Source organism: Pinus tabuliformis, chromosome X (assembly GCF_031772625.1).
Source record: "Pinus tabuliformis cultivar Carrire ecotype Pingquan chromosome X, CPIR1, whole genome shotgun sequence".
Classification (NCBI taxonomy): Eukaryota; Viridiplantae; Streptophyta; class Pinopsida; order Pinales; family Pinaceae; genus Pinus; species Pinus tabuliformis.
In genome coordinates this window covers 577,177,540-577,321,718 of record NC_142308.1, presented here as the reverse complement: position 1 = coordinate 577,321,718, position 144,179 = coordinate 577,177,540, and the positions used below count along the sequence as shown (strand labels likewise).

The 144,179-nt window shown below is 38.0% G+C and overlaps 1 protein-coding gene across 1 annotated transcript; it reads left to right on the top strand.

Moving 5' to 3' along the window:
• Positions 1-46,648: 46,648 nt before the first annotated feature.
• LOC149141326 (putative mitochondrial saccharopine dehydrogenase-like oxidoreductase At5g39410) lies at positions 46,649-107,158 on the top strand. Its single transcript, XM_089448452.1, has 2 exons — positions 46,649-47,376; positions 106,115-107,158. Exons 1-2 carry the CDS (start codon positions 46,717-46,719, stop codon positions 106,799-106,801), a joined length of 1,347 nt encoding a protein of 448 aa, XP_089304578.1. The 5' UTR covers positions 46,649-46,716; the 3' UTR covers positions 106,802-107,158.
• Positions 107,159-144,179: the final 37,021 nt, after the last annotated feature.

Below are 144,179 nucleotides of genomic sequence, written 5' to 3'. Positions count from 1 at the left end.
GAGCAGCCATTCTGGGCAAGGTGGGAGGGAGAGAAACTTCCTGTAATCCCTCAATTTTTTTTTACGAATTTGGAACTCGAAGGGCGAGCTCCCTGAGGCAGTAATGAATTTATCAGTGCCGAGAAAGCTTGATGTTGAGCTGCCTCCTCCGGAGGGGCCATCCGAGCATATGAGGACCAATCCAATGAATGGTGCAGGCGTCAAAGGTTAGGCTCGCGCACGCAAGGATCTTCGCAGGTTGTAGGCGGCGGCGGCTGCAACAGAAAATACGATATAACTTTACTAATGTCTAAGGAGTGATAAAAAAGATTGGTCAATGGGACTAAAAAGTACAATCCGTTGTAGGAACATGTAGGAGTTTTCTATCTAACTGATATTTTAGCCTAAATTGTGATGGACCTCTTGACTTTGCCTTCCTTAATTACACTATTGTTAACTGAACCAGGTGACAAAAATACTATAGCCATTCAACAACATTGCAAAGTGTAACTAAGAAAACTAGTTAGGGCTTTTGGTTATATTCTTTCCTAAACAAACCAGAGCTTGTATAGACACTGATAATTTAGCAAAAATATTGTCTTTTAAGATCTGTAGCCTGTGCATTATAGGTGAAAACATAAAGGAACTAATTCTAATTCTGTATCATGTGCCTTGTCTTTCTAAATGATTTTATATTGTGACAAAATGTTATTTATGCTCTTTATGTAATTGAGTTTTGCTATCAAGAAAAGGACAGAGGACACCTCAATTCTGACTTCCAACCAGTTCATGCTCTTGCTGTCATATATATAGGAAGAATTAGATTCTTTTCATGCCACATAAGGACAAATTTATTTACAAATGAGGCACAACAGTATGCATGGAAAAAAATTGTAAGTATCCTCTGTATGGAGAAATACTGCAAAGAAGTATGCTTTGTTGTTGCTTCTACAGTTTCCCTCACTACTAGCTTTAGTCATATTAAAAGCCTCAGTTCTTCATAGATCCCGAATAAGGTGCATAAGGTTTATATATGCGTTCTTCCAATAAAAAAATATAAGTAAGCCCTAATGTATCCTGTGATTTAGATAAGCAAATACGAATCTCCAGAATTTCTTGTGTTATGGTGTATCTTGAGCACAGGATTATAAGACCTTCATGCATGGATGAACTTTGCTCTTATAAAGACTGAATTCATTGTTGGTTTGCTTCTCTTCAAACATTTGATGCCATACCCATTTGTCCATGCTAAAGGTACTTTCCTCATTGCGCCTGAACAAATGGCAAACAAAATCATGTGCCCAACACCTCAATAAGCACAGATCAGGTTTCTTTCGATCCCAGCAGTGGCTCCAAGTGTCTTCTCCATTTGATCACTAAAGATATGGGAATGTTACAACCACTTCTTATTGATAGCAACAAATTTCTGATGCAAGCATGTGTGTTGCTGCCTTACAGACCCTGACTCTACATCTGGAGATTCAAAACTAGAACACTTACTCTAAAGCATGACTGGAAAATCCTCTAGAAAGGCTCTCTCAACATAACACTCTTGTTGTAATAGGAAAATATCTCCAAACTCAACAGACAATTTACGTAGTACCCTAGACTGGACATCAAAGTTTCCTGCAAACTTTCCAACGCTAGTCACCAATCATGGCCTTGGGTAGTATGTTGACATTTGTTTCTTATATCTTTATGTTGAACCTCTGAGCTTCTCTTCCTCTCAAAGCCTATAAAATAAGAAGCTTAGTTCTCCTATTGTTCTAGACTCAACTGTAACTCAAATCGTAAAGAAAAAGAAGCCAAGACCCCTATATCGATGGATCATTAGTAAGGCTCTAGAGCATTAATGCATATGTACATCATACAGTGACATGGTGTATAGTTCTTATATTAGTTGAGCTGAATTTTGGAGATTTTAAGACTTACAGTAGCTATAGGCATCAAGCAATGAAATCATTCGATATTTATAACACAGTTAACCCTCTTTTAGTTTTTCTACACTAAGCCTTAAGTAGCAGAGTAGAGCTTCTGCTGAGGACATGTTTGTAAGAAAAGATCTTAGATCATTCGAAAGGATTCATGCTCCTAGAAGTTTGAAGACCTGAAGCTATCATAGAACCCTATACAGTGAAGATTGTTGGTTACCTCACAATAATATGTGGCATCAATTCTGCTATGTGTGACACTTCTCTACAACTCAGCATCATCTATGATCTCTTTTCAAGTCTAGTATTATGCATGGTATTACTACAGTCCAGTAGCCATAATGATATGTTGTAGCCCTAGTAAATTGATGATTGTTTTATAGCCTTGTTCACAATCAAATTTGTGAACAAGACATATGGAAACATTTGATAGCTTATCTTTTGAAGAAGCTACAGGGATCTTCCTGTAAAAGAAATTGCAGCACCTTAGATTTTGAAAAGGGGTGCAACACTCTTGAAACCTTTTTTTTAAAGAACAACTAAGTGAAGAAGTGCACGGGACTTTGGAGAAGATCTCTATAACAACCCTTATCAACATGAAAGCTGAGGTTCCTTGAAGAAAGTGCATGAAAGATTCTATACGAGCACGATAAGCAGATGAGGTGTTGATTTTGACATCTGTCACCTAGCGATGGAGGATAATTCAGATATTTTGAAATAATCTCATGGGAGAATTTCTTCTCCCTGATTGAAGAAGAACCATGACAATTCTTCAAAATTTTCCTCTTTGACCTGGAGCTTCCTTGAAGTTTACTGTTGCAGTTGCCTCATGAAAAGTCTCATCCCTTTCTTGAGAAGCTCATAATTGAAAGCTAGATGATCACATGAAACAAGTCTTCAGAGGGAGCTATAGAATCCTTGGAAGTATGACTTGATGACTCTTCTTGCCAAATGTTTATTGATAAGGGAAATAACTCAGATATATCCCTGTTATTTGAAAGACTGCATGAAAATTGCATGATCATGACTTTGGTTATATTTTGGCAAGGTCACTTTTCTATATATATCCAGAGTAAGTTACAGTCGAGCCATAAAGGTGAAGATATTGATGATATCTGATTGATGACCCTCTCAAAGTAAGAGGGAGCTGACCTAGCCTTGATAATCTATTTCATGCACTTAAGATCTGATGAAGAAGTTGTTGGTCTGCATATTCATATCTAGTGGGATCCCCGGTGTCCTAGATAAATGCCTTGCTATGAAGACTCTATCTATATATTGATAGCTACTTAGTAAGATATCTCAGTGACTCTATTGTCTATAATTTGAGGTACACTGATGAAATCCAAGATTGCATGAATATTTTGATGCTGGATTGGTTGGCAGTATGATGGATGGAAAGAGAACATCTAGTACTATATCTCTTGATTTGGTTGCTCTGAAAGCACTATTGAGGCTGATTGTATAAAGAAGCAAGCATGGCTTATTACGAAGCCATTTCGGTTGAAGAAGTTATTTAGTGAGCCATTTGAGCATGTGTTATATTGTGATATTCTTTAGAGAATCCATACTCCACATATATTCACTACAACAAAACATGCAATTTGCTCCAGATTTAGCACCGGATTTTAGTGCATTTTTTTTCTAGTTAGGATGAGCATCCTGGCACTAAAACTTGCTCTATTGTACAAATTTTAAAGCATCTTTTTTTGCGCCATATTTTGCATCCTTTTTTACACCATATCTTGCATCCACTTTTACATCATATTTTGTCTCAGGATTTGCATAGTTTTATGACAAGTTTTGCTTCTAGTTTCGTGCCATTTTTTGAAAATGTTTTTTCATCGTTTTTTGCTTCCTAAATTGTGCCATTGTTTGCTTCCAGTTTTATGCCATCATTTTCATCAAGTTTTGCACCATATTTTGCATGCAATTGCCTTTTTTGCATCTACTTTGTGCCAATTTTTGCTTCTAATTTTGTATCTATTTTTTCATCTGGTTTTGCACCATTTTTTGTGCCTATTTTTGCACTATTTTTTGCATCCTTTTTGGTGTCTAATTCTGCATCCTTTCCAACATCCAAATTTTCATCGTTTTTTCTTCCTCATTTTGTGTCCACATTTGCATCTCATTTTGCACCTAGGTTTGAGTCTAAATTTTCATCTAGTTATGCATCATTTTTGGCATCCAATATGGTGTCCTTGGTTTCACCATTTTTTTAGCTCAATTTTGCATCCCAATTTTACACCATTCTTTGCATCCTCATTTGGCATCTAAATTTGCATCCTTTTTTGTTTCTTTTTAGCACCCAACTTGGCATCCCCTTTTGCATTCAATTTTATGTCTAGTTGTGTTTCATTTTTTGCATCTAGCTAGTCCATTTTTGCGTCCTTGTTTGCACCCTAGTATCCTTTTTTATGCCATGTTTTGTTCCCTTCTATGTCTAGTGTTGCACCTTTTTTTACTTCTAGTTTAAAATCCTCTTTTTTTCCTTGTTTTCTTCTTGTCTTGACGCATAGTTTAAAATCCAATTCTACTTACATTTTTACATCCATGATTACATCCACATTTGGCTTCTTGTTTAGAGTGTACTTTTCTTTCCATTTATGACCCCCTTTATGGGTTCATTTTACTGATTTCAATTACATAGTGAGATATATTACAATTTCTAAATATCATTAAATAAGATATCACAATTAAAATTGATAACATAATGTTTGTAAGTAAATTTGAAGGAAATTGAAAACATCCATCCAAGAAATAACAGTATCATCATATATAATAATTCTCCATCAAAAAATCATTGACAATTTTCAATAAACATATATGACTACCAAATCAACACCTATTACAGATATCATTATTCTAAGGTAAATTTACAACATCTATCCATAAATAGTAACATCATTATATATAATAATTCTCCATAAAAAACATTGACAATTTTCAACACATATATAAAGTAACAAGATAATACTAATAATATCATCGTCATCTTTAATCAAATCAGCTAAAATTCAAATGTGTGATTACCATATCAAAATCTTTCATGAATATCATTATTCTAAGGTAAATTCAAAACATCCATCCAAAGATAATAGTATAATCATACATAATAGTTCTCCATCAAAATAATGTTGATAATTTTCAAATTGTGCATCGGCATTGTTGTAGCCAGCAACAACCCCCCTTCTCATTTAGTGTTATTCGTAATACTAAATGTGTGGGGACCCTTAGTTATAAAATCCAGGAAAATCAAAGTAGTGCTTAAATTTCCTTTCCGCAAATAAAGTTACCATCATAAGCTTAGGAAGCTCCTTGGAAACTCTTAAAATCTAAGTTTATGATAAGGTAAAAATCTTTAATTAGGAAAATCGCATTGCAAAAAGATAGCAGGATGCCACCTTACAAGCACAATTCCAACATTTGCGAGATCGCGATAATGAACAAATATCGCGTCGCATTCAGCATAACTTACATGAAACACTTCAAAATCTGCCGATATGCGATGACGCCGATCACAAGATCGCATCTCGCAAGAAACAGGTTAACAAAATTTGTCATACATAACACTCCTGCGATCTGCGATATTGCGATATCACGATTTCGCGATAAAGCGATGTTGCGACGTCATGCCAGATCAACGTTGCGATGTTGTGTTTTTGCGATTCTGCGATTTTGCGATGTTGCGATCTGCGATGTTGCGAAGCAAATCGCAAAATCGCTCCATCGCAGATCTTTTGGGCACGTTATTCAAGAAAAGTATTTTCCATAAGCTGACACATGGTTATGCGCTTTAAATGCTAATAAAGGAGTTAGTTTTCAGTTATTAATGGAATATGAGTGCGTGCTTTTCAAAGAATCATTTCACGTAAGGTGGTGTATTTGGTATGTCTGCGGCATTTAAAACTCTCCCATCACCCTTCCTTATCATTCATTTCTACTTCACTTGTGAATTGCAGGAACGAAGAACAGAGGACGATACAAAGCAATACGCATGTTGAAATGGGAAAGAAAAGCAAAGCCCGAGCTCCGAAGAAAAGGAAATGGTGCTTTTGTATACAAACACGGCTTGTAACAGAGACGCAGGAATAGCTACGTGGGAAGGCATGTATAATCTGCTCGAAGAGGAGAATCCCAGAGTAATGGAAGTTACTGCTATTGCAGGCTCACAGAGTCCTTCTGAAGCATCCCTAACAGAGCTAGCTTGCTCATTCTTACATCGGATAGCAGCAAGGCCAAAAATCCTCCCATACACGGACATGGTCAAGTGGATACTGGATAGCACAGAAATCAGAAATAGACAGTTCAAAATTCATGGTCAAGGACTCATCGGTTCATTCGCTACGCAGGATTTAAAGCTCATGTATCATCTGCCGGAGCCACAGGCAACTTATAACAAGCAATTTATGGAGAAATTTGTAAAGGAAAATCAGGACCTGGCAGAAACCACCAAAGACTGGTCTAGGAGAGACGAACCGCTGAAGAAAGATAAACACGGTATGTACAGTACTGGTTCCCTTACCTCCCCATATTGCTTTGCTGCTGCCATGCTCTGTAGAATATTTGGAATGCCAGATATCAACAAATTTTCATCCGAATGGCTACCATTATTGGATGCTGCCACAAATGCCACTATTGTAGATTGGGCCAAAATTTTATCTGATAACCTAGTCACGGCCATTGTCAGTTACCGGTCCAAAAGAGCTGCGGCTCAGAGAATTTATCCTCCTTTTTACCTATCTGCATATATAATGGATTCAATATGTTATGTTTCTAAGTTTCCTGTTATGGGTTGGAAGTGGACAACTCAAGACCCCTTACCCATCCATGTCTATCATAAAGAGTTGTGGGACTCTCAGTTCACTCCATACTTCTACCAGATTTGTCATGGAATTATGCTGCCCTTGTACAGAATGTTGTATGATAAAGACCCCCTGAGGTGCTCACCTGAAGCAGAGGTAGACATCCTCCCTGTCGCAAGATGGTTCGGGGAGGAATTGTTTACTTATGTCAGGGTATTTGGAAGTTCTGCACCCCCTCATGTCCTACCTTTGTATATCCCTGATAAACTCTTAGCTCGAGAGATTGCCTATCAAACCTGTGGGGAAGGTGGTCTAACTAAAGATTTAAAGGACAAAAAGAAGGCTATATGGCCACAGTTTCCTGTAGCCTGTGGGGCCTTTTCGCTATTTGATGTAGGCCACGCATTCACAGAAGTAAAGAATATGACGTGTTTACAGCTATTCAAATTTTCAGGAAGACCATTTGACCCTAATGAGGTTGCCCAGAATTTCACAACTGCAGTCAAGATAAAGGTGTTCTCTGGAGAAAAGGATTTATTTGATGATATATTCCAACAGAAAAGCACACTTGAAGAAATTCTGCACGCAGCCCAATTGCAATTATCTCCAGAAGAATTCCAAAAGTTCAAAATATACAGAGAAAGAAGGTTAGCCAGTATTCCTCTAGAGAAACTACGCCTACCCTCAAGAGAACCAACTCCAAGTGTTAGTCTTAGTGGGAGTTCAAGCACTAACGGATCTAAATCCAAGTCTGAAAAAGAAATGTCTGAACACTCTAAAAGATCCGGAAATGAACAGGATAAGAGCGAAGGGTCAGTAAAGGATACTGCCCAGTCAATGGAACTTCTACATCAGCAGGTTATTGCCTCCCCGCAAAGAGATCCTCCCCCTCTCATCATTCAAGCACCGCCAGTCATAACCGAATTAGACAAAGAATGGGAAACCTTCAACGACTTGATCAATCTTGAAGGACAAGCCATAAAAACACCTGTGAGCAATGCACAGGTAGCAAAAGAAGTAGTCACAAGAACAGTCAGCGATGTCTCAGATATGGAGCATATTCCTGTTGCCCCATCCTCTGAGCTTATACTCAAAATAGAAGAAATCCCCCCTCTGGATATATTTTATAGCCCACAGCACAAAGCAGTGGTAAGAAGACAGAGGAAGAAAAGGAAATTGGAAAACACGCTCTCTCAAGACGCAGAACAATTAGACGTCTTGTGGAAAGATCCCACTAGCAATCCTACTGAAAATCTCACCAAACTATCTCAGATCGCAGGAGCATACGCCTCTGCGACTATTGATAAAGCATCTGAGGTACAACAGTTGTTAAAAGAAATGGAAGACCAGATACAAGTACTGCAACAACAGTTGCAACAAGCTAACACCAATAATGAAGCACAGAAACAACTTGGGAGGTTGCAGTAGGACTTCCAGCAAATGCAAATAGGATATCTGAAAAGTTTGGATGAGAAAGGAAAGCAGTTACAGGATTTACAGGAGATGCACAAAGACAACCCTAAGCTTACAGAATTTATTACGGAGTCCATTTCCTTGAATGAATAATTACTACAACAACAAGAAGTGTTGGGCCAAAAGATATCACAGTGGAGTTATTATTGTGAAATTAGTGATAAAACCACTAATCAAGTGGTAGATTTATGAAGTGACTATGATCTAATTGATAAACGGGTGACTAAATATTTGGCTTGGCAAGAAAAAGACGAGGGAAAAAGAGCAGGTGCACCAAGGATAAATGAAAACCATAAAGAAATGCTCTTTAACAAATGGGACGAGCAAATCAGGGAGGCAGAACAAGCGGCAGAAGGAGCAGCCACGGCAGCAAGCAGTCTTATTGATTGTGTAAATGAAAATTTTCACAGGGCAAATTTGATCGCAGAGACCACTCCAGGATATTTACCGAACGCACAGCAACTAGAGGCAGATTGGAAACAGAGAGCGCAAGAAAAGGCAAAAGCAATTCAAGGGCTAAGCAAGTTAAACTGGGATTATTACTGGGCATACTTGGTGAAGCCACATAGCTAGTGGATGACTGTTAAGTGTATCATAAATGCGGCCAAAAAAATGGCACCAACTCTTGTCGATTCTATTTTCTCAGCTCAGCTAAAGGCAGAAGTCAGTCAGCCAACTCTCCTTAAACAGATGCTGCATACGTGCAATTTCAAAGACCAAATACAGAAGTAGTTTAATTTTAGGTTCAATTTTAGCTTTAATTTTGTTTTATTTTCCTAAAAAGAAGACGGTCATTTAAACCGCATCCTATATTTTTGTAATAAATTATTTTTAAAATTAGTTAGTAGTATTTAAACCATTCTCATGCATTTAGAGAAGGGGTCCAGAAATTTGTCAAAAACTTGTCCTCAGAACATGCACTTTTGCACCCTCCGAGGAGGTTTTGATGAATGAATGGAACAGGATTTGTTGATGTTTGCATTTAATATCTACTACTGATGTTGCACTTCTGTACTCTTAGTGGATGTTAGATCAAGGAGAGATAAATCATTGTCGCTTGAAGCTCATGAGTAGGACTAGTTATAAATGGTACTTTTATCTCTTAACCATTTCTGCTTATGTGTTAAAGTGATATACAGTTTTTAATTGTTTATATATTATTGCATGAATGCCTGAGTTATCATTTGGCACTTTTGTACGGTGATAACTATTTATTTATGCTTAATGTATGAATAGCTCATTATGCGATATGTTTTTCACAACTGTTTCGTCTAACTTTTTATACGAAGTGGTTCATCCTTATTGATTTCTTTTCTCATAATAGCTGAATGATATTTATTACCAGGTGTTATTTGAAATCATTTTAGATCGCATAATAGAAGAATTACACCCCGGGTTAGTATAGACTTAGATGTTGCTGCTTATTAGAATACAATAGCATAGCATTAGATTAAAGTTAGAATTAGAATATCTTAATTAGGAACTGTTAGATCAGGAACATCAAATTCTACACACACACACTCATTTAACATATCAGGAACTGTTAGATCAGGAACATATTTGGCGCTAGAAGGAGGGCCTGAAACATGTTGTCTGTTGGGGTTTGTTTTCAATTTTAACATTTGAATTACGATGGCCTCTCTTAAACTTCCAATTTGGAGTTGCATCCATGTACGTGCATCTTCCAACACTCCACCCGAAGTGGTAAGACTCTTGTCTCAGGTAAAATTCAATGGTAAGAGAAATTCTTCTGCTTTTAATCATGCCCTTCAATTTATTCAAAATGTTTCAAATTCTAATTTTCAAGGAATTGATGAAGGCATTTTATGCAGAATTTTTACTCTCACATTTGTAGCAGAAGCTAGAAACTGGTGTAGAACCCTTCCGGTTGCCTCAATTCACAGCTGGGATCAATTTGTCACGGTTTTCATTTGTAAATTTGACTGCTATGATTATGATCAGGTATATGATGAAATTGAGTATCTACGAAAAGAAGATGAGTCTGTTAGAGATTTTAATATTCGATTTCATCTGAATTATTTGAAATTTGATGTTGAAAATGAACCCATAAGTGAAGAATCAATAGATTGTGTTGATCATAATTATTATCTGCCTCCTATTCCTGATCCATATGAAATTAGTCCAAGCTTTGTTCAATTCCCTTCTAACATAAATGAGAAATCCAATTTGGATGTGCAAATAAATTGTGATGAAGAAGTTTCCCAAAGCTTAGAGGATATTTCTGATCAAATACAAGAAGACAAAAGCAGCAATTTTGGAAGAAAGGTCGCCTTGGAATCTGAAAGCAACTTTGAGGCAAATTCAGAAAATATGATCGCAACTCAACAAATGCAAATGCCAAGGTTAGAACAGCAAAGTAATCTTCTTCCAAAAAACATGAGCACACAAAGGTATGATCTAAAACCTGAAATCTACGATGAACATAATGCACAAGAATTCTCAAAAAGAGATATTTTTAAATGCATTATTTCAGAGTCACATTTTTCTCTTTATCCTGATATTTTTAATGATGGTAATTTTTCCCCTCTCAGTATTAATGATATTTCAGAAAATACAGAGGCTGATCTAAATGAATCACCATTAAGTTTTTTTCAAGATAGAGAAGCAATTATAGAACATTCTTTTGCCATTAACGAACATGAAAGGCTTGTCCCTCCTTGTTTGAATATACTGGATGAAACTGAAGGGAAATCTAGAGAATCTTGTGAAGTCATTTATGATAATTACTTTGACATTGAAGATGTTGATTTATCTCGAGAGAATCATCAGAAACTTCAAATAACATCTGAGAATGAGAGGTATTTTAATTCAGAAATCATTTCAACCGATCCTCATTCTAAAGCAGCAAATCATCTGCATGATTTCACTATCCAAGAAAGTATTCCAGTCTATGATTCATATCATGATCAAGCTTTCACGCCTGTTCATAATCATAATTTGCTTTCTAATTCACAAGATGGAATTCGAAATTACTCGAATTCCATAATTCTGGCCAATCCTTGTGAAAGAGAAAATATTTCAAAACGATCCCAATTGTGCTATAACACTAGTTGTACAGATAGTCATTTCATTCTATTCCGTTTGCACCCATTTTGTATAAAATCATATTTAGTTTTAGATTTTAATTTTCAGACTTTTGATATATTACGCTGGCATACTGAGCACCTTACTATCAGACATTCAAGTGATGTATTACCCTGTTGGAAAGTTGAAGTTTTTCAAAAGAATGTAGAGTTGTTTCAATTTCAATTTCAATCAATGTCAATGTTTTATCAAAAGCTTCTATCCTATCCAAGACAATATCAACAAAAGGATGTATTTTTAGAAATCTGCCAGCAATTCAATTTAATTGATAATTTTCCTTTGAAAGATTTCCATCCATTCTTCATTGATCCATTCAAAGAAATATATTTGGAAACTTTTCTTTCACCAAAAATTGTCAAAAGCTTAACTTTCACACATAACATTAATAATATGTTACAGGCTGTTAAATCCAAAAATTCATATCTTCAATCTGGCCTGTCATCTCTTTCCTTGAACGTTTATCAATCCGTAATAGAAATCCATCCAGATTTCTATGATCCAATAGGTATTCAATTGGAAAGAAAATTTCATAAGAAGGAGATTTCAAGTAAAATTCTAACAATAGTTGTACATTCTAATTCCACATTTAATGTTCTCAGTTCAGCAAGAACTTTATTTCTAGTACTAATATTTGAAATGTATATATGTGCAGGAATAAAAATGAGAGAATGGTTACACTGGAAATATGACTATACCTAGTCAATTTCATGTATATAGTTAAAATAGGAGTAGAATTAATTTAGTTAGTTTGTTATGTTGATAGTTTATTTTTAACAGTCTGCAGGTAAAAATAAAGGAAGTAATTAGCCCTCTTCATATCATATAAATATCCAAGGGAATAGTTACCTCTCATCTTCTTTAAATATATCTTCCATAATAAAATCTGTTGTCGTTAGTTACATTAGGCATTTACAAATGAGATACCAATTCTCTTTCAGATTTTGATTTTTCGCTTGTATAAATAGCAAATATTTTGGAAAATTGATCTTTATTATTGAAAGATATAGTTAAAAACTCTAGCCTAGATATGATACTAGTTTCAACTTCATAAAGTTTGATGAAAACAACCTTTAGTGAAGAAATTGTTTTATGTCAGTACAATGAAAGGTATCAATAACAAAATAAAGATTCTCTGTAGAACAACTATTTCCAAAAACTCTACTATTGTCGTCCAGAGCCATTTTAAGGAAACAATGACTTCCTCCCTGCTAAGGAAATCACAACTTTCAGAGGAACAACCCAAGGATACACTTCATCTTGAAGAATAAGAGGTCTCATCACGAGCCGGCTTATCATAATCACAGATATTATAACTTGCTGACTTTGCCAAATACTGCACACCACAATAGGGCAATGACTCAAGATTGTTGCAATCAAAAGGCAAGGGGTCTCATCACGAGCCAGCTTGTTCAGCAAAGTTATAAATCAAGTGAATGACTGTGTCATAAATTGGCTATCAAACCAAGACATTGTTCTTTAAGAGTAAAAAGAAAATCAAAGCAATAAGTGTGGATGTGGATTCTTCTTTGAGAGTTGTAGGTTGCTTTAAGTAGGATACAAGATCATTGTTGGGTAACAGGTAACCCTGTCGAGGCTATAAATGCCTGCTGGCAGCAGAGGCTCTACCTACGACAAATGAGCATATTTAAAACTGGTTTATAGAGAAGACTTTGTTTTATCTTTACAGACCAAGTAATGACTAATGTAAATACAAGGACTAGCTTGAGGGAGCAAATAATCAAAGTTGAAAATAGTTGAAACAAAATGTCATTGATAGGTTAGAGCATAATGTACTTTATCTTTCCATAATAAAGTTTAACTTTCTGGAAAATTTTCTGTTTTGGAAGTTTAGAAAATTCAATAGAAAAACAGAGATAACTGGTTCTTCCAAGTGAATCGCCAATTGTTGTAGCCAGCAACAACCCCCCTTCTCATTTAGTGTTATTCGTAATACTAAATGTGTGGGGACCCTTAGTTATAAAATCCAGGAAAATCAAAGTAGTGCTTAAATTTCCTTTCCGCAAATAAAGTTACCATCATAAGCTTAGGAAGCTCCTTGGAAACTCTTAAAATCTAAGTTTATGATAAGGTAAAAATATTTAATTAGGAAAATCGCATCGCAAAAAGATAGCGGGATGCCACCTTAAAAGCACAATTCCAACATTTGTGAATCGCGATAACGAACAAATATCGCATCACATTCAGCATAACTTAAATGAAACACTTCAAAATCTGCCGATATGCGATGATGTCGATCGCAAGAAACAGGTTAACGAAATTTGTCATACATAACACTCCTGCGATCTGCGATATTGCGATATCACGATTTCGCGATAAAGCGATGTTGCGACGTCATGCCAGATCAACGCTGCGATGTTGTGTTTTTGCGATTCTGCGATTTTGCGATGTTGCGAAGCAAATCGCAAAATCGCTCCATCGCAGATCTTTCGGGCACGTTATTCAAGAAAAGTATTTTCCATAAGCTGACACATGGTTATGCGCTTTAAATGCTAATAAAGGAGTTAGTTGTCAGTTATTAATGGAATATGAGTGCGTGCTTTTCAAAGAATCATTTCACGTAAGGTGGTGTATTTGGTATGTCTGCGGCATTTAAAACTCTCCCATCACCCTTCCTTGTCATTCATTTCTACTTCACTTGTGAATTGCAGGAACGGAGAACAGAGGACGATACAAAGCAATACGCAGGTTGAAATGGGAAAGAAAAGCAAAGCCCCGAGCTCCGAAGAAAAGGAAATGGCGCCTTTGTATACAGACACGGCTTGTAACAGAGACACGGGAATAGCTACGTGGGAAGGCATGTATAATCTGCTCGAAGAGGAGAATCCCAGAGTAATGGAAGTTACTGCTATTGCAGGCTCACAGAGTCCTTCTGAAGCATCCCTAACAGAGCTAGCTTGCTCATTCTTACATCGGATAGCAGCAAGGCCAAAAATCCTCCCATACACGGACATGGTCAAGTGGATACTGGATAGCGCAGAAATCAGAAATAGACAGTTCAAAATTCATGGTCAAGGACTCATCGGTTCATTCGCTGCGCAGGATTTAAAGCTCATGTATCATCTACCGGAGCCACAGGCAACTTATAACAAGCAATTTATGGAGAAATTTCTAAAGGAAAATCAGGACCTGGCATAAACCACCAAATACTCGTCCAGAGAGAGACGAACCGCTGAAGAAAGATAAACACGGTATGTATAGTACTGGTTCCCTTACCTCCCCATATTGCTTTGCTGCTGCCATGCTCTGTAGAATATTTGGAATGCCAGCTATCAACAAATTTTCATCCGAATGGCTACCATTATTGGATGTTGCCACAAATGCCACTATTGTAGATTGGGCCAAAATTTTATCTGATAACCTAGTCACGGCCATTGTCAGTTACCGGTCCAAAAGAGCTACGGCTCAGAGAATTTATCCTCCTTTTTACCTATCTGCATATATAATGGATTCAATATGTTATGTTTCTAAGTTTCCTATTATGGGTTGGAAGTGGACAACTCAAGACCCCTTACCCATCCATGTCTATCATAAAGAGTTGTGGGACTCTCAGTTCACTCCATACTTCTACCAGATTTGTCATGGAATTATGCTGCCCTTGTACAGAATGTTGTATGATAAAGACCCCCCGAGGTGCTCGCCTGAAGCAGAGGTAGACATCCTCCCTATCGCAAGATGGTTCGGGGAGGAATTGTTTACTTATGTCAGGGTATTTGGAAGTTCTGCACCCCCTCATGTCCTACCTTTGTATATCCCTGATAAACTCTTAGCTCGAGAGATTGCCTATCAAACCTGTGGGGAAAGTGGTCTAACTAAATATTTAAAGGACAAAAAGAAGGCTATATGGCCACAGTTTCTTGTAGCCTGTGGGGCCCTTTCACTATTTGATGTAGGCTACGCATTCACAGAAGTAAAGAATATGACGTGTTTACAGCTATTCAAATTTTCAGGAAGACCATTTGACCCTAATGAGGTTGCCCAGAATTTCACAACTGCAATCAAGATAAAGGTGTTCTCTGGAGAAAAGGATTTATTTGATGATATATTCCAACAGAAAAGCACACTTGAAGAAATTCTGCACGTAGCCCAATTGCAATTATCTCCAGAAAAATTCCGAAAGTTCAAAATATACAGAGAAATAAGGTTAGCGAGTATTCCTCTAGAGAAACTACGCCTACCCTCAAGAGAACCAACTCCAAGTGTTAGTCTTCGTGGGAGTTCAAGCACTAACGGATCTAAATCCAAGTCTGAAAAAGAAATGTCTGAACACTCTAAAAGATCCGGAAATGAACAGGATAAGAGCGAAGGGTCAGTAAAGGATATTGCCCAATCAATGGAACTTCTACATCAGCAGGTTATTGCCTCCGCGCAAAGAGATCCTCCCCATCTCATCATTCAAGCACCGCCAGTCATAACCAAATTAGACAAATAATGGGAAACCTCCAACGACTTGATCAATCTCGAAGGACAAGCCATAAAAACACCTGTGAGCAATGCACAGGTAGCAAAAGAAGTAGTCACAAGAACAATCAGCAATGTCTCAGATATGGAGCATATTCCTGTTGCCCCATCGTCTGAGCTTATACTCAAAATAGAAGAAATCCCCCTTCTGGATATATTTTATAGCCCACAACACAAAGAAGTGGTAAGAAGACAGAGGAAGAAAAGGAAATTGGAAAACACGCTCTCTCAAGACGCAGAACAATTAGACGTCTTGTGGAAAGATCCCACTAGCAATCCTACTGAAAATCTCACCAAACTATCTCAGATCGCAGGAGCATACGCCTCTGCAACTATTGATAAAGCATCTGAGGTACAGCAGTTGTTAAAAGAAAGGGAAGACCAGATACAAGTACTGCAACAACAGTTGCAACAAGCTAACACCAATAATGAAGCACAAAAACAGCTTGAGAGGTTGCAGCAGGACTTCCAGCAAATGCAGATAGGATATCAGAAAAGTTTGGATGAGAAAGGAAAGCAGTTACAGGATTTACAGGAGATGCACAAAGACAACCCTAAGCTTACAGAATTTATTACGGAGTCCATTTCCTTGAATGAACAATTACTACAACAGCAAGAAGCGTTGGGCCAAAAGATATCACAGTGGAGTTATTATTGTGAAATTAGTGATAAAACCACTAATCAAGTGGTAGATTTACGAAGTGACTATGATCTAATTGATAAACGGGTGACTGAATATTTGGCTTGGTAAGAAAAAGATGATGGAAAAAGAGTAGGTGCACCAAGGATAAATGAAAACCATAAAGAAATGCTCTTTAACAAATGGGACGAGCAAATCAGGGAGGTAGAACAAGCGGCAGAAGGAGCAGCCACGGCAGCAAGCAGTCTTATTGATTGTGTAAATGAAAATTTGCACAGGGAAAATTTGATCGCAGAGACCACTCTAGGATATTTACCGAACGCACAGCAACTAGAGGCAGATTGGAAACAGAGAGCGCAAGAAAAGGCAAAAGCAATTCAAGGGCTAAGCAAGTTAAACTGGGATTATTACTGGGCATACTTGGTGAAGCCACATAGCCAATGGATGACTGTTAAGTGTATCATAAATGCGGCCGAAAAAATGGCACCAGCTCTTGTTGATTCTATTTTCTCAACTCAGCTAAAAGCGGAAGTCAGCCAGCCGACTCTCCTTAAACAGATGCTGCATACGTGCGATTTCAAAGACCAAATACAAAAGTAGTTTAATTTTAGGTTCAATTTTAGCTTTAATTTTGTTTTATTTTCCTGAAAAGAGGACGGTCATTTAAACCGCATCCTATATTTTTGTAATAAATTATTTTTAAAACTAGTTAGTAGTATTTAAACCCTTCTCATGCATTTAGAGAAGGGGTCCAGAAATTTGTCAAAAACTTGTCCTCAGAACATGCACTTTTGCACCCTCCGAGGAGGTTTTGATGAATGAATGGAACAAGATTTGTTGATGTTTGCATTTAATATCTGCTACTGATGTTGCACTTCTGTACTCTTAGTGGATGTTAGATCAAGGAGAGATAAATCATTGTCGCTTGAAGCTCATGAGTAGGACTAGTTATAAATGGTACTTTTATCTCTTAACCATTTATGCTTATGTGTTAAAGTGATATACAATTTTTAGTTGTTTATATATTATTGCATGAATGCCTGAGTTATCATTTGGCACTTTTGTACGGTGATAGCTATTTATTTATGCTTAATGTATGAATAGCTCATTATGCGATATGTTTTTCACAACTGTTTCGTCTAACTTTTTATACGAAGTGGTTCATCCTTATTGATTTCTTTTCTCATAATAGCTTAATGATCTTTATTACCAGTTGTTATTTGAAATCTTTTTAGATCGCATAATAGAATAATTACACCCCGGGTTAGTATGGACTTAGATGTTGCTGCTTATTAGAATACAATAGCATAGCATTAGATTAAAGTTAGAATTAGAATATCTTAATTAGGAACTGTTAGCTCAGGAACATCAAATTCTACACACACACACACTCATAAATTGGGAAACTGGTCCCATATCCCCAGTCGGACCCGCTATACCAAACGGATAAGGAGCTGCCATCCAAGGTCCGGACCGAGCAGGTATCCCCCTTGTTGTAGACCCGATTTTCAGGCCTTCAACAGGCATATAAAATTTAATCTTATAATGTAGTGATATGTGGTGAGCAAAGTAGTGAGGCTATGAGCCTTGATCACACCATTATTCAACAAATGAAATGTTGAACATACAAGTGGGAGTATCATATTCATAAATTTTGTAACCAAACGTCGTTGGTATCATATACATCAATTTTGTAACCAAACATTGTTGGTATCATATACATAAGGTTAGCGACCTTGTAAAATAGTTGAGATATGGAGAAAAGTCCAAAGGTTGCCATATGCTTTAGACAATATCATATACATAAGGTTAGAGGTCTTTTAAAATAGCTAAGATATGGAGAAGAGTTCAAAGGTTGCCATATGCTTTAGATGGTCCATGCCTGATGTTTGACCTTTCAAAAGTACAACTTGGCAGCAGAGAGTGGTTGCAGCTGCTATGGATGTTTCTACTATTTCCAGTGGTGGTGATGCCTCAGGCATAGGATCCGAGGTTGTTTCTACTACTGCCATTGGTATTGAAGCCTCAAATACAGGAGCCGAAGGAGAGGAAACAGGCAAGGTAACCAATGGAGCAGAAAACAATGTAGTAGAAGTGACACATGGAATATATTGGGGGTATGAACACGATGTATGCTAGATATATGGAGGGGGTGGGATATGGAAAGGCCTCAACATGCACATATCCTTGCGCAATAGAGGCCACTCGCAAATTGTAATGATGCATCTTTGAATAGTAGAAATGTAAAAGCAAAACATTAAAAATATGCATGCATTTCCCCTCCACTATGAATCTATTTTTCTCACATTTGAATCCATTGGATGGACCTACATTATTAAAACACTTGTATTAGTTGTTATGTTGGGTCCCTATAATACTAGTGATTACCCCATTACTATTGTAGTTATACCCCTTATTTATGTTGTTGTGCCCCTATTACCCCCATATTGTTATTTCTGTGCCCCATAAAATCCCTCTATTGTTATTTTTGTGGCTTTATATTATTATTGTTAGGTCGGCTGGATTATATTGTGACTCCTTAGACTCCTATATATAGAAAGGAGGTTTTGTCATTTGTATCATCCAAGAATTGTTCATTTATGTAATGTAAAGGAGGTTGCCCCCTCGAAGAGGCTGAATTCTAAGGCGTTGATCTATCTTTTCTATCTTTTCTTGAGCTGGTTTCATAACATTTGGTATCAGAGCTTTGGATTCTAGGGTTTCGCTGCTCCAAACAGGTCATCGTGGCATTTTTGCTATAACTTTTTTTCTGTGACGTTTCAGAAGTCACAAAAAAAACCCATTTGAGAAGAAATCGCACTGAACCTTGCGTCCAAATTTCAGAGCATTTCGCGCGATATTTGTGGAGATACGATCTGAGGAAGTTGGTCTTTTTGCAGACTCCTTAATTACATTCAAAACAGTTGACCTGGGGAAAATCGTCATAACTTTCTCTCTGGGGATTGGATTGAACTTTCATAAGAAGGTACAAAAATAGTACGGACTGTAGTTTCTTTTGTGTGCCGTTTAGATTCAAAGGTTGAAACAGTGACTCGTGGCACGTCGTACAAGTTCGCTCTACTGAACGAGTCTAAAAGCAAGTCACTGTGGGAGATTTCACATAACTCTTCCTTGGAGAATCCAATTTGGATAAGACTTGTGGCATTGGAAAGAGGACACAGAAGGCTACTACAGGTAGCAATTTCAGAACTAGATGATCAGCAATTACAGAGATACATCAGATTCAATATCATGCTTCTATAAAGTGAAAAAAGGTGTGTAGTTTTTTTTTTAAATTTTGTGTAAGCTTGGTTTAACGGAATTCAAAGGGCATAGTAAAGCATTATTATCGGTAATTGATGCCCCGAGGAAAGAAAATGCAAACACCTAGTAAGGAACCTGAAAGCTCTAGCATGACTCATGAAGAAGAGGAAGAAATGCTACATGATATATCAAAATTACAAGAACAAGTGCAACAAATGTCACGCTCACAAAAGCTAACAGAAGCTAAGATAAGTGGCGTGGAATCTAAGATAAATGGCGTGGAATCTAAGATAAAGGGCATGGAAGCTAAGATGGATGATTCGAAGACAGATTTGAAGAGAGACATGGCAGATTTGAAGATAGATTTGAAGACAGACATGGAAGAATTGAAGAAGTTGCTACAAGAAAGGGTCACTAATGGTGAAAAGGTAGTAAAGGAAACTCATGATGAGAACAAAAGAAATGTTAATCATGATTCCATAGACGCTAATGTTGGATCGAAGAATCACCATATTCCAAAAATCGATATGAGGAAGTTTGATGGCAAGGATCCCGCCACATGGATATTACAGATGGAGCAATTCTTCGATCTCAATAATGTGCAAAACGCACAAAAGGTACGTATGGCAACTGTATATTTGGAACCAAATCAGTTTGTATGGTATCAATGGCTTTGCTCTCGTAAACAATTTATCACTTGGGCAATTTTTACGGAAGAATTGATAGCACATTATGAAGATACAAAAAGCAACACTTTTTTTAGCCAATTGATAAGTCTCAAACAAAAGGGTTCAGTAATGGAGCACATTGAGGAGTTCCAAAAATTGAACATAAGGGTAAAAGATATTCCAGAGGAGCATAGGATTGATGTGTTCATAGGGTCTTTAAAGGATAATATCCAACATGATGTTCGCCTTTGGGAACCTGATTCATTAGAGAAGGCATTCAGGTTAGCAAGAAAAATGGAAAGCAAAATTATGGCAACCAGGAAGCATACCACTCACAACTATAAAGACGGAAGTGTTGTTGCCCCTAGTCTTCCACAACCTATAAGGTTGACACCACAAAAATTGGAAGAAAAAAGAGCAAAAGGGCTTTGTTACAGTTGTGATAGCAAATACACTAAAGGTCATAAGTGTGCTGAGAAGAAATTATTCTACATAGATTGTGAAGAGGAAGAAGAAAAGGAGCAAGAAAGGTCAAAAGAAGAAGATATACTCCAGGAACAAAGCCTAGATGAAGAACAAATAAATCCGACCATATCTTGTAATGCATTGGCGGGAATTACCACTCCTCAAACCATCAAGATAGAAGGACAAATCAAGAAGAAAAAGGTAATAGTGTTGATTGATTCAGGAAGCACCCACAATTTTATTCATTGTAGGGTAGCAAAAGAATTGAATTGCTTCCTATATCCAGCACCAGAGTGTCAAGTGATGATTGCAAATGGAGGAACAATAAATTGCTCTGGAAAGTGCCATAATATCAAGCTATCCATGGGAGAATATGTATTGACTAGCCCAATGCTTTCCATTCCAATGGGAGGTGCTGATGTTGTACTAGGAGTCCAATGGCTACAATCCTTGGGTACAATAGCTTTTAATTTTCAAGAACTTTTCATCAAATTTTCTACGGAAGGAAAGGAAGTTGAATTAAGGGGTATTGCAGGGAAACCAGGAAAGATAATCAGCTCTAATGGCATGACAAAGCTTCTAAAAAAGGAGCAAAGAGGTGTAATTGCACAATTATGTTCGCTAGATGTTTCCACATTGGAATCATCTATTTCTCCAGATCTCCAAAAAGTCTTGGACAATCATTCCAAGGTATTTGAGACTCCCAAAGGTCTCCCACCTATGCGTGATCATGATCATGCTATTCATCTGATTCCAGGAAGTGTTCCTCCAAACATCAGGCCGTACAGATATCCCTATGTCCAAAAAAGTGAAATTGAACGTATGGTTGCAGAAATGCTAGAGGCTGGTATAATTCAACCAAGTCAAAGTTCTTTCTCAGCTCCAGTAGTATTGGTGCACAAGAAGGATGGATCATGGCGCATGTGTCCGGATTATAGGGAGCTCAACAAGCTCACTATTAAAGATAAGTTCCCCATTCCTGTTATTGATGAATTACTGGATGAATTGCATGGATCAATTTACTTCACCAAGTTGGATCTTCGTTCGGGATATCATCAAATCAGAATGAAGATTGAAGACATTCCGAAAACGGCATTTAGAACTCATGAGGGTCATTATGAATTTTTGGTCATGCCTTTTGGCCTTACCAATGCACCTTCAACATTTCAAGGTTTGATGAATTCAATTTTCAAACCATTCCTTAGAAAATTTGTGTTAGTATTTTTTGATGATATACTAATCTACAACAAGTCTTGGAAGGATCATGTTGAACATGTTGACAGGGTGCTACAACTATTGGAGGAGAAACAATTATATGCAAAAAGATCCAAATGTTTCTTTGGAGTCCAGGAGGTGGAATATTTGGGTCATATTGTATCTCATGAAGGAGTTAAGGTAGACCCTAGCAAAATTAAAGCCATTAAGGAATGGAAAATCCCCACATCCATAAAGCATCTGCGAGGATTTCTTGGGTTGACAGGGTATTATCGCAAGTTTGTTAAGAATTATGGGAGAATAGCAGCACCTCTAACAACATTATTGAAGAAAGATTCATTTTCATGGACTCCGGAAGCAACAAAGGCCTTTGAACATCTTAAAGAGGCAATGTGCCAAGCACCGGTCTTAGCTACACCGGACTTCACAAAAACCTTTATTGTGGAATGTGATGCTTCAGGAAATGGAATTGGTGTTGTTCTAATGCAAGATGAAAGACCCATTGCTTTTGAAAGTCGTCCAATCAAGGGAAAGTTTTTAAGCAAAGCTATTTATGAGAAGGAAATGTTGGCAATACTCCATGCACTTAAGAAATGGCGACCCTACCTAATGGGAAGACACTTCAAGGTAAAAACGGATCATGATAGCCTTAAATACTTTTTAGAACAAAGATTATCCTCTGAAGAGCAACAAAAGTGGGTCACAAAGATGTTGGGTTATGACTTTGAAATCATCTACAAAAAAGGGAAGCAAAATGTGGTGGCAGATGCACTCTCAAGAAAGGATGAGGATGTGGAAGCATTGTTGTGTGCCATTTCTATTATCCAACCAGATTGGATAAACGAAGCAAGGGAGGAATGGAAGAATGACGAAGAAGTGTGGGCACTTATTCGAAAGCTACAACAAGATTCCAGTACTTCTGATACATTTAGCTGGCAAAATGATTCGTTATGGTACAAAGATCGCTTATACCTCTGTAAGAATTCCCAGCTAAAACAAAAGATTCTTATGGAATTGCACACTTCTCCCTTAGGAGGGCACTCAGGATTTTTAAAAACTTACCACAGGGTTAAGAAGGAATTTTTTTGGGATGGCCTTAAATCAGATATTCAAAAGTTTGTGGCGGAATGTTTGGTTTGCCAGCAAAATAAAGTTGAAACAATTAAGACACCAGGTCTATTACAACCTTTATCCATTCCAAGCCAACGTTGGGAGGAGGTTTCAATGGATTTTATCACAGGTTTACCCAAGTCTGAGGGAAAGAGTGTCATCATGGTGGTAGTTGACAGACTTACCAAGTATGCACACTTTTGTGCATTATCACATCCATTTAAAGCCAGTACAGTTTCTACTGCATTTATGGAAACAATTCAAAAGCTACATGGAAACCCAAAGATTATTGTAAGTGACAGAGATCCCATTTTCACTGGAAATTTTTGGACAGAATTATTTTCTTGTCTTGGTACTCAGTTAGCTCATAGCTCATCTTATCATCCTCAATCTGATGGGCAAACTGAGATAGTAAACAAATGTTTGGAAGGATATCTTCGTTGCTTTGTATCTGATAAACAGACACAATGGGTCAAATGGTTGCCTCTGGCTGAATGGTGGTATAACACTTCCTTCCATACAGCAACAAAAATGACCCCATTTATGGCACTTTATGGGTATCAACCACCATCCATCACATCATATTTAAGAGAAAATTCTAAGGTTCAGGCAGTGGAACATCACATCGAACATCAACAACAAGTCCTCCAACTCTTAAAGGATAACCTCGTGTTGGCACAAAATAGAATGAAACAACAGGCAGATCAACATCGCAGTGAAAGAAGTTTTGATGTAGGTGATTGGGTATTCCTACGGCTACAACCATATAAGCAAATGTCCCTAAAGCAAGCTAAGAAGGATAATAAATTATCACCAAAGTATTATGGTCCGTACAAGGTGTTGCAAAAGATTGGTACTATGGCATACAAATTGGAGCTTCCTGCAGCTTCTCGATTGCACCCAGTTTTCCATGTTTCATGTTTAAAGAAGGTTATAGGTGACAAGCTCCCAATTCAAACAATATTGCCAGAACTTGACGAGGAAGGAAAAATTATATTGAAACCGGAAGCAGTCACAGAAACAAGAACTCGACAGCTACGAAATCGATCAATTTCAGAGTATCTTATCAAGTGGAAGAACTTATCCGCTGAAGATTCCACATGGGAGGATGAGAATTTTATGCAGAAGTATCCAGAACTACTCAAGCGTTGAGGACAACACTTTTTTGAAGGAGAGGGGCATGTTGGGTCCCTATAATACTAGTGATTACCCCATTACTATTGTAGTTATACCCCTTATTTATATTGTTGTGCCCCTATTACCCCCATATTGTTATTTCTGTGCCCCATAAAATCCCTCTATTGTTATTTTTGTGGCTTTATATTATTATTGTTAGGTCGGCTGGATTATATTGTGACTCCTTAGACTCCTATATATAGAAAGGAGGTTTTGTCATTTGTATCATCCAAGAATTGTTCATTTATGTAATGTAAAGGAGGTTGCCCCCTCGAAGAGGCTGAATTCTAAGGCGTTGATCTATCTTTTCTATCTTTTCTTGAGCTGGTTTCATAACATGTTAGGTCAAAATTATTATGGATTACCACATACCATGGTGATAGTTTTAATAACAGATATCTAACCATTCAATATAGTTGTGATGATTCTATAACTACTATGGACATATACATTTCACAACAATAAAAACCCTTTATTCTTGGAATTAACTGGAGTAAGTGAATAAAAATTGGTGCTCAAACCTTAATGCTTCTTTTTCTTTTGAGTTATGGAGCTCTTATCGTTGTTAGACCTACATTATCAAAACCCATGCATCAGAGCTGTAGATCTAGCTATGGATATATGAATATCGCGGCAATAAAATATTTTTATCAAAACCCATGTAGTATTGCTGGTATACCTGCATTATCAAAACTTGTGTATTAGGGAAATAGATCTAGCTATGGATATATGCATTCCAGAACAATAAAAATCCTCTATCTAAAACCCTTGTGTTAGCTATGGATATATGCATTCCAAAGCAATAAAAATCATCTATCTAAAGCCCCTATGTCAATGAATTAGCTATAGAAATCACTTGTATCGTCGAATTAGATCTAGCAAACACCTGTATCAATGAACTGGATCTAGCAAACCCCCGTATCAGCAAAACTAGATCTAGCAAACCCTTGTATCAATGAACTGGATCTAGCAAACCCCTATATCAACAAAACTAGATCTAGCAAACACATGTATATGTGAACTAGATCTTAGCAAACCCTTCTAGCAAATATCTGTATTAGCAAACTGGATCTATCAAACCCTGCATGAGTGAACTAGATGTAGCAAATATCTATATGAGTGAACTAGATTTAGCAAATGGATATATGCATTCCACAAAAATAAAAACCCATATATATATTGACAGAGTCTATAGATATATAGGAAGGGAAAAAACAGAGTAAGAAGGAAATTTAACAAATGAGGAAAAAACCATAACTAAGGAAATTCAAAAATAGATAAATAAATTAGGGAAAAAATAATCTGGAGAAGATTTAATTATTAATTATTTAATTAAAAAAATAGTTTTTTCTATTTTAATACATAATATCTAATTTAAAACCATTTTATTTCCAATTTAGTTATATATTAGCCCCACTATTTAGCCTTATTTATTGAACTATTAATAACCTTATTTTCATTCAATTTAAAAAATGCTTTTGTTTTTAATAATTATATATATATATATATATTATTTTTATTTGTTTAAATAATTTATTGTTTTATTAGGTTTTTGACTGATTAAAGTTAACTTTTATATATATATATATATATATATATATATATTATTTTTATTTATTTAAATAATTTATTGTTTTATTAGTTTTTTGACTAATTAAAGTTAACTTTTCTTTTTACTTTTTGTATACATAATATCTAATTTAATACCATTAACCCCACAATTTAGCCTTATTTATATGACTTTTCATAACTTATTTTCATTCAAATTAAAAAAGAATGTTCTTGCTTTTAATAATAACTTCTAATAATATACTTTTAATATATTCTGTCTTTATAAGTATTTATATTTTCAATACTTATATTTTTCCTTATGTTATTTTATTATTATTTTTATGTTTATATATGTTTAAATAATTTTATTTTATTTTATTGGTTTTTGACTAATTAATGTTGACTTTCTTTTTTATTTGATTTTTCCATTGAATTCAAGCATTTTTGCATTATTTATTTCCTCCATCTATGTCATGATGATGAGTTTGGAACATTGACCCCAAAAATATTGTTGTGATTAATTCGAAGAAGTCATTCTCTTAAAAAATATTCTGGATTATATTAATATTTAATTTCGATATTAGCATGATTTTTCATTCTTAGATTAATTTAGGTTGAAGGTACATTCTCATTCTCTAAAATACAAAAATCTATATTAATTTAGGTTGAAGATATATTCTATTTTTCTAAATTATAAAAGTTATTCTATATTTGTGAAATACAAAAGGAGATTGTATTGATTAAAATATTTGTCTTTACTCTAAATCTACCAAGCATAGAGAAGGATTGAACTTCTAGTGATGTAAACCTCTTTTTGAGTGCAAAACTTAAGAAAAGATTTGCACCTTGAGAGATTTGATCCCTCTCGACACTTGATAGATTTGGAATTAAGATATATATTTGTTGGTTTTATCAAATGCCGAGAGGGATCAAATCTCTTGAGATGCAAACTCATTTTGAGTGAAAATTTTGAGAAAATGTCAAAAAATGTGATCCCTCTCGATACTTAATAGATTTGTAATTAAGATGGACATATGTTTGTTCTTTATAATACTATTTATATTATATATAAATTTCACATCTCTATCTATAAAAATTCTTATTATTAATTTTATTATAATCCTTATAATACATATAACTACATACATGTAAAGGGAATTTTTTAGACATGTTTTATTACTATTTTTATTTAATTTTTTAATGTAATATGCATAGCATAAAGTATATATAAAGAGGGAGTGTGCACATGCTTAGAAAAAGAGTTTATTGTAAGTATTAGGTTATTATATGTTTATTAACTAAATTTAAATTTAAAGTTTTGAAATGTCATACTTACAAATATGAATCTCCCCTCTATGGAATGACTAAGACATGCCAAGTCAGAGAGTGCATGGTCATCATCCCATCAAGCACTCACATATGAGGATGTGGCCATGCACCCTCCCTAATGTCATTAACAAGCCATCATGAAGTTTCTTGGAGGATCGTTTGACATCACTCCAATTTGGTGTCAGATCCCTCTGGAACTAGTATTGGTTTAATGGTTGCAACTGAGTTGAAATTAATATTAGTTATGTTATTGGGGTATGTATTTCTAGAGCCATCATTGGTTTCATTATCAACCTACAAGCCTCTGCAGAACACTCATAATTTGTAGGTGTGGCCATTTTCTCCAAGAACTAGTCATAATTTGCACAAGGTAGATGTTAATTCAAGCTACAAGGCCTTGTAATGTATTCAATTATTAGCATTCAAGGGCTATTGTTCGTCAACTATAATAATGCCATAGGAGGTTTTCTCTAGGGATACTACTTTAACTCTGTATAGTGGATAATTTGCTACCCTTTTTTGTTTCCTTTATTTATATTGTTCTCTCCCAATGCATCCCTCGAGCATCAGTTACATTGTTTTCTCTTTTCTTTTTTGTCGTGTCAACTTTAAACCCCTCACTTAGACTATTATAGTCAGGTTTGGCTAGGTTTCTCCTTCACTTTGGATATATTTTTCAAGTAAGGAACAATCCTTCTCCTTTAAGTTCTTCTCTGAATCCATCCTTGAGAAAATCCCTCATCTCCCAAGTTCCTCTCCTCCTTGGCTTCCACTACCCTTCACTTCCATCTCTTAAGCAAACATTCATATTTTAGTAAGTTTGTGTTATCATTGATTCAAGCTTACAATGCATTGTCGATGCACTCAAAGCCTATGTGGAGTGGCCCACTACATAAAACAAGGCTTTTGAGCCCAATAGAAAGTTTAAACTTCAACACCTTTGTATTGCACCCACACTCACTGAATATTCATGACAAAATAATGGCAGTGAAACATGACATTATAGGAAAGCACAAATGTTTGATAGATATCGAAGTGGCTAGAGAGGTATCATATTGGGTGCTTAACACAACACACACCAGAGGAAGATACAACTAATACATGTATATTGTTGATATCTACTAGCATTTGAAAATTTTATTGGGTATTGTATTGCTAGATCAAAATGAGGCCAAGGAGGAATTTTTCCTCATGTTCCATGAGTTACAACTTTCCATGAAGAACCTAAAGAAGCACTTGAATCAAATTGAAGATTGTTTGGGCCTTCCTCCATATCCAGGTTATGCGCAAGGCAGTAGCAAAGAGTTAATCACAGTGGAAGAACCAAACTCTTCTAATTTTGAATAATGGGTTATATTCAATTGGTTGGGAGGTTAAACTAGTTAGTTATTTCTCATATTCCTGCATTGACTGCACGTACAACCAAGACAACTAAAACTTATGCCCAAACAACCACCATTAACTTGGTTCAATCCATAGGACTAGGTAGACCACAATAACCAAGCGATAAAAAGAAGAAGAATAAGAAAACTATTTTGAATGAGCAGAAAGAACCATAAGCTCCAAATGACAATGTCGGGGGAAAGAAAGAGTGAAAGCTAAAGTTCCCATGTAAGATTTGTGTTAGGGGCCATATGAAACATCATTTTCCACATTTGGATGAGGTCAATGAGAACAATACTTAGTGAAATCCCGCCACACAACCTATTATGTTGAACAATCCTTTCCCACCTCAGCAACAATGCCAAATCATGATTGTTGCAAATATTGCACCTCCACAAGGGGGAAATGTAGGGCATTCTCCTAGTGGGGATGCACCTGTGACCATTATGTTATGTGAAGAAATGGTAAACTTGACCATGAGAAGAAAAATAGATGAAATAGTCATGCAAACTTGGATGCAAATGCGGATTCAAAAGTGGAAGTAAATATGGGAGCAATAATAGGTGAAAAACTTGGTGCAAATTGTGGTGAAACAAAAGTGGATGCAACAATGGACACAAACTTCGATGCAAAAAGGATGCAAACTTGGATGCATAATAAGATGTAAAAATGAATGTAAACATGGACACAAGCATGGGTGAAATAGTGGACACAAAATTAGATGCAAAAGTAGGTGCAACATGAGATGCAAAACATGACGTAAAAGTCAATGCAAAAGGGTACACAAAAATATACACAATATTCGATGAAAAACTTGGACATAAAGTAGATTCAAATGTGGATGCAAAAGTACAAGAAAATGTGGGTGCAATGATATATGTAAAACATGGAAGAAATTGTGGCTCAAAAAATATGGATGCAAAAGTGGATACAACAAAAGAAACAAATGAAGATGAAAACTTCGATGAAAAACAAGATGCAACAAGGGATGCAAAAGTGGACGCAAACATGGGTGCAGTAGTGGACAAAAAATTGGATGCAACAAAAGTAGATTCAAAAGTGGATACAAAACAAGATATAAAGCCCCATGCATAAACTTGACACAAAAGTGGATGCAAAATAGGAAACAATTGATGCAAATTTAGATGCAAACGTCGACGCAAAAGTAGAAGAAAACACAACTTCAATAGTAGGTACAAAACATGGCATAAATTATGGCGGAACAAAAGTGGATGCAATGATAGATGTAAAAAAAGAAGCAAACATTGGTAAAAAATAAAATAAAATAAATGTAAAAATGGATACAAAAGTAGATGTAAACATGGCCGCAACATTGGAAGAAAAAGTGGATGCAATAGAAGTTGATGCAAAAGTAGATGCAAAATGAGACTTAAAACCCGATGCAAAACTTGACGCAAAAGTGGATAAAAAAGGGATGAAAAAATAGATGCAAAATTTGATGCAAACATAGATGCAAATGAGGATGCAAACATGGATGCAAAATTAGAAGAAAAAGTGGGTGCAAAGGTAGGTGCCAAACTAGGTGCAAATTGTGGCACAACAAAAGTGGATGCAATAGTGGACACAATAATGGATGCAAAACAAGATGCAAAATTGGATGCAACAAAAGCAGATTGAAAACTAGACACAAACCTTGACACGAAATTTTAGCAAAAGGGGATGCAAAAGAGGATGCAAAAAATGATGCAAAAGTTGATGCACGTGTAACAAAATGTGGATGCAATAGAGGATGCAAAAGTAGGTGAAACAAAAATTAGGTGCCAAACTTGATGCAAAACCTAGCACAAAACCTAGTGCAAAGGATGGTGCAGGACTTGGTGCAAAACCTCATGCAAGACCTAGTGCAACACTTGGTGCTAAACTTGGTGCAAGGCTTGGTGTAAAAACTGGTGCAAATTTTGCACCATATTTGATAAATGGATGCAAATAGCACCAAAAATGGTCTCTAGATGCAAAAAAGGAAGCAAAAAGGGATGCTAATCACAGGGTTTTGTTGTAGTGATTGGGTACCGCTTTATGGTGCATTGGAAAGCTACCTAGATTCATCATTGTTGAATGAGAATATTACTTTCTTCAAAGAGAGGTTGGGAGTTGTGGATAGACCTTACTAGGAGGGTCCGGTTGAACATTGATCTCTGGGAGCTCCTGGGGGCCTGGGGTACTTCTTGAGAGCTATGAGCAACAATAGGGTGAGTGGTTCACCTTCCCCTATGATACCCCATGATGGTTGACATGTGTGTAGGGTGAGTGGTTCACCTTCCCCTACAATTGATGAGATATGCAAAGGATGAGTGGTTCACCTTCTCCTATGGCATATGAGCAGGATGAGTGGTTCACCTTGTTAAAATTGGAAACTAGGGCCAAACTCCATGTGGGTCATCTTATTAATGGCAGCTGATATTTTTCTTGGATCCCTCTCATCGAGAGGTGTAGGATTGATCTAAAGATCATCCGATTCCGATAAGTATTCATCGAGATATGAATTTATTTGTGTTATGGGACAATTCATCAAGGTCGGCTAGCAACCAAATAAACCCCACAAGTGCTCAACGTTTTAGTATAAAAGGAGATGACTTGAGAGTCATTTTAGACACACACTTCTCCTAAGATCTCTCTCCACTCATCTGGGTTTGGTGGTTAAAGAGATCAAGAGGGAGAAGCCCTAGACGCAACAAATCAAGGTGCCCTAGACACAGTTGAAGAGAGGAACACCTAGCCGCAGTTGAAGGGGATCTAGTCATGCCCTAGCCGCAACAAAAGAAGGTCTAATACAGTCATATATTTGTCGTTGAAGGAAGGCTCCTATATGCTATATAGAGGAGGCCTATTCGAGATCTTAAGAATACCTAACTGTTGTCATATCAAGCCCTAGACGCAACAGCCTAGAAGAGAACAGGAGGAGTTCCTAGAAGAGAACAGGAGGAGTTTAGGAGTGTGGACAGCGTGGAAGAAGGGGATCCAAAGTTCATCCAGTCATGAGTAATACACCTTTGAAATAGCTGAATTTACTAAGGGAGAAGGAGAAGCTTGTAGGAGATTGTTTTGGGTTAATTTGTCCCTTACAAGGCCTCAGATTTCAACAGCAGGAGGCCGCAGCCATGTAGGGTAGTTTTGGGTGGTGGATAAGCCTTCTCCTTGTGGTATCTTCCTCCCACAAGTGAGCCGCAGCTAGGAGGAGCTGCTACAGCTCAGCCGCAAGCCTAAAAGGCACTGTTCAAGAGGCAGAAAGACACAGGCAGGTTGTTGTGTGAACAGGAGGCTGTAGGGCAGCATTTGGAGGCCTAGAAGGTGGACTTAACAACGGCATAGGAGAAGATATATGTGTGGGAGAAGGCCGCACTATTTGGGAGGTCTCGAAGTCAAGAAAAGTGGGTTGTAGCAGGCAACAAGGAAGCCCTAACCAGTGACCTAAGTGCAGAGAATAATCACCAACCCTTGAAGAAGCAGAGGTATGTATTTATGTTGATTTGGGTGCTAGAGGATCAGTCCTAGTGTGGACAGAATTATTGCAGCCCCTAAGTGCCATGTATTGAGGTCAACGTGAGCAGTTGGAGATACACCAGTTTTCCTTGCAGCCTGTTGGAGCCAATTGGAAGCACATTGGTACAACAGCATGCAAGGGACAACAAACTAACATTGTGACAGTTGTATGGTACTTAGCAGCAAGTACACCTAGCATGCAAAGGTACAACATGTCTAAATGGTAAAGCATGGACAGCTGCAAGCATGGTGATGCATGGAGCAACAATGAAGTTTGATGGAGCTAGTAAATGGGACAGCTAGTACAAGGTGCAACAGTCATAAGGTCCAACATTGTAATGATGGGTGCAACATGGTGCAACACGGTGAGGTGCAGCATGATGACGAGATGTAACACAATGATAGGTGAAGGAGTCACCTTGGAGAATCAATTGAAGCAGCATGTCTTCAACTGATCTCATGTAGAGATGATCTATTCTCTTATCTAGAAAGTCTAAGTGTTGACTTCTGTTGTAAATGTACTCTCTCTCTCTCTCTGCTGAACTATTGAAGAACATATAAGAAGAATTGATCAAGGGTTTCCCCACATTGGGGTTTGTCCCTGGCTAGCGCCACATCTTGTGTCCTCTTGTCTTGGATTTTCTTCTGCGATTTATGTTTATGTTCTATCTGCAGTTTACTTTAATGCTAATGTGATTGCTAATCTGGAAAAGATATTGAGCTAACTATGAAAATTGAATTAAATTTCTCTAAGCATAGAACATACCTAAAATTAACACACCTTCTCCTGTAGATACCCCAGGTGAGAGATGCATTCAGGCATCTACTTGTGGACATGTTGGTGGGACGTGGTTCATCCTTTCCCCACATGTAGGATGCTCATTCCCTACGATTGATGGTTGACATGTCGGTGGGACATGGTTCACCCTTTCCCCACGTGTAGGATCCTTCCTACGATTATTGATTGGCATGCATGTAGGACATGGTTTATCCTTTCCCTACTCTTGGTTTGCATGCGTGTAGGATGTGGTTTCTCCTTTCCCTACGTATGGTTTTGACATGTGTTTGTAGGATGTAGTTTCTCCTTTCCCTACATATGGTTGTGACATGTGTTTGTAGGATGTGGTTCTCCTTTCCCTACATGTGGTTGTGAGCAAGATGTGATATATTTTTTCCCTGCTAGTGTTCCTACATCATCCTACCCATGTAGTCTGGGACACATGGGAAGTACCTACCATCTAGCCAATGAGTTTGGAAAAGTGGTTTGGGACCATAGCACTACTGATGGACGCATTGTGTACTGTCGTACTCCCTATGTCTAGGATGAATGATGTTCAACAAACTTGATTACTTGGGACCAAGTCTGATTACGGTTTTACATCTGGTTATATGGATTGACTTTTGTCGGTGGAGAGTGGTAAGGTATTGTGACTCACTCTCAATCAATTCTTCTTCATTATTCTTATCAGTGTTCAGCAGAGCAGAGAAGAGAAAAGATACAAAGATGGCACGTGACGTTAGGATAGTTGATGATGACTAGATGGCATGATAGACTGCCAGATGGAATTCTCCCTAGTTGAGAGGAAGTGTTAAAATTGGAAACTAGGGCCAAATTCCACCATTGGACAACTCATCTATTGGAGATGATTATTGCATTGAACTCCTCTTTTCGAGAGGACCAAAAACAACCTAAAGATCATCAAATTTGGACAAGCATGAGTGTGTTTTTGAATTTATGTCCACTCATGTGCAAATTGTCAAGGTCGGCCTCATCATCATAAAGCCCAATGGTCATGTCTTTTGACCCTCAACAATTTGTATATATAGAGGTGCCTTCAACCTCATTTGATACATCAAAGGGATCCAATTTATATCTAAGGTAGCTGAGCTCTTGAGGAGGACAAAGGGTTGTTTGTTTTGGGTTTCTTCCTCAGCAACTAGGGTCAATATTCCTCAGATAAACAGCCACAGGATGATGAAATTTCAGGGCAACTTGTATGGGTAATCTTGTCATTATAGGTCTGAATTCAACCTCAAAAAGTCAGGTCATGTTTGGGTATTGACTTTGAGTTGATCTATGGTCAATTTAAGGAAGAATTTCTCCCTTTCTGTGTCCGCACTTCAAAGCCATTACTTTAGGTAGGTCTGCAGGCATGCACCAGATTAGACAGAGGGGTTGAGAAGCCTATCTTGGGTTCAGATCAGTTCTAAGGGCCAGCGATGGAAAACCTCTTTCTTGCCAAGGAAAGCCGCAGTTGAAAGGAGGGTTTCTTGATCAATTGAATGGAACAATAGTGGACTGTAAGAAACCCTAACCAAATCTTAGCTGAATACTATTGACAAAATGATGATATTGCAGTTTTGGGCTATTCACTTGTCCAAGGGAAATCATATTGGATCTTCAAATTGGCAAGTCATTTTGACTTTAAATTATTGTACTTTCTCTCTCTGTTGAACATTTGATATTATTAATAAGATAAAGTACTGATCAAGGGTTTTCCCCGTCTTGGGGTTTTTCCCTAGCTTGTGCCATATCCTTGTGTACTCTTGTCTTGGCTTGTCTTTTGCATCTTTCATCTATGTTCTTCCTTCAGTTATTGTCATTATAATGATGTCTTATGTGATTTCTAATGGAAAATTGGGCTAATATGGATCTCTGAAGTAATTTTCCTAAGAAAAGAACATGTTAACCTAAAATTAACAAGATCTAACCAGTGTTGGTTTGACCCGTTCTGGTTTGAAACCTGTAGGTTTTAACCCCGTACAGAAATTACCTGCAAACGAATTCTAGAACACAGAAAATAAACAATGCGAGAGCATAACACATAAAACACATATACACAGAGATTTTCCCCTGGATCCCAAAACCGGGACTACCAGCTTGATTTTTCATTATGTTCCATTCAATGTTATAATACATATTTATACATGCAAAAGCATCCAATACCATGGACCAAAAACCATCGCGTCCAAAACCATGGACCAAAAACCATCGTGTCCAAAAACATGTGTGAAAATCATGCACAAAACCATAGGTGGGTCCGCCCAACCTAACATAGGGTCCAAAACCAAAAATTTTCGGGGCCCTGCCCCGGAACCCATAGAGTGGGGTTACCTGCAACCCTCAAACCCCCTTTGACTCTCCCTGCTACGCAATCGACACAACAAAGGGGGGGATCTGCCCCCCTTCTAACCCCCCAGTTAACTACGTGGGCTAGTCGTGGAAAGAATATAACACAACCCAACATTCTCCCACTTGTTATTTTCTTTCCACAGGGGGCCACAAGAGAGCTTAGTCATTTATCCAGCTCTGCAATGCCCATTGTTTCTCTACACTAAGAGAACTTCTCAGATCTCACAGATTTTTTCAATGCATCTGCAGTATTCTTCAAAGTGTCCACCTTTACCAGCAACACCCTTTTGTCTTCTATCATATCCCTCACAAAGTGATATTGAACATTAATTTGCTTTGTCTTTGAATGATATGCAGGGTTCTTTGCCAAGAAAATTGCACTTTGGTTGTCACAGTATATCCTTATAGCTCCCTGTACTAACCCCATATTTGAACACAATCTCTGCAACCAAACTGCTTCCTTACTTGCATGAGTGGCTACCATGCATTATGCCTCTATAGTTGATAGTGCCACTACACATTGTTTCTTACTCATCCAACTGACTGCACCTCCAAATAGGTTAAACACATACCCACTTGTAGATCTTCTCTGATCTAGATCTCCAGCCCAGTCTGCATAAACAAAGCCACGAATATCCAACACTTTGTCCAATCCTAGTCTTCCTTGGTAGCACAAACCATAATCACTAGTGCCACGCAAATACCTGAAAACCCGCTTCACTGTTGTCTAATGCTCCTTCCCTGGTTTTGACATAAACCTGCTCAATACTCCCACTGCATGTGCAATGTCTGGTCTAGTACAGACCATCGCATACATCAGGCTACCAATTGCACTTGCATATGGAACACGGGACATGTCCTCTTCCTCTTCTTGTGTCTTGGGACACTGTTAAGCAAATAACTTTACACCTACAAGAATAGGAATCTTCACTGGCTTACTATCCTGCATATTAAACCTATGCAATATTGTCTCGACATACTTCCTCTGGTTTAACCAGAGCTTCCTCTTTGTTCGATCTCTTTTAATTTCCATGCCCAAATATAGTTTGCAACACCAAGATCTTTCATGTCGAATTTGGAGGACAAATGGGTCTTCAAATCCTGGATAATTTCTTTGTCATTTCCAACTAGCAACATATCATCCACATAAGAGACCAGATAAATAACACGGTCACCAATTAATTTGAAATACACACAGTGATCTGCTTTGCGTTTGGTGAAGCCAAGTCCCCGTATAAATGTATCAAATTTCTGATACCACATCCTTCGTGATTGTTTTAACCCATACAGAGACTTCTTTAACTTGCATACCAATTCTTTCTTACCCTTCATCGCAAAGCCTTTAGGTTGCTTCATGTAGATCTCCTCTTCCAGATCCTCGTGAAGAAATGTTGTCTTCACATCCATCTGTTCTACCTCAAAATCAAAGGTAGCAGCAACAGATAAAAGTAATCTAATAGAAGTTACCTTGTCAACAGGAGAAAAAATATCACCAAAATCAATTCCCGACACCTGGGAATAACCTTTTGCTACCAACCGAGCTTTGTATTTCTCCACCTTCCTTCTGCATTTGTCTTCTTCTTGAACACCCATTTGCTGCCAATGGGTTTCCTTCCAGCCGGCAACTCCACCACATCCCAAGCCTCATTTTTGTGCAAAGATTCCATTTCATCAACCATGGCCTCTTTCCAGAGTTTTCCATCCTCTGAATCTACTGCTTCCTTCACAGTTCTGGGATCATCATCAGTAATAGATAAAGCAAAATTTGAACAGAAAGCATATGGACTATACCTTTCTAGCTACCTTCTTTCTCGAACTGATATTCTCACACCCGGAGTTTGTGACTCTTCATCTTCTGGTTCCTCCTCTGTTGTAGAGTCTGATTCTTCGTCCTTAAGCTGAAACTCTATCTTCTCAAGTTCCTTTGGTTGGACTTCATGTTTAATAACATATTTCACCTCTCTGAACACCACATCTCGGCTGTACACAACCTTCTTTGTTACTGGGTTCCAAAGCTTATAACCCTTTAAACCATCCTTATACCCAATAAATATGCACTTTTCAGATTTACTATCCAACTTGGTCCGTTTCTCCTTTGGAACATGTACATATGCATCACATCCAAATACCCTCAGATTTGAAAGAGAGGGTTTCTTACCAATCCATACCTCTTGTGGAGACTTATCCTTCAACGTTGATGAAGGTGATCTATTGGCCAGGTAACATGCTGTCTCCACTGCCTCTGCCCAGAATTCTCGTCCTAACCCGGCACCACTGAGCATGTTTCTTGCCCTTTCCATCAACGTCTTGTTCATTCTTTCTGCAAATCCATTTTGCTGAGGTGTATATGGAGTAGTCTTCTGCCGTGCTATACCAAAGTTCTTACAAAATTCTTCAAATTCCTTACTGCAAAACTCTCCATCGTTATCCGTCCTCAGCACCTTTATCTTCTTCTCTATCTTGTTTTCCACCAGAGCCTTAAATTCTTTAAACCTGTCAAAGACTTTAAATTTCTTCTTAAGGAAATATATCCATGTATTCCTTGAGAAGTCATCTATAAATGATACATAGTACACAGACTTACCCAGTGATGAAACCTTCACAGGTCCAAACACATCATTGTGCACAAGCTCTAATATATGTTTTTCCCTCTTACCAACAGAGGGGAAGCTCACCCAATTTTGTTTCCCATATACACAATTTTCACAGAAATCAAAATCCAGAGAGCTATTACTCATACCTTCTGCCATACCTTTACCATGAAGTATTCGAAGGCCCTTCTCTCCAATATGTCCAAGCCTTTGATGCCACAACATGGTCTTCTCTCTAGAGACCACTAGATTTTCTGCTCCACTTTCAGGAACCACAGAACTATTGCACCCATCAACAACAATGCTACCTTGCAGCTTGTACAAAGTTCCAATCCAAACTCCCTGCATCAATACCAGTGCTCCCTAAACCATCTTGTAGGTATCCGTCTCGAACACTGTTTTACACCAGCATCATCTAGCTTGCTTACAAAAATCAGATTTCTGGCCAATGCAGGGATATGTAGAACACCCGTTCTAACCCTTCCACCTTGCAACTTTAACTTTACTTTTCTGCGACCAACGATTCTAGCCTTCCTATCATCCCCTAAGAAGACATCACCACCATCATATTTCTCATACTCGCAGAACCACTCTCTATGGGGAGTGAAGTGAAAGGATGCACCTGAGTCAATCAACCATGCCTCATGATCTACATGTGTACTTGAAGAAGCCAAGTACGCATCCCCACCTTCATCCGAGGTGGTTTTTGCCTCTGCAGAAGGAGCATCATCAGATCCCTTTCCTTTATCAGGAGCTTTAGATTTACAGTCCCTTTTGTAGCGCTCTTCCTTTCCACATTTCCAGCACACCACCTTTACAAGTTTTCCTGGAGATTTGGATCTCCCTCTAGTTTTAGATCTCCCACTCGATGACTTATTTTTGTTTCTGTTCTGGGACCGTCCTCGTACAAACAAGGCATCACCATTCTGGCTCTCCATATTTTTCCGTCTCATCTCCTCCGTCAGCAAGGATGAGACTATTTCATCAAACTGCAAGGCAGTTGCATTGCTACCTATTGCAATAACAAGACTATCCCACGAATCTGGTAGAGAACACAACAAACTGATGCACTTATCTTCATCTAAAATTTTAATATCAACATATGCTAACTGACTTACCACAGTATTAAATGCGTTCAGATGTTCTGTCACTGAGTCTCCATCTTTCATCCTCATGTTATACAGCTTTTTCCGCAGGAACAGTCTATTCACCAGAGACTTAGATTGGTACAAAGTCCCTAACTTGTCCCACAAAGCCTTCATCGTAGCTTCCCTTGATACATTCAGCAGTACTGAATCTGAGACACACAATCATTTTTTTCTCTTTGCCTTCCGATCCAACTTCTTCCATTCTTCATCGGACACTCCCATTGGTTTAGTACCTGGATCTACCGCAATCCACTGATCTTTATCCACCAACAGATCCTCCATCTTGAGTTTCCACAACTCAAAACTCTGACCATTAAATTTCTCGATCTCTATCTTTCCACTGCTCGCCATCTTCTTTCACCAATAGAATCAATCTCGCAGATCTCCCACTGAACAGGGTCTACCATAGGCCCGAGTGAAACCCCTCAGCAACAAAGGCGTCCCCTTGAAGCCAAAACAACTCTGATACCAAATGTAGGTTTTAACCCCGTACATAAATTACCTACAAACCAATTCTAGAACACAGAAAATAAACAATGCGAGAGCATAACACATAAAACATATATACATAGAGATTTTCCCCTGGATCCCAAAACTGAGACTACCAGCTTGATTTTTCATTATGTTCCATTCAATGTTATAATACATATTTATACATGTCGAAGCATCCAATACCATGGACCAAAAACCATCGCGTCCAAAAACATGTGCGAAAATCATGCACAAAACCATAGGTGGGTCCGCCCAACCTAACATAGGGTCCAAAACCAAAATTTTCTGAGGCATTGCCCCGGACCACATAGAGTGGGGTTATCTACAAACCTCAAACCCCCTGTGACTCCCCCCGCTACGCAATCAACACAACGAAGGGGGGCTCCGCCCCCCTTCTAACCCCCCAGTTAACTACGTGGGCTAGTCGTGGAAAGAATATAACACAACCCAACAAAACCCAATTTGATAGTTGGACTAGTTCGGTCACCGATTCCGGCTTTGAATACTATGTTCTGAAGAATGTAATAAACTAATAGTCTCAAAGGGAAATAGTTTGAAATAAGCTAGATCCGTTACCTAACTTTAGGTGTTGCAAAGTTTCAAGATTGAGAATCTGTAGTGTTTCTTTTATCACAACACAGTGGAGCGATACAAGGTCACTTGTCGAAAGAAAATCATTAAAAGTATCCATCTATTTGGTGGCTAGAGGGAAAGATCTGCACCCTCTCACAACTTTTCCCTTCACATAAAGGGAAGTTTAAAATCACCTCTATCATTACTCATGTCCCCAGGCATAGGAAAATAATTATGTAAATGTTATACACATTGAGATGAAGTTGGTCACAGTATAATTCCTATGAGTGCAATGTTTCCAGATCCATCATTCTAAAGCCAAAGAAATGCTCCATGGCTTGAAATGTTTTGTTAGGGCTCGTCCTTCGAAAAAAATCATGGAAGGTCATTGCAAATTACCCTTGGGCAGTCTTTATTTAAAGATAATGTTTGTTAGGGCATTTTCAGAAATGTACACAAATCCAACATTCAAATGCCAAAAAAATATTGATGTTCTAGAATGGTTTTTTGGGTTCATTAATTCTCAAATGCCACTAGAGAGTTGACTTGCAAATTTATTTATTTAGAGGCAAGTGTTCTAAAAAATACAATAGATGTATCAATAGCACATACCTCTTCGCAATCCTAATAGAGGATTGTCATCTTGGATGCCAAGCTCTTGGTGGTAAGAGTGTAGGCCGAGGCTAGTTGGCTAGTGATCTGGAGTGTGATACCATGGCGGCGGGTACCTTGGCATAAGCGATGGGGCGATCCAAGCCAACTGTAGCTGGAATAGCCTTGTTTCAACAACAAGTATGTGTGCAACAAGACCATGACAATATCGACCACCTCCTCGGCCCTGGTTGTGTGGACATGGAGGAGCTGCAACCCTAGATCTGTGGTGAGGGTGATATTGACGGCCTTGTCGGACGAGCCGAGGCAGAGGATCAAATGCCATGGTTGAAGCCTCCTCTGGGCATCCCGGGGTAGATAAGCAAGGGAGTGAAGGAGCACAACCATGGCTGATTCTATGCGCCCACATGTTGGATGAAGGCAATGCCACAGAGGGTTTCTCGTCGATTCTGCGATCACCAGAGGAAAACCAGCGGTTGGATCCCTATCCACCTCCTTTCCATTGTTGTTCATGGCCTCCATCTTCGTCATCTTTTCCGAGGTCGTTGTGGAATAATGGTGGATTTTACATGAGCATATCAGAGGATTTCATTGGACACATATTATTCTGGTCGGGTTTATCCAAGTCTTTGAGGGTTTAGATGCTTAAGATCAAATGAATTCATTGATGTAAAGTCATGGACTGAGATTATTGAGGGAAATTTGAATTTGTTGTGGAAAATTATTTATAGTGAGATTGTTTCATATTTATTTTTTATCAAAGTTGGTTGATTGGTATTAAAAGATAGATAAATATGTAGTTTTATATTAAACTTTTTATGATTTTCTTCTTATTATAAAATTTATAGAGCTTTTTATTATTTTATTCATTTATAATTATTAAAGTTTTTAAGTTATTGGTTGATTAAAAATTGGTGGGTTGAAATTTAAAATGTTGTAAAATATATATTTTTTCTGAGAGTGTAAATTATAATGAATTGTTGAATATAAGAAATTAGTTTAGCTAAAAAGAAGAATTAAGGGGTTTTGATATGGGTTTCATGTTTTTCTAAGAGCAAAGTCATCTTTTATTTTGTTTAGGATATAAAATTTTGTGTGTGTTTTTAATTGTTTATTATGTGTTATGCTTGAAGTGGATTTGTAACTATGATTATTGTTGCCTATGTAAATACTAATTTAGGTTGCATTATTTTGGTATCAAAGTAGGTTTGAGGCCCACATATGAATTGAAGAACAATGTTATCAAAGGGAATTTGTTTGGTGGAGCTATAACAAGGAGAATTGCAAAAGAGCACATAAGGGAATTAGGAATACAAGCATAGGGTAGAGGGAAACATAGCCACAAATAAAATCCCCTAGATGTTGAGGTTCATGTTAACTAGAATGGATTCCATGGAGGAAACTAATAAAGAGGGGTTGAAGTAGATATTCATGATGTGAGTAATGAAAAGTGTAAAGTAAAGGCCCCATGGGAGATAAGACTAGATGATTTATTAGATCGGGAAGATGGAGAAATCCCTTGGGTTTGAGAAATTGAGCACCCCTAGAGAGTGAAGCATATATTCACAAAGTTGAAAGGGCATGCACCTTTTTGGTGGGATAATGTATTTGGACAAACAAATAAGAAGGAAAGATAAAATTAAGACTTGGGATGGGATAATTTCCAAACAAAATGGTATTCCATAGTTTATACTTGTTGGCTTGAAAACAATTATCCACCATGGTATAAAAACTAGGTTGAGTGTCCATCTTCATATTTGGGATCATAATATTTAGAAATGCCTTTTCTTTTACATTGTATAGTTTAAATAAGGGAATATAAATAAGAATATGATAATTATTATCAACTAAAAATACATAAGCACATACATTTTTTATATTTAAATTTAAATAATTCAACTATTTGCTAATTGAGTTTCCTCTATTTGTAATAAGTGGAGAATAATCCAACTTTTACCTAGGTGCAAGATTGGCAATTGAGCTCTGCTTTGCAACCCCTACATGTGTTTGTAGAATTATGTATAGAATAATATGGCTTTAGAGTAGTCTACATTTATATTAATTGATAAGGTTTAAATTAATCAACATACTTTGAATTCAAATTAATACAATCAATATTGCCTCAATGAATCTAGTGCAATAATCAACCATGGTATGTAACAACACCACAAAAACCCCACAACAAATAGTGTGTTGTCTCTCTAAGATGTGAGGAACAAATTCCTATTAACTCTTAAAACCCTTCAATATCAGTTTCAAACTCTCTTTCTTATTCCTCCTTCCAAATTAAGGAGTGTAAAACTATTATATATTGTAAACTTATACTCAATAATATTGTATAAAATTGTTATAATTTTAACATTATAGATGTATTCATAGGCCCCTTTGAGGGGGTCGTTGAATCCATCTAATATCTAACTTTTAACATTGCAGATGGATTCAGAGCTGACCTCCTTTAAGGGGGTCAAGGGGGTCTCTGAATCCATCTATAGCATTAAAATTTAGTGAAATGTAACACTTTAGTATCAAAATTACAATTTTCCATTTCTAGAGTGTTTAACATTGCAGATGAGGGTCTTTAAATTTTAACACTGCAGATGGACTCATAGACCCCTTTGTCTCTAAATTTAACACTGCATATGGATTCAAAGAAGGGGGTCTCTGAATCCATCTACAATGTTAAACTTTAGAGACAAAAGGGTATTCATAATTTTAACATTGTATATGGATTTAGAGACCCCTTTGTCTCTAAATTTTAACACCACAGATGGATTCAGAGACCCCTGTAGTGAAATGTAACACTTCGGTATCAAAATTGCAATTTACCATTTCTAGAGTGACAAAATAAAAAATTACTAACATAAATGACTAATTCATATCCTTGTTGTACTTGTTATTTGGTCATATTTTTATTTTTAGACTATAATAGTCATTTACGTTAATCATTATTAATTTTGTCACTTCTTATCTAGTCATATATTTTAATCCTAGACTAAATTAGTCATTTAAGTTAGTCACTTATTATCTAGTCATATATTTTATCCCTAGACTAAATTAGTCGTTTAAGTCAGTCATTTTTAGTTCGGTCACTTAAAATCGCTTAAATTTAGTAGCAATTCACTTGAAATAATTGCGGTGACTAACTTTTTTAGTCACCTAGTCATTAATTTCATCATTTTCTACTAGTGCTTGTAATCCTCTTTATCAAGAATAACTACAACACCACCCTTGTTGGCTTTGAGAACAACAATATCCTTGTTATTGTTTAAGGACTTGAGAGCGTCAATTTCAAGCTTACTGATGTTGTTCTTGGGGGGCCTTGCCTTTCTAAGGACAACCACACAGTCTTGTTTGATGATATCCTTAGTGACTTCTGGTAAGTCTCTAATACCATATTCGATGTCACAGATGATATTGTCGACTGTGATCTTTCTAGGAGCAAGGGAAAAATTCAAACCCTTCTCTAAAAGACTAAAGACTTATTAAAATTGGAATTAATCTCAAATCCCTAGGAAATTGGTGGGTGGGGAGCCAACTGACACGAATCTAATTTTTTTAATTTATTAAAAGTAATGGACCATTTTGCTAAATAATTTTTTCTTATATATAAATGAATGCTATATATAATAATGATGAACTTATCATGGAGGAACTTATTAGAATTGGAAAAATCTCAAATCCCTACAAAATTGGTGGGTGGGGAGCCACGTGGCACGAATATAATTTTTTAAATTCCATTAAAAGCCAATGCAACCTAAGAAACTCTATAACTCGTTGATAAACATTAAGACTAAGCATATGCTAAGCATATTCCTTTGCGAATCGATCTAGGCCGTCAATTAAAAAATAAAAATAAAAAAATCGACGAATCCTCATCCAAGCAAAGAGGGAAAGCAAAGTGACTAACAATGATAGAGAAAAGGTAGTGCATGCTTCTTTTAAGTTTTTTATTATTGTATTTCTTTGACATGATTGATCCAAAATATAGGTTTAATATTTTACAACTAAGTATGCTTTTTTAATTTAGATTTTCTTAAATACAATATAATGTGATCAGATTTAAGAGATAGAGATAGAGTGAGATGGAGGGGGAATATAGATAGGGAGGGAGATACAGATAGATGGATATGGAGAGAGAGTGTGTATGTTTTGGGGTGAGAAGGAGAGACAAGGGGAGATAGAGATATAGATGGAGGGGGTGAGAGGAAAGAAGAGAGATGTGGAGAGAGGGAGGGAGAGAGAAATAGTGTGTGTGTGTGTATTTGGAGGGCGAGATAAAGAGAACAAAGGAGAGACAATGGGGGGGAGAGAGACAGAGAGCGTGCAGGTTGATATAGAGATATAAAGAAGGAGAGATGAAGGGAGATAGATATATAGATGGAGGGGGAGAGAGGGAAGAAGAGAGAGACAAAGAGAGGAAGGGAGGAAGAGAGATAGATATGGAGAGAGAGAGTGTGTGTGTGTGACATGTGTTTAGGGGGGTGAGATAGAGAGACAAATAAGGAGAGATGGAGGGAGGTATAGATATAGATGGCAGGGGGAGAGAGGGAAGAAGAGAGAGATAGAGAGAGGGACAAAGAGGTGGAGAGAGAGAGATGGGGGAGAGATGGAAGGTGGAAAGAGAGGGAAGAAAAAAGAGACACATAGAGACAAATACAGACATAGAAGTTAGATCTAGAAATTCATGAATATTTTGGTTTTTCACTAAAATAGATGTATTGATTAGTGTAGTTGTTGATTTCTAATCCTATTTGATTTCTTGCACTAGATGCATTGATTTCAGTGTAGATGTTGATTTCTAATCCTATTTGATAGCTTGCACTAGATGCATTGATTTCAATGTAGATGTTGATTTCTACTTCTATTTGATTGTTTGCACTGGATGCATTGGTTTCAGTGTATATATTGATTTCTAATCCTATTTGATTGTTTGCACTAGATGTATTGATTCAATATAGATGTTGATTTCTAATCTTATTTGATTGTTTGCACTGGATGCATTAATTTCAGTGTAGATGTTGATTTATGTTTTGATGCAACTAGATGTATGATGTACATTAATTTCAAAGTAATTGGATTAATATTTTGCATTGATTTTAGTGTAAGCAGATAAAAATGATTGATGACGTGCATTGATTTCTATGTTACAGTAATTCAACCATAAATACAATAACTAAATTTTCATCATAAATAAAAAGTTCATTTACCTGAAATGCTTGCTTCCTGAAATTGTAAACTATTTGTAATTGACTTCTTTTTTATTATTCCCATTTTCTATCATTCAACATTGTTTATCACTTCACATTCAAATGAGGTAATAAAAAACAACTACCATTGAAAATTATTTGGGGTTTAACACTCCATAAGTCACAATGATTGACTTTGGAGAAAACTACTATTAATACTTGAGAGCAAGAGAGACAAGGTATGTTGTTTACTACAATAGCTCGAGTTAAATATTTGAATGGTCTATGATTTCAAGTGCTCTTTTCATATGTTTGATATGAAAAGATGACAAAACTAACATGTGTGAAAATAAGAACAATAGAAGAAAACAATTTGAGATTGAGCATAATGAAGATTGTTTGTAATTGACTACATTCTTATTATTCACATTTTCTATCATTCAACATTGTTACATTGTCAGTTTGCATTCAAATTTTTTATTTCATCATTTTTCATCATTCAAATTACTTGTAGTGTTTCTCATCTCAACGAATTGAGCTAATTAAGCAAATTTAAAATTAAATTGACCAATTAATCTTAGACATATTTAGCATATTTAAAATGATCAGAATAATTAAAGTTCAACAAATTTTATATGACCTCAGTGTCACGTTTGAAAAACACGTCGACTAACTCCAACAACTTGTTTGAAGAAACCTGGGGAATGGGGCAGCCAGCAACTCATTGATGTCTCAGTTGGCCGAGTGGCAAAATGAGGTCATGTTTGAAACACACGTCGACTAACTCCAACAACTTGTGATTAATGAAACACTGAGTGCAGTGCCATTTATATCATTTTTCACATCAATTCATACAAACACAATCACCACGAGAAGTTCAGTGTGTAATAAGCGAACAAGTTCCGCAATGGAAGACGATCGGTTGGATGCTGTCATTCTGGGTGCTTCAGGATTCACAGGCAAATATGTTGTGCGATATTTCTTGAACCATCTGGATCGCGATGGAGGAGGGCAAAGAGTAAAGTTAGGAATAGCTGGGCGTAGCAGAAACAAGGTCGCAGAGGCGCTTAGATGGGCCGCGGCGCCATCGCTGCCCCCTGCGAATATCCCCATAATCGAGGCAGACGTGACGAGCCCGCCATCGCTGGCGGCCTTGTGCAGGAGAACGAAACTTGTGCTCAACTGCGTGGGTCCCTACCGCCTCTATGGTGAGCCGGTGGTCTCCGCCTGCGTTGAAGGCGGCGTGGATTATCTGGACATCTCAGGAGAGCCTGAATTCATGGAAAAAATGGAGGCGACCTATCACCAAAGGGCCGAGGAGACGGGGTCTCTTGTTATTTCTGCCTGCGGGTACGATTCGATCCCGGCGGAGTTGGGCGTCATTTTCCATTCCAGGCAGTGGAAGCCGCCCTCCGTGCCACATAGTGTGGATTCATATCTGCTGTTGGAGTCGGATAAGAGAATTGTGGGGAATATAGGGACGTTTGAGTCTGCAGTGCTGGGCGTGTCCAATGCACATGAGTTGCAGAAGCTTAGGAGATCCAGGCCCCGGCGGGCCAAGCCTCAGGTAAGGGAAGGAGGGTACTGGCATTACTTTCTGTCTTTCTTGTTTCTTTGGAAGGGTTGAGGGTTTGTTGCATTAGCATCTTTTAACATGTTTAAATGCTTTTGTTTGATTCTTTGGTAGCTATAAACATCAACTCTGTGTTAACATGGAACGATAATCCACTTGAGGGAGATTTGAACATTGGCATATGATCAACGCCTTTACCAATTGGCTATGGGTTAATCTAGATTCCTTTGTATTCAACCTATTTTTATAGGTTTTTAAGCATAATTAAGCCCAATTGTGCCAGGAATTAATGCCTGATTAGCACAGATCCATTTTAACTCGGGAGGCCGGACCTATAGTCTACCTCTAGTGTGTCTAGTGTTATCGGAGAACTGTGCACATAACAGATCCCGGGTTAAAATATCTGTCTGTGAGTGTATAAAATTATGCTAGAATTCATAATATAAAGAACCGCAATTCATTGTCTGCCGCATAGTAAGAAAAGAACCAAAAAAACTAATAGACTGTTACACAAAGTGTTAGATAGATACCCTTCACATGATCATGTATATGTCTCAACATACCAAGGGCCCTCGTACGAACTAACACAAACATAATGGTTAATTGGCTGTAATTGAATAATCGTGGCTGCTCTGCCACCCCCTTCTCCTTTGTGAAACATGTGTGATAATAAACAGTGAATTGTAGACATGATAATACCATGATCCTTGGGCCAATTGTGATTCTCATAGGGCGCTCTCTCTCCCGTTTTGCCTCTGTGAGAAATGTTGTAGTGTAAAGGAAACATGATAATACGATGATCCTTATGCCAATGGGGCTTCCATAGGGCTCTCCTACAATAATGGTTGATTGGTTATGCAATCGATTTGCATGCTTACTTTGACTCCATCTCCTCTTTTGTGAGACGTTGTTTGATGATAAATAATAAGTGTTGCAAACATCTCGATAACACCCGATTTTATCTCGAAATCACGACTTTTTGGCTTTGCCAATTTTTAAAGATATTTTTATGGTATCTTAAGTTTGCCGATGTTTGCCGTTTTTACCGATATTTTCCCGATTTTTTGGTTTTCCAGACCCTTGCCGATTTTATCTTGATGCCGTTGTTTGCAACATTGATAAACAATGACTAATAAACATGATAATACAATGATCCTTACACTAGCAAACATGATAATACCATGATCCTTACACCAATTGCTGTTTCCACAGGGCCCTCCTACTAACATAATGGTATATTAATTGGTTGTGGGATGAATATGTGTGTTTTCTCTTCATCCCTATCCTAATGGTATATTAATTGGTTGTGGGATGAATATGTGTGTTTTCTCTACATCCCTATCCTTCTCTGTGGAATGAGGAATTGTGTTGCGTGATTATAAACAATGAATACTCTTCTGTGGAATGAGGAATTGTGTTATGTGATTATAAACAATGAATAGTAAACATGATAATAAATTGTGTGATAGTAAACAGTAATTAATAAAGATGAGAATAAATACTTGGATACATTGTATGTGTTGTCCTGGAATAGTTTCTATGACTTTCTCCTCCTCTCCCTTTGACATGGTCTGTAGAATGCATTTTTCTGCCTGCAAATGCAGCCATCATAATCAACCTGTAATGATGAACATTTGAGCCAAAAGTTAGAGTTAATACCCCCCTAATTAAGAGTTATGAAGGATAAATAAGTGCTTACTTGACTGTGACTAATTTAAAGGACTTACTTGACTATGACTAATTTAAAGTATTTAGCTGTGACTCTGTGAGTACACATACATGTGACTTGGGATATGATGCTTTTCTTCCTTGCATTTATTCCTGTTAAGGATAAATATAACTAAACAATTTTAGTACTATTTAAGTGTGATTAGACCATATTAAAGAACAATTAAGGTAGATTGAGACTTGTTAAACACACACATGGCAGCGACAGAATATGAAAGATAAAACGTGAGAGTACATTTTTTATTAACAAAACATATACATTTATAGTACATGGTTTGACCGTTGGGTTTCACATCCCAAGGTCTCTTGGACTTCGTTTGTCTATTCGGCTTCCACATTAACCCATAGAGGATTAGGTGTCCAACATTCCCCCCTTTAATCCAAAGGGTTATGTATGAGTCCAAGAAGAGAGCTATAATACAAAATGTGCAAAAAATGCATGGCAGCACTAGGCTGAATGTGCTCTCTGAAATGTTGGTATAAAGGGCGGTGGTTTAAGGATGATCACCAACACTGGAACGCTTAGTGCAGTTCCCGAAACTCTTCCAAGTCTGGCATGAAGCTCAAGTCTTCTGCTAGAGGAAGTGCTCCTGATGTTTTGAAGAGGGAAACCTTCAACCATGAAAGGGAGGTCTCACCCCGCATAAAAGGGAGAACTTCAACCTAAAAAGGAAGTCTCAACCTGTGATGGTTTAAGGATTACCACCAACTTTGGAATGCTTAATGCAATTCTTGGAACTCTTCCAAAACTGGCAAGAAGCTGAAGTCTTCTGTTAGAGGAAGTGTTCCAGATTACCAACTGAAAGCATGCTCAGGGGCATCTTTGTCTCTGGCTACAACTCTGAATCTGGTATGGCAGGTTGTGGCTCAGGCTCGCTTGATGTGGCTTTGAAGCTTGTAGATGACCATCATTTCCCCCCTGTAAGATACAAGGTGAGATGATGGAGAAAACTCAACTGCAAGACTGTTCAATACTCTGGAACAAGTTTTGACGTGTCACTGAAATATCTTCTTGGCTGTTGATGCCCATTGCCAAGAAGCGATCCATCCTAGATGAATCTTTGTTCTTGCAGGAGACTTGTTTCTGAAGCATCAGTTTGAAGAATGACTGGTTTTATGACAGTGCTTACATGGATGAAGATCAAAACAGTGATCTTTCAGATGGCCAACTCGATCACAGTGTTTGCATTTCACAATCTGTTGTGGCTGCTGTAAAAGAGGGGCAGAATTTGAAACAGCTGGAGGTGAACTGTCATGAATGAATCCAACACTTTGAAATTGGATTGGTTTGGAGTAGTCTAGAATATGAAAGGACAAGTCCTTGTCATATCCAAGACTAGTTCTGTGCTTGTTATGGACAAGCTCTTCCCAAGGTCTGATGATGGGTTTGGGAAGTGCAAGCTCAACTTCTGCATGTGCATGTACAACTGCTGTTTTATGGGAGTTTGTTTCAATCTTCTGAACAAAAACAGGTTCAGAATGATGACTCCTTTGTTTTAATTCTTCTTGCTGTAGCTGAGATTCGAGCTGCAAAAAATCAATTTTCTCTTGTGCATTTTGTAGACAGACCTGAATGTCTGTGAGAGAAACTTTGCTGACTTTTAATGTATCATGAGTAGTAGACAATATTAGAGTTTTGAGGAACTCTAATACTTCATTGATTCTGGCCATTTTTTTCTTCAATGTCAGAATTACACCTTAAAAACTGATCACAACTACTACTCAATGCAGAAAAGTAATACCCACTCACAGTACACAGCAATATCCTTTATAAATGTGCAGCAAATGATCAGTGTGCAACCAGCAAGCACCAATTACAATCCATTACATAAAAATAAGAGTTTACTCATGACCAGCACTATGTTTTGACAATACAACCGACTAAACTTTTCTCCACAAAAGACTACTTTTATTTGTCAAAACAATCATTGCCTTTATACAACCCACCAAACTCTTATGCAGCAGTCGAAGTAACAAGGAATCAATGCATATATATGTAGACAAAAACTATAATGAGTTTTAAATACAATGCCACAACTTGGGCAGCAGCAACTGCAAACTTGCTTGGATCCTTCAAATACTCCTTCACTTTCTCGGCCAGTGAGGCTGTAGCAAGGCTAAACAAACCTCAACTATTGAAGATTTCAAAAATGAAGAATATGAGTTGTGCATCAAACCATCATTGAATATATAATGCAGGCATAAGTTTTCTTGAATCATTTAGTGATGCCACCAAGAGAATGTCCTTCATCAGTCCTATGCATGAAATAGTTCAGATATCTGGAGTAGTGCAAGGTTCACTGCTTTAGTTGATAACTTCATTTTTTTGCATGGAACAAAAATTACAATAAAGAAATACAACAAATATCCTTGTGTAGGAAATCCGACTGCGTTATGTTCCTCCCCATGAAGTAATTCATATCCCCTCTCAAAAGCCTTTAACCAAGCATTCTCAACAATTGTAGAGATTAATTCCCTTCAACCTTCTAATCTTTAGGCAGACTGACTGTGATGGTGCCCAAGCATGAACAGATCCAAAATCTCAGGTTGGATTTTAATAATAACATGCATCTTAATTACAGTGAGTTACATTTGTGGTAGAAATAACAACATTAATGGCGAAAAGTGCCACAGCTCCTACGAAATTATAATCTTGTGTCCCCCATTCGAGCCAGAAAAAGACTGTGGGGCTTTCCCTTACATAAATATCTTGCACTACAGGAAAAATGTGAAGGGCGCCAGCGTTCTCCTCCTCCTAACTCCTCGTGGGCCGTTTCTGGTCTAAGATATAGAATTGTAATCAACGTTGCAAAGTTCAATTGTAACGTTCGTTCTATTGTAGCTTTGTAATATTCACCGTTGTAGCGTTGTAACGTTCAATTCAACGTTGTTTCCGGAGTCGAGCAAGAGGACGAGGGATCGATACTCGCAAAAAGGCCTAAATTCATGAAGTCACCGAGACACCAGAAGTGGACAGTGGATAGCGTGACAGTGGACAACCTGAAGGCGCCCCACTTCGTCTCTGGCTGTAGCTTCCACTTTGAATAAATTATAGTACTTGACCTTCATTCCATTTTGGATCGCATTCCGACTAAGAACCTCCTCAAAACAGGAATCTTCGGATATCAAAATCCATTTATGATAGAGGGAGGAGCCCAAGTAAGTAGTAATTTTCCAATGGAAGATCCATCCATGATAAAGTCAAACACCAACGAGGATTAAAATCCCTTGCGTCATCTGCTTATGCGTAGGAACATTATGTCAGAAATAGTTGCTGCGTAGGAAGATTCTAGCCCTCAAATATGGTGGTGGGATTTTATCCTTCCCCCTTCCCTATATTCAACTATCAATGGCCAATTAAAAACAAATAACATGACTCTGCAAATTCAAAATATAAGATTTAGCGGCGGTTACTCAACCTCAGCCATCGGGGGCATTCACATCTTCAATGCAGAGCGAAGGTATGCAAGCTCAAACCAATGGTGTGAGCCGCACCATTTCGCACCTCTCACTCCAGATTCAACATTGTAGGCCGTATGTGTTCACCTCCATGTCTGTTGTGAGACCAACAGCGTTACAACATTCAACATAAATGTATCAGAGGACTGTGTATGGAGGAGGGCCATGGAGGAAGGTGTGAGATGGTATTGGATTGGGCGTATGTATGGACCGAGCTTCAAACAATGGAAGATAGTGATTTGAGAGGCATTAACTGGAAGTATTATATGACCATTGGAGAAGGCGAGGTCGCAACAGAGAGCAGCGAGGTGGAGAGCGATTTTTCTTATGGTGACATTCCTGCACTGGCACCACTAGCAATAGTTCAACATAGCCCCCTTATTGATCTCTTGTGTGCTTTGCCTTGAATGAATTCAATAAGAAATAGAATGTGCAGCTTTCATTTCGAAAGTGGTGAGAGTGCAAGAACAAATGGTGGCAGGTGATGGCATTAAGGACACACAGAACATACGCTTGGAATAGGGTTCCCCGACTCTAGATTTCGAATGCAATAAGCACAAAACGACTATGGAGGAGTCTGACTTCGTTGATTTGCTGAATGCTAAGATCGACAAGTTTAGAAGGAGTTGCAGAACAGGATGGAAAGGTTGAAGAGCAACAATAGATAGAACGGGGCATTTTTCTTCGAAATTGAGTACAACAAAGAAATGATCAAATTAAGGAAATACATTGTGAATTTTCATGGCGATATGGTAATTACAACGCTCTCAACTATACACGGATGTAACACAAAAGTTGAGCGTTTTTGTATGCTGGTATCCAGCAGCCACAGGAGTAGGTATCCAACAGCGACAGGAACAGGTATGTCAAACTAGTGGAAGCGTTAGCGTCAGGTATGTTAGAATTTTTCTATCCGGGGAATTGTGCGCAGAGAATGCAACTAAAATGTGGCTGATAAAACATTTATGAAATGCAGAACTGATAGTAGAAATGACCTGCACAGAAAGGCCATAATACAAATGTCTCAAAGTAATTATGCAGGGTAGGAATACGCCTGCTCTGATACCATGTTAAACACATACATGGCAGCGACAGAATATGAAAGATAAAACATGAGAGTACATTTTTTATTAACAAAACATATACATTTATAGTACATGGTTTGACTGTTGGGTTTCACATCCCAAGGTCTCTTGGACTTCGTTTGTCTATTCGGCTTCCACACTAACCCATAGAGGATTAGGTGTCCAACAAGACTGAAAAACGCCTAATAAAACTTATAAAGGTTGGAAAAGGACGCACTTGACTATAAGTTATAAACATAATTAGTTTTGACTTGGATTTCTCTCCTTACAATGCTTGGTTCCCAATGCATGGTTGAATCGAGGTTTGAGGACCACTTTGTGCCTACAAGAAAATGCCATATGTCTCAACCAGATTCCAAACCCTTCTGTTCAACGAAATCTATTATTGGAAGAGTGCTGGTATCATTTCTTACTTCAAGTAAAATGTCATAGAAGGTTGTCTCATTAATATAGCTCTTCATTTCTTTGTTTTTAGGAGGGTAAATGGACTGTGAGCCTCTTTACTCTTTAAATATTTTCAAAGCATTTTCCTTCATAAGCCTAGTATCTGGAAGGAATCTTCCATTCTTTATGTTGAGTGACCTAGGTTAAAATGACATTCTAATATTCTTGTTCCTTATTATCTTCAAGTTATAGATACCTGTTGATGGGGTTTAATTCACTGCTTACCATCTTAAGGGGATCTCTCTAGTATGATGCCTCAATTAGACTTGACACCATTTGGGATGAGACTCCAAATAATAATGCAAAAATTGCATATAAAGAAAATCAATAAAAGGGTAAAGACATGAGAAAGGCTTCTCGCACAGAAGGGTGATGCAAAGTAACTTTGTCGGGGCTATGGACGTTCGCTGGCAGTGAAGCAATACTTCTGTTCCTTGAAGTGGCTTTGTCGGGGTCGTGGACACTTGTTTGCAGCCTTAGTTACCGGGTTCGGTGAATTTGAACGAATAAATTCGAAATTCGCTGAAATTCAACGGAATTCGAATTTATTCATTCAAGTTCGCCGAACAAAATGCCAAACTCGAACAAAATGACGAACAAAATGCCGAACTTTAATTAAAAAACGCCATTAAATTCGTTTGTATTCGTTTAGGTTCGTTTTTTCTCCGTTTAAAAAAAATTAAAAATTATTCATTTGTATTCGCTGTTTAAAATTAAAAAAAAATTAGGTTTCATTGTTTGCGGGCCCGTGGGTTTGGTTTTGTTCCAAGTTACAGCCAACGGGTTCTGTGTTTTGTTTTATAAACAGAACCGTGACCACAGTGACCATAACGTGAAAACAAAACCGACCAGTCCACAGTGATGATAACCCTGTAAGGTTGGAACATGTATGATTGAAGACTAAATCCTATTTCAGACCACGTGCAATACTCAAGATGTTTCTAATTTACAATCCGGTATGTTTATCCATGTGACAACACTTGAATTGTTCATTGTAGTTTATCCATGTGATAGAACCTTCATTGTGCATTTCTCCACGTCAAAGCTATTCCTGCAAATATAATTATGGAGAGACAAACAAAGAAACTGTGAAATCTTCTCCATAATGCAATGCAATACTAATGTAACGCAATGTAATATTAACGATATACTGTGAGCTTATTGCAAAACATCCAACAGATTGTGAGAGAAAATGGATGTTAGGTAACGTTAGGCTTAAATCCAAAAACTTATTTAAAACAATATAAAATAATAATAATTCAATATATATATATATATATATATATATATCTATATATATATTCAATTATTGTTATACATATTGGTTGAGTAGAATGACTCCAATTCTATATATATAAGTTTCAATCCTCTTTAGTGATATGTTGAGTTTTGATGTCCATAAGAATATTGTTATAATAGTTTTGAGCTTAAACACTCTTATTTAAATATGAGTATAATTGTGGGTTGATTTCTTTCCACAGAAATACACACATACATTTTCTTATTACACTTTTAAATTGTATAATATTTTTCAAGATATAAATTATATTATTAAATGTATTAAATATTAATTAAATTTCCAATTTGATGCTGAAGAATCTAGCGGATTCACAGCTCCTATTGCTCTTGATGATATAGAACTTTTTGATATAACAAGTGGGCCATAGGAACATCAAGAATAAAACTTGTGTTCCTGTTTTAGATTTCTAATTTACTTTTTGCATGAACAATTTTCTAAAACTGCTAAAGCTACTTTAAACTTTTGAGTTTATATCTTTTGAATACTTTTTTATCAGATTGTTTTTCAATATATGAAATCTGATATGGCCCATGGTTTTGTTGAATTTGATATGGGTGTGAATGCCTATGATGAATTTCTCACCTTGTTTGCTATGTTACATGTATGGAAGTTGGTTCTTTATTGGCACTTGCTTTCATGGTTTATAAAATTATGTGGAAATGATTTAAATGTTTGAGCAATAATTTTATGTGTTTGCAATGTGCATTATGGACTTTGAATTTGACTTTAAATGGGTTTGTTTGTTTGTTTGTTTGTTTGTTTTTTGTTTTTTTGTTTTTGGTTTTTTGTTTTGTTTTTTTTTTAATCTATACACTTTTTTTTTTTCAAATTTCTATGTCGAACTTTATCGGCAAAATTTTAGGTGCCGAACTTTATTCGAATTTCAAGGTCGCCAAACTCGAACACGAACACGAACCTGGTGACTTAGTTTGCAGCAGAGCAACACCGAAACTCATTAATTCTATAAGCATTTTTAATTCACATGCACAAAATCTCTATTTTGCATCAAAACTTTTTGTATTCGATTTTTGTTGAAACCAGTGTGTCTTATGAACCAAGACCAAGATAGTTAACAAAAGGGTGATGCAAAGTAACTTTGTCGGGGCTATGGACGTTCGCTGGCAGTGAAGCAATACTTCTGCTCCTTGAAGTGGCTTTGTCGGGGTTGTGGACACTTGTTTGCAGCCTTAGTTACCGGGTTCGGCGAATTTGAACGAATAAATTCGAAATTCGCTGAAATTCAACGGAATTCGAATTTATTCATTCAAGTTCACCGAACAAAATGCCAAACTCGAACAAAATGCCGAACTTTAATTAAAAAACACCATTAAATTCGTTTGTATTCGTTTAGGTTCGTTTTTTCTCCGTTTAAAAAAAAATAAAAATTATTCATTTGTATTCGCTGTTTAAAATTTAAAAAAAAATTAGGTTTCATTGTTTGCGGGCCCGTGGGTTTGGTTTTGTTTCAAGTTACAGCCAACGGGTTCTTTGTTTTGTTTTATAAACAGAACCATGACCACAGTGACCATAAACGTGAAAACAGAACCGACCAGTCCACAGTCATGATAACCCTGTAAGGTTGGAACATGTATGATTGAAGACTAAATCCTATTTCAGACCACGTGCAATACTCGAGATGTTTCTAATTTTCAATCCGGTATGTTTATCCATGTGACAGCACTTGAATTGTTCATTGTAGTTTATCCATGTGATAGAACCTTCATTGTGCATTGTGATTTCTCCACGTCAAAGCTATTCCTGCAAATATAATTATGGAGAGACAAACAAAGAAATTGTGAAATCTTCTCCATAATGCAATGCAATACTAATGTAATGCAATGTAATATTAACGATATACTGTGAGCTTATTGCAAAACATCCAACAGATTGTGAGAGAAAATGGATGTTAGGTAACGTTAGGCTTAAATCCAAAAACTTATTTAAAACAATATAAAATAATAATAATTCAATATATATATATATATATATATATATATATATATATTGGGGTGGGTGGATGATTATTTATATGCATTTAAATTTAAAATTTTCTATTTAACATTTTTAATAATAAATTTATCTTTTTAAATTATAAAATTAAATTTTTTTGTAAGATTATATTTAAAAAAAATAATATATATATATATATATATATATGTATTCAATTATTGTTATACATATTGGTTGAGTAGAATGACTCCAATTCTATATATCTAAGTTTCAATCCTCTTTAGTGATATGTTGAGTTTTGATGTCCATAAGAATATTGTTATAATAGTTTTGAGCTTAAACACTCTTATTTAAATATGAGTATAATTGTGGGTTGATTTCTTTCCACAGAAATACACACATACATTTTCTTATTACACTTTTAAATTGTATAATATTTTTCAAGATATAAATTATATTATTAAATGTATTAAATATTAATTAAATTTCCAATTTGATGCTGAAGAATCTAGCGGATTCACAGCTCCTATTGCTCTTGATGATATAGAACTTTTTGATATAACAAGTGGGCCACAGGAACATCAAGAATAAAACTTGTGTTCCTGTTTTAGATTTCTAATTTACTTTTTGCATGAACAATTTTCTAAAACTGCTAAGCTACTTTAAACTTTTGAGTTTATATCTTTTGAATACTTTTTTATCAGATTGTTTTTCAATATATGAAATCTGATATGGCCCATGGTTTTGTTGAATTTGATATGGGTGTGAATGCCTATGATGAATTTCTCACCTTGTTTGCTATGTTACATGTATGGAAGTTGGTACTTTATTGGCAGTTGCTTTCATGGTTTATAAAATTATGTGGAAATGATTTAAATGTTTGAGCAATAATTTTATGTGTTTGCAATGTTCATTATGGACTTTGAATTTGACTTTAAATGGGTTTGTTTTTTTTTTGTTTTTGGTTTTTTGTTTTGTTTTTTTTTAATCTATACACTTTTTTTTTCAAATTTCTATGTCGAACTTTATCGGCAAAATTTTAGGTGCCGAACTTTATTCGAATTTCAAGGTCGCCAAACTCGAACACGAACATGAACCTGGTGACTTAGTTTGCAGCAGAGCAACACCGAAACTCATTAATTCTATAAGCATTTTTAATTCACATGCACAAAATCTCTATTTTGCATCAAAACTTGTTGTATTCGATTTTTGTTGAAACTAGTGTGTGTTATGAACCAAGACCAAGATAGTTAACAAAAGGGTGATGCAAAGTAACTTTGTCGGGGCTATGGACGTTCGCTGGCAGTGAAGCAATACTTCTGTTCTTTGAAGTGGCTTTGTCGGGGTTGTGGACACTTGTTTGCAGCCTTAGTTACCGGGTTCGGCGAATTTGAACGAATAAATTCGAAATTCGCTGAAATTCAACGGAATTCGAATTTATTCATTCAAGTTCGCCGAACAAAATGCCAAACTCGAACAAAATGACGAACAAAATGCCGAACTTAAATTAAAAAACGCCATTAAATTCGTTTAGGTTCGTTTTTTCTCCGTTTAAAAAAAATTAAAAATTATTCATTTGTATTCGCTGTTTAAAATTTAAAAAAAAATTAGGTTTCATTGTTTGCGAGCCCGTGGGTTTGGTTTTGTTCCAAGTTACAGCCAACGGGTTCTGTGTTTTGTTTTATAAACAGAACCATGACCACAATGACCATAAACGTGTAAACAGAACCGACTAGTCCACAGTCATGATAACCCTGTAAGGTTGGAACATGTATGATTGAAGACTAAATCCTATTTCAGACCACGTGCAATACTCGAGATGTTTCTAATTTACAATCCGGTATGTTTATCCATGTGACAACACTTGAATTGTTCATTGTAGTTTATCCATGTGATAGAACCTTCATTGTGCATTGTAATTTCTCCACGTCAAAGCTATTCCTGCAAATATAATTATGGAGAGACAAACAAAGAAACTGTGAAATCTTCTCCATAATGCAATGCAATACTAATGTAACGCAATGTAATATTAACGATATACTGTGAGCTTATTGCAAAACATCCAACAGATTGTGAGAGAAAATGGATGTTAGGTAACGTTAGGCTTAAATCCAAAAACTTATTTAAAACAATATAAAATAATAATAATTCAATATATATATATATATATATATATATATATATATATATTCGGGTGGGTGGATGATTATTTATATGCATTTAAATTTAAAATTTTCTATTTAACATTTTTAATAATAAATTTATCTTTTTAAATTATAAAATTAAAATGTTTTGTAAGATTATATTTAAAAAAAATAATATATATATATATATATATATGTATTCAATTATTGTTATACATATTGGTTGAGTAGAATGACTCCAATTCTATATATCTAAGTTTCAATCCTCTTTAGTGATATGTTGAGTTTTGATGTCCATAAGAATATTGTTATAATAGTTTTGAGCTTAAACACTCTTATTTAAATATGAGTATAATTGTGGGTTGATTTCTTTCCACAGAAATATACACATACATTTTCTTATTACACTTTAGAATTGTATAATATTTTTCAAGATATAAAATATATTATTAAATGTATTAAATATTAATTAAATTTCCAATCTGATGCTGAAGAATCTAGCGGATTCACAGCTCCTATTTCTCTTGATGATATAGAACTTTTTGATATAACAAGTGGGCCACAGGAACATCAAGAATAAAACTTGTGTTCCTGTTTTAGATTTCTAATTTACTTTTTGCATGAACAATTTTCTAAAACTGCTAAGCTACTTTAAACTTTTGAGTTTATATCTTTTGAATACTTTTTTATCAGATTGTTTTTCAATATATGAAATCTGATATGGCCCATGGTTTTGTTGAATTTGATATGGGTGTGAATGCCTATGATGAATTTCTCACCTTGTTTGCTATGTTACATGTATGGAAGTTGGTTCTTTATTGGCACTTGCTTTCATGGTTTATAAAATTATGTGGAAATGATTTAAATGTTTGAGCAATAATTTTATGTGTTTGCAATGTGCATTATGGACTTTGAATTTGACTTTAAATGGGTTTTTTTTTATTTTTTATTTTTTATTTTATTTTTTATTTTTTTTTATTTTTCGTTTTTTGTTTTTTTGTTTTTGGTTTTTTGTTTTGTTTTTTTTTAATCTATACACTTTTTTTTTTTCAAATTTCTATGTCGAACTTTATCGGCAAAATTTTAGGTGCCGAACTTTATTCGAATTTCAAGGTCGCCAAACTCGAACACGAACACGAACACGAACCTGTTGACTTAGTTTGCAGCAGAGCAACACTGAAACTCATTAATTCTATAAGCATTTTTAATTCACATGCACAAAATCTCTATTTTGCATCAAAACTTTTTGTATTCGATTTTTGTTGAAACTAGTGTGTGTTATGAACCAAGACCAAGATAGTTAACAAAGAGACTAAATCTCTGACTAGAATCAAACAGCGAAACAAGTGGTACCCATAGAGTCAAGACAATACTTCCCAAAATTTTAAGCTCTATCATAACTTAAAAGCTAAACTAAAGATGTTGAAGTTCTCCCAATGGTTTCGCCAATTGTTGTAGCGATTACAACTGTGCTAAAATTTTTCAACAAGAGCCAAATTTTAAGGCCGCCCTCATTCAAATCATAAATGTCTATATGGTTAAACACCTAAAGTTATTCTTCATACCGTTAGGGCAGGAAGGGAAGGGTAATTTTAACTTAAGAATTTTTGGGAAGTTAGATGGTGCATCGCACTTTTATAGTGCAGCGCGGTGCAACCTTGTGGTCTAGTGCATAACATCCATCCATCATATTGCAATGTCGCAATGTAGGCTGTTAAAATTGGGCAGCGTCTAGACAAATTTCCCTTAAGGAAACCCCTTAGCCCCAAGGAAAACACATTAGACCTTAAAGAAGTTTATATCAGTTAAGAGGAGTTATAAATTGGTTAAAAGGAATTATTTGGGCAAATAGGTTTTGAAAATATATATTTAAAATATTGATAGCAAATTTAAAATAAAATTTCTCCCTCCAAATCTCAAAGTCGGCCTCACTCAAGGGTTTCATTGACAAGCCGTGAGTCTTATAAAAGGGAGGCACACTATGGAATGAAAAGTAAGAAGGTTGATTAACTATTCTCTGTGGTTCATATGGATCAAGAGTTTGGTGAAGGCTCGACATATACTTCTGAAGTTCATTGAAATGGTTGGAAGGCATTCTTGGATTATTTTTTGGCGGACCACATTCGTTGTTGTCTCGCATTTCCTTTGATAATTGGTATCGTTCTATTGTAAGGTTCGGGTATATATATATATATATATATATATATATATATATATATAGCGGTCGCACTGCAACAGCTATCGCATTTTTAACATTTCCATAGCTCACGTACATCTGTAATAATTCTCTCAAATATGGCTCGTTATGGCTCTTGCATTTACTATGGGCACTCACGATGGTCATTTCTGTGACACATAGACATTCATCACGACACTTGTATCTCTGTTACGCTATTGTTTTTGTTGATACACCACATCACTTGCATGAAGGAACATACATCACATCTCTATGGCATGTATGAACGTGCATTGAACATTTGTTATGTATTGCATAGTTTGACTATGGTTCTTGCATATGATACAGTCATGACATCGCATATGATACAACCTTGACATCTTGGCTTTGTTATCGCTCAAACTAGTAGGGGGTCCTAGAGGGGCACTTGCTAGGTCAAGAGCAACAATGAAGCTAAAGCCCACTGTCACCACAACTAAAGCTTCCTACTCTTTATGGACTTTCACCGATGGGAGGAGACCCGATATATAGAGAATCACTTATGAAGGATAGATCAACTAAGATGGATGTGAAGTGATCTCGATAACCCTTTCCTAGGAGAGACTCAAGAGTGGGACTTGCTTGCTTCTTAAGCAAGGTACAAGATTCTCTAGGATAGGGGAGTAGGGATTTGAGGGCTTGGCTTAGGGAATGTGACTTGTAAAGGAGCTTCCTAAACCCTAAAATCCTTGTGGAACTTGGTTTCCCAAGTGGTTTTTGAAGAGTTGACTTTGATAAGATATGGGACCACACGGGACCAAGTGGACCCAAGTTAGGTCAAGGGGATAGGATTTAGCAACCAATGATATGCTTGACCTAATTAGGGAGGGGAAAGGGATCAAGGAATGAATTTTCAATGAAAGGCAATGCAAGGATCCTAGTGAGGTTTCTAGCCTAAGGGAAACCAAGGGCAAGAATTGGTCTTCGAGCTAGGGCTTGCGATATCTCAAGATCCCACTGTCGGAATCTCATGAAATTTGGAGGGCAAAGGAGATGTTCAATGCATTGTTAAGCCTCTACTAGAGTGAGAACATTAACAGGAAGACGATCCCGAGAGACAAGCTTAGATCCATAGAGATGTCCATATTTAAACACAGTTACTAGTTACCTCATGAAGATTAGTCAAATTCGTGATTAGCTTGTAGTAGTTGGGGAGAAGATGGAGGACTTTGTGCTAGCGAACACGACACTGACTAGTTTCCCAAGCTCTTGGGAACCATTCACCCAGGGAATTTGTACTCGTGAGAATCTTCCAAACTTGAGAGATTGTGGGATGAATATATCCAGAAAAAGACTTGGATGAAGTCAAAAGCCAGGACGAACGGAGGTGACGAGAACCTGGCCGTAATTGGGCGAACAATGAAGGAAAAGGAAAGGGTTCCACTAAGAGTAAGGGAAAGCATGAGGAGTCATGTTCACAGCTAGAGAAGTAGAAGGACTTGAGTAAAATCACGTGCTTCATTTGTCATAAGTTTAGACATTATGCATCACAACATCCAAAGAAGGAAAAGGGAAAAGGGAAGCACCAACAAAAGTAGGTGGTAGCCTCAATAGAAACTCGGATCAGTTGATTTGTTGTGAAGTTTGAGAAAGATTTCTCATTGGTTTCTTGCCTTTCTACGAGCATAGTATTTGGAGTTTGGACAGTGGGGCATATTTTCATATACATTAGCTCAACAGTTGTTTATGGGTCCAACAAAGCATGAATCAACAATATAGGTGGAGCTTGGTGATGTGCCAAGTATTCAGTAACTGGAGTTGGTTCAATTTCATTCCAACTCGATTTAGGGAGCTCTTTGGACTTGTAGGACTTGTTGTTTGTTATAGGGCTCAAGAAGGATTTTCTTGTAGTTTCGACCATGGAGGATAATGGTCTTGCAGTGGATTTCAAGAACGGGCAGGTATCAATCAAGCGGGAAGGATCTAACCAAGACACAACTTCTGTGATTGGGGTTAGAGAAGGTAATTTCTACATGTTACAAGGTGAGCTTGTTTGAGCTTTTTGGTTCATAGGAGTGATAGTTTGTGCGACTTGTGGTACAAGAGGTTGGGCACCTACGTCATAGAGCATTGCCCATTATGAGGGAGATGGTCATAGGTCTTCCAGATTTCAGAATTGAACAAGGCGTATGCAGGTGCGCACTTGGCAAGTACATCAAGGTTGCTTTTCGAAGCAGCAAACATAGGTCCAAGGAGATTTTGGATTTGATTCATTTGGATTTGTGTGGACCAATGTCAATAGCATTAGCGTAGGGAGGCATGTATTATGTTTCGTTGATTGATGATTTCTCTTGCAAGACATGGACCGATTTCCTGAAGACAAAGGATGAAGTCCTCAACTTAAAATTTCCTCTTGGAAATCTCCCAAAATACCTGACTGTAGTTTTCAGATTTTATATGGTTTTCCAGTGATATTTTTCATCAAACACTTTGTGGGTATACTGTTGTAAGTATAATTTTTATTTACGTAACTCAGAGAATGTACACAGTGGTATTTTCATGCCATTAGGATGCGTTTCAACAACGAAAAACTGATTTATAACAATTTTGAAATATATATGTGTGTGTGTGTGTGTTCTTAATGCTAGTACAAGACTAATGGAATTAAAATCTAAACATGAACTGACTCATGAATAACTCATCACAAAAAGCATAATGAACATAAGAGTAATAGAACCTGTAGTGTTCCTTCAACTAGTAGATTCTCTGAATATGATGCCACCACAGGATGGAGTAGCTACAAATATAAATATCAGTCCCCCTCTGGTAATTCTATTATATATTTTTAGTGAATCAGCCCTAGTACAAGAGACAATAACCAACAACTCGTTCAGTGATTACCCAACAATAAAACAAAGAAGATTCAAAGCTTCTTCAACATATAAACCCGTCCCTCATTACAGTAGTTAAATGACCCATCAATGAAGGGTAACTCAACCCCTTATGAATCTGATATAGCTCACTAAACGCAGCTTCTGGACTGATAACCATACTACCCTCTGCGTGCTCCTCAGGGATTCAATCTGTGGAAATAAATAGACTGCATAGGGTACATAAATCGACCAACTTGAGAAGGGAACCCATGACCAGCACTAGGAAACACAGCTGAAAATGAAGAAGAAACTCGGTCTAATACATAGTGAGCTCAGCCAGTATAATGAATGAGGAACTCCACACATACCAACCAACAAATAGCAATGTGACTCAACCTTCCTAGATGGAACTCGACCAACAAGAGATATCACAGGACTTGGCTTCTCTACCACTGAAAATCGACCCCTCTTTATGGCAGATTTTGGCTCTTTCCATAATGTATTCTCAGCATGTAAAGAGGAAGGTAAACACCATATTAGAAAATAAAATCGACTAATAGCACCTTTACCTTAATATCTCCTTCAATTCTTCTTCTCCTTTGAAGCCCAATGGTGAAATCTAAGTGATTCCACTCTTTGAACCAACTAGGGTGTATTGAAACTGAAGCTAGCAATGGCGGCTAGAGTTTCTCAAACCCTAAGCTTCTCTCCAAAAACACCTCAAGAGCTTTTTTTCTCAAAATGCAAGTCATAGAATGAGGAGATACCCCCTCATTTCCCTTTTTATAACTCACTTGACTCTTTTTGCCGCTCTTTTTTACCTTTTCCCTCCAATTAAATATTAAAGGCACTTTTCTTTTCTTTATCTAATAAAGTGACTTTTATTAACTAGTTAAAGCCACTTTTAACCCTGAAAAAAACTTAATTTGCCTCCATGGTCACATCGGCCACCTAAATCCCCCTTTAATCATTTGCCCTGCAGATCTTTTCACCTCGATTCTAATGAGCTATTACACTAAGGTGTTTCTTCAATTAATCAACCCGAAACAACACCTTAAGCATAATTAATCAAAATATGCCCATTAATAACTCCCTTTTATAGAAATCGTTCGAATGAAGCGGAACCAATATTGAACTGTGTGGAACCGATCTCCATCGAACCGCATAATGTAATCAAGCTTCTGTGACGTGGCTGACATAAGCTCTAGAAACTCCTCCTAATCTCATCACAAGGTAATGCAAAAATTGGGACATTACATCAACAGGTTTCAAGAGTTTGAGGTTCTTGTGGAGAACCAGGCAAAGAAGAAGATCAAGGTGTTCAGGTCAGACAATGGGGGTGAGTATACCTCTAACGACTTAAAGGATTTTTGTAGGAAGACAAGAATGGAGAGGGTGCTGACAATATCATACATCCACAACAAAATGGGGTTGTAGAGAGGAAGAATTGATGCATTGTAGGGGTAGCTAAGGCCATGATCCATGATCAAGATTTGCCTATGTTTCTTTGGGTGAAGGCATGTAACAACAATTTATATCTAGAGCAAGAGTCCGCACTTGATTGCATGATCCATGATTAAGATTTGTCTATGCTTCTTTGGGTAGAGGCATTTAACACAACAATCTACATCCAAAACATGAGTCCTCATAGGATCTTGGGGGACAAGATACTAGAGGAGGCATTCACCAGTGTGAAGCCAGACGTGAGTCATTTTTGCGTCTTTGGTTGCCCAATATACATACATGTACCTGTAGAGAAGAGGGCCAAGTTGGAACCCTCCATTATGAAGGCTTTGTTTGTGGGATACAGTGAGACCTCCAAGTCTTACAAGATTTTTATTCCAACATAGAGGAAAACAATGGTAAGCAAGGATATTTGTTTGATCCGGATTGGATCATTATATTGTTTTTCATCTATCTCGATGCATTCAGAGTGGAAAAAGAGGAATTAGCGCATGAGATTGTTTTACCGACGGGACCCAGTTTGGCAAAACGGGGTTTGAAACCTTCCGGGAGCGTTTTGAGGCATCAAACGATGTTTTTTGGGGGTAAAACTTTGCCACTTTAGGTCAACACCTTTTCATGCTATTCTACATAGAAATATTTCCAGCAATGCAAGAAGCGCATCAATCAAAGTTCGTATGCAAAAGTTATGCCACTCAGAAGTTGACCTTCCTGTTTTCACCACCATGGTTCGAGAGGATGCCGCGTCAGCCCCCATTATTCATGGAAAAAGGGGCTAGCCACATGATTGTGATGTAAAAGACTCTAGAAGAGTCTATATTGTAACTCTAGTTAAGAGTTGATGTAGTCAAACTTAACCACTAGTAGGCTATTGGGCTGTGTTATAACTGGGCCATTAGGAGGAAGAGACATTCCATTCTTTCGAGTGCATTTGTTCCATAGCAAAAATAGCCAAGAGGGATAGGAGGTAGAGCAGACAGAGAGGATTCGTGCACTGTAGTTGCTTAGTGCACTATAGTTGCCTACGGGCCATAGGACATATTTGCCGAAAGCATCCACAGTGTACAATGATTTCTATCATCTCATATGAGAATATCTTTTAAAAAGTAGTCTGTAGATGCCTTATCATATTGTCCTTGGGCGGTAGATGTCTTGTATTATTGTCCTTCTGTATCTTGTGTGCCGAATCTTATTACTGACAGTTGTAAGTACCTATCTTACTGGATACCAGATCCTAGTTGTATATAAGGACTACTCCTTCCCATTAGTGATCATCGAAGAAAACTCTGGAAATATTTGGAGAAGTTATGAAGGAACAGAGAATCAAGCAAGTCAAGTCTGTGTTTATGCTGCTATCGGTCCTGTAGTTTGTAAGTCAGTTCTCCTTTGTTTAGCCTGACGTAGAGCCTAGATGTTCTACGCATATTGAAGTTGGCTATTTTGGTATCAGAGCCCATTATTATCTATTGTATCATCACTTGTGTTCTAAGTTGCACGAAACGGGGAAACGGGTACGAGTTTCCGAAACTGGAAGCGATACGAAACGAGACCTCCCCAAATTTTGGAAACGGGGAAACGCGAATATATATATATTGAAAATATTTAAATATATATATATGTGCAATCATAAAGCATAAATGATACATTATAATTTATTACACTTAAACATTAAGATTTAATTTACATCACATTTACTCATGAATGATCACATAATGAAAATAAAAATATCGAAATATGCAAAAGCAACGTTTATTATATATCCAAATCTCAAAATCAGCCTTTATTTATATTAATATATGAGGTTGCAAGTACAATAAAGACTATAAGGCTGCAAGAGAGAGATCCAAATCAGGATTTTCTGCATCCACATCCCATTCTTTAGAAGGACCACTGTTGTATTGGGAGTCTCCTCCTACATAGTCGAACGACCTTAGTGCTCTTGATTAAATACACGTTTCATACCCTAGTACCCTACATGATCTTGATTATTGGGAGTTTCCCCTGCATAGAGGGCTTGATTCTCTTGATTAAATACAAGTTCCATACCTTAGTACATGATAAAATCCAATGGACACATTGCAATCCCCCCAATCTTGAAATCCTGAAAAACAAATAAGTCCGCTGGATTTTGAGTGAGATCTAAAATTCTACTTTCTCCATATGAAATCCAATGAGGGCGAAACCACTCTCAAACATCCTGAGTCATTTCATGGTAATGTTAAAAACTTAAGTAAAAGGATGAAAATGAAAATAAAGGAGAATATCACTTTTACTTTAAAAATTTAACATTACCATGAACTGCATATGCCTCAAACTTCCTGATGAACTGCATATCAACACTAGGGCAAAAATTCACTTTTATAACTTTAGACACACATCTAGAAGTCACTAACATACCCTAAAAGTAAATTAAAAAACAAATTAAAAAAAAAAATTTAAAAAAACACGAGTTAATGAGGAAACGTGGGTTGTACGGCCCTGAAACGCGTTTCCGGCCGTACTGGCCATGTTTCCGTTTTGGGAAACGTGGCAGTACTGCCGGAAACGCGTTTCACGGCCGTACCAAACGCGTTTCCGCGTTTCGTACCCGTTTCCGTACGGAAACGGACCTCTATGCCACGTTTCCTGCAACATAGCTTGTGTTTAATGACATCCTAAAATATTGCGTAAGATATATTATGTGTGTTTATACAAGGCAGTTTTAATTTGGTTAGCTGGAATTCATGGTGTTATTGCTATTATACTACATATTGTGACCTCAAGGATCGCATCAAGAACAACATTGTGGTGCTGGTGGATTGTAAGCATTGAGAAGGATCTCTGCTGAGTTTAGGGAACCTGTAGGCTTGTTGCCGAGTGTAAGGTGGAACTTGTGTAGGCTTTTGAAGGCGTATTGTGTTGTCATGTTAGCCGAGTGTTGGCTCCAGTTCCCTGGTTTCCCTGTCCATTAAATTGCTTGGTGTTGGTACTTTGATAAACAACCTTTCTGTATTGTAGTTAGGGCATCTTATGATTTCAGTTCTGACTAAAAACCATCCAAGTCTTCTGGTAAACAGTGGATTCATAAGATTTTAGGAAAAGAGTCTTAAGAACCATTATATGATTCCAGAATTACTAGCCAAGACTTCGATCCAAATCCTAATTGGTCTCTTCCTGAAATTACTCCTGATAAAATTTATGACTTGCTGATGTTCAAGTTCAAGTCTGCAAACTTGATTCGTTATTGTTCAACTAATGTTCCCATAGATTTGAACAATCCTGTCTATCAAATTCCTCTACTTAGGAAAGAAGATGTTGAATGGGGATTAAAGCATGGATATCACTATATACATCTTGGTCTTATACAGTTTGGAGTAAATCCATTGGTACACCCCGGGTTGAATGTTTCTTGTTTATCTTGTGTTATCGACTCCAAACATAATCAGTTCCAAGACGCTTTGATTGGAGGTTTTCAAGATCCTCGTTGCAATGGCCCTGTTTGGTCTTCTCTCATTCCCCGTAACTGTCTGTCTCTTACAGACCCAAGTATTAATTGCATTTTCCAAGCTTATATACAATACTCTGGTTTTGATATGGTGGTAGGATCTGAAATTGACCAATTGAAAACTAACATCTGCTAGAAATTTGTATCCACAACCATGCCTCCTATTAATCCAAAATTAAATCAAAGAGCATTATTATTGGCCCTGGTAATGGCAACCCTCTCACTCCAGGTTTTGCTGAACTTACTCTTCCTGAGGAATGGTCTGCTGAATATCATCCGTTATCAGAAAGATATGGTTCAAATTCTCTACAACCTACAAAACTTGAAGTATCTCATACAAATCATGGCCCTGCCATTCGTTTGTCTAGAAGCCGGTCTCATTCTGCTGCAAGTATTCCAACCCCTGTACATACGTTACATGATCATTTACATAGCCCTAAAGTTTCTTCTTATTCTGATTGTAAATATTGTAATGCTATTCGTAAACCTTAAGTTAGTCATGCGAATCCCATACCTCCTCCTATTGTTTCTTATCAAAGGTTTGGTACTTCTGTTATTGAGCATGCTGGTCAACACGCTGATTGTCCTGAGTGTCTTGCTTTAGCCTCACCTAGAGATATCAAACAGTTTTGGTTGCCTCGTGACTTCTCTGAGTCTTCTTCTGAAAAACCTTTACTCCCTGAAAGAAGGTTGTTACCCGACAATACTATACCCAAGTTTAAAGATGGTTCTCTGCTCTCTGATCTTGATTTCCTTCAGTATAGAAAACCTGATGAACAGCACCCGGAAGCTATGGTGAGATTACAAAATTTCAGTAACTATCAGATGACTTGTGTCGCCCAAAATCTTGATGATATGCATCAAGAAGTATTGAAAGCACATGCACATATCTCAAACTTGCGTGATAAGCTGAATACTATCCATTCTGAACGTTTTAGCCAGATATCTACTATCATAGAAGTAGTAAATGACTTGCAAACCAGTCTGAATAAAGAAGCTGATGAAATAAGCTCTGCAAAGTCTATTGATATGGAAGAATTTAATCAGCATATTTTCAGATTGAATTTTGATGAAAAGTCCTCTACTTCTCAAATGTCTTTTAAGCCTGTAAAAAATGGACTCCAGGAATATGAGAAAACTACTGCTTTAGCAAGAGAGAAATATGAATTGGCGATTAAGAAGATTTCTGATGATCAACCTGAATCCTCTGGTGTGAAAAGACCTAGAACTAATACTGCTTGGGAAACTTGGTGCAAAGCACGTTATGATAATATTAAAGATAGTTCAAGTTTTGGTAAATTTCATTCTGAGGAATGTCCCATTACAAATCTTGATTGCAAAAGTCAGGAAGATATTTTGAATGCTGTAAATTTCTTGAATGCTTGGGCTCAAATTCAGAAAGCTGTTAATAATGTTAAATGGTCTGATATTGCACTAAGGATAACTTGGGGATTTCAAGGTAATTTGGCCATTTGGTGGTCCAGATTAAAAGAAAGTGATAAATTGAGAATCACTAGTTCTGAAACTCCTGTTGCTGATCTCTGTAAAGCAGTATTGCATCAGTTTCATGGAGAAGTGCATGTAAATAGTCAACAATATTCAGATTTGTTTACGAGTCAAAGACTTTGTAATATAAATATGTTAGATGAGTACTATTGTACTATGCAGAAACTTTTGTATAAATCACATCATCCTCAGAATCCAGCATATCTTCGAAAATATTTAGCTTCTATGCCAGGAAGGATTCCTGACCTTGTAAGTCAGTATCTTGAAAAGGAGGGGAATTGATATAGAAAATCTCTCTCTGGTTGGATTACATAATCATATTTTAAAGCAAGCTTGTCTCCAGAGGAAAATGCAGAAGTCAGTCAAGAAACATCTTGGCTTTAATCCTCAATTCTGTGACACTTTTGCTGATACTTATAATTTTGGATGTGGCAAGAAACAACAACAAAAGAAAAGGATTTGTTCTGGTAATTTTATTGTGGTTGTTCAAGTTGCAAAAAGAAATCCAGATGCCAGAAATATCCTGTTATTAAGAAAAGAATTTTTAGATAAAAAAAAGGTTTTTCCAGAAGAGAAAGCAAGCTCCTTCCTCTGCCCACAGTACTTGTTTCATTTGTGGTAAAAAAGGATATTGGGCTAATCGCTGTCCTGATTGCAAGAAATAAAAAATGTCTTCTAAATTATTTGATATCTTTTCAAATTGTTATGATCCTACAGAATGGGAGCAAGTAGTAAAACCACAAGAAGACAATGATTATTTCTCAGTTACAGAGTCCTCTAGCGATGATTCTGAGATGGTTAATAGTCATCATTATGAGATAGATTCTGATTCTGCCTCTGACTCCTCTTCTATTACTGAGGATTCTGATCTTCCTGATTTTCTGTCTGTTAAAATGTTTTCTATGGTTCACCCTCGTGAAATTGCTGACCTAAAAGCTTCTATTGCAGCCTGTACTCCTGGTGAATTTGCTGCTAGACATTATTATGAACGCTAGTTGACTACTTTGCAAGATCAATATCACTCATTGACACAACCCAGCGTGGTGAATCTTGAAGCTTTTCAGCCCCCTAATCTGCGTTCCGAGCATCCCCTTGAGCATATGTTGTGAATAAATATATAGGAAATAATGTAAAATAATGTAAATGGTAATAATCATAAAGAGACATGACTCTCCATGAAGAGACACGTGCTTGGTATATAAGTAAGCTTCTCATTCTCATTGTATCAATCATTCTTATTCACACATTAATATATAATATATGTATCCTCATGGATATGTTTATATTCCAAGTCTTTTGGAGTAATTAATTTGTAGAAGGAACTTTATTCGCTTCATTTGGTTTTGGAGCTGTTCGATCCTCTAGCTGCTCAACCGCTACACAGAGCCAGTCTGATCCGGTCATTAGCCATTGAAATTCGTCAACCTTGTTGCCGATGGAGCATTTTGCTACAAGGTTCTGGAGGTTCTCCAATTCGCCAATTGGCCTTTGGCCATAGAAAAATAAAAAATAATAAAGAAAATTATATTAAAAAAAGATAAATAAATAAATAAATAAAAGAATTAAAAAAATTTATTTAAAATATATATATATATATATATATATATTTAAAAAAATGAATATGAAAAAAACAATTTTTTATTATTATTAAAAATACAAAACGAAAATCATAATATTAAAAAATAAAAAAATAAAAATTTAACCAAAACAAAACAAAAAAACAAAAATGACAACCGCATTCCAGGGGAAACCACAACCGCGAGTCAGGTGAAATTGCTGCCAGCCATTGCTAGGGGAACCACAGCCGCCAGTCGCCGACAAGAGCTGTGTACGCTCACGCTCATTTTTCTGATCGAATCTCCACCACTTCTGTACCACCATCATTGTTGTTTGCTGTTTCAATCGCCATCGCATCTCCAAGCCCTGATCCCTGCCGAGCCGCCCTACCATCCTCGTCGCGTCCTTGCCAATTCGACACTGCCAACGTGCGTTACTACAAACCCTATCAGCAATCACATCCTATTGCCTACAATTGCAATACAAAACGCCTATACGCTATAAGTTGCAGTCGTTTCCATCGCCCTTCTGGTGTTTAGCATCGCAACAATTTCCCTCATTGGCATCCAACGCATAGTTGTCGACAACCACTATACGCCACGCACCCAATGTCCCCACCGATAACGACCTTCTCCATCGTTGTCACCATCACACCCGATTCATTTGACTATTGGAGAATTCACAGTTTTTTTAATTTCATTTTATTGATTGGTATAAGGATTTTTGGAAGAACCACTACAAGTGAAGAATCGCATCCCAAATTGAGGAATTAGTCTATGAAAAGTTAAATTGGTTATTAAATTATAAATCAAATTTTGATTTGAGAATTTTAAAAAAAAGGAGGGGGGGCTTTCTAATTAAAATTCGAAGACCAAGTGTTAGATCATTCAAGTGAAGGGAATATTTAATTATTTCCAAAGTTGGTTGAGGAGATTTATATATATATATCCACTAAAAATAAAAATAAAGGGGATCCCACAAATAAGTGAAAGAGTTGAAAAAAAGGGGGGGGAGATTATTAAGATACCCAGTGAATATATATATTTATTAAAAGGAATATAATTAATCAAATTTAAGGAAGCATTTTTCAAGAGTAAAAGGAGGAAAAAAAAACCAAACTATTAACTAATACAAATAGAGTCAATCTCTGGAAAAAAAATAAAAAATATGGAGTCAATCACTGACGAGAAAAACAGAGTGTAATTCAAAAATGAGAGAGAGAAGATTTCCTAAAACTTTTATTAAGTGTTTTAGTACACTTTTTAAAATCAAAGGATCACTGGCAAGAAGAGATATTATAATCTCTATCAGTCCTATTAAAGATAGTAATTATATTAGTACTAAATGTGCTAACCAATTAGTAATCCTTGAATCAACTATAATTGAAAAAAAATTGTCGGGTAACAAACAATACGACATAAACAATCTACAACTAAGTATTGGGGATTATACTTTTACCTCGCAATTCACTGCGAAAACCTTATTTTTTGACAATAATGACATTGTTTTGGGCTCAACCTGGATGGAAACTCTAGGGTCATTTATTCTAAATATGAAAAAGGAATTTTTGACCTTTTCCCACAAAAAGAAAAAAATAACGCTACAAGATGTTACTTTGAAACCAAATTCAGTGATGCCAGAAGACACACAAGAAATCTCAAAAGTAATTCTTCAAGAAAGTAAAAAAGTGATACAAAATATGAAAAAGGAAGTTGACAAAATCACCGTTGACAAAAGTGAAGAAGTCTCTCGGCTGAGAAACCATAGTGAAAAATTATTGACGCAAATTAAGAAACTTAAGAAGGATAAGAAGTCATTAGAAAACAAGGTACAACAACTTATCGAGAAGGAAGCATCAAATGTAGGAATTCAAGTTGACGAAAAAACAACAGATACCGATCCAGTGAATGTCACAACTCAGGAAGAAGACAAGCAAGTCGAAGAAAATATACACTTAGATATTGTAGTTCAGACGATGAACATCCCAAGTGAAGGTTTGGTAACGAACTCAACAACGTCCTCACAAGAAGAAAATCAAAAAATTTCCTCACACCTAATAAGGGAAAGTCAAACCATAAAAGTTCCCTATCTACATCCGAATCATGACAGTAGACAACTCAACCAAGCTACATATCGGGACCATTCAGAACAAAAACAACAAATTGACATTCTAGAGAATAGTGATGTAACCTCAATCCAGTCCTATGATGACAAGTTGTTACAAAATTCCAGCGATCAAAATATTCCACCAAAGATTAATCTAGGATGGTCTGATCCCTTCTCATTGCGACCGTTTTGTTTGTCACTTAGAGGATCACGATTTTTTGAAAATAAAAAAATTGAAAATCGTTTATCTAAAAAAATTGCGATAAAATTGTGATGTTCGCAACACTGCTGCACAATTAAATTTTGTTCCTTTATGTAAAATCGTTTTACAGACTTCAGGGTGGAGATACTTATCCAACAAATTAAAAGTCAACCTGATCCATGTTATGAAAAAGTTGTCTCATTTTTAGCAAACAAAGCAGATTCTTCTTCTCTTATTTCATATTTTCTCAGATCTCTAGTTATGTATCAGGGTGTTCGAAGATTTGATCGGGGATCATACATTGGAATTTATGATCCCTGGATCTAGTATGCAGATTTCTGCCACATTTGCATGTTTGCCAGGGCACAAGGAACTATTGAAATTATCTTTGAATTTGGAGATGTATGCAATGCTGCTTGGTCCGCATATTTCAAGATTTTTCTCCATAAATATTGTCCAAGGGATGTATATTTTCCAATAGTTTCATGATATGATTTTATTGATTATCTAAGGGAGGAACTGCGTGAAAGTGCTCACAATAATGCCTAGTTTAGTTTTGAATTTACCTGTCTACAGGTTGATTTGGAACATGATAGTTGGAATCCACTTGCTAAACCAATATATAAACTAACTACTTGGTTTTATGGAGATATTCCCTCCACAATGATCTTGTTCCAGGTCTCTTTGGTTCGTCGTTCTTACATTGTTTCTTTTCTATGCCACCGCATGCTGAGCCACATATGAGACCATCTCTTGAACAACTTTATCATATCCATACTCCTTGATTGGAAGCATTGGTGGGCCCTCTTTGCTCATTGCGCATATGAGGCGTGGTGAGTATCTCAATCCTCTTGCTTTTGTTTTCTCGTGGGCTTTTGTATAAAGTATCCACTATGTAATTGCATGGAAAAGATATTCAAATCTCTTGTTTTTGTTTTCTCGTGGGATTTTGCATAAAGTATCCACTGTGTAATTGCATGGAAAAGATATTCTGATGGTTCCCGTGGGCTTTGCCGAAAGCATCCACAATGTACAATGGTTCTCTATCATCTCATATGAGAATCTCTTTTAAAAAGTAGTCTGTAGATGCCTTATCATATTGTCCTTGGGTGGTAGATGTCTTGTATTATTGTCCTATATCTTGTGTGCCGAATCTTATTAGCGACAGTTGTAAGTATCTATGTTACCGAATACAACCTTACCTTCCAGTTGGGTTTTCTCCCGAAAGGGTTTCCCAAAGCATATCTTTTGTCTTATGTGTGTGTGAGTTTTTTATTTTTATTTTTTTTATTTTACCGTTCTCTATTTTCTGCATAATTTCCATTCGTATGCATGCACTAATTATAGTAAAATCTACAGATCTAGAGATTTAATAAAACTGTAATAATGCAGAATTCCCTATTCTAAATATAATATTATCAGATCTGTTGTGACAAACTGTTAAGTGGAATATCCACGACAATTTATGCATCATTGTTGGGACTGATTTGCTTATTTTAGCATTGTACATAGATGATTTGTTTCTCACTGGTGTAGAAAAGCTCATTGCAGGGTGCAAAGTAGATTTGGCAGTTGAGTTTAAGATTAAAGACATTGGCTTGATGCATTACTTCTTAGGATTGGAGGTTTGGTAGAGATTGGGGGAGATTTTCCTTAGACAGGGGAAGTATGCAATTGAGCTCTTGAAGAGATTTTGGATGGAGGACTGCAAGCCTATGTCCACACCTATGATCACCAATTTGTAGAAGGTGACAACTTTAGATTTATATTTGGTGGATCCCACGTTCTTTGATGTATTTGGTCAACACTGTGTTGATTTGTGGTAGCATCGGATGTGATCTAGCCATGAAAATTGGTGGAGAGGCTAAAGCACATGAGATCTCCAAGACTCAGAAATGGTTTCGGGAAATTCCACGTGGTTAGAGAGTTATTAAAATAATTAATGATTTTAATGGGGTTCCTAAGTCTAAACTTATGAAAATTAAAATATTAAATGGTCTTAATATAAAATTGGGTGAGAATGTTCTAAATGACATGGATCAAGCCAAATCTAATCTTAGCCATTGATTAGAGACTTAATCTCGGCCGTTGAAGACTCAACAAGAAAAGTATAAGAGGAGGTTTGAGGGTCAGTTGGAGATACACCAAGATTGATCAGTCAGTTCGATTTTCAAGAGTGGGGTTTGCTGAGAAAATTTGAACAAGTGATTTGTTGCAGCGAGGGGCAGTGAGTACATAGCAGAGAGGCAAAGATAGTGCCTGAGGGTCATCGCAGTGATTGAAGAGGCTGACGCAGAGGCAGCTAGAGCTACGCAGAGGCAACTAGAGACTGCGTAGAGGCTAAGGGGCCTGCGTGGGTGACACAGAAGGCCAGAGAGCTAACGCAGAGAGGCAGATGTTGGAAATAATACTGAGAGGGGGGGTGAATCAGTATTATCTAGCAATTAATAAATCTTCCTTATTTGATCTTTGAATTATTTTTGCATGTTAGTACCATAAAATAATGAGCATGAACAAAGAAAACAGATAGTCACACCAAAGAACACAAGATGTAAGGTGGAAACCCAATGTGGGTGAAAACCACCTGCTGCAATATGTCTATATCTTCTTTCAAATTAGATACTCCTTTTACAATGATTTTGTACTGGTGCAGTCCTTTACCAGTACGCAGGTTGCAACCTGCAGAGAGCTACAACTCTCTCTCGTTTTCCAGTCTCTCCTGGAAGGGAGCTACAACCCCCTACTTCTTTTCATAAAGCATCAAATGGTCACCAAGTACATATCAGTTACAGTCCACTACAGTTATCAGATCAGCAATAACAGAACTAACCCAGAACACCTTATCAACAGAGAAATTCAATCAACAGAACATCTTAATACAGAGACGCAACTTTCCCTTCTGTGACCTGCGTATAGACGCAGTTCACCTTCTGCTTTCCTGCGACCACCCGCAGAGATCCTTCTGCTGCGCTGCGTGCCTACGCACTGTTCCTTCAACTGCTCTGCGTCCTGTTGCTTCAGGGACGCACCCAAAAATACTATCGCGCCGCGTCCTGTTGCTTCAGGGACGCACCGGAGACACTATCGCGCCGCGTCCTGTTGCTTCAGGGACGCACCTGAACCTTGGTCGCCCTGCGTCCCCACGCAGATCTCCAGATACTGAACTGCGTCCCAGACGCACCTGAACTTCGTCTACCCTGCGTCCCCACGCAGGAATCCTCCTACTGCACTGCGTCCCGGCGCACTTTCCTTTCACTGTACCTGCGTCCTTTCGGGTATGAATGATTTCAAGACTTTAAGTGTAACCCAAACAGTCAGATCTACAGATCTGATCTTGCGCCAAAGAGATCTCAGTCCTTCAGTAGATTCGCCTTTTAGATCTAGACCAGATCTCACCTCATAAGATATTCAACCAAAGACATACCAAATCCAAATGATCTCCTTTGCTTTATATAGGCAAGCTCCTCCTCAAAACATGGAACAATACCACGAGCCGACACCATAATAACACAATACCGTCGGCTAGATACCAAGAGTAAAACACAAGAAACCCCCACGTGAGCTTTTCTCTGCCTTGAAATGTGTGCACTGGGTGGACGCACCTCCTGAATGGCTGGCCTGCGTCTCTGGACGCGGTCCCTGCAAGGTGTACCTGCGGGTACGCACCTTCTGAACTGATTTCCTGCGTCCTTCTTATTTTTCAATAAAAAGAGAGAGCCTTGTCATGAGAGTTGCCATCAAGTACAACATCTGTAACATATATAGCCATTCCTGAAACATAATGCCAACAATCTCCCCCTTTGGACTTGATGGCAACCTCACAAACTTTGCTTCATTCTCCCCCTTTGACATCAAGGGCAAAGGGTATGCTCCCCCTAAGATCATGCTCCCCCTGAAAAAGGAACCAGATCTGCAACACAGAACCATAATCCACCATGAAAGAGATAGAGACATATTGCAGCTATTTCCAAGGTCTCCTTCTGACCATCCTCCATAATGCCAACAATGCATTATATGCTCCCCCTGAACCTGTACCATCAATCAGAAAAGATTCAACAATAGGATGATGCATCAACAACCCCCAGCTTTTGCCTGAGGTATTCAAAGGTGTCCCTGGGCAATGGTTTTGTGAGAATATCAACAACTTGTTCCTTAGAAGGAACATACTCCAACTTGACCTTCTGTTCAAGCACTTGTTCCCGGAGAAAATGATACTTGATTGGTATGTGCTTGGTTTTTGAATGCATAACCGGATTCTTTGAGATGCTGATTGCACTTGTGTTATCACATAAGATGGGGATAGGTGGTGTACAAGTGATTTGAAAATCCTGCAAAGTCTGCATCATCCAAAGAAGTTGGGTGCAACAAGATGCAACAGCAACATATTCCGCTTCAGCTGTAGACAAGGCAATCGAACTCTGTTTCTTGCTGAACCAAGATACCAGTCTGGAACCCATAAAGAACGCACCACCACTTGTGCTTTTCCTGTCATCCACGCTTCCGGCCCAATCTGCATCTGTATAAGCATGAAGAGTAAGATCTGTATCTCTAGGATACCATAAGCCATAATTTTGAGTCCCTTGAAGATATTTGAAAATTCTCTTCACTGCATGAAGATGAGTCTCCTTCGGATTTGCCTGAAATCTTCCAACTATTCCAACTGCATGCATGATGTCTGGTCGGGTACCTGTCAAATATAGTAAACTTCCAATCATAGATCTGTAGGTTGGTTGATGTACTGCTGCAGATTCATCATTTGCACTGAGACTACATCCTGTGACCATGGGTGTACATACTGGTTTTGCATCTTCCATGCCATATTTCTTCAAAATTTGTTTGAAATACTTGGTTTGAGATAAAAAGATTCCTCCTTCTTTTTGTTGGATTTGCAAACCAAGGAAATATGTCAGTTCTCCTAGCAAGGACATTTCAAATTCTTTCTGCATGACCGAGGCAAAGCTTTGACTCATAGCTTCTTCATTGCTGCCAAAAATAATGTCATCTACATACACAACAAGTATTAGCAATTTGTCATTTTCAACTTTTATATAAAGATTGCTATCTGCTGAACCTTTTGAAAAACCTTGTTGTTGAAGATATTTGTCCAAACGGTAGTACCAAGCCCTTGGAGCTTGTTTGAGACCATAGAGAGCCTTTTTCAATCTGCATACAAGATTTGGATCATTTCCAAGAATGAACCCATCTGGCTGTTCAATGTACACTTCTTCTTCCAAGTCTCCATTCAGAAAGGCTGATTTCACGTCCATTTGAAATACTTTGAAGTTTTGAAAACTTGAGAGAGCAAGGAACATTCGGATGGCCTCAAGTCTTGCAACAGGAGCAAAGGTTTCTTCAAAGTCTATTCCTTCTTGCTGCGCATACCCTTTACAAACAAGTCTGGCTTTGTCTCTAATTACTTCTCCATTTTCATTTAATTTATTTTTGAAAACCCATTTTGTTCCGATAACATTCTTATCCTTTGGTCTAGGAACCAGCTCCCAAGTGTTGTTCTTTTCGATTTGCTCAAGTTCTTCATCCATTGCTTTCACCCAACATTCATCTTTGCACGCTTCTTTCACATTTTGTGGTTCAGTAGAGGAGAGTAATGCCAAATAGCTTGAGGCTTCTGCAACTGTTCTTCTTGTTTGTACACCTGCTTCTTTTTGCCCCACAATCTGAGATTCTGGATGATTCTTCTGAACATATCTGGATGGAGTCTTTTCTTCTATTCTTGTTTGCTCCTCTGGCTCTTCTTGAGGTTCTTCTTCTTCATCATTCTGTCTTTGAGGGTAGCCTTCATCTTCTTCGATGTCTTCATAATGGACTTGCCTAGGAATGTATCCCTTCTCATCAACTACTACATCAATGCTGTCAACAATTCTGCCAAGTCTTTTATTGTAGCACTTGTATGCTTTGCTATATGGAGAGTAACCAAGAAGAATGCCTTCATCTGCCCTAGGTTCAAGTTTGCGAAGCTGCTCATCAATATTCTTGATATAGCATTTGCTCCCAAAGATTTTGAAGTGCTTTACCGAAGGAGTCCTGCCATTCCAAAGCTCATGAGGAGTTTGAGTGCTGTTCACCCGAACATTTGTCTTGTTGAGAATAACAACCGCAGCATGTGCAGCTTCACCCCAGAAAGTTGCGGGAGTTCCTGACTCATCAAGCATAGCACGAGCCATTTGTTGGATTGTTCTGTTCATCCTTTCCACAACTCCATTTTGCTGAGGAGTTCTTGCTGTAGAGAATTCTCTTCTTATCCCATGTTCTTCACAGAAATCGAAAAATTCATTTGAAGTAAATTCCCCACCTCTATCAGATCTGAGGCACTTAATTTTGTGACCTGACTGATTTTCAACCAAGGCTTTGAAGGATTTGAATTTTTCAAATGCTTCATCTTTGTGCTTCATAAATCCTAACCAGACAAACCTGGAGAAATCGTCAATGAATAATATCAAGTATTCTTCTCCTCGAGGTGTTCTTTTCCTGAAAGGACCACATGTATCTGTATGTACTAGCTCAAGAGGCACGCTAGCTGATCCTTCTTTCTCTGGAAAGTTAGTTCTGGTTTGTTTTCCAAACTGACATGATTTGCATATGGTGTTGTCAGGAATTTTGATATCTGGAAGATCGCGAATTGCCTGATATTTGCATGCTTTCCTTATTTGTGAGAAGCTTAGATGTCCCAACCTTCGATGCCATAACCAGTGCTCTTCATCCTTGCTTAGATAGCATTGTTGTTGTCCTTCTTCAAATATGTACAGATTATTTGGAGTTCTTTTGCCTTTGAGCACTGTTTTACCTGTATCAAGATCACGAACAAGACATCCATTCGATCTGAATATAACCTCGGTTCTTTGATCACACATCTGACTGACACTTAGAAGATTATGCTTCAATCCATCAACATACAGAACATTTCCAGCCTTGACTTTTTCTTTTAACTGAGCAATGCCTTTTCCTTTTATAGTTGCAGGAGTATCATTTCCAAAAGAGACTTTCTTTCCCTTTTCTAGAGCAGAATAAGATTCAAGTTTTTCTTTATCACCTGTCATATGCTTCGAACATCCACTGTCAATGTACCATAGATTTTCCTGTCCCTCTGCATAAAAAGCTATCCCACATCTTTCTGTTTGAGGTTCCTTTATTCTCCATGTTTTGGTGCTTGAGGCTTGTTCCTTTTTCTGCTGAAACCTGCTCCTGCATTCAGAGTCTTCATGACCAAAGTTATTGCAAATAGAACATTCAACTTCATTTTCAAGAACCGAAAAGTTGTTATAGGTCCTTTTTGTAATCCCTGTCATACTTCTTTGTTTTTGAGCTTCCCTAGTCATGATTGTTTTATATGCAACACATTGAGCTGCTTTGTGACCAAAGTTATGGCAAGAAAAGCATTGTCCATTGAAGAAACTTCTGCGGTTATCAAATCTACCGGCCAAATGATTGTAATTTCTATTGTCATCCATTCTTGAACCAAATTGAGAAGATTTTACCTGTGGCTCGTTGTAGCTTTTGTTCACCCTTAAGATGGATTGCCCCTGATAGTTTCTGTTTGTAATTCGTCCCTGCTTTACCTGATGATCTTCATTTTGCTTTTGCTCATTTCTTCTTGCTGCATCAAGATAACTTTTTGAGGTGGATGCTTGAGAAGTTTCTCCATTATAGCCCAGACCTGTCTTGTTTAGAGGAGATCGCTGCACATTGATAATCTCATCCAAAGTTTCAGATCCTTTGACAAACTTGAGATTAATAGCTTTTGTTTTCTCAATCTCTTTTCTAAGACCAACAATTTCACCTTCTAATTTTTCAAGATGTTTTTCCTTTTCATCAATTTGAAATTGTAGAGTATCAATGATCATGTTCTTTTCTTCTATACATCTCTTGAGTCTAGTAATTTCATCATAAAGGTTATCCACATCTACAGCATCCATATAATCATCATCTTCAAATGCCATTAACAACTTATATTCATTACCTTGTTCGTCTTCATCACTGTTTGATAGACCATCACTATCTTCATGAGTGTAGTAGCTTTTCTTATTTGCGTTCTGTTTCTTGTTCCATCTAGCAGGTTCCTTTCCTTTATCCTTATAAGGGCATTTTGCAGCATAATGACCTACTCTTCCACAAGCAAAGCATTTAAAAGGTAACTTACCTCTGAACCTTCCAGAACCCCTTTGAAGATTTCTGACAAAGTTTGATTCTTCTTCCTCTTCTTCTGGGACGTGGTTTGCTTCATAATAATCTCCTTTGCCTGATGCCTTGAAAGCAGCTTCTCTTCTGTATGAAGGACCTCCCTTTCTCATTTCATAAGCAGTTAGAATTCCATGTAGCTGAGACATAGTAAGAATTCGTAGATTTTCCTTTTCTTCTATAGCAGATACTTTAGATTCAAACTTGGGAGACAAAGATCTTAGAACCTTTTCAACCACTATAGCCTCTCTTATTTCTTCACCCAAATTTTTCATACAATTAACAATCTCATCTACCCGAAGAAAATAGTTAGCCACACTTTCATCATTATACATCTTGAGAGTCTCATACTGAATCCTGAGAGTTTGAAGTTTAGCACGCTTTACCTGTTCATCTCCTTCGTAGCTTGTGACAATTTTGTCCCATATTTCTTTTGCGGATTTGTAGTGCATTACCTTCATGAATTCCGTTTGGGATATACATCCTAACAGAGTACTGACTGCTTTTGCATTTGTTTCATACTTCTTTTTCTCAGCTGGATCTGTAGGAGTAGCTGAAGGAAAAGTATAGCCTGTTTCTACAATGTCCCAAACTTCTGTACCAAGAGATTGAAGATATGCAGTAACTCTTACCTTCCAATAATTGAAGTTTGTCCCATCAAAAACTGGTGGCCTGATTGATGCTTCTCTCTCGTAGTTGCTCATGATGGACGATCTACCTTCAAGCGATCAAGCTTTTCTGAAGGACCTGCTCTGATACCAATTGTTGGAAATAATACTGAGAGGGGGGGTGAATCAGTATTATCTAGCAATTAATAAATCTTCCTTATTTGATCTTTGAATTATTTTTGCATGTTAGTACCATAAAATAATGAGCATGAACAAAGAAAACAGATAGTCACACCAAAGAACACAAGATGTAAGGTGGAAACCCAATGTGGGTGAAAACCACCTGCTGCAATATGTCTCTATCTTCTTTCAAATTAGATACTCCTTTTACAATGATTTTGTACTGGTGCAGTCCTTTACCAGTACGTAGGTTGCAACCTGCAGAGAGCTACAACTCTCTCTCGTTTTCCAGTCTCTCCTGGAAGGGAGCTACAACCCCCTACTTCTTTTCATAAAGCATCAAATGGTCACCAAGTACATATCAGTTACAGTCCACTACAGTTATCAGATCAACAATAATAGAGCTAACCCAGAACACCTTATCAACAGAGAAATTCAATCAACAGAACATCTTAATACAGAGACGCAACTTTCCCTTCTGTGACCTGCGTATAGACGCAGTTCACCTTCTGCTTTCCTGCGACCACCCGCAGAGATCCTTCTGCTGCGCTGCGTGCCTACGCACTGTTCCTTCAACTGCTCTGCGTCCTGTTGCTTCAGGGACGCACCCAAAAACACTATCGCGCCGCGTCCTGTTGCTTCAGGGACGCACCGAAGACACTATCGCGCCGCGTCCTGTTGCTTCAGGGACGCACCTGAACCTTGGTCGCCCTGCGTCCCCACGCAGATCTCCAGATACTGAACTGCGTCCCGGACGCACCTGAACTTCGTCTACCCTGCGTCCCCACACAGGAATCCTCCTACTGCACTGCGTCCCGGCGCACTTTCCTTTCACTGTACCTGCGTCCTTTCGGGTATGAATGATTTCAAGACTTTAAGTGTAACCCAAACAGTCAGATCTACAGATCTGATCTTGCGCCAAAGAGATCTCAGTCCTTCAGTAGATTCGCCTTTTAGATCTAGACCAGATCTCACCTCATAAGATATTCAACCAAAGACATACCAAATCCAAATGATCTCCTTTGCTTTATATAGGCAAGCTCCTCCTCAAAACATGGAACAATACCACGAGCCGACACCATAATAACACAATACCGTCGGCTATATACCAAGAGTAAAACAAAAGAAACCCCCACGTGAGCTTTTCTCTGCCTTGAAATGTGTGCACTGGGTGGACGCACCTCCTGAATGGCTGACCTGCGTCTCTGGACGCGGTCCCTGCAAGGTGTACCTGCGGGTACGCACCTTCTGAACTGATTTCCTGCGTCCTTCTTATTTTTCAATAAAAAGAGAGAGCCTTGTCATGAGAGTTGCCATCAAGTACAACCTCTGTAACATATATAGCCATTCCTGAAACATAATGCCAACAGCAGAAGGCTGACGCAGAGGATTCTAGAGCTACGCTGAGGCTAACAAGGTTGACGCAGTGCCTAGGAGAAGCGCCAGAAATTTTTTCGTGGGGCAGACTAGTTGAATATTAGTCTCCGAGAAGAGGTATTACTGCCATGTAACAATCTCTGTTGGGTGAGCCAGTTCGGCACCCTAGTTGCACTCAAGAAATCTGCATAATATTAAAACCCTCAGAATTGCTGCACTAGTTTTCCTGCATTGGGTTTTTCCGGGGACGATTGTCCAAAAATAACGGTGTCCCTTATGTGTTTGTCTCAGTATTTTCAGTTGTTGATCTGTATATGAGTTAAGGCTGCATTTGTGTTTATTTTCAGTATTTATATGTATAAATAACTTGTTAAGAATAAACAAGTAGGTGAAATAAACCAGATAATGTGGTAGGGATTTCTAACGTGTCAGATTTAGAAATTTCAACATGGTATCAGAGCGTTGCAAATCACAGGAGGACTAAAGGCATCAGCGATATCGAAAATTTGCAGCAGTAGCAGCTGTCCTGAGAGACAGAGCTGCTCCTAAGCAGAAGGCAACAGAGGAGTGACGCAGAGGGCCTGCGTCATCATTTCGAGCCAGAGAGAGGGTCAGCGCAGAGGCAGAAGAGGCTCACGAAGAGCCACGTCATCCTACTCAGCCAGGTAGGCTTGACGCAGTTGGCTAGAGGAGTGATTCAGCCTTTGTCGGGATTGCGCAGAGCTGGAAGGCTCAGTTGTCGGGGCCTAGGGAGCTGTGGGCAGATTGTGGATTGGAAAGCTGGTGGGGTGCTGTTCTATCAAAGCAGAAAAATACTTAACGGGACAGAACCAAGGTAGAGGGAGTCGCTACCTTGACGTATTTCTAGCCAAGAAATCCAGATTCGAGTTGCATTTGCAAAGAGGATTGGAGAGGAGCAGTTTGACATTTGGCGGAAAGAATTCCTACAGGGAAATCAAGACTTAGAAGGAGATTTCCAGGAGGGAATTCGAAACTCAGAGGGAGTCCAGAAGAGGAGTGGAGATGGTAGTGAACAAACTGAGGGATCAGGACAGGTTGGACGGGGCTTCCAACTTTGTCATTTGGAAGGCCAGGATCTTGGCAGTCCTGGATAGACATCACATCAAGGGCTTCGCCTTGAGAACTGTGGCTATCCCAGTCGACTCGCTAATAATGTGAAGTATGAGGATGCAATGGCAAGGTCAAAGTGCATAATCCTTGATGGGGTCAAGGATCATGTCATACCACATATTGTTGAAAAGAACACAATAAAGGAGATGTGAGATACTTTTACGACATTGTATCAGGGCACTTCCGTGCAGCAGAAGATGCTATTGGAGAATCAGCTGCGGTTGTATCAGATGCAAAAGGGGGAGCAGATAGATTTATACCTCCTTAGATTGCAAGAGATTCGGGACCAACTTACTTCCATAGGGGCCACGCCGGATCAGGAGTTCATGGTGAGGACCGCCCTGAATGTAGTCTCCGAGGAGTGGGTGACATTTGTCCAAAGCATTTTAGGTAGAGTTAATCTTCCAGGATGGGAAGAGATGTGGGCAACTCCTTGCCAAGAAGAGATCAAATAGATGACCAAGGCGGGGAGTAGTGGCAAAGGAAGTCAAATCAAGAAAGAGGAGGAGGAGGATGTGGCTCTGGCATCTGCGGGACAAAAGGGGAAGAGGAAGAAGAAGGATATCTCCAAGGTGAAGTGCTTCCATTGTGCGGAGCTGAGTCATTACACATCGCAGTGTCCCAAGAAGAAGAACAAGGGAGAGGCGTTTGACTCCAAGGCAGCTCCAGCTAAGGTGGAGAAAGAAGTCTAGACTGATGACGACTGTGCCATGAGTGCTCATGCACCTCTAGAGAAGAGGTGGGGTGACATCGAGCTGTAGTCAGGAGAACTACAAAATATGAGGGGCAGGATCCTTGAGGTGCCCAAACTCTTGGATCATATTCGGCTACGGGAGCCCCGAATGATAGTAGTAGGATGATGAATGTCGGTAGAAGCAAGATGCGATGGAGCAACAAGGCAGTGCGAGAGGCACAGAGGTGGTTGTAGTAACGCAAAGGCAGCAAAGGGAGCACCAGATAGCAGCAGAGGTAGGCTTTCGCATCAGGAGGCTTCCAGATTGCCAAGGATGTAAGGATTTGGGTAGATCAGTTACTTACTTCTCGGTAACTGAGTTGCAATGCAGCAGTTAGCAGTGGCAGTGCTATGGGCAACATGTTGAGAGGGAGCTGCAGTACAGATGTAGCAGTGGCAATGGCAGAGCCATGGGCAGCAGTACAGGAAGCAACAATGCAGTGGATGTTGGGCAGCATGTTGAGAGGGAGTTGCAATACAGTTGTAGCAGTGGCAATGGTAGAGCCATGGGTCGCAGTGTACAGGAAGCAACAATGCAGTGGATGTTGGGCAGCAGGCCAAGCATCAACACAGGTACCAGTGCGGAAGGATCAGTGTGATGTTCAGTGGTGGAGCATTACTAGAGCACATTCCTCGCTAAGAGGGAGTGTTGATTTGTGGTAGCATCGGATGTGCTCTAGCCATGAAAATTGGTGGAGAGGCTAAAGCACATGAGATCTCCAAGACCCAGAAATGGTTTGGGGAAATTCCACCCGGTTAGAGAGATATTAAAATAATTAATATTTTTAATGGGGTTCCTAAGTCTAAACTTAGGAAAATTAAAATATTAATGGGTATTAATATAAAACTGGGTGAGAATGTTCTAAATGACATGGATCAAGCCAAATCTAATCTTAGCCATTGATTAGAGACTTAATCTTGGTTGTTGAAGACTCAATAGGAAAAGTATAAGAGGAGGCTTGAGGGTTAGTTGGAGATACACCAAGATTGATTAGTTAGTTCGATTTTATGGAGTGGGGTTTGCTGAGAAAATTCGAACAAGTGATTTGTTGCAGCGAGGGGTAGTTAGTACATAGCAGAGAGGCATATATAGTGCCTGAGGGTTAGTGTAGTGACTGAAGAGGTTGACGCAGAGGCAACTAGAGACTGAGCAGAGGCTGAGGGGCTTGCGTGGGTGACACAAAAGGCCAGAGCGCTGACACAGAGAGGTAGAAGGCTGACGCAGAGGGTTCCAGAGCTACACTAAGGCTATCAAGGCTGACGCAGTGCCTAGGAGAAGTGTCAGAAAGATTTTTGTGGGGTAGACTAGTTGAAGATCCGTCTCCGAGAAGAGGTATTACTGTCGTGTAACAATATTTGTTGGGTGATCCAGTTCGACACCCTAGTTGTACTCAAGAAATCTGCATAATAATAAAACCCTCAGAACTGCTCACTGGTTTTCCTAGTTTTTTCGGGGACGATTGTCCAAAAATAACAGTGTCCCTTGTGTGTTTGTCTCAGTATTTTCAGTCGTTGATCTGTATATGGGTTAAGGCTGCATTTGTGTTTATCTTCAGTATTTATATGTATAAATAACTTGTTAAGGAATAAACAAGTAGGTGAAATAAACCAGATAACGTAGTAGGGATTTCTAACGTTTCAGACTTAGAAATTTCAACACACTGTTGGACACCTAATCCGCTAAGGGTTAAGGTGTGGGAGTTGAGCAATCAAGGGAGTCCAAGAGACGTTGGAATATGAATACAACAGTCATATCAATGTATTATAAATGTGTATCATTGTTAATATAAATGCATTCAAGCTTTATCTTATTTGGCTGTCCACATTCCATGTGTGTTTAACATGGTATCAGAGCCAGCCAAACCTGGCTGTTTTTAGAGTCTGCTAGCTCTGCCTCCTTCCCAAAGCCTATTAGCTCCGTGTCTGCCATCTCCTCTACCGCTCAGACATGTCCTTGTGAATTTAGAAAGTTTGTACATTACTAGAGTAACGTTAAACTGTGAGTTCTGTGCCTGCTGCAGTGGACTTTGATAGGTAGAGACCATGACACTGTCAGTGCGTAGACCCTCCTAGTTCGAGTGGTGAATCCAAAATGTTGAAGAGCCAGAGAAAGCCGAGGATGCATCTAATTGAGGGTCATTTAACTCTATGGGAAGGGGCACAAATCCTCGTGTATTCAAGGGCCAAAATTATAAGATTCAGTTTTATATTTTCAGTTTGACGGGGATGGAATGCTTTTGGATAGAGCTCATCATCCTCTTTGATGTCGTAGATTCCTTCGTGAACGTCGTAGAGAAAATTCTATTCATCGACGACATCCATTATTCCACCTGCTACCTGTGTGCTGTTCTACATTTTTTATTTTGGCTATTCGTTGTTCAATCTCCTGGTGCAGTGAATCCCATGGCCTAGTACAGTGAGCATTGATATGGCTGTGCGTTGAAGTTGTCTCAACACTCCATGTTTCAACACCAGTGTATGCGTTGCATTGAAGTGGTACGAGCGGCATGGTATGGTGGCTGAATCATTCGGCTAAATCCCTCGACTACATAAAGAGATTATCTACGTTTTGACTGTGCACTACCTCAACAATTTAGGGAAGACAGGTTGTTGCAAATGACTTGTGGAAGCCCCAACTACATGGCACCCGAGGTGATTTCTGGCTTAGGAGATTGACGACAACAATCTTGTTGTGTTGTATCTTAAGATCTTCAAAAGCAAGTTCAAGTTTCCAAAATGGCTCTCTGCTGGCGCTGGAAAATTGGTCGAAAGGATACTCTATCCCAGTCCAAAGATGTTGTCTGAGAAACTGTCCATTGAGAGGTGAAGAGCTGAATGCGAATTGTGAAGGAGCCGCTACAACAAATGGCATTCATTGGTCGCAATCCTCATATCGAACGAGCTAGATTTCTCCATGTGTTGTTGGTTGTGGTTGTGAATTTGACATTGTAGATTTCTCCATGGATCTTCCAACTTGAGCGGACTATTCAAAATGCTTATCCCCCACCATTAGTCGTCGAGGTAGCAGGAGAGGTTGAAGCAACAATGAAAGATGTCGTGTACCCCAGCTACAAGAGAACCAGGAACAGAGAGCTCTCCCCTTTTTCCACCCGACTCTTTGGTATTTTTTTCTGACTCGAAAAAAAATGAAGCACTGGAAAAATTTGTGTTTTTTTTTATGAATACTAGGTCTATCAACATTGGCAATGAGGATTTGCCCAAGATGGCTATAATTGGAGATTATTGGGACGCCTCTATCTCAGGTACGGTTCCTGGAAGTAGGTTTCCTTTCATCAGGCATCTGCTCTATTATTAGAGTCTAAATAAGTATATGGGTCTCAAACGGAAAGGTATGTTACATATGGAACTGCTCCAACCACCTATGCTTCTGTACCAACCTATGATTATCCTACGACTACTGCTTCTGAATATGGGCCTGGTACTGAGCGAAAGAAAGCTAGGTCTAAGAAATAATGGAACCTGATATGCTACATAAATAGTCATAGTTGAGTTGGGTATCACTTGCAACTAGTTATTTATTGAAGTTGAGAGGAGCTAGTGTTAGTGTTAGGGCTATAGTTAGGAAAGGGTCAAAATATAGGTCTCTTGTGGAACAAAAACCCAGTATTGATCCCGACAACATTTTATTCATACATTCAGTCGATGGAGGGTGAAAGAAAACCAAATGGATCAGTCCTAAAAAATTAAATTTTAAGAGGTCCTGGAATTAAGGTAAATCAATTATTTTGATAAATTTTAAACCTTTGGTCCCTGGGGGTTAAGTGAAAGTCCAATTTTGGAGAAATTAACTCAAAAATTCTATTTTTAAGTTAATTAAAATGCATTTAAATGAAAAATTCGAATTTCCTCAAAAATAAAATATTTCAAAATATGAGATTAAAAGATATTTTGATCTTTATCAACGATCTAGATTACTTTGACGAAGATCACTCGAACTAGCCGTGGGAAGATTTATCTTTAAATAGGAGGTCATTTGTCAGTGAATTCATCTGATCTCTGAGTCGTGTGCTAAGCAAAAAGCTCTTGTGTAATCTTTTTTCTGGATAATAAAGAAAGACTTTGGGGTTAAATTCTGCTGGTGTTACTCTTCATGGGAATGCTGTAAGATGTTTTATTTCATGCATAATTTTTTCTAAAGCCATTGATGATAGCTTTTGAAGAGTGATTTGAGTACATGTATCTTGCTCAGTTGTTGGAGTTTGAATAATAATTTAAATTTTGAACATAATAGCAGGTATCTCTATTTGTCTAAGTTTTATTATTATTTTCTCGCTCTATTTTTAATGGCTGGATCGAGTTTTGCAGGGAAATCTTGAGTTAGATCATCGGGCGTTAGGGGAAGTTTTCAGTTGGACCAGCGAACTCCCGATCTGTGTTTTCTGAAGAGCCCAGCTAAATAAGCTCCAGGCTTATCATAAGATTTTTGTTTTGTGATGCATGAGGGTTTCGAGCTAGTACTGCCATTTAAAATTTTTAACTTTTTAATTTCAGTGCAGCATAATGATAGATCTAGCTACTTAGAGCCTTCAGTTTGTAAATATTGTATTTTTCTAACGTGGGTTTTTCTGGGGTTTTAATTTCATCATTGTATATATCATTTGGGTGTTTTCTTGTTGCTGTGTAACTGCAGATCTGAAGGAGAATTTTTATTTGAAGCTAGATCTAGGCCCTAAAGGGTAAGATCTGGCCTCAAAATCATTTTGCAGAGGCATTATCCCAATTTTTTTCCAGTTTGAGGGTTTCAAAATTTATATTTGGGGATTTCATGAGTTTTTCTTAAAGCAGATTTTAAAGCTGGAGTATATTGGCTTAACATATAAATTTCTGGAAATTTTTTAAGGGTTTCTTGGGCTACCATTTTTTTTCTCTGCCCGTTGTGTTTTTTTTTTTAACTCCTTCCTGTTGCTTGCGTTTTTCTTTTGATGCATCCTCCTTTCTGCGTTTTCTGCTCCCTATTCCTGTACGCAGCCCCAACTCTTCCTCCTTTGCGTGCTCCTCTTTCATTCCCTGCCAAATCGCTCCTCAAAAATGCAGTCCTTCCTCATTTGCTACATCCTTCCTTTTCCACGACTTCACTCCCTAGACCTGCGTTCTTCTTGCAGTCGAATAACCCTTCTTCTGCACTGTCCTTCTTCTCCACAACTCCCCTCCTCGTTGACTTGCGAACTCGATTCTCCATCATTCCTTGTTGCGTCCTCCTCTTCCTTGTTGTTCGAGCCTTCTATCATCGTCCCTCAACCTTGCAACTTCTCCTTCCCGTCGACCTGCACTCGTTGTTGCCGTCGTCTTCTCCTTCCCATCGACCTGCATACAAACATCCCTTCCTGATTTCCTTTGTTTGTTATTCATTTTTCCTTTTATGTTTTAGTTTAGGTTAGGTTTTTGGTTTACATAGTTCAATTTTTTTTTTAAATGAGTTTGCCTTTTTTGTTTTTATTTGTTTTGATTTTTATTATTTTTTTTTCAATTTTTGACTTTGATTTTTTATTTTATTTTCAATTTCATTTATTTTACTTTTCTTTTTGGGTTTTGATTTTGCTTGAAAAAAAACAAAAACTTAAAAAAAATTCATTTTTATTTTATGTGGTTTTGATTTAAATCAAAAGAAAACTTTGTGCTAAAAAAAATTCATTTTTATTTTATGTGGTTTTGATTTAAATCAAAAGAAAACTTTGTGCTTTTTCATTAAATTTTTTTATATTTTTATGTGGCATTTGGCCCATTAAAAATTTGAAGTTATTAAACCCTTTTGATTTTTTAGTTTTGTTGCATTAAAAAAAAAATTTAACTGATCATTTTACCACGTTAATTTACTTCATAAAACTTAGCACATTAAAAAATTTGCCTAAGGAATAATTAAAATTTTAATCTAAAGTTCCTTCTTGGTGTCTTTTATTGTGTTAGGGGTAAAATTTAAAGGAAAAATTTTCTGGTATCGAAATTTTTATTTCTCTATAGTCAAACACGCTTAGATAACTTTTTAAAATCGTCTGTAAAGATTGACTATAGGATAATGGCAAATTTTTTCAAATTTGAGTCACTAAAGAACAATCATTTTAATTTTGGGAATTGTTGCTTAGCATTTAAATTTCATAGTTCTTCATGGTATTTAAATTTTCGAATTTTAATTGCTAGAATATTTGGCATGCTAAGGTTATTTTGAGCATTTTCTTATGTTTTGAACATCTATTTAGATTGTTCATCATTTTAAATTAGCTCTAAGTGTAATCTAATTATTTGAATCATTCGATGTTTATTGCATGTTAAATATTTTGCGAATATTTCAAGTAATTATTAAAGTACTCTGTCGTGGAATTGTGATAAATTGCATATCTTTTGTTTCCTAAGCTGAGTATTCTTTGAGCATTTGTTGGCATTGATATTAAATTGTAAAGAAGCTTTTGTTCTCTTTGAGCTATAACTATATCAAAAAGATTTAAAGTAAGTTTGTGGTTTAATTGTGATATTCTAAGGGGTTTATCTTTAAGTCTTTATCTAGTAAAGTGAACATTTCATTTTGGTGATAAGGGCTTTTGTGACACAAGCGTTTCTAATTCTCGAGTCTAACTTCATCTCATCATCTCGTGCATTTGCATATTAAGTTAGTTCTACATAACTAAAATTTACTTTCAAGCATAAGCTTGGTTGATAAAGAGATAGGTATCCATCCATCTTTGATTGAGAAGACTGCTCTTAATAGTACTTAAAATGGTGACCGTGCAGTCGTCAGAGCCACAACTCTCTGCAGCGTCGGAGGCACCGGGTGTGTTAGATTTTCAGGAGAGGTATCGTTAATCACACCTTAGTGTGCTTCACCTTATCTTCTCTTTGCCAATTACTACAAAATCAGGCTCAACACAGAAATGATCGAAAGATTAAAACTTAGACATTTAACTAAAATTAACCAAGATTCCTGCATCTCACATTAGTTTTAGGATCTGCATTTCATATAAGATAGTTATTCATCCAAGCAGTAGTCGCTATTCGATTACTTGGTCTTAATTTCCCTAGCAAGATTGTTGACTCCATAAGGCACTGGTATCAATCGTTTAAATTTAATCAAATCCTACAAGTCTTGTTAAATCTTAATCAAATACTTGGTCGCTTCACTGTGTCTCCCTTATTGGTTGGTTCTCAACTAGTTCTTCTTCATTCCATTTTCATAGGGTCTACCTCCCTTAGCCTGCTGTAGGGAGACAACTTAAACGAAGAGATTGGGGATTAGGGTGACAACCCCCAATCTGGGCCGTTGTCGTGGTGCCTAGACTTTCTGTGCAACAACAAGGTGCATTTTCAATTGAACTTAACACTCCTCATTTACAGAGTTTGATTTGTTAATATAATGGACAAACTTTGTGGAGTATTAGAGTTACTAAATACTCTAATACATTCTAGTGTCGACAATACAATTATGATTGACAAATCCATTCTCATAGACATTCAGATATGTCTGCAAAATGCACAAGATAACAAAGCTTGAGACAAAGCTACAACAAGAAGAACTACAACAACGTGAACACCATTCTGAACTTGTTTTTGTTCAAAACAATCCTCTATTGAGGTTGAAACCGGCTCCCATCAGCAGCCATAAATTGTTCAGATCACTGAGCCCAGTACAAAAGCATATTTGAATGAAGATGTAGAAATTCATCATACACTTCTTAGGCCCATCATCAGACCTTGGGAAGAGATTCTCCATAACAATTACAAAACTGGTCTTGGATATAACAATGATGTGTCATTTCATATTCCAGACTACTTAAAGCCCATCCAGTTTCAGAGTGCTGGATTTCTTTATGACAATTCATCTTTAGCTGTTCCAGATTCTAGTCCTCTTCCACAACAGTCACAACAGAATGTTAAATGCCAACATTGTGACAGAGTTGGTCATATGAAAGATCATTGTTTTGATCTTCATTCATGTGAGTACTATCGTAAAACCACTCATTTTTCAAACAGATGCTTCAAAAACAAGCCTTCTGCAAGAACAAAGATTCATCTTGGATGAATCGCTTCTTGGCAATGGGCTTCAACAACCAAGAAGATATTTCAGTCATATGTCAGAACTTGTTCTAGAGTATTGAATAGTCTTACAGTTGAGTTTTCTCCATCTTCTCACCTTGTATATGACAGGGGGGAAGTGATGGTCATATACAAGCTTCAAAGCCACATCAAGCGAGCCTGAGCCACAACTTGAACCTGCTGCCTAATTCAGAGTTGTAGCCAGAGACAAAGATGCCCTTGAGCATGCCTTTGGTTGGTGGTCAGCCTTAAACCATCTATGCGGGGTTGAGACCTCCCTTTTCAGGTTGAGCTTCTCCCTCTTCAAAGAATTGGGGACACTTCCTCTAGCAGAAGACTTTAGCTTCTTGCCAGTTTTGGAAGAGTTCTAGGAATTGCATTAAGCATTCTAGAGTTGGTGGTCATCCTTAAACCACTGCAGGTTGTAGACCTCCCTTTTCCAAGTTGAAGGTCTCCCTCTCCAAATCATTAGGGACACTTCCTCTAGTAGAAGATTTCAACTTCTTGCCAGATTTGGAAGAGTTCCGGGAACTGCACTAAGCGTTCCAGTGTTGGTGGTCATCCTTAAACCACCCCCTTATACCAACATTTCAGAGAGCACATTCAACCTAGTGCTGCCATGCATTTTTGCACATTTTTGTATTAGAGCTCTCGTCTTGGACTTGTATATACCCCTTTGGATTAAGAGGGGGAACGTTGGACACCTAATCCATTAAGGGTTAAGGTGTGGGAGCTGAACAATCAAAGGGAGTCCAAGAGATGTTGGAATATGAATCCAACAGTCATATCAGTGTATTATAAATGTGTATCATTGTTAATAGTAAATGCATTCAAGCTTTATCTTATTTGGTTGTCCACATTCCATGTGTGTTTAACAAACACCAGGCTAGATATATGTTTTGCAGTGAACACCTAGAGTTGGTTTATGGTGGAGTCAAGGTAGGAGTATTAGGTAATTGCAAAACATGTGCTCAAATATGTAGGGGGCACAATGGAATATGGTATTAAGGTATCTTGGGGATGGTGAAGTAAAGTTGTAGGGGTATACAAACTTAAATTGGGTGGGCACTGTAGCAGGCAAGATGAGCACCTTAGGGTGTTGCTTTAGTTTGGGATCAACAATGATATCCTGGTTCAACAGGAATTGAATTTTGTGGCACTCAGTTCAACATTAGCAGAGTATATGGCAATGAGTATAGTGAGTTGTGAGGCCATTTGGCTTCACAAGTTACTTGTAGGGTTGTTTGATCAAGAGTTGGATCATACGATGATCTATTGTGATAATCAAAGTTGTATCAAACTCTCTAAGAATCCAGTGTTCAATGTTAGGTCCTAGCACATAAAGATTAAATACCACTTCATTTGACTCTTTGAGACAAGATTCAAAAGGGACATGTGAAGGTCTAGTATATTCCCGTGGATCAACAAGTTGTTGATGCTTGACCAAGCTCTTAATAAAAGGGATGTTTGAGGCTTTCAGAAACAAACTTGGGTTGGTGCTGAATTTCATCCTTGCTAAGAGGGAATGTTGATGTTTGTAGCCTCGCTAGGAATTTTTCGCACAGGTTTTGTGTCAAACGTGCCATTTGAGTCCTTTCTATTTTGCAATTTATTTTATTAAAGTGAAGAGCATTTTAATTTTAAGTTATGAAAAGTCTAATAAAGTGTAATTTAATTACACTAGTGATTTAGATAAATCTCCATCATTGATCTCTAGTGAGATTGGGATTTAATCTCAATTGTTGATCTTAATGAGAGATTAGGGTTGTGGAGACTTAGTTATCAACTAAAAATTATAAAGATAGGCAAGATAGAAGGAAAAGTGACACAGCAACTTAGTTGCACAGAGAGATAGAGGAGTTCACTCAGTGTGCAAGCCAAGAAGAGGGAAACAAATCAGCAAAGGGAAATTGATTTAAGACAGATTTGTGGAGGCTGTACCATTTCAAGGAAGGAGGAGGCCATATGATTTGGGTGTAGAAGGAGAAGTTCGACCCAATGAGGGCCATACGATCTCAGCTGATTTTCAGAGTGGGGGTTGAGTTTATCTCAGTGTCGTATAGGGATGTACCGCTCCTAGGAATTTGCTGTGGATTTTCTTTTTCAGTGGGCAGAGTTTCCTTAGTTGAGGAGTCCTCATAAGTTTTGAGAAAGTTAATGAAAAGCTGATTTGAAGGGCCTTAAAATTTGTTTGTCTATTTTGTTTCCACTGATATATTTTCAGCCATTATGTGATTAATTCTATGATCTGAATTTTTTCTGTTTTAAATTAAAATTCAGCAAATTATTTTTCTTGAGATCGTAAGGTCGTTGGTCGCCAAGGGTTTGAGAAATTCTAACATAGGATATACTCAGAAGTGCTGTATGCAGCATTATATGAATAAAGCTATAGGCTAGTACATACTCTCCAGATATTTGTTTAATGAATTTTGGAACAGATTGTTGATGTACTCTTGCTGTGAGGTATGCTGCAGCTTTTACTTAATATGAAAATGTTCTAGTTACGGTTTAAAAAAAACCCCTCTAGCTTCACATGCCTTTAATTAAGGCTGAGTAGGAGGATACCACTTATTGTATCTTGTTGCGTCAGAAACTACTAACTTTTACAATTAAAATGTACATGCCTTTCATGAGGTGATGAGCTTCCATTTGCTATAATACTTTGGTGATTTGGTATCGATGCGTTGTGCAATCCTCTAATGCCTTCCACTGCAACTCTATATTGACGTGCTTCATATAAATTTAACAAGACATTTATGTTTTGCTACCATAAACATTTGATTTGTAATAGCATTAATTAAGAGCAAATGCCTGGGTAGCCTTGGCATACACAAAACAAGTTTAATATGTTTTACCTCTTCACTTGGATTTTTTATAGGATTGGATCCTTGCCCTTCTACTATATGTGTCCTGACTCCTATCTTGTCCAAGAGTAACTTCGTCACCATTTCAATATCTTGTTCATAAAACATCTTTTATTCAATGTTATGTGATGTGATGTGCTCGAATATATACCATGCATCGAAGGAATCATCTTGACAAACCAAGGCTGACATAAAAAGCCCCATTGTATGTGACTTTTCTTCATTTATATCTGTGCTTTCCTTCCAGGTTTTTTCCTTTAATTTGAAGAAGCATCATATTTCTTTGTTTTACACATTTAGTCAGACTGATAAAACTTACCACAGAAATGTATGGTCTCTTATCATCTTGTTACTTTCGTGTTAACTGTTGTGACATTTCTTCATGATTGGGTGAATTACTCTGAACTTTTCTCCTTGATATCTTCGTTCTTGCTTTGGCTTGTAACTTTGCTTCCCCTTGTCTAGAAGAGCAAGCTTTGGATCCCTGTCTTTGTTCTTAAGATTCTTCCATCTTATCTATTCTTATAGAAGAATGCTACATTTTTTCAAAAGTTGGATTCTTCTCTCTTTTTGCCATGCTGCTTGCAAACTCTTCATAAGTCTAGAAGACTGTTAAGAGTGATTGGCACTAGCTCATGTTCAATTTTCTTCTCTCTTTTAACATTCCAAGCTGATTTTTCAAAACCTTGACAAATTTCTCCCCTTAATCTATTCTCAAAATGTATAACTGATTCCTGAAGTATAATACCCACAAGGTAGTTGCTGTATCAAACATGGTTTGGAGAGTATCCTAGGCTTCTTAAGCACTTGTACCAAGGTTACTTGGGAGCGGGAGTGGGAGCGAGAGCAACATTTTCAGAAGCTCCCAGTTTGTGAGTGATTCCGGGAGCATTTTTTATATAATATATATATATATATATATTTATATTTATATTTTGATGCATATATGTCAACAAAAGCATGTAGAATGATGAATTAGATATAAAAAACATAAAAAACATAGATTGAACCATATAACAACAATCATCTAGAAGTTATAATCTTCATCAACCACGTCCACAAGTTAGTAACATAGTAACATACAACATATTGAGTCTCATGATTCATCAATCTTAAAGTCTCAAGCTTTCAAAATTCAATATATAACATTTATCATCATTGATCACCAAAGTTGTACTTGTAAGGTAAGTGTAACCATTACAACAAATAATATATAACATGAAATGAAATGTTATAAAATGAAACAACTTTCAACTTTCACGAAGCATCATATTCATAATTCATTACTAATGAGTTATAATTGCCAACTTCAAACCTCAAACTTAAATTGTCATATATTGTTTACAAAAAATATCATAATAATTATGAAAGAGTCAATAGTTATAAAAACTACTAGAAATTAGAAAAGACAAATAAATCTATTATCTATTGCTAATGCTTGGGCCTCTTGCCGCCACAAGAAATGTCTAATTTTTTAGTTTTGTTGGAAAATCAAGATCTTTGTCATTAATATCACCCTCTAAGCATTAATATCTAGAGGTATATTTGTCATTACCTCTGGATCTGTATAGGGATCTTTGTCATTAATATCACCCTCTAAGTATTAACATAAGATAGGAAAAGCATAGCATGTCAAGTCAAGATTTTGTTTGAGTGATGCGTACATTTTTAGGAGGGTAATGATAGAGGAGTTCGACAACCAATGTCACTAACATCAAGGTACATAGAGGGATTGGTGCTCTTGATTAAATACGAGTTCTAGACCTTAATACATGACAAAATCCAATGGAAACATTTCAATCCCCCCAATCCTGAAATCCTGAAAAACTGACAAGTCGGCTAGATTTTGAATGAAATCTAAAATTCTACTTTCTCCATATGAAATCCAATGAGGTCGGAACCACTCTCAAACATCCTTGAGTCATTTCATGGTAATGTTAAAAATTTAAGTAAAAGGATGAAAATGAAGATTAATGAGAATGTCACTTTTATTTTAAGAATTTAACATTACCATGAATCACATATCAATACTAGGGCCATACATTTGATCATTAGGCTGCCCCACTCAAAACTTATTTGTATTTTTGAAAAAAATTGCATTTGGAATATTATTGCAATTTTTTTTTGCAAAAAAGACTAAATGCCCCTGAAAAACCAAGGAGAGTTTTTTTTTTTTTATTAATCGGGAGTGTGCTCCCAACTAGCTCCCGAGTTGCTCCTGCCTGTAGCGCGAATTGGGAGTGCGGGTGTGAAGGGGGGCGGGGGAGGCACTCCCCCGCAACCCTGACCTGTACACTCTCTAATCTCAAGAGGTATACTATCTTTATAGACGCGTTGATGTACACATCTATAAAGATAGTACACGTGTTGATATACATTTCATTTTGGATCTGATACCATAAGCCTGTCCTTCTCTTTAGTATGGGGCTTTTTTTGAGGTCCTGTAATGGTGATCTGTATGTCTTTTTTCCCATGAGACAATTCTCCATCTTGAACTTCCATACTTGCACAATTTGTACCATCCAGTTTGTTTATTTCTTAGTATTGGAACACCAAGGTTTTCCATGGTTGTAAGTGTTGCTGTTGTTGGATTTATATAGAAATAACTGTTTATGCTTGATGATTTTACCTTCTCTTGCTTCTATAGTCTTTGGTCCACAAAATGTAAGGGATATCTCTACTTGCAAAGTTTTTGAATGTAGGTATGCATTGAAGTTATCAACTTGCTCAGATCACTCTTGAGAATATTTCAATCTAAAAGTCTCTATTTCTATTGGCTGACCTAGGGTTTTATATTTATTCTCAACTCTAGCATTTACTCGAGCCTAGGGTTTGTTAATCTATTATTACTTTGTTTTATTCAAATCTGTAAATTCCTTCTTTTCTGAGGCTGCAACTTGCCTCTTATTAGTGTGTTGTATGGCCTGCATTTTTTTCTCTGGAACACAGGTTTTTGGCCTTTTTTTAAGCTATAAGGGCTACTTTTTGCTATGCAACCTGCTTTTGGTTTGTTTCTTGTTGCATGACCTACTTGACCTGCGTTATTTTTCCACCTACTTTGGTTTTGAAGGAAATACTCCTAGTAGAATCTCTTTGGCTGTGCCTTCCTACGAGGGGCTTATATATATATATATATATATATATATATATGTGTATGCTGTCAAAGGCACCTACCTTTTTTTGATCTTAGTGGTATGACTTTTTGGTGCATAGGGGCTTAGTCTCCGCAATTAGTATGGTTGGTGTAGCATACTTGTCTTTGTCATATATGTAAGTTAAAAACTTTACAGTAAGCAATGCATACACAGATTCTTTATAAATTCTTTATTAATAAAAAAGTGAACAATTAGATTCACACATAATATGCAGAGATTTACCTTGGAAGTCCTTAACCGGGGAAATCAACAAATGTTTGGAGTTGCACCTCTAACTTTCATCATCATTGACTTTATCATTTGCAATACAATATATAGGATCACGCGGCATCCAAAACCCTAATCCCGGACTAGATTACAACCTTAATTCCTTAATCAGAATTAGAAAACCATGGGTTGAAATAATCATATACCAAAAACTGTCAAAAAATGACACAAAAAACTGCCCAAGAATTTTTTTTCGGTGACTCTGCTCATAAACCCTCAAGTAGGGGCTTACTAGCCCCCCTGGACTCCCTTCAGACAGTTTGGGTTGCTACCCCACCTTGACCCCCGCATTGTGCTCCATGCATAAGAATCACGTGTGGGGTTAGTCATGCGAAAAAATATAACTTTTGCATTTTTACCATTGTTTTTGTCTTTTGTTACTTGAAGTGCAACTACCATGGATTGTCCTTCACCCTCCATGTCTTTGAGACTGATGTAGTTCAATGTAGAGAAATGAAGAAATGTAATATTTTTTTGCAAACAAGCTGATAGATATAACATAATCTTTATTGCATAATCAACTTTTATTTTTTACATTATAACCTACAAGAGAAAGAATTTCCTCATTTACACAAAATATTAGATTTAGACACGTTCATTATTGCACACTAGACTTTAGCCAATGTGGGAACCTCTATATTGGTAGGGTTTTCCCTTTCTTTAGGAAAGACAAATGCAAGCTAATGGAATTTTACCATTCATGTACTCTTATGAGTAGCTTGAATCAAACCTTTAAATAGGTTTGGTTGGGAGAGAAGTGAAAGTTGGTAAACAATTGTTGTGGAGATCCCAATCCATGGTGAGAAATCAACTTTTAATCAACCAAAGACTTTTTACTGCATAATCAATGTTTTCTTGCATAACAACTCGTAGGAGAAGGAATTTGTTCATTTACATAAAACATTAGAATTATAATGAGACACATTAATTGTTGCAAACTAGAATTTATTCTATGTGCTTTCTTTAGGGAAGACAAATGTAGACTAATATGTTTTTACGATTAGGTACTCTTTTGAGTATCTAGATGCAAAATCCTTTAGGGGGGTTATTTAGGAGAAGTGTAAATAGTGGATGTTGACACCCTGAATCATGGTGAGAAATGAGTACTTAATAAAGATGAATTTTGTTTAAATTGTGAGGATTGGTGAGGACGAAGTGTAGATCTATTGATCTTCTTTGGCCTCTTCTTTTAGATCTTTCTAGGGACAAACTTACTGGAACCTTTTTCTTAATTAGCACTCATTGCAATACTAACATGACTATTGATGCAACACACATGCCCCCATATGCATAAGCACAAGAACAAAATACATTACATTCTAACAATAATGTGTCACGGCCTATTGATAAGGTAGGGAAATTACGATGATGATGACCTGGGTTTGGGCTATGCTTTCTTAGTCCCATAATAACCCATGGACATCTTCTTTAGTCTCTTTTGGATCTTTCTAGAGACAAGCTTACTAAAACCTTTTTCTTAATTGACATACTAACATGACTAGTTGACACAACACACATGCCTCTATATGTACAAGTACAAGAACAAAATAATCATTAAATTCTAACAACAATGTGCTATGATCTAGTGATATGGTAAGGAAATTAAGATGATGACGACTCGGGTTTCAAACTTTGTTGGGATATGCTTGCTCACACAATTTAGTACATGTCCACGATAACATGTGGGTGAGTTGAGAGGGTTAGGTGCAAATCATGTTTAAAATTTTCAAACCTTGTTGGGCTTACTCCACTATGTTAATGGGAGCTCACAATAACCTTCGGCAAGTCGACAATGTCATGTGTAAAACATGAGTGAATTTTTCAAACCTCGCTTGACTTATTACTCCATTGTGTTGATACAAGTACATGATCATGTTGTGCAAGTAGACAATGCCAAATGCAAGTGCTGGTTAAATTTTTGACAATGTCGCGTAACTCATGAGTAAATTTTTCAAAATTTTTTCAAACCTTGATTGACTTCATTTTGTTAATACAAACACATGATTATGTTGGGTAAGTTGACAATGCCAAATGCAAGTCTTGGGTAAGCTTTTGACGACGTCATGCGTAAACTTGTGATTAAATTTTTCAAACCTTGCTTGACTTAGTCAATGTCATGTGTAACTCACGGCTTTTCAAACCTTGCCTGACTTACTCGATGTCATGTGTAACTCATGAGGAAATTTTTCAAACTTTGTTCGACTTATTCGATGTTGTGTAACTCGTGTAAATTTTTCAAACCTTGCTTGACTTACTCGATGTCATGTGTAACTCATGAGGAAAATTTTCAAACTTTGTTCGACTTATTCGATGTTGTGTAACTCATGTAAATTTTTCAAACCTTGCTTGACTTACTCCATTGTGTTAATACGAGTCCATGATTATGTTGGGTGAATAGACAATGCCAAATGCAGGTTTTGGGTAAAATTTTGATGGTACACAAATTCCTCAAATGTGGCCACTTAGTTGATTTTTTCATTGAGTTTGATAACACACTGTTTGTGTTAATATAGGTAGTGTTATCCTTTTACCATCTTTTTTCTTCAAATCAACTAGAAGTATTTTAATAAATTTGGTGATTATTTGAAAACATTTTCGGAAGAAATCACATTGGTAGACGCGTTTCGAACCAACCTGTGTGGTTTATCATCAGGATTATGTCATTGGATCCCTTTGCTTCTTGGACGTGTCATTGAGGAATACTACCTACCATGTTCGAGGGGTATAATCTTGTGAGAAGTGACAATGACAATAAATGCATAGATAACTACCTTGGGTAGGGTAAATAAGGCGTGTTTATACCTTGGAACAAGTTACAGTTGATACGACCACAACTCACTATCACTAAAGGAGCACATCCCTTAGAAGAAGGAAACTCTTCATCTTAAAATGACTTCCTTAACTCGTTAATTAAGATTGCTCTATGGTTAGAGCCACGAAGAGACTTTTTAGGGTCTACTGAAGGTTTATCAAATCATAATAATCAAGGTGTCGCCTGTTCAAGGACACTTTCAGTCTTATTTATGAGTTTTAGGTCTAGTTAAGCTTGTTTATGATTGATCAAATTCTGGTCAAACATAATTGAATAATTCACTGTGTAACATCTCCCAATCAAAGTTTTAAAACTTGGTCAACTCGGACTCAGACCTGACCTAGTTGATCAAGTTGATCCCTTGTCAAGTCAGCTTGGTCTTAAAAATGGTTTGGGGGACTCGTTCAGTACTGAATTGGCTGTGTCATACGTCGACTCGGCTGGTTTTGGTTGGTTTGGTACCAAACTGGTCCAACTTGAGTCGAACTGAGTTGGCCTATCATAGTCCTGTGGTGCACAGATTAAGGGAAAAGTTAGTTTTAAAATATTAAACCTAATATCTAATTTCACTCACCTAAACCCTAAAACTTCTTCATAAAGAGACTCCTCCATATTTACATCACACTTCACTCCTTGAGCATTTGGAGTTTTTGGAGGCCGCAATTTAGAGTAAGCTTGGAGCTTGTTTGGAAATCCTTGTGGGTTGTTTGTAGTGGATTTGACACCACTTAATGTAGCCATGCAGCCCATGCTTCTACTAGTACTACTACTGTAGTTGTTGATGTCCTTGAATCCAAGGACTTGGAGCCAAATGCTGATGCTTAGGATCCCATTTCCAGTAGTGTTGGTAAGTTTGATGATTGATCAGGTTAGTGATTTGTAGTAGGGTATCTAGTAGGCTAGCAACTCGTAGCGTGTTGTTTTTTGGAATCCAGAGGCCATTTAGAGCCTATGCAAAGTCCGCTCATGTATATACCATGTAAGGGTGAAAAGTGACACCTAGTGCAATACTTATCTGAAACAAAATACATAATCAATGATGCTCATGTATATACCATGTAAGGGTGAAAAGTGACACCTAGTGCAATACTTATCTGAAACAAAATACATAATCAATGATGCTCATGCATATACCATGTAAGGTTGAAAACTTAAACGTGACACCTAGTGCAATTCTTATTTGAAATACATAATCAATTAGGCTCTTGCACTCACTCTAGTGATGAAGATTTAAATCTAGTTATAACATATCTGAAACAACATACATAATCAATGAGGCTCTTGCACTCATTCTAGTCCGGTAGATAAAAATTTAGTTAACATGGAGCTGTTACGGTCTTGACTTTGAAGTGGATAAGTGCTAATTTGTTACAACTTACAAGAGAAGTCAAATATTAGAAGTGGACAGCAGTTCACTATTAGTGAGCCACCATAACTACATACTAAAGCAAATGAAGCAAAGAAGGTTAGAGACGGACTGGAATCTAAATGAATTGTCTATTACCTTATAGTGACTATCGCTGCCAAAGTTTGAAATTGGATAAAATAATAGTATTATTTGTTACTCATTTTTGAAAAAATGAACCGAACTAATGGTCGAACAATGAACTGTATTTAACGTGTTCAGTGTAAATGTCTTCGTTCATTGATTGTTGTGAGAGGTTGTACATGAATATTACTGAAATATTTATTAGACATATTTATATCCATTGTAAAATATCTGCCATTAATTGATACTCTGGAATCAGTGCATGTAGGAAGTGTTAAAATACATACTAGGCATGTCTTATGTCGTCATAAAGGGACTTACTTTCTGATCCCTCGCAGCAACCTGAGATTAAACAGAAAGAATGTTTGAATTTAAATTGAAAGTGAAATCCTTGTAGTTCTAAGTTTTATTTCTCGGATGCAGATACCTGGTCCACCTGCAAGGAAATCTAAGCTGATAGAACACTTGAGTTCTATTGGATTATGGGCACTGAAGTTACCTTCCTCAGATGCGATTGTTGTTCGAAGAACACAAAACTTCCTGGCAGAAGATCCACATGGCTTACCTGGTGTGAATGAGAACCCTGATTTTGCAGAAAAGAGGAAGAATTTTTGGTCCGAGGTTAAGCCTCTCCATTATGGTGTTTACATGGGCTGTAAATCTATCTCGAGGGTTGCTGGGTTAATTTTCTTTGGGTTGAATATGGCATTGTTGTGCAGTTTTGGGTGGGGACGCTCACTTCTTTTGAAATACCCAGGAATTTTTACTCTTGGAGTCTTCAGGAAGACAGGTCCGACGGAGGAAGAGGTAAGCAGTGCTACATTCAAGATGACATTTGTAGGACATGGCTACAGTGATGAGAGTCGTTTATTGCAGCAAAAGTCAAAACCGGATATGGAGATAGTGACTAGAATCTCAGGACCTGAAGTCGGTTATGTAACAACTCCTATCACTCTTGTACAGTGCGCTCTTATTCTGATTGATCAACGTCATAATTTGCCAAAGGGAGGGGTTTTACCTCCTGGTATTGTGTTTGGTCCAACAGAATTGCAAGAACGTTTGGAGAAAAATGGCATATCATTTGAAGTTCTGAGCAAACGCACAATCTGATAGCAATAGTGTACACAAAAAACTATGGCATTTCTCTTAACTGGATGGCCATGTTCTTGTCTTTATTCATGGTCAAAGAAAACTACTTTGAGAATAAATCTTAATCTATGTGCTTTAGCAAAATTAACGAGAATAGCAGTGGTCTTAGTATGGTTTCTTCGAAGTGCTGTTTTGAAGGACATATTTTTTTACTCTAACCTGGGTCCTGAACATATGTGGACGGTGTAGGTTATACCTTTGAATATGATAGCCATTGATCTTCTTTCAATTGAAAACTTTTGATTTCTAGACTGGTTTGGCATCAACCGCGAAAGCAATTTTATTATATTGAAGGGTGTTTTAGAGGATTTCGAATTACTTTTTTGCAGATGTGGCAGAAGCCTTTTTGTTAGGTAATTTTTGCAGATGTGGCAGAAGCCTCTTTGTTAGGTAATTTAAGACTTGTTGGTAGAGATACATTGTTAGCGGGTAATAAATGGGGCAATACCTACTTTCACGGTTTAAAAGCTGTAAACAAATTATACACGATTTATCTGAGTGTTAGTTATAGCATGAGAGTAAATTAGGTATATGGGTTTTCAATTTTTAATTGTTTTAGCATTGCAAGATACATGGCAGTGATGCTTCTTTCCACATATTTTGTGGTTACTCTAACTGTACTATAATTTCTTGTCTATTCTATTGTAATTTCATGCCTATAAACAATTTAGTGCTTACAAATTAGCAATAGATTTGCTGTATGTATGTAATGCTTATGTCTTATGCTCTGTAAGAGTTAACCTTCTAAATCCATGAAAGCCATGCATTTGACATGCTGTACTACATGCTGTAGTACAGGCAACTATACTGTAATTTCTTGCCTGTTCTATTGTAATTTTATTCCTATTAGAATGATGCTAATTATAAACAATTTAGTGCTTACAAATTAGCAGTAGATCTGCTGTATGTATGTAATGCTCATGTCTACATGCTCTTTAAGAGATGAGTAACCTTTTAAATTCTTGAAATCCACGCATTTGACATGCTGTAGTACAGGCAACTAACATGTGCCATTTTTGGCTGGCTTTGAGAGGGGCTTATATCCTTGTAAATCCATATGCAAAACTGGTTGCGTCTATTCAATCATACAGATTAATTCAGAGACACCGATGGCAGCGGAGATGAGTTATCCCAAAGATTGGAGTCTATCCACGCCACATGTAGCTTTTTGTCGTACATGTTTCTCCACGGTATCTAGTTTTTGTAAATATTAGTAAGTTCTAGAATATCTTTTACAATGGAGTCATCTACGGAGGCGGAGGAATTGCCCGGATGGCCAGAAGTGGTTAGAATCCGGGCAAATGGATTCAGTGCCATCCAAAATTTCTAGGGCACCTAAAATCTTGAAATTTGACAGTTTTAATTTAGTTTTACAAAAATCCTTGCCGGATTTTGTCAAAATATGGCCAGAATTTCCACAACTTTCAGGGCAAAAAAGCAGTCTCGTTAGACTACGACTTTTAGAATAGCTCGACTGTGGCCATTACTTTTAATGTCCAGCACCTGCTATTGTGTTTGATAGGAATGTCTCAAACTGTTGTTGTTATCGATATTTTCCAGCACCTGCTATGATGTTGATAATAATTTCCCATTCTTTCTGTGGAGGACTAGGTCGTTGTCATAAACCATCTATCTATCTTTATTGGTTTGACCAAATTTGACAAAGTCAAGGTGAAGGATATTCCTAATCCCCAAGGGTTTGACCAAATTTAGACTCAAGCCGAAGGATAATCCTAATCCCTAGCGGTTTGACCTTTCACTGTTTAGCTAGGATACATGACTAAATACATCATTTTAACTATTTATTTAAGGCTAGACATGTTCAAGGTTGGATATTTACATTTCACTGCTTGTCTAGGATTAATGATTAATTTCAAATTTTACAAAAGGTACAAGATAGTAATTTCGTAAAAGAAAGTCAGAATGACTTGTCGAAACAAGTATATTTAGCAGCATTACCCTCCAAATTTGTTGAATACATCTAACAACAAGAAGTGTTCCAAACTTCTTTTGAAAACTATACATGGGGAGAGATATATTGCAACATAACAAAAGCCTTGGTAGGACTTTGCACCAGCATGAAAGTCAAGAAGTCCTTACAAAAGATGTCTAGACTACCTGACAACAAATCTGGAGTAAATATGGATTGATTATTGATGATCTAATTGTGCAAAGAAGAAAACACTGAAAAGCCCAAAAGAAAGGTCATAAACAGTCGGCTAAAAGTCATCCTCATAAGTCAAATAGGCACAAGAAAGGATCATATAAAATAGTGATTAGAACACACTACTATGAGCCCAAAGATACCCCTCTTAAGTCTCAAAGAAAAAATATGATTACTTGTTGGTTATGTGGACAGGCTGGACATACTGCAAACAAATGTCCTCAAGGAAGAGAGTCAAGGGAAAATAGAGGCAAAAAGACACAAGAATATGCCTCTAGAAGACCTAGAATCTACTTTAAGGAAGAAGTACACCTGATGAAGCAAAATTGTTGCAGTTCATCAGAATCATCTGATTTGAGTTTATCTGAGTTTGAACATAGTGAAGAGCAGGTGAATGTCCAACAATGCAATTGCACAGATACTGATGAGTGTAACTACAGCCCTTCTGAGACAGAGTTAGACTTTAGCTTAGAAACAAAAACAGAAAAAACACCAGCGAAAGAGAAAGTGTGTATGACACACACTATTGATGATGATGAATCAAAAGTTCTGGCAGGAATCAAGATGCTTGCAGAAGGAGAAATGAAAGAAAAACTTCTAGAAACTTTTTTACAAATCAGAGACAAAGATCTTGGTAATACCTCAAAAGGTAATATTTCTAAAGCATTGTTTGTTGACGCTTTTTATAAGAAAAACACAAAATATTTTCAAAGAAACCAACAACATACAAAACCAAGGTCTTTGACTCTAGGAGAAGTCAGTCATAAGATTCATCATTTAAAAAATGAAATAGTTGAGCTGAAAGCAAAAATCTCTCGGATAGAAAAGGGAAAATGGCAAGAACTAGCAGAAAATCCTAATGTCGAGATTTTTGAAGATATGCAAAATAGTGGTATAGGGTTTGGCAATATGAAGATCATGACCGTTTAGTGTCAACATCACCATGTACGATTAAATGTTAATATACAAGAAGAAATCTTCACTCTCAGAACATTAATAGATTCGGGGGCAGACATAAATGTTTTTAAACAAAAAAATGACCCCAACCAAATACTGGACACCTGCATATAGGCAAGTCACTGGGGTAGGTACACAGGTTATTCAATATGAAGTCTGCAGTGCAACTCTTTGTTTTTCAAGATATTGTATGAAAGTGAAGTTTGCAGTCAGAAATATTCCAATTCACTGTATTTTAGGCAATATTTTTCTTGCTATTGTTGAACCACATGGATCGACCAGATTACAGGATGGCAAAGATGGTTATTTTATATCTGTCCCTGATAACAAAGGTTTCTTACAAACCATCACATTGCCTTTTATTTCAACACCAAGAATATCCACCATGGTTCAGACTATGCAGGAAGTTAATCTGACAGAAAGAAAACTGGGAGAATTAAAAGACTTCAAGTCCTCTCTCAGAATAAAAGAACAACTATAATCCCCAAAGGTACAACAAAAAATCTCAAAGCTCAGAGAGCAATTAGAAAAGGATTGTTGTTCTGAAAACCCAAATGCTTTCTGGCATAGAAAGCAACACAGAGTTTCATTGTCGTTCAAACAAGAATATGATGGAAAATCATGCAAGAGCCGAGCCATACCTATGAACAGCGAGTACAAAACTCTGTGCCAAAAAGAAATCTTAGATCTCTTAAAAAGAGGATTGATTAGAGAATCTAGTAGTCCTTGGAACTGCTATGGGTTCTATGTAAATAAACACTCAGAATAGATTAGAGGTGTTCCCAGATTAGTCATAAATTACAAACCTCTAAATTTTGTACTAGCAAATGATACATATCCTATTCCCCACAAAGGAAGCCTAATAAGCCGAATAGTAGGAGCTAAAGTTTTCTCCAAATTTGATATGAAATCTGGGTTTTGGCAGGTTGCGGTAAAAGAAGAAGATAGATTCAAAATTGCCTTCAGCATTCCTGCTGGTCATTATGAGTGGAATGTTATGCCCTTTGGCCTAAAATATGTGCCATCCAAATTTCCAAAGGTTATGGACCAGGTTTTCAAGCCATACTTTGATTGGCTCATTGTATATATTGATGATGTGTTAATCTTCTCTAAATCTGTAGAAGAACATTTCAAACATGTACAGATTTTTACATAGGTAGTCAAGAGAAGTGGGCTTGTACTAAGCAAGAAGAAAATGGAATTGTTTCAGACAAAGATCAAATTCCTGGGACATACTATTGAGGATGGTCAAATCACATTACAAAAGCATGCACTTGAATTTGCTGATAAATTCCCAGATATGATCACAGATAAAAACAATTGCAGAGATTCCTAGGCTGTTTGAACTACGTCAGTAATTTCTATGAAGGATGTGCCCATGATAGAAAATTGTTAAATCAAAGATTGAAAAAAGATCCAGCCTTGGAATTCAAAACATACCAATGCTATCAGAAAAATAAAATCTAAGGTAAAAACTTTATCTATTCTCTACCTTGCAGATGAGGATTTGCCAAAAATTGTAGAAAGTGACACCAATAACATTGGATGGGGAGGTATTCTCAAGCAAACTAAAGAAGGAGAAGAACAAGTTATCCAGTTTGCTTCAGGCACATGGAACCAAGTAGAACACAACTATTCTACAATTGAAAAAGAGGTAAAAGCTACATGGAATTGTATAGACAAATTTGACATCAACCTCATACATAAAAGGTTTCTTCTCAGGACTGATGCTTCTGCTTTAAAGAAAGTGTTAACAAAAGACATCAAAAAGCCTGGAGAATCCAAGTTTGCTAGATGGCAAGCTTCTTCTTTGGTCATGGTCCTTGTGAAAAGAGAATAGGATTCACTAAAAGATTCTTTAGTGCCAGTGTGTTGCTTTGGTTTTTCTTGAGGAAATAGAAATGGAAACCTTTCTACAGGTTTTGTGGCATGCTGAATGGGTACATGGTGGCTAAACAACATGGAGGTAGGGATATCCTTATCTTTGGGAGATATTGCAAGTTGCTCAATATTTTCAGATAGTTTACCCATAAGAGTTTGAGTAGTTTCGAACTCATAATCTACCTTTCTCTCCATGCTTTCAATTTATGCTGTTGATTCTCTGACAAAACCTTTTAATACAGAAACTGAAAAGTTGACATCATTTAAAGTTTTATTCACACTATGTACATCGACTGATAGTGAGTCAAAACATTCCTTTTGTTCAAAAGTTTTTACCATATTCATCTCTAGCCCTTTAATTGTTGTATTTGTCCAGTTTATTTGTTCACTGGCCTTCTGGATCCTTCCATCTATTCCTAGGGCTAAATCATCTTTTAATACCAAAGGAATGGCCTTGGCTGAGTTGCTAGCTTCTCCTAGCATGATTCCCTTGTATGGAGGGAATGTGGTATTTGTTTCTAACTTGCTTCCATCACAAGCTATCCAGATTTTTTTTGTGCAGATGAAGTTTCTGCATCTGCCCTATGTACTTCTGGTTGTTCCTTTAATTTCTTCCAGACATAAAAAGAAATCCATGAGTTTGTTTCTTCCATGTACTTTTTCCATTCTAGAGAAGAGAATATTTTTCATCAACAAATGTGCTGAGACTAAATTATTTGGATTTAGGATGTGTATAGAGATCCCAATTTAGCATGTTCTTCATCCAGTGTCCATTAATCTTATGTATGGGACACCCATCCATGAGGGAGAAGAATTTGTACATTTCTGGGATTGATGGCTTTTTGCAATATGGTGGAATAGGATTTTGAAATCTTGAAGATGGAATGAGGCTGTCTAGTTTTTCAAGATACCCCAAGCCATATTTTGGTATCCCAAGTGGTCTCATCTTGCTAAAGATTTCAATGAGACAGGGGTCTTCATTCTTCAGACTGGGTAATTCATGAATCATTAGGACAGTGTCATGAGGAAATGGAATGTCAGAGCATTTTGGATTTGGACATGAATTTGTAGTAACATCAGAAGGGGCCTCTCCAGTCCTGGGATTATGATTTTTGTGGAGAACAAGATCTTCAAGAGATTGTAAGCAAACTACTGTTTGGCAAACAAGACATTTTACTTCGAGAGTGGAAAAATGTAATCACTGAGGAGTTCAAATAAATCAACATGTGAGAAGCTTAGAGATGGAGTATTTATGGATGACTAATTTCAAAATGTACAAGAGATAAAAATGATCAATTTGATTGCTTTAGGGTTAAATATGTACCTTTAACTGTTTTTCTAAGATTAATGACTAATTTTAAACTTACGAGCCTAATGACTAATTTTAAAATTTACAAGAAACTTTGAATATTATATATATATATATATATATATATATATATAAAGTAAACAAGCTTCTTTCTATTTAACCTAATACCAGATTACATAATATCAAAATCTATTTGCTATGGTATGCTAGATTAGAAATGAGACTAATCGAAAAAATTAATGTCTTTTGTCCCAAATGTCCATGTACTAATCGAATACATGCAAAAAAGTCTACTGACCAAGACTTCATTATGCAAGATATTATGTTACTACACTGGTAAATTCCAAGTGAAGTAGGAAAAATTTTAAATTAACTCAAACCATCAAGAGGACATGGAAATATCAATAGTGCCTAGAATGGTTTGATTGATTGGAAGTGCAACATTTGGGTTGTTGTAGAGTTGCTCCTATATGCAAACCAATTCTTCATGTTTTCCATCTCTTGTGGGATTTTTCGATCTTTGTTTATTAGATCGATAAGTCCTCATTTGTAGTCCTCCCATAAGTGACACTTTAGCTTATGGAAAGGTGAAGGTGAATGTCATTGAATTCCAAGTTGGATAGAAGGTTTGCTACCTTATTGCTCATTCTCCTGACATGAGAGGGAACGATGACGAGAATCATATAGTTAATATGTGATATATTTTTCCAATCTCTAGTTGTGGCAATATATTTTAGAGAAGCTCTATTGATCATTTTTTTTACTCTTGAGTTGACCAATTAAGAATCACCCTCCACAATCAACTTAGAGAAACTTTGCGATGATGTGATAACAAGGCCAATCTCTAGGGGCTACAAATTCAGTTATGTTGATACTTGAATGCCCAATACTATATGTGAATAAAAACATTGGTTGCCCATAGTAGTCACAAAAAATTCCTTCAAGATTAGCAGAACTTGGATTGCCTTTAGATGCCTTGTCAAAATTAAGTTTAAGGAATCCAGGGGGGAGGAGGGTTCCAGGAGGTTGGAGGATTAGAAGATGGGGTTTTTGGAGGAAAATGATTGATGGAAGGAGATGGAAACAATTGAAGATTATGAAAAATTGTGGAATCTAAACGTTCAACCTCTGAGTTTGATGATGACGAAGGGTGTAGTAGTATTGTTTCACAGACACTCTATAATGCTTTTGGCCAGATTACCTCTCCTTTTGATGATTGGTTATTAAAAATGCAATTGTTTATCTCCTTCCATATGTTTCATAGCAAAAAGCCTAGAGTGGGGGCCCAAGCTTGATATACAATATGATTCTTTGTCATAGATGATCTCCAACCTTCAATCATTTTTATGATACAATTCCTATTCTTGTCTGACTGTCCAAATAAGCTAAAGAATGGAAACCATAGAGTTTCAAAAAAAGCACATGTATTGAGCAGGTGCACCATGTCCTCTGCATCTGACCTACATAGAAAACAGATGGAAGGGTCTTCAAATCCTATGTGAATGATTTCATCCCATCAAAGGGATCTTTTATGTACTACAACCAAAGTAATTAGGCAATTGTGGGCCATAAGTTCTGGACCCAAACCTGTTTCCAGAATTGTTGACGAGGAAGATTGGTGTGACCTGTAGCTACTTGATATGCCTCTTTTCCCTCTTGGAATTTCAGGAAATAATGTTGTTGCACGATGGATTTAGTAATGCTGGCCAAATTCCATATCGAAGATCCTTGAAAATGGTTTTGAGCTCTCAATTGATGTTTCCATGATTGAGAGGTGTTGTATTTCTTGGTCCAAAATTGCCTCCATAACTCATGGCCACCTTAGAGCCAACTACATATTTTTTTCTCTCAAAACATTATTTAGAATTTTTGGATTCTTGGATCATGAAGATCAAAACCTTTAGCTACTTTGAGAAGACATACGTTATTCCAAGCCACAAGGGCCCAATTTCTTCCTTGCATAGCCCTTTTCTAGAGAAAGGATTCGTAGGTAATGTTGATGCATTTGAGGATTTATTTGGGCATCGCCAACGTAGAGAGAAGATACACTGGAAGGCCTTGTAAAATTAATTTTAACAAGACTAATATGCTAGCAAAATTTAGAGATCTAAAGGTCCAACAATCTAGTATTTTGGATTTTTTCTAGTCTAATTCCTTCCAGTGAATAGTTCTTAGGGAGTTGTCTACTAAATGTTCCCCCGTATATTTAGCAAGGAGAGAATTATGTTGAAATCCTAGTGATCCAGCTAGGTGCCCCTGCACTACTAAGTTAGTATTGAAGAAATAAATTTGAGATTTACTTGTGTTAATGGATGTACCTAAGTCCTCCAGGATATATTTTAGAGCTCTAGCTTCTCTTACTATAGGAACTCTCCCATTAGCATCAATTCATCAACAATCTGTTGATGGGAGATGGGAAGATCATTGCCATAGTATAAAAACGTGGCTAAAGCTTCTCGACCCCCTTCTGCTTCAAGGTGGACTAGCAATATGACTGTAATCGTAAGTAAACCAAGTCCCCCTCCTCAAACTTCCTCTCAATTAGGTGCCTATTTGCGTACATCTTTTGTTGGTTTTGGGTTGTAACTAAGTTATCCTTGAGAGCCTTGAGGATGTTTTGGATCTCTTAGATCCAATCTTTGGCCTTTGGGGCCCTGCTGTCTCCAAAAACAATGTCAACAAAAGATAAAGTATCATATCCATACGAGGCACATAAGGGTGACATGCTAATGGACATGTGGTGGGTTGTGTTGTAGCAGTACTCCCCTGGGTGTAGCCATCGAATCCATGCTCTCTGGTGCCTGGTCACGTAGTTCCGAAGATAGCTCTCCAGCCATTTGTTAACTCTCTTAGTTTGGCCGTCGGTTTGTGGATGATAGCTCATGCTAGGTGTGAGCTTAGTACCCACTAGTTTGAAAATATCCGGCCAAAACGCTCCCATGAACCGACTATCCCTGTTGCTGACTATGGTCTTAGGGAGTCCATGCAGTTGAAAGACCTCCCTGAAGAATAACTCAGCCACTTGTGATGTTGTATATCGGGTTGGAATGGAAAGGAAGTGCGCATATTTGGTCAAACAGTCTACCACCACATAAATACAATCCTTCCCCGCCATTGTTGGGAGCCCCGTGATGAAATCCATGGAGATACTTTCCCATTTCCCCTCAGGAATGGGAAGTGGCTACAACGACCCATTTAGGTGAGTCAACTCCCCCTTGTTCCTCTAGCAAGCCTCACGCTCCTGCACATATTTCAACACATCTCCCTTGAGGTCTTTCCATGTGAACCACTCTCTAACTATCATATATGTCTTCTGGAACCCATGGTGTCCCGAAAGTGGGGAGTCATGAGATGAGTGGAGAACCCTTTCCTTCAACGGCGAGCCAGACACCAAGAATATACGTCCATTGTAGTAAATGACCTCAACCATCACCGTGTAACGCTCATCATCTCGCATGCTCTCCTGTCCTTAGAATACTCCACCTGCAACTACGCCTTCCAGTCATGGCAAATGCTCATGTGTGAAAGTGTTGGGGGCCTCCTAGATATTGCATCCGCCACTATGTTGTGCTTGCCCTTCACATACTCAATGTAGAAATCGTAGGCCAACACCGTGATGACCCACCTCTGTTGCCTCTCATTGAGGCCCTGCTACCCCATGAAATGGCAAAAACTGTTGTGGTATGTCTTCACCCGAAATATGTTGCTCACTAGGTACTACCGGAATTTGGCCAACGCATGCATGATGGCCAACATCTCCTTGTCGTAAATAGAGTATGACCTCTCATGTGGGAGGAGTTTCCGAATCTCAAAAGCAATGGCTTGCCCATCCTGAGACAATACTGCGCCAACCCATTCGCCTGATGCATCACACTCCAATGTGAATGGCTGTGTGAAATCCATAAGTGCTAACACTTGGCAGCTACTCATCACCTCCTTGAGGGGATCAAATGATGACTACGCTCTGCATGTCCATGCAAAAGCCCCCTTTTTTTTTCAAATCTGTGAGGGGATCTATTAGCTGTGAGAAGCCCTTCACTAACTTCCTCTAGTAAGTGCATATGCCTATGAATCCCCTCAGCGCAGTAACATTCCTAGGCTCAGGCCATTCCCGGATGGCCCAGATCTTCTCCTCGTGCACCCTCACTCCATCTACGCCAATGATGTATCCCAAGTAAAGCATCTCCATTAGACCAAACTCACACTTGGACAACTTGGCGTAGAACTGTTGCTCCTCTAGAATACACATCACCACCTCCAAGTGCTACAAATGCTCCTCCCATGTGCGATTGTAAATCAAGATATCGTCAAAGAATACCAATACAAACTTCCGCAACTGCCCATGGAATACATGGTTCATGCATGACTGGAAAGTCGCAGGTGTGTTGGTCAACCCGAAGGGCATGACCAAGAATTCAAAGTGCCCATAGTAGCACATTAAATCCGTCTCGGGGATATCCTGATCCCTCACCTTGATCTGGTGGTACCCCAAGTGAAAATAGATCTTATAAAAGTACTTGGCTCCTCTAAGTTCACCCATCAACTCATAAATGCATGGGATGGGGTATTTGTTCTTTAGTGTCTTCTTGTTGAGTGCCCTATAATTAATGCACATACGCAGGGTCCCGTCCTTCTTCTTCACCAGTACTATCGGTGAAGCAAAGGGGATGGAACTCGGCCTAATATGCCCCAATGATAGAAACTCCTTGATAGCCCACTCTATCTCATCCTTGTAGGCCTTAAGATGCCTATAAGGAGTGGTGATGACTACATGCACCCCAGGTTCTAACTCAATGGTGTGCTCAAAACGCCCTGTCAGGTGGTATGTCCCCAAACACTACCGGGTATCTGTCCAAAATAGTTTGTATGTCTAGGTGGGGAGGCTTGGGTTGTCCCCCAACCTATGAAATCCTCAGCTCCACTGCCCACGCTATGTCCCCATGCCTCAAGTCCGCCTCCATCCTGTGCGCTGAAACTGTCTGTGGAGGGTATGAGTGCATGCCCCGAAGAATCACCAACTTGCCATCTGACCCTGTGAACTCCATCTCCGATTTCCTCTAGTCAGTGGTGACCTGACCAAGGGAGTAAAGCCACTGGACACCCATCACCACGTTGGTGTCTTGTACATACACCATGAAGAAATGATCTGTCACTGAATAGTTCCCCATAGTCACTGTCAATGTGGGAACGTGCCAGTTGCACTGCATAGTCCTGTTCCCGGACAACAGGACTAAGAATCCCTCAAACTCCTTTGTAGTGATGCCCCTCCTCTGGACCATCAGGGCATCAATGAAATTGTGGGTGGCCCTACTGTATACTAAGATTGAGACATGTTGTCCCTGCACTGTGCCTTGTATCCTCAAATTCAAAAACTTGGGAACCCCATGCAAAGAAGCAAGGAATCCCCCAGTGGGTGCGAAAGATGCTCCCCTAGGTGGTGGTGGTCCCCTCTATGTCTGACCCTTGCTATATCCTCTTCCAAACTCCAACTCCACATTGTCCTCCTAATCACTATCTGAGAAGACCTCTATATAGTGGGCCTTGCTGGTTGTGCACCGGTGGCCAGGTGGACATGTCTCCTGACATGTAAAGCATAGTTTCCTCCTCCTAAGGTCTCTCCTGGTATCCTCATCCAACTTCCCACGCCCCTGGGTTGCTTACTATGTTGGATGTCTGGTGTCACCTCCCTTCTATTGGTAGGGAGTCCGTGAGGGAAATGGTGTCCTAGTCTTGGGGATGGCCCCTTGCAAGTGCCTAGCACAAGTCACTGCATCCTGAAAGGTTGAAGGTCTGCGTGACTTCACTAGTCCATGCAATGGCTCCAACAACCCCTCTATGAAGGTGGACACTCTCCGAGCCTCAGATAGGTCTGACACCATAACTAAAACCCTCAAAAACTCTGATATGTAATGCTTCGGTTGGCCAGTCTATCTAAGTTGGGTCAATTCTCTAAAGTGAGCCTCCAGATCCCTCCTATCAAATCGCTCCACCACTCTCCATGTGAAGTCCTCATATGAAGTCACGCTGGTATGCCCCATTGTGGACAAGCCATGAAACCACCACTCATGCGCCTCCCCCTCCAAGTGCAGGGTAGCCATTTGATGGCCTCTACCTCTGTCATCTGATTAAGCTAGAAATAAGTATTCAGCTTCTCCACGCAAGCTCGAGCTGTGCATTTGGAAAAACCATCATATGTGGGGAAATACATTCTCCCAATAGTGCGCTGTAGCTCTGAGTTCTGTGAATTATGTCCCCCATTGTACCTGCCCTTCTCATTCTGTTTGAGCTGACAATAGTCTCTAAATGATAGGGATGCTTTGAAATCTCCCCCCATGGCTTGCCATTCCTTGAAGAAATCTCCCATGGGCATCTGATCATCTAATCCTCCATGCTCACTAGGTGTTGATGGTAAGAAAGCAGGAAGTGTGGTTCTGGATGGCCCACTATAGGCTGGTAGGTGAGTGGCTGGTGAAGGGTGGTCGTACTGTTGTGAGGCTCATGAAGTCTCCCCAAATAGGAACTCACGATGGAATCCCTTGTCCCTGCTTTGTTGTTTGATTTCCTCCAACATCTCTTTCTGTTCCCTAGCCAAGTCATTGTAGGCCTTCAAGAGGCTATCAAATGCTGCATCTTCCTTACTCCTTGGTTCCTCCATTTATGCTACAATGGTTGTCTTCCCATGTGCCTCCAAATCAAGAGTAATCTCCAACTCCCTTTCCCTACTCATGTACCTCTGCCTCAGGTAAGTCATGTTCTACCTGTCCTCCTCATTCATAGGAAAGTCTCGCACGACTGAGCCAAGATATAGGCTTTGATACCACTATAATGTCCCAAAATAGGAAAAACAATGATGTACAAAGCAAACAATAAAGACAACACCATAAAAATTAAACATTCAGTGCACACCCATAAATAGTCTAGAAATAAAAAACTAGCTGAGCCATTTTATTATGATCTAGGAGCAATAATACAATAATGTGGAAGAGGTGCACTTGGGCTTGCCTCAATTGCAAGCGTGACAAAGCCCAGGTGAGAATATGTCAAGCCTAGATGGAAGAAATCACTGCTGCAATGATGCCCTGCACTGCCCCAGTGAAACTGTGCTATTTGCTGCAAAGATGTCGCTGCAAACCCCACCTACGATGCTCAGAAAATTCTACCAAATTAACCCTAGGTTCCTCAAACAAAACCAACCAAAACCCATAAAGGGTTTGGTCTAGTTTTGACCCTGGAATTTCGGCTTCCCAAGAACCTGGTTCTCCTCCAACTGCTAAAAAGTACGACCTGCCTGTAACTCCAGAAAAATACCTCCAAAACACTCCAAAATAGCTGAGATAATCTTCCTCGAACTTCCCCTTATATTTCCCAGCGAACACTTGCTCCACAAGTTGACCCACAAATTCCCACATGTGCCCAATGAGAAGCTTCTGCGCTAGCCCTGGGTGCTGCAAATCACACTGCTCTCAAACAACAAGCTCTTGCTCCCAAAATCCTCCAAAAGACTAGTGTCTCCCTGTACTTCCTTCACCAAAATTCCTTCGGCAATTGCACCTCGGAAGACCCCTGAAAAAGCTCCTGTGTGTTCCTCTACTGTGTCCTCCTGAAGTACGCATTGGTTGAGTGATAGTTGAGATTAACGCCCTGAATATTCTCCTACACTCCTCCGAAATGGTAGAATGGAACCTCACTAGGGTGGCACTCGTAGTCCACCGAAGAGAGGGTGAGTTCTCCACTTGGAGAGCTCGTTGCTAAACAACAAGTGACCCGGCTAAGCAGCTCAAGCAACTAAGGTTGAGTTCAATAGGCAAAAGATGCCAAATGAGGCTGGGCCTCCTCTATTTATAATTCGTGGGCCTCTTTTTCCCATGTGGGCCCCCTCCAACTAGCATTTCAACTTTTTCTCCTTAGCCATTCGAACTTCCCTCTAAGGTAGTGCGTATTCCTCATGTGGGTGGCCCCCACGCTTTACCAACAAAACATTTCAGCCCCTTTTCCTTCCTAAGTTATTTCCCAAAAATCTCATGGGTCCCATGGCTTCCAAAATTGTCAAAATTGAAGAACAAATAAATTTGTGACAAATTAATTTTGGAAGGGAAATTACATATGCTCCATTGAAATTAGATTTGGTAAGAGTGGCTTTAGTCAATTTGCAATTACTTTCGAAATAATCTTAATAATCACATTGCACAAGGCTATTGGTTTGAAGCTAATAGGATCCTTGGCCTTTTTAGACTTGGATGCTAGTGTTAATAACATGGCATTCAGGGTTGGAAATAAAGAGCATGTATTGTGAGATTCCTTCACTAGGTCATGGATCTCTTCGCCAACAAATTTCCAACAAGCCAAAAAAAAAATGTTGTGGATCCATCCAAATCCAACGCTTTGTTTTTTTGTCATGGACATAACTGCCTCTTCGATTTTGGCATATGATACCTCCGCATCAAGGCAAGGTTATGATTTGATGGAACCAATCCTGGGATGTTTTCCGTGATCTTCTAAATTGGTATTCACCAACTTTGATTTGGTTCATCTAAAATTGATCTGTAATATTTAACCAATTCTTGCTCCATCTCTTTGTGATATGTGAGTTTTCACCTTGCTTCATCTTTGGGTGAAAAGATATTGTTATGATGTCGATGTTTGATCATCGATTTATGAAAAACTGTGTCCTTATCCCCTTCTTGAAGATAGTGGATTCTTGATATTTGTCTCCATAATATTTCCTCGTATTTCTTTTGTCCTCTATTTTTGTGAGTATTTATCCTCATTTTGCAACGAGATCTTTAACTCTTCTCTATTGAATTATTTGTTGTTGAACCTCCTGCATCTGTACCTCCAACTCTTGTTTTGTTTGGAAAATATTTTCAAAATCCTCTTTGTTCAATTTTTTGCTTTATGACTTAAGAATCTTGAGCTTTTGTTGAATCTTGGCCATATTGGAGGGAATCTAGGCTTGTGTCATGTCCCCATTTTTATTCTTCTTCATAATACAACCAGGATGGATTTCTAGGGTAGGGGATGGCCAGGTGAGTGGAGAAGTTTACGTCATTAGGGGTCCCGATGGAGTTTTGAGGAGTTTTTATGAGGTCTGATGACATTCACTTGATATATTCCATCATTCGAATAGTTTTCCTTTCGTTCTGACCCATTCCGACAACTTTCAGAAAAATGAGTTATTAGTGGGCTTGACTCAATTAATTATGCTTAAAGTGGTATTCTGGGGGGATGCGTGGCATAACGCCTTAGTGTAATAGCTCGTTGGAACTAGAACAAGATCTACATGATGGGAGGGTTAGGTATGATTTTCAGTGACCTGAGGAGACATGATGGCCAATTTACCATTTTCCCACATTAAAAAGAACATTTTAATTGAAATAAAAGAGGGAAATGTGCTCCATGATTAAAATAATAATAAAATAGAAGGTTGTAAAGGAGTCCATCAAATCTATAAAAGAGAAGGAGGAGACCATTGGAGGACATCTTGGTTTTGATATTATTTCTTGTATAAGAGGTTGAGAACCTGGTTCTCTACTCCATTGATAACCCGACTTAGAGAGATTGGGCGAGCACCCATCTCCTCTCGGTGGATTCATTCAGAATCCATAGGTGTAGTGATTGTTTTTCTGTTTGAGTTTGGAGACTGGAGGGTCATTCCGAGCGATTGTGTTGGCATCCATCTATATATAATAACGCTGGATTTTGGTTGCTGCATTTCTCATTTTTCCTCGTGTTGTGATTTTTAATGAGATTTTAAGCAATTTGTGGGTTTATGGTTTCAGTGAAATTTCTGGTGTTTGGGTTTTCTATGACAATTCCCTGTTAAGTACTAAATAATTTGATTTGAAAGATATGTTCCAAATTTCCTCCGTTTGGAACACCACAGTGGTATCAGAGTTGGTCTTCCTGCCAGCCTGAGGGTTTATATTGGAGGTGCCGAAAAAAAAGTATTTCCGAAGAAGCCGAACCGCAGAATAAGAATTTATTAATGAGAGGCTCGACAAATTTCTATTACTGATTGTGCGACAAAATCTTTGGCAAATTGTAGCATGCATAATAAAGGTTCAACAAATTGATCCAACGAGCCACAATTGAAAGACGGTGATATTTAACAAGGAGCCGTGCATGAATCTAATGACTTGTGTTGCACAGTTCTGAAGGAGTAGAGTTTATTTCAAGATCAGGGCTTTCAACGACTCTAATAATCGCAGCCAATCCATTTATCCACAGTGTAGCTGAATTCCATCTTGCCCACAAGCTTCCGTTAGTCAGTTCGTGCCGCGTTGGATAAAATACGCCAGCAACAATTGCAAAGCAGTATCTAGATCTGCTGGGGTAAGTGTCCAAGTGGAGCCGAGTTTATTAAAAGGTTGAGCCAAATCAGGGAAAGTCAACGTGAATTTGAGACCACGAAGAGCGATGTATGGCGCTTAGACAAGGAGACAACGCTGACATTGGAGAACACGCCATTCACGTATTACTGGGCATGATTGAACATCAAAATTTTAATGCCGCAAAATGGAGTGCGACTAGAAGTCGAATGTCGAGTGCATGGGTCTGACACTGTGCAAAAGATCGATTGATGGTGTATCCTGTAGCCGGGCTAGTTATAGTGATTAGTTTGCAGGCGTATTGATCCAGAGGTGTACACAGACAAAGCATGTTTGAGGTTTTTAGTATACGATAGAAATGCGATGTGGGAACACAAATTTAAGTTGTTATGTGTGCAGGCAGATGAAGTATTGAATCCAGTGCGTAGGGGAGAACATAGTTACCAGTATTTTCTAGTTCGTCATTGCTCATAAACGAGGAGCAAATCATCAAGCCTTGAATTATGTATCTGCTTAGACCATCAAATTGGCGGATTCGTGGCAACAAAAAATCGACACTCTTTTCTTATTAAACGACAGGGCGTAAAATTAAATTAGCAGCCAAAATCTCACTCTCGGTATCAATGAATTGAATGGACGCTCGCATGTGAGCACTGGCGATCGCGTAGAGACAAATAAGACGAACCAATCGCACTAAGGTGAATTGTTATTTTGAGTGTGATGATCTTATCTTGCATATGTTCCAATGCTTTCTTAACATTAAGAAACATCATTATGACACAATCATAGCTCACATGCAACCCATTTTGTCGTCAAGGGAGATGGTGGTGCATCCATCTTTTGGCTGACCTACTGATGAGGTGCGGGTAGATGCACAAGCATTTGGTAGAGTTGCAGGGATTTTAGGGAGCAACCCTCTACATGAGTAAATAGATAGGGCTTACAACACAGCGTGGGTACTTGTGCCAATTACAGGGAAAAGAGGCAGGAATTTCTCGATGGATATTGTTGACATACCAGATAGGGCAGCATGAGTTGAGCATGGACCAACATCAACATAGTAGATTTGTTCTTTACAAAGGAGTCTATGACTTAGATTGGCAGGAGACCATGAGTTGGTATCCTATTGATGGAGTATCAACCTTAGTTCGGGGCACAATACAATAGGGGCACTTAGACGAGGAGGTTAATATATGTTTCACTGAGCAGTGGGAGGTGGACTAATAGTTCACCAATGTTTCCATAACTTTAGCCCTACATCAGTAGAGTGGGGATGACCTTGACCTATGCCCGAGGTTGGATTGGATAGAGGTGATGAGCTGGTACGAAGTTGGTGGGGCAACATTCTATCGCACAGCAGGAGCCGTGGAGCATTGGTGCTCCTTCTTGGTGGCATTGAGATCCAGGTGGATCTAATAGTAGCAGGTTGAGTCAGAGATGGACATGGGATCCAAGTATTGTAGGATCCATTCATGTTTCGATAGCTTGGAGGCATGACGTGGACCAGTGGTTTGTATGGGATCCGGGCATTGGGTCTCAGTTGCGTTGGGCCATCAGATTGGTCCACATATTTGGATCGCTTGAGGGCAAGCAATCTTGGGGCGGGAGGACTGTCATGTCCCCATTTTTATTCTTCTTCATAGTACATCCAGGATGGATTTCCAGGGCAGGGGATGTCCAGGGCCGTGGAGAAGTTTACGTCATCAGGGGTCCCGATGGAGTTTTGAGGAGTTTCTATGAGGTTTGATGGCATCACTTGGTATATTCCATCATCCGCACAATTTTCCTTTCATTCCGATGCATTCCGACAACTTTCAGAAAACTGAGTTATTAGTGGGCTTGACTCAATTAATTACACTTAAGGTGGCATTCCAAGAGAAATGTGTGGCAGAACACCTCAGTGTAATAGCTCGTTGGAACCAGAATGAGAAGATCTACATGATGGGATGGTTATATATGATTTTCAGTGACTTGAGGAGACATGGTGGCCAATTTACCATTTTCCCGCATTAAAAAGAATATTTTAATTGAAATAAAAGAGGGAGTGGTGCTCCATGATTAAAATAATAATAAAATAGAAGGTTCTAGAGGAGTCCATCAAATCTATAAAAGAGGAGGAGACCATTGGAGGACATCTTGGTTTTGATATTGTTTCTTGTATGAGAGGTCAAGAACCCGATTCTATACTCCATTGGTAGCCCCAGGACGAAAACCCTCGGGTGACTTAGAGAGATTGGACGAGCACCCATCTCCCCTTGGTGGATTCATTCAGAATCCACAGGTGTAGTGATTGTTTTTCTGTTTGAGTTTAGAGACCAGAGGGTCATTCCCAGCTATTGTATTGGAATCCATCTATATATAATAAAGCTGGATTTTGGTTGCTGCATTTCTCATTGTTCCTCATGTTGTGATTTTTAATGAGATTTTATGCAATTTGTGGGTTTATGGTTTCAGTCAAATTTCTGGTGTTTGGGTTTTCTATGGCAATTTCCTGTTAAGTGCTAGATAATTTGATTTGAAGGGTTTGTTCCAAATTTCCTCCGTTTGGGACATTACAACTTGAATCTTTGCCCACCATGCCTTTTGCCTTCTCAAGGAAGGATGAATCCTTAAGCTAGAACTCTCAAACCTATAAGATCTATTTTTAGGGGCAACTTTGATATCTATTTCTAAATAGATTGGCCAGTGATACAAACCTTTACAAGGAAGAATAGATGCTTCCAAGAAGACATCCACTTCTTGTTAGAAAATCAGAAAATTAGAAATATTTTCTTATATTGATAATTACTTGTGATATTATTATGTTCTTATTAACTTTTTTGTCTTCTTCCTTTATCTTCTTTTGACCAAGAAATTATCAAAACAAAAACATGAAGATCATGGACATCGGATGTAGGCACTCAGCGAAGGCTAAATCCCCTATATAAGGAAAAACCCAGTCAAATAATGCTTCCTTCAGTAGATTCAAAATGAGATAGACCAAGACCTTAGACCAATAGACCTTCCTCCTCCACCAAGTCAAGCTTCAAAGATGATTTAACAGTCTCTTTTTATCTAACAGCTTCATCTCAACAACAATCCAAAAATTCAACTTCCCATCTACAAAATTTCGACCCAGCTTGAACTCTATAGTTTTTGGCCCCTCTAGTAGCTTCACAACTTCACACGAGAGAGAGAGAGAGAGAGAGAGAGAGAGAGAGAGATAATTTCAACTTCTTATGCTTGAGAGGGACCTACTTCTTCTTCACTATCCCTTTCCCCTTCTTTGCTCGAAATTCACACTTTTTATGGCCCCAAAAGTTGCAGATCGAACTTGATGGTGAGTGTGACAAATGAAGTCGAGTTGCTGCCTTTATATAGGTGTTTTCTCCCCTCAGTTTAGGCCAACTTTTTCAATTTGAGGCCGACTTGGTGGAGGAGGCATAATTGACCTATTTTACAATAAAATAAATTTCTTCTTTGACAAATAGATACCAAGAAGGGTATTTTACAATATGACATGGAAAAGGACACTTGGTATAAATCCTAGAAGCCTACAATGGAGGCTTTGGCCTATAAACAATTGACCCAAAAATGAAACCCATGCTTTAATAAGTCAATTTCTTTAATAATATTTTTTTTTGACAAATACATTACATCCCGATTCAAATACAATTATGAAGTCTCACACTAGTTAAATTATTCTTAACTAGGGAGGTGTATTCATAATTACATATATATAGAGGTACATGGAAGATCTAAAAATGAACTACGAAGAGTTATAGCACACTCAATGTTGCGGATTAGATACATGACCAGGGTATTCTATCCAAGTGGGACTAAGATGGACTCAAGCTTTCAGCGACTCTTAGTACTATCAGACTTACTAGCTAACCATCAACCTAGGGATCTGGGTGCATATCCAAAGTCAAAGCTCTATGACCAAATCCACCCACCCTCTTCGAGATCTAGACATAAACACATAGGTCGACCAAATGTCCTCCCAAGCATCCACCATTAGATGATTCAACTCTCCCTATCAAATTAGATATATCCATTTGTCCAACCATGCTAGTGTTCAACCTTTTTATGGAGATATTTACTTGTACAAGCACAAACCCTAATCAACGATAAACTTTTAAATATACATACATGTAAACACAAACCTTCGGGGTCCTCAATGATTCAAATACTACTAATATCATCATTAAGTTATCCAAAGACATCTTGTCAAAAGCTTCTTCTTTCACTTCTTCAACAACACCAAATATAGCCTGAGTAGTTTTCAAGTCTTCATGAATCACGAAACTTTATTTGTAATACTTTCATTCATTTGGTTCCATTCTTACTTTATGATACTCACTGCCATGATATGCCGTCCCTCTCAAGTGGGGAGATATACCCTTTCTACTATCCAGACTCCCTCTTAATTTAGGAAAATCAACAGTGTCATGACATCGAAGAAACTTTATCCTTTCAAGGCTTTATTTCTTTCTTATGGTATCATGGTCATCTTGATCATCATCATTCTTATAACTTCCTTTATCATGGTTATAAGAACATCTTCATTATCTTGATGATTATGTACTTGCCAAAAATTTAATAGAAACTACAACCAAAATACATATAGAGAAGCATGGAGTTAACTATATCAAAATCATGTTACTACAATGGAAGTATTTAGAATTTAGATATCAAACACCTAAACTTAGTTAGGTTCATAATCAACAAGAGACACATCTTTTTACATACTAGACTTAAACTTCTTGCCAATGTTTTGTCATAAACCCTAGATTCCATCTTCGAGACACAAAGCCTTAGATATCAATAGTTCAATTAAATAACAATCCTACTATACATCTAAGGTTTCACCAATTTTCATAATTTACATGCCAGACTCTACTAGGGTTTGTTGCAAACCCTAGATTTTATCAAGACTATATCAGAAAACAATCACATCCTAGAATATCAATATTTACTAGGGCTTTGTTACATGCCCTAGAATTCACAAACTAAAACACGAGTATTATCAATTAGGTTAGCATACTAGGAATTACATATCTAAGATCACATTATTATACACTAGCATCTCATATCAATATCCATACCTACTAGGTAAACCCAGGACATAAACACCAATGCATCAAAGTCAGACAAACAATACTCTTTTTTCTTTCTTCTCTAGTCTATGGTTTCGATTAGACAAATATACACCTAGGGTTTCATTCCTAGGATCTTACTACAAGGGTTTTGTTCATACACCCTAATTCATATAACCCTAAAAACTACGGTTCCAATACATAACTTAGACATTAACAACAAACCCTAAAGGGCTATGGTTTTTATAGCACTAAAACCCCAAACATCAAAATAATAGGAATTCTAGATTTCATCGACAACCCTATTTAGATTAGGGTTTCATAATCAATATTGACACACCCTTAGTAACAAGAGTACAGGGTTTTATAGTGAACCCTAAAGGTTAGGGTTGCACAAAAATGATCAAATAATATCATGAGGGTAGATTCAATCTAATGATTAATAACCCTAACAAGAATTTTTGTCATTCAAAAACCTAGACATAACGACACAAGCAATGTAATGCAAATTTCAAGAGAATGAACATACCTTTTACATGAAGAGAACTTTATAACAAAACTTATAGTCTAAGACATACCTTGAGTTGTTCCTTTAAAAACTTGGTAGGACATCAATTCTTGAAGGGCATAACTTCTTATATGCTTCAAGTCTATCCTTTGAAGTCTCCTCCATAACCTTCGAGTATTCAACAATCTTTCCTAACCAGGGAAGATGTAAAGAGAAAGGTTATTAGCATATAATACAAACAAAATCTTAATATGAGAGGGAATCCAAACATAAAAGAGGAAACAAGGAACACAATACTTATCTCTTTGGTAAAATGGTGAGGGATCCCTCTTAATCTATTCTTTGAGGGATACCTATAACTTATCAAAAATTCAAAAATGTTCTAACAAGACATGTTAGACCTACAAACTCTAGAAATCAAAACATAAAGGAAAACAATTCAAAACTTAAAATAGAAGACTAAGAGAGATATGTGTGTGAGAGAGGACTTAGTAGTATAAGTCTTTGAATTTTGATTCTTTGGTCTTGTTCTTCTTAGGTGGAGCTTCATTGGTAACATTTGCTTGATCCCTATCTCTCTTATTATTGCTTGGATTCTTAGGACAATTAATTTTATAATGACCCGTCTTATGGAAATTATAACATTCAACCTTTGATAGGTCAACTTTCTTCTTTGGTACTTTGATATTCTTGAAGGCTCTCTTCTTCTTGTGATGGGGAAAATAGAAATTAGGGGTGTTTTATTCTTCATCTTCCTTCTTTTTGTTTACTAACGATATTCAAGCTTCTTCTTGACTATATGAATTCCACATTTGCTCAAATGTTTGTGTATCCTTCCAATTGGTGATTCTTGATGCAAAATCACTCCAAGATTTCGATAGTCCTAGAAGAGCAATAATTACAAGCTCTTTTTCTGGTAGAAATTCGTCTATTGCTTGGAGTTCATCTCTAATTCTAGATATCCTTATAAAATATGATGAAACGGTATCATCATTCATCATATTAACAATTCTTAGGTTATTCTTGAAGCTAGCTATTTGACCAATGTTCTTAATTGCCAATAATTTGGAGAGAGCCTCATACATTTCTTGAGCAGAATCTATGTTGGAAATGTATGGAATTAAGTTGTCCTTTACTCCATCCACTATTAGGTTCATGGATACAATTTCAAGTTCTCTAAACTTCTCTTTCTCTACTTCATCTATTGGTTTCTTGATTTTCCATTGAACCTTGAATAATATTCAATACTTTGTGCTTTTCGAGGATAAGATCTATCCTCTTTTTCCCTGCCCTATAGTTGGAGGCTCCTTCTCATTTGTGTTCCGTCCTCAATGAGTTTGTCATATTAATGTCTACTACTCCTTGTCACCTAACATTGAAACTCCTTATTTGAATCCTTGTGATCTAACCTTAAAACTCCTTATCCTCCTTTCAATAGATCTCCAAGCTGCCTTTTTCTTCCTTCTTTCACCTTAGCTCTAATACCATGTTAGAAAATCAGAAAGGCAGAAATATTTTATTATATTGATAATTACTTTTGATATTATTATGTTCTTATTAACTTCTTTGTGTTCTTCCTTTATCTTCTTTTCATCAAGAAATGATCAAAACATAAACATGAAAATCATGGACATCGGATATAGGCACTCAACTAGGGCTAAAACCCCTATATAGGGGAAACCCTAGTTAAAGAAATCTTCCTTTAGTAGATTCAAAATGAGATAGACCAAGACCTTAGACCAATAGACCTTATTCCTCCACCAAGTAAGCCTTCCAAGATGATTTAGTAGTCTCTTCTTATACAATAGCTTGAACCCAATAAAATTCCAAAAATTCGACTTCCCAGCTACAAAATTTTGGCCACCAGCTACAGAATTTCGGCCCAGCTTCAACTCTATAGTTTTTGGCCCCTCCAAAAACTTCACAAGTTTACGTGTATGAGAGAGAGAGAATTTTGATCTCTTATGCTTGAGAGAGACCCCCTTCTTCACTATCACTTTCCTCTTCTTTTCTTGAAATTCACACTTTTTCTGGCCCCAAAAGTTGCAAATCAAACTTGATGAGTGAGTGTGACAAATGAGGTCGAGTTTCTGCCTTTATATAGGTGTTTCTGCCCCTCAGTTTAGGCCGACTTGTCCAATTTGAGGCCAACTTGGTGGAGGAGACCTAATAGACCTATTTAACAATAAAATACATTTCTTCTTTGAAAAATAGAGACCAAGAAGGGTCTTTGACAATATGACATGGAAAAGGACACTTGATATAAACCCTAGAAGCCTACAATGGAGGCTTTGACCTATAAACAATTGACCCAAACATGAAATCCATGCTTTAATAAGTCAATTTCTTTTTCTTTCTTTTGGAAAATACGTTACATCATGATTCAAAGACAATTATGAAGACCGACACTAGATACATTCTGTAACACTTCTAAGATAGATTCTAAGACTAATCTATCCCAACACGAGGTTATTTGGTTCTTACCGCTGTGAAGATTGTTCTAGGCGAATATTCCATTAATTGTTTCCATGTCGGCCAACTTCATTTGATACTTCAACTGTTTGAAATTTTGCGAGTTTGTATCCAAGTGGTAAATTCTTACCTTTTTTTTCCTCTAGTGATGTCACCATGTTGAAGTCTCCTCATAGAATGCATAGCTTATCTTGGTGAAGCTCTATGGAGTTAGCCAAGTTTCTAAGAAAGCCTTCCTTTTTGTTCACCGTATTTGGCCCATGGATTGTTGTTATGCATCCCATTTATTTTGACCTTAAGTAGTGGAATCTAGTAGAGATTATCCTCGTGGTATCCCATCTAATATGTAAATTACACTTTGTTTGGATTCCATAAGATATACAGTCCCCATTATTTCCATGTAGCATATAGTGTTATGGTTTGGCATCCTCTCCAACAATGAGAGGCTATTGAGTTACCTTTATTACTATCACATTTAGTCTCCCATAACATTAATATTGTAGGGAGTTCCCCACGGATTCTCTCTTTGAGAATCCTTTGTTTGCCTCAACAGTTAAGGCCTCTCATATTCCATGAAATTATTGTCATTGGAAAGAATGTTTGGCAGAGGAAAACACTTTAGTTAAGAGAGCCACTTTTCTAGAATTGACAAGCACACCCCCATCTCCTATATTAGCTCTTTTTTTACTTTTCCTTCCTCTATTTTTGTCTCCCCTCACATGCTTGGGAGTATATTTGAAGCTTTGATTTTGGATGCCAATACTTGCTGGGGATGATCTTGCTCTCTTCAAAGTCACATTCTTTTAATTTTTTAGATGCAAATATGTTTGTCTAAACATCTTTTTCTACTGATTTGTTATCTTTCCCAGGTCCTTATGCATTCTTCATTGAGTTTTGAGAGTGAGAGTTCAACCCCTATCCATATTCTTTAGGCCATTAGCATTGCTTGTTCTCCATATGTCTAGCACATCAATTTCCTCTATTGGTGTGTTCTTTGTGGATTCGTCTGACTCTTTTCTTTTATGATAGTCCGCCTTTGGTTTTCCATTGCCCTTCTCTTAATCTATTTTCTATGGATGTACTTGATATAGTATTTCATGTTCGTCTCAAGTCAATGTCTCATAATGGTTTTTGGATTGAAGGGACTCTTCTAATGTTGCTACATTTTTTGCCTGAAGGTTTTTTCGATGAGGTTTGACTTTCTAAAAACCCTCATGATCCAATTTTTATTGATTTTCTTTCATTGCCTTTATGAGATTAAGGGGGAAATCCTTGACGAGATGACCATATTCATGGCACCTGCAAATTTTAAATGATACATGCTCATAATCAAGAGGCTATATCCAAAATTAATTATGGTAGTAGATTTTGATTAATTTCAGTAATGGAAGGGAGATAATCATATACACACAAATCTTTGCATATGAGGTGTAGTGTCATTGCTTAGTCACTTCGAATATTTTCGAAAAACCTCTGATCACATTTCCAATACCTTCTAAGATTTTCTCCTCCCAAAATTATTTTCGTAGAGAAAATAGGCGAACCCAAACTAGGGCCACTAGGATTTTGTTTTTTTATGTTGTACCTTTCGTGCCAAAATTTCATGAATAACCTCACATTATTGAAAAAATACTAGTCATTCTTGAATACCCTGTTTCTGCCTTCCATATTTATGAAAATCAACATAAAGCAACCCTTTGATCCTTGTACAAGATCAATGTGTCCCTTCAATTGCCATTTTTGTTGGATCCATCCAGCCAATGCTACCTTTGTTGGTCAAATGTTGATGAACTTTCATCTTAAAGGCATAATCCTTCCTACGTTGGATGTAGATCTCAATTTTCTCCAATTTTACTTCATATTTTGGATCATTTACTATCTTAGAGGCACATCTCCCTTGCATACGTTTTTGTCAATTCACCCTATGTGGAGGATCGTCTTTGTTTTCGTCGGTATGACTTGGGCCTAAAGCTGATCGAGGGGTGCTTGCATCTGACAACTTGAACTGATACCTCGATCCCTTGTGACCACTTTATTAAAGGAGTGGTTTACACCCCCCAAGGTGCTTTCCATGGCTTCTCTCATGCCACACTAGATGGGTTAGGCACCAAACCAATGCGGCAACAATGTGAAGGAAATTATTTCTACACAATAGTAGATTCAAGCCTTGCAAAAAACCTAGTTTGTTTATTGAAAAAAACCTTTAATTGTTTATATTGGTTGTGTAAGGTTAATGACTAATTTATTCCAAAATTTACATAATACATAAGATATTAAGTTAATTATTTTATATGTTTCTTCTAAATCTCCTAACAAAAATCTTGCAAATTTATATATTCACATTTTTCATTTTTTTTTCTTTATTAATTCTATTAATCTAGTAATTTGGTTTGTGATGAAGGTAATGTAGATATCTGAGACAACCTCCCCACCTCTCCAAGGAGGGTATCCAACTTAGTATTCATCCTTTGAAGGGATTTTACAGATTTTTAGTTATGGATTATTGTATGACTTGTTTAAAACATGTAGTTAAAGTAGTTGCATATTTCTGCTCTCGGATGTGTGTTTGAATTTTTATTTGTGTGCATCTTGATTTGATTTATTATATTCCTACATAAAATCTAGTGGGCGAGAGTTAATAGACTAAGCCATTCTCTAGGAGGACACAATAATAGATTAGGCCATTTTTTTTTAATCTGTAAGATTATTTTGTGCTGAATATCATTGTTGTTTCTAGATTAATTGATCTTTAGGTTGGTGCACCTCACCTATGAATTAGGGTTTACTGCTTGAAAAGTTTGAAAACATATTATTTGGTGTTAGAGAATCTGTGTAGGCCTACTCATTTAGCTTTTATTTGCATGCTTAGTGCTTCACTTAGTAATATTTTCTTTGAGTGGCACACACTTTGGTTTTTTTGAAGTGTGCCATCCCACCAAAATATGTATTAGTATACACGCTCTTTATTATTTTTTCTTTGCTTTTGCAGTGAAGTGGAAGCCTTCATTAGATTTGGCTTGTGGAGCCCAAAATTCACACCCGAATCCTTTCTCCTTGGTATAGTCTTGAATTGAAGTGGAAGCCTTACTGCAATAGGGAGATTTGACATCAACATTTCACACAGTACCTTTTCTTTTCATTGGTTGTTTTTGTTTAAAAAAAAAACTCTTCTTCAAGTTTCACTGATCTCGGTGGTGAGTTTTCTTAGAATCAACAAAGTTACTAAAATTATTGTCATTTAGCTATGGTAAATTCCATTCCCTTCATAATCCTATCCTACATCGTCTCCTTCTAGGTCTTCTCCATCCCTTCCTAGCCTCCCCTAACATTCTCTTCCTACCCTCTCAAATCACTCAACTCCTTTATCTTGTCAGATCACATCCAAGATACCATTCATAAACCCTGCCCCGTGTGGTGTAGTTTAATTGGTGATAGCCATGATTTGAAGATGATGTGCAAATTTGAGGTTTGAGGTTCAAATCCCTTGATTTACCATGTGGACCGTGCATGGGGGTGCATATTGATTCACCTAAAGGTTATAGTAGTACTAGTTGAAATCGACTTGTGTCACATGAGTGTGAGCCTGACCCACTTCAAATTCCTCTAAATAAAAAAAAGGAAAAAGGAAAAAAATCCCACATTTACCCTCCATTTTAATTATTATTACTTACTTAACCAAACCAATTGCATCCTCCTTAAATACCTTGAACATGCCTTGCCGAACACTATCTCCCCTTTTCTAAAAATAACTATATCCATGACAACAACCTAACTTTTCCTTCCCTTGACATTGAAAATATCTCTAATCTCATTATATAGCCTTTGACACAACTATGCCAAGTCGTAGATCCACGACATCTTAAGCCTCACCTTTAAATCACATTTTCAATATTTTAGTCCTCCCCGTGTATCTTCCTTTACCTACATCCTCTACCATGTCTTCGCTGCTGCCTTAATTGGCCTTCCCCACATGCCTCCACAATTCTCAGAATCCATAACCATTGACAACTCTAGCCCTAGCTCTCCATCCACACCATTCTCTTTATCAACACTCCTTCACACACTCTTTATTACAACTCACCACCATGCATAGACTCATTAAAAGAGTCTCATGATTTGCGTATTGCACCAACATTACCCAAGCAATGATCTTCTTTGGAGAATGATTTTCGCTGGACATTATGGACTGATTTCTCATATACTATTCGCTCACCTGAGTAACAATTATTCCCTATTAACTTCACTCAAGCGTCACACCATCTCTCACAACTCTCTTCTCTCAAGCATCACACCACCTCTCATAATTCTCTTATGTTGTGTTTTGAACATACTCATCAGTATAGATCCATCTTAACCATGAATCTACTAAGAGATGAGAGGGGTCAAATCTCATCATATGCAAACCTAATTTTAGAATGCAATGTTGAAATATGGCAACAAGAATATTCCAATTTAATTTTTCCTTGAATTAAATTGTGAATTAAAATCGAATTTAGTCTTAACAACTACTTGGAAATAATTAATTAATTAATTTTGAATTAATTAGTTGGAGAAATTCAGGTTAGAAGTCTTTCTGAAGTCATGCAAGAGTTATCCCTTAAATTAAGGAGATAAGATTGAGTTATATTTGAGTTGTAATTAGTTAACTCAGTTTACTGAGTTAAGTCCAGTTAAATTAGTTCCAAACTATTTGAGGAACTAATAGTGAGTTAACAGTAAGTTGATGATGCATTAATGCACTCAACTAGTGCTACTCTAATTAACTGAAGTTTCCCTCATCAGAAACTCATGCATGTCTATTCTGAGCAAGAACTAGTTGAGATTAATGTTCAAGGACAGTGTACTATCAATTGCATGTGTTTTCTCATGGAGAATGCTCATGCATGCAGTCAAGGATTCTTCCTTAAGGATTGCGCAATTTTGAAGGCTTTTTTTTCCACTTAATAATAGGCTAATCATCCACAAAGAACAATGCAAGGAAATAGGAGCTTGGAGGGCAGAGAGAGGTTGAAGAGAAGCCAAGATTGCCTATGAGCATCTGTGAGGATTGTACTGAGAGTTGGCTAGCTGTGAGAGATAAGGCTTTGTATAATTCCTATGTATTTCCACCATGTATGATAATACAATAGTGTGCGGTTTTTTTATCTTAGACTTTCCCCAAAGTATTTTCATGTGTATTGTGCCATTGATTCTTCTTCTTCTAGTTATATTGTTCAGCATGATCTTTAAGCTTCCGCAATAGTAGAAGTAGGTTATAGTATTTTGCTTTGATTTATATTGCATTATTGGTTTAACCTATCACATATTTTCTACATGGTATCAAAGCTGTGAACAATATACTGAGAAGAGAATTCGAAGTTTGAAGTTTAGGGTTGCAAGTGCAAATCGAATTCATATCATAATTCAAGGTTGGCCAATGACGTTCTATGGCTTGGGACTCGAGTATGCCTTGGAAGGTAGCTCGAATTACATAACATGGAAAGATAGAATGGAGACTGTATTAGAAGACAATGGCTTGAAGGAATTCATTGATCAAGAAATCCCAAAGCCAACTTCAACTAATGTACAAGAGTTGGCTGAGTGGAAGAAGTGCGTGGCGAAGGCAAGACAGATCATCCTTGAGGGAGTTCGAGACCATATTGTCTCAAGTATCCATGGGAAGGTTACTCCATTTTCAATATGGAAGACATTGAAGGACCTCTACCAGAACAGTAGCGACCATAAGAAATTGGCGCTCAAGGATAAGCTTCAAAGAATCAAGATGGAGAAGGGAGATACTATTTCCACATATCTGAACAAGCTCACCACCTGTAGAGATGAGCTTGGCAGTGTGGGAATAAATACTGCCGATGATGATATGGTGAGCCTCGCTCTCATTGGCCTTCCAAAGAGTTGTAATAGCTACCAGGACTCTGTGAATGGAAGGGAGAAACTGCCGGATTGGGAATGACTATGGTCAGATCTTATGCAGGAGGATATCAGGAGGAGCACACGAGATGATTCTTCATCCAAGAATGATGATGAAGAAAATTTGGCCTTAGCAAGTAAGGCAAGGAAAGGGAAGGTGAAGGATTCCCATTTCAAATCGAATTTTTCTCATGGAGGGAAGAAGGGTGACACGTCTAAAGTAAGATGCTTTAATTGTCACAAGATGGGACATTATGCAACTAATTTCCCATCGAAGAAGTCCAAGAAGGGATCCTCGGAAGGATCGAAAGGTGAGGCATTAGCCTCTCATTTCGAAATGGACTTTACCCTCATCGCATGCATGGTGTCATCGATGATGGGTTGTGTCTAGTATCTTGACAGTGGAGCTTCATTCCACATGACCAGTGATAAAAATTTATTCAGTGCCTTGGAGGAGAAAGACCTCAAGATGCGCATAGATATGGGTGACGATGAAAGGTATAGTGTTTCAGGAGTGAGCATAGTTGCTTTTCAGAGGGAGCATGGAGCTCCTCTCACCTTGACAGATGTGATGTATGTGCCTGGACTGAAGAAGAACTTGGTATTGGTCACGATGTTGGAGGACAAAGGCTATGATGTTGTCTTCAGTAAAGAAAGGCGTTCCCAAGACACATAGCCACGGGTCAGACCAAGAGGATAGGGATTTGGGTGAAGAATCTCTATAAACTAGAGGTAGATGATTGTGAAGCATTGAGTACGAAAGCAGAATTGGTGCAAAGCCAAGACATTGGCGAGTTGTGGCACAGGTGGTTGGGCCATTTGCATCATGGGGCTTTGAAGATAATGCAACAGATATCTACATGACTTCCCAAAGGTAAACTTGAGCAAGTTGACACATGCAAAGGTTGTACCTTGGGAAAGTACACAAAGTCTTCCTTTCATGATCGAGACAGTCGAGCAAAGGCTATCTTAGAGCGAGTTCATACTAATTTGTGTGGACCATTCTCGACGACATCCACAACAAAGCAAAGGTATTATGTGATTTTCATTGATGACTATTCTTGTAAATGTTGGATTTATTTCATGCAGAAGAAGGACCAAACTTTCACAAAGTTTTGTGAGTTCAAAGCTTTGGTCAAGAAAGAGTCAGGGAAGAAGATCAATGATGAGCCCCAATTTTTGGTACAATTTGGGCTCATTTGGCCTACTTGCTCTGCTCAAACCATTCGTTTTTATTGCTTATGCATTCATTTCTTGGTTTATTCGTGTTGTTTGTAGGAAGAAGGGTAGGCATTCTATTTACGTGACTAATGCATGATAATTTCAGGTTTTTGGCATTAAAAGGGAGCAAAGATCACGAAAAAGGAGACAAGGAGACAATGAGGTGGCACTGCTGGTTTTTTAGGAGAGGATGTCCACGGTCTTGGGACCTTCCTCGTGATTCCCACCATAGCTCCGAGCTCCAATCCATCTCCCCACCGAGCTTAGAAGCAGCCAACTGTTCTATAGGAACAGCAGTTATAACTGTTCTACAGGAACAACAGTTATGACTGTCCTACAGGATCAGCAGTTTAAACTTCAGTTGGACAGCCGAGCTCCTAAAATAAAGGACACCTGTTGGATGATCATTTGGCATAAATACTGAGGCCGTAGCATTGGATAGGAGCTTTTTGAACTTTGGTATTGCTCTTGTAATTTGGAAGTACGAGCTACAGCTCGGTTTTGTAAGCCAATTTTGGCATGTCATCAGACTTTCGTTTATGAATAAAGGCAGGCAGATTTTGATCTCATTCTGAGTTTCTAAGGGAGCTATAGCTCTCAGGTTAGGGCCCAACCTGAGAGCAATAGATCTCCTCTGTTTTGTAGTGTTATTTGCCTTTTGTTCCAGCACTTTGTTTCTTTACTTTCACATGCAATTCGAATTTACAGTTTGTTAATCTAGTCTTTTCATGAGCTTAGATAGGATTAGTTTATGGTGAATTTGTTTCAGTTGCTTAGATTCGATAGGAGGATAGTTATAAATTATTGGAGCTCCAGCAAAAGGTTGTTAAGGCTCACTGCCATCTCTCTTAGGGATTGGGGTGCAGCCCATAACCAACCACCAAAAAGAAACACAGTTCTTCTCACTTCCATGCAAGCTGCAACATAGACATTTTCGTTGAAGATCCGTCCATGCACTTTTGACATTGAACCATACTTCTACATTTCAGTTCCATGCACAAGTTTCATTTCTTGGTTTTCCATTGCTGCTCATAGGTTTCATAGCACAGTTATCATAGGTTAATGAATTTCTCGTTTTTGGGTGCATAAGTCATTTGTTTCATTTACGCTGCTCCTCATCATTCCACTTTCTTCTTCTTCTTCTTGATCTCTCCTCAATCCACCTACTCAGCCTCTGTCCAACTCATTTACCCTCCAACTCATCCATTATTCACTTAGCTCCATTCACTTCAACTTTCGTTGATCACCATCCTTCCAACCATCAAACCACTGCATACACTCTTCCTCCATCTGATTTCTCTGCTCCTGAGCCATCACCAGCTCCATCTCCATCTCACCTATCCTTCCACACCACTCCAACACTCCTCCATCTCCAAAAACCTCCACGGCCAAACATCCTGTAGAATTGCACAGACTTCCTGTAGAAACCCCTGAGTTTCCTGTAGGATCCCCTGCAGAATTCCTGTAGAAACCTGCAAACTCGGTTGCTGAGCATCCGAACGTGGTAGGCTTCTGTGGACTGATGCTGGAGACCCTCTGGGACCTCCCTTAGCCATCCTGATCTTGCCCATGCTTTCCTTCCATTCCAACCGCTCCTGCACAACCAAACCCTAATCCAAAGCATCATCGCAATAGATCCAACCACTTAATGAAAAAAATACAAAAACATGATTTTTCAGATGCAAGTAGCTTAGATGCATGTATTTCAGTTCACTGCAAGTAATGGCATTAGTGTTAGTAGTTTCATTCACAGTTTTGCATTGTAAGGGTCTAGCTAGTCAAATTAGGGTTTACTAGGGTTTTCATGCTTTATTGGCTTTCAGTTTCTTTCTGCAACTAGATTAGTCTTCCTTCAGTTAGCTTTCGTCCATCATTCATAAAGCTTCTTCTGTGAGCCTATAGAAGTTGGCTTGAGCCCTAGCGGACTTGTGCCAGCTGACCAAGTGACAGCTGCAACAAGAGCTAGTACTTGTGCATACAGCACCGTCGCTTCCAAGTTTGTACGAACTACCGGGTTGATAAAATTAGAGATAGGAAGCTCCAGGAGTTGTAGCATTATTGCTACAATACTGGAGCCCACCATCCTTTTTGGCGCCGTTGCGGGGGAAGCGTCAGAGTATTAGTAATTGTTGCTTTTCTTCTACTTCCTTACTCTTGCCTTCTGCTAAGTAGTTTACTTCATTTCCATTCTGCAAAAGTAGCATAGCATTTCCTGCTTTCATAGATTAGCATTTCCTGCTTTCCTAGATTAGCATTTCCTTGCTGCAAGCGTAGACTAGCATTTCCATTCTTGCAATTTCCTTTGAGCAAAGTAGATTAGTTCTTTCCTGCTTTCAGTTTAATTTCGCATCTTTCATAGTTAGTTGTAGATCAATCTGTCTCAGTTTTGCAGGTACCAAAAGAAAAGCAAAGCAAAAGCAATAAAAAAGAAAAAGAAAGTCTTTTCCATTTCATGCCTCGTAGGAACCGAGATAGATCAGGCAAATTCCTACCAAACGCCCCCACCACATCACTGAGTCACCCTTCTCTCTTCTTTGGTGACAGTGACCCAGAGGAACCTATAGGTGAACATCCTGAGATATCCAAAGACCCTATAGTCGAAGAAGAGTTAGAGACCACTCCATCTGAAGCTATGGCTGACAATAGAAGAGAAGATGAGAGAATAGAAGGTGCCTTCCCCATCCGAGAGACCAATGGAGAGATGAAAATGAAAAACATTAGCCCCTCCGCCTTACCTCACTTCCATGGGCTGACCACTGAAGATCCAGATACCTTCCTGTTTGAGTTTGCTGTCCTTTGTAGAACCTATGACTATACTGAAGATGAGCAAAAGTTGAAACTTTTCCCTTCCACTCTTAAGGATGCAGCACTACGCTGGTTCATGGGCTTACCTGGGAATAGTATCACCACTTGGGCTCAGATGCAGCAAGCTTTCAACACCAAGTACCGGGATTATTGTAGGTCCAAGGAAACAAAGGGGGAAATCTTTCGGATGTCCATGGGAAATGATGAGTCCTTAGAGGATTATGAGGAGAGGTTCCAACTAAGCTATAAGCGGGCCAGGTGCACGCTTGACCCTGAATCCCTCAAGTTGGTCCTGCTCCGAGGAGTCCCTGAATACCTCTTAGATACCCTTCACATGTTAGCTGGGGGGGACATTTACCAACTGCCTTATGAGGACATCAAGACTGTGTTTAGAAACCACTCCAGGGCAGCTCGGAAACGAGGTAGAGGAAACCACCTCTCAAATAATGTCCCTTTCTCTAAACATGAGCTTGCAAATCAATTAGAAGATCTTAAGAGTGAGGTGAGACAAACCATTGCCATGCAGCTTGACACATTCAGGATTTAGCAAAAAAAAGAAGAGGCTGAGAGAGCCTTGGCTGTCTTCTGCCCTAGGTGCACAAGGAGGCACCCTAAGAACGAATGTCCATTGCATTCGGTTGAAGTGTGTTTCGTTTGTGAGGAGGACCATCCCACAAATCAGTGTCCAACCTTACCTGGGTTTAAAGCCATGTACCAAGGGACAGAAGCTCCCACAGAGCCTCTCTATTACCTAAACCAAAGGAGGCCACAGGGATCTAGACCTTATCAGCAGGGGATGCAAGGGGCATCTCAAGCTTATTACAGCCCCAACCAATCGACTCCTATGCCTTCCTGGGGTCCCCCTGCTCATCCTTCATGGTCCATGCCTCCTCCATGGTCTTATCCACCTCAGTACCCCACTCAACCTACTTCTCATTCATATCACTCACATGCCCAACCACAGCCTCAATGGAATGCACCTCAGTCGGGGTGGAGGCCCCAATACAACACTCCTCCTGCCATCTTGCCTCCACCACCAGTTCAACCTCAGCCATTACCTCCTGCTCCTCCAAGGCAGCCTCAAATGCCTGCTCAACCGAACCCGAACCCCAACAATAGACAGGCCCAACAGGTATACACTGGGGAAACCTCATGCCCTACCTATGCGGTGGAGATCTAGGAGATCAATCTTCGATCTGGAAAGACTCTACCAGATCGCCAACCTCCTCCCCCAGAGGTTGAGGAAGATAAACAGGAAAGTGAACCAAAGGCTATTCCACCCTTTCCTGAGAGACTAACAGCCACCACACAACCCAACCCAGAGGAGGAAGAGCTTCTGGGTGAGCTCAAGCAGTTGTGTGTAAAAATACCACTTCTCCAAGCCATCAAGGATGTGCCAATATACAACAAGCTGGTTAAGGAGAAGTGTTTCAAACACCCAGGCAGACGGAAGAAAGATGCCTCAACTATCAATGTCATAGGACAACTGTCTGACCTTATGTTAGGACAAGTCATCTGCCCAAAGTACCTAGATCCTGGAAGTCCTGTAGTAGATGTTCACATCAATGGCACCATCATACCTCACACCTTGATTGATCTGGGGGCTGCCATTAATGTGATGACCAGGGATACCATGCTTAAGCTTAATCTTCAGGGTTCCTTGAGGAAGACCTCGACAGTGCTGCAATTAGCAGATCGCTCCACCGTGACTCCCGAAGGGATTGTGGAGGATGTCTTGGTCTCTATTGACTCTTGGGAATACCCTGCAGATTTCCTGGTTCTGCAACCAAAGGCCAAGCTTACTGGATATCCTCTCATTTTGGGAAGGCCTTGGTTAGCTACTGCAGATGCTTACATAAGTTGTCGTGCAGGGAACATGACCATCAAAAATGGTCCCATGTCCAAGCAGCTAGTCCTATACCCTCCTGCCCAACCCTCCTTAGAGCATGACTTACCACTCTGGTTGGAAGAAGGAGAGGAAGACGAGGTGTACTCAGCACCTCTGTGCACCTTAGATACCACTAGAAGAGACCCCCCAACCGAGGATGACTTGATCGAGACATTGATCCAGAATCCACCTTCCAGTGCACTACCCTTAGAGAAATTGGTGGAGGATGCCCAAGCTAGCACCCTAGTGGATCTTTGTACAACCAACCCTGTTACTCCCAGAGTCAAGAATGTGGAGTTCGGCCCTGAGAAAGCATTGAAGATCAGCTCCTCCCTATCTCCTTCCCAGGAAAAGGAGCTGTGTAGTCTGTTGGCCAACCACCTTGATGCTTTTGCTTGGAGCTATAAGGAAATGAAAGGAGTCCATCCTTCGGTCTGTACCCATCATATATACATCAAAGAGGATTGTAAACCAGTTAGGAAACCTCAGAGGAGAATGAATCCAGCCCTTAAGGACATTGTCAAGGAAGAATTGCAAAAACTGTTGGATGCCGGATTCATCTACCCCATCTCAGATAGTGAATGGGTGTCCCCTCTAGTGTTGGTTCCCAAGAAAAATGGGAAATGGAGAATCTGTGTGGACTACCGAGAACTGAACAAAGCTACCAAGAAGGACCATTTCCCTCTACCTTTCATAGATCAAGTGTTGGATGGACTGGCAGGAAAGAAGTTCTTCTCTTTCCTGGATGGGTTTAGCGGGTACAACCAAATCCAAATCAGCCCGGAAGACCAAGATAAGACCACCTTCACTTGTCCTTGGGG

What these genes read in the sequence shown, in the direction of transcription:
- LOC149141326 (XM_089448452.1), top strand. Translation starts at nt 46,717, where the DNA reads ATGGAAGACGATCGGTTGGATGCTGTCATTCTGGGTGCTTCAGGATTC. An exon ending in CCCGGCGGGCCAAGCCTCAG is followed by an intron (nt 47,377 to 106,114) that starts GTAAGGGAAGGA and finishes TCTCGGATGCAG; the next exon opens with ATACCTGGTCCACCTGCAAG.